This window comes from Clarias gariepinus, chromosome 3, assembly GCF_024256425.1.
Source record: "Clarias gariepinus isolate MV-2021 ecotype Netherlands chromosome 3, CGAR_prim_01v2, whole genome shotgun sequence".
Taxonomy (NCBI): Eukaryota; Metazoa; Chordata; class Actinopteri; order Siluriformes; family Clariidae; genus Clarias; species Clarias gariepinus.
In genome coordinates, this window is record NC_071102.1 from 15,744,195 (window position 1) to 15,888,373 (window position 144,179).

Below are 144,179 nucleotides of genomic sequence, written 5' to 3' on the forward strand. Positions count from 1 at the left end.
CACGCTGTACTTGTCATGTTCATTATGTTACGATTTGGGAACATATGCACCACTCGATTCGATGACCACACTCTGTCTTGCAGGATGTTGTCGTTCTTCACAATCCTGATACAGCTTTAATTTAGCATCGGACATTGCCCTTAATTATGTCTTCAATTGTGCTTTCTTAGCCTTTAATTGTGCTTTCTCTATTTCTAACGCCTGCTGTTCTTCTAGGGTCACTGCTTTAACCAACAAAGCTGCTCTGCTAGCTTCCTCTTTAATTTCGTTGGATTTTGCAGTCAGTTGACTCCAAACTCTCTGGTGTTTATCATTTAATGTAGCTTCTCTTTGAAACCTTTGTAAATGAGCGCCCTCACGCGCTCAGACTCGGTAAAGGCAGCGTTGTCATCGTCTTCTGCCATAGTGAATTTCAAAGCAGGCAAATCCTTACTTTTGGTTTCAATTACTTATCATCACTCCCTGCGTGTTCTTCCGAAATTTCACATGCAGGTAAGGTGCACATTTAAGTCACTTGGTTTCGCTTGAACGACGGGGAAAGCTTTTGACGTTACATGTACGGGCATGTTATTCCACAAGTTCTGACGCGTATCATTCTTATTGGACTGAATTACTCACGACTCGGACGTCCATGGATTTTTTGTCTCTTCGTTTATTTTTTAACGTCAAACGTTCAACACTTCTTACAGTTTTCTTGCATAAATCCACTATAGTTACAACAACTTAATTGCTGTATCTTATTACGGTTTTCAGTACGATCAAAGGCTTGTGTTCACCACAACTTCCGTATCCTCACAACTTCTACCGTGCGTGATAGACATACAACTACGCAATTATGGAATGACGTCACAGAACAACTTACTATTATCATAAATGAATGCTTAACTAATAAACTTAACAACAACAGAATCCTAAAAATAAAATATGGCTCTTACAGGGGAGTTGGGGGTGAGGGGAAAGTCTAGGATGTTAGATGTTTGGCATCCTGAAACATGGCAGGTATAAACCGAAGAACTAACACTTTTGTTACTATTGTAGACCAGTGTTGCGCGAAACACCAGTGATGGCGGAGCATGAACACTGACCTCCTGGGGGTGCCAGGGAAAACACTTCATTCTCTAAAGGAATTCTATGTGCCTTTCCGCGTTGGGGAAAACAGGCCGGAAGGCAAGATGGGGGCATTAAGGCGGAATGCACGATCCTTATCCTTGATGCCTATGAGATTCAGCCACAAGTGCCTCTCCGCGGAAACCATCGCAGCCATAAAACAGCTGATAGCACGAGCTGTCTGCTTTGTTGCATGAAGAGACAAGTCTGTGGCCCAGGGGTAATTCCAGAACGCCCTATCTTAAACAGCACTGCTAGTGCTCAAGTCTCTCAGCAGGTCAGCCTGGTAGGCCTGCAAAACCGCCATGTGCAGTGGAGCACCAACCTGACCTGCTGCCTGAAAAGCTTTTTCCTCCAGGAAAGATGAGTCTACATAGCTTGGAAGGAAATGTTAGCTTTTCAGGGAGGATGATGTCCCAGGAGAGAGATAGCCTGGAAGCGTCTTTTCTATCTGGGGCGTCATTATATAACCCTGCGCTTCCACATCAACTATATTAAAATAAATAAATAAGTCGATGGCAAAATAACACGTGATGAATACAGTTTACTCCATGAAAGGGTTAACTCATCATGGAGGTTGCTAAGAAAAGGTAGGGAGCGTTGTTGAAAAGAGCTTTTGAAAGAAAACATTATATTTACAGTTTTGTGGAAAGATATTTGAAATACTTGGCCTTACATCCACTCTCGGATAGTGAGATACTGGCCAAGCTCCCCTCTGTACTCTCCCACACAGCAGAAAAACACAGTGTCAGGAGCTGGGTGTCATTTAAATCCGCACTGTTGAAGGCATTCTTTAGCGAGGACTATGAAGTCAAGGCTGAGAAGTGTCTAAGGGAGCAACTCCAGCATCCTGATCAAGAGCATAACGGACTTCACCTTTTAATATTGTGCACTCTGCCTGAGGTGAAAACCAGGGATAACAGAGAGAGATTGTGCAAGCAACATTGAGAAACTTTAATCATCTTATTTTTATAGACAACTTTGTTGTTTATTCAAAGGACACCACTTCTTACCTCAATCATCTTTAACAAATTTTGCACTCTTCGAAGCTGCCGATCTCACACTTAACTTGAAAAAATGCAACCTCTGACAAGCATCCCGCTCCTTTCTAGGACACATATCTTCATATCTGCTGAAGGCATAAAAACCGAAGAGGCCAAGGTAGCAGCCATACGAACTTACTCCGTTACCTGTAACCTTAAGGAGCTACAGCAGTTCCTAGGTCTGGCTGGTTGGTACCATCGTTTTATTCCCCACTTCTCAGAGCGTGCTGCTCCTTTACACGCTTTGAAGAAGAAAGGAGACAAGTGGTTGTGGACCTCCGAATGCCAATCAGCCTTTGAGGATCTGAGAACAGCTCTTTAAAACATGCCAGTGTTAACAGCCCCGGATATCAAACGCCCCTTTACGGACGCCAGCAACATCGGCCTAGGTCCAGTGCTCACCCAAGATCACGAGGATGGGGAACATGTGATCGCCTACACCTCCCGGTTGCTGCATGGAGCTAAAAGTAAATTCTTAGCGTCAGAGAAGGAATGTCTAGCTGAGCTGTGGGCAGTGGAGAAATGGCATCAATATCTGGAGGGTAAGGCCTTTACCATAATCGCTCACCATGCTGCTTTAACCTGGGTTTTTAATCAGTCGAACCCCTTCTTACGCATAACACACTGGGTACTCAGGCTACAGGCATTTGAATTTGTAGTACAGTACCGTAAGGGGCAGTGCAACACCATTCCTGATTCCCTGTCACGTGACTGGGAGGGAAGGACCATGAATGCCCATCTGGCAGTGTACCGAGACAATGATCTGCAGTAGGGTCTGGCATGTGACTGGGGGGAGTTGAAGAAGGCCCAGAAGGTGGATAAGGCACTCAGTTCTCTGTGGAAAGAAGCAAGGTTAGATCCTGAATTTAAGAAAATACATTACTGCAGAGTGAACCAGTTCCTCTATTATCAGATCTCCAAACAGGCTGGGTGTAGTCTCCTCCAACTGGTCATCCCAACATCTCTGTGACCTCAATATCTAGACAACCCTACAACCCTCTCAGCGGTCATCTGTGGTGGATGAAGATACTGAGGGGGCTGCTGGAGGTCGCCTACTGGCCAGAGATATGCTGAGATGTCTGGGAATGTTGTAAAAACTGTCATCTGTCACAATCTCAAAATCATTTGTCAGAAATACAAACCTTGTATTAGTAAGCTGGCAGGTTTACTACAAAGCACACCTGTAATGGAACCTGATTTTATGTTGGGGGAAGATCTCATTGGTCCCGGTTCATCCTGTGAACATCTGCTGTTGGTCATCGATTACTGCAGCAAATGGGTTGAGATGTTTCCTTTAAGAACAGTCAAAGCTCACAACATTGCCAACATCTTAACTAGGAATATTTTTACACGGTGGGGCACACTAGCTTACCTGGTTTCCGACAGGAGTCCGCAGTTCACTTCCCAGTTACTCAACACCATATGCCAGCACTGGGGCGTGACCCAAAAGCTCACCACAGCCTACCATCCCCAAACATACATTACAGAATGAACCAATCGAACATTGAAGTTCATGATCGCTGCATTTGTCAAAGAAAATCACAAACACTATGACTAATGGATTCCTGAGTCCAGAATGAATTCACTGGTTACACCCCAGCAGAGATAGCATTGGGATGCAAGCTAAAGGGACCACTAGAGAGAATGCTGCATCGAAACATCTCACCTGATCATCCTGCCTATGCCAGAGTGGACCGTCAGGAAGCATTGTTTCAGGTCATCCAGAGCAACGTAGCCCGTGCCCAGGAACGGCAAGGGAAGTATTATAACGCCAGGCAATGGGCAGTCACGTATGATGTGGGCAACCTCATGTGGGTTTATGCTTACCCTTAGTATTGGGCGGAGGACTTGCACATGGCCAAACTAGATTAATTACCAGGTGGAATGGGTCGATCAAGCTGAACCATTCAAGATACACGTGGTTAACTTAAAGCCCTTTTACGGCAATGTCACGCCTTCTTTTGAGGGTGAGGGGGTGTAACAGGTGATTGCCTGGTTACGGACTCCCGGCTAGCGGAGGAGCTGTGGGAACCTTTTCTATTAATTTTATAAAAAGAAGAAGAGAGGCTGGGCTAGGTAACAGACGCTTGGAGCATGATAGGTCCATGACAGGACCATGACAGGTCCTGTCATGTGACAGGACCATGATTGATCCGTGCACGGAATGTGATCCCCCGTGATGACGTAGTTAACGATGCCCCGCCCCATAAACGCCCCCATGCGCTTTCTAAAAAGATGGTTGCAATGCTGTATAATCCCGCCAGATGGAGCATTGACTCCTTCAGTTAACTGCAGTGTCCAAGCAGCCGGTTACTATATTTAATATATATAACATAACTTACGTCAACATAGTTTCATAAATAGATGATGTGGTAAAAAAGAGGGATAAAAAACGATTCATAAAACAGATTTAAATCATTCAATACACAACCCATAATGCTTATGCTATTTTTAATTAATGATTAAATTAATTAATTTATAGAACTACTTATTGAAATATTTTTTCACGACATCCTTAATAATACTTAAAGACACGGTAACATCTGTAATTTATCTATACCAATTTATCTATACTGCTATGTACAGTATTTTACATTACGGTGTATTGTATCTATTTCAGTTTAATACACTGGTAGATAATATTTTGCTGCAAAGTAAAGCTTAAAATTTAACTTTTGCTTGAGTTTGTTTTCGTTATATTTTTGATGTTTTTGCTGATAGTCAAAAATTGGCATAACAAATCGATTAATAACGCATAATATCTGGAACAAATATCGGTCCATACGGATCAGTATGTCTTTAGGCATTTAACCAGCATAACGTTTCCCCATCAAAGATCTGATGGGACATTAATCACTTATCACTACGGTGAATAGATGCGGCAGCAGAGACAGATTAAATCCCCATAAACATTCACACTTAAAAACAATACTAACAGAACTAAACAGTTTCAGAGGGTCAGCGCCTGTTATCAGGACAGGATTCACCTACAGGATACTACTGGATTTTTCACTGCTTATATATTTTTGCCATAGTTTCATTTGGTTTTACGCGATTTCATGTTTTATTATGTGTGTGTGTGTGAGAAAGAGAGAGAGAGAGAGAGAAAGCGTGCACGAGAGAGGGCTTATATTGTAATTTTTCCAAGGTTACTAAAGACTGGCTTACTACTACTAATCAAAATTATTTCAATGTAACCCATGGGTCTTAATCACAAAATCAGCCAACGCTGTAAACAGATGACAAGACAAATTATATAGGCTACTCTGAAATGTTAATTTGAACATTTATAAAATATATATATATATAAAAAAAAAAATCTAAAAACAATCAACTATTATTGTCAGGGTCAAGTTTACGGGGCTTCTCAGTCTTTCGTTAATTTTCCTTCTAACTCGAAACTAATGTGGCTTATTAAAGATGCACTGTTTTATTGGACATGGCTGTTTTGTAATGTTCTGCAGAATAAACACTGTCTACGGTTCAAATATACTGTGCATTATACGTGCGATGCGAAAAGGAAGTAAATAAACACGTAGCAATGCAAAGAGGACAGAGCTGCGAAATATTTAAGCAATATACATTCAACAAAGTGTGATCATAATGGTTGTTGTTGCTGCTGTTTAGGTAATTGGTTCCATTGTGTTAATGAACGCAACTGTGTTCACAAAACCAAGCGCAGGGAAGGAAAAACACTCGCTAACGCGTTTGAATGAAAAGGGGCGGCGCCTTTTCTTTGAAGATAGCGATTGCGTAATAGGGGGCAATCCGTAGCGGGGGGGGGGGGGGGGGGGGGTGGGGGTGGGGGGGGGGGGCGTTTTAGTGCATAACACACCTCTGAACGTCTTTTGTCTTGTAAATGATTATCTTCGTTCACCTTCCAATCCCCCACAGCGCACACACTGTTGCTATGTCTGTTGGGGCACTTGGTTATACAAAGCACTTTAATGTATGAAACACTTACTTCCTGTTTTTTTTTTTATTTTAAATATTGCTTATTACCTTTTCCCGCAAAATAAACATTAAACACAAACAACATGTTATCATTGTGTAAATTATTAACGTATTAATGTCTTTTAATTAAGGACAAAAACAGACCCTGCGCTTGTGTTTAGAACTGATGCTTCATAGGTTTAATCAACGATTTACAAGACAACAGTTAAAGCGTTTGTGGATGAGAGGTGTGTGCGCGCTCCTGTATTTCTCCGTTGGTTTAACACAAACATTTGCGCACAGACAAGTAAGTCTGAAGTACCTCTCCCCCCGCCAAAAACACACACACAGAGCAATTAGCACCATGTCACAGTCAGTATCCTCCACTGAGGTTACTTACCTTCCACTCCTTCTAAGTTTGTCTTTGTTCTTTTGATGGAGTTCTTAAAACCCCCCAAAAAATTTTATACTGAGGAAAAAATGATTATGGGTCACATAATCACAAACACAAACTAGCACAGATACATATGATCAAGTGTTTAACTGTTGTTTTCATTTGTTTCTATAACCAGTAATTATAATAATAATAATTATCATTATAATTATCATTATTATTAGCCCAACTCTTTGACTATTTAAAACAACGTCGGGTCCCATTTTTTGCACATTGAAGTTGTTGGTTTAAGTAAATGTATTTTTAAATACACAAACAATCCCCCAACAATTAAAACACACACACATGACTTTAAAAATAAAATTTATTCTTCCAAAACTAGTCAAAGGTAAAACAATAATTTGTATAAAACAGGTGAAAACATGTTTAATTTTTGCTTAAAGTTCATTAAAATACCCGGATAACACCAGCTGCTTATCAGTCTCTATCTGGTTCTTTTATATTAAAATATAATTTTTAAAAAATATTAAAGATGGAACTGTTTAATTCTTTGTTTCCCCCCTAAAGTATCAGACATTTTGCAATTCTATGTTCAGAATATACAGTAGACCTGACCAAACATCATTCTAAAGCTGTTGCACTGTGACATCATCCCTTCTACAGCTTCCTCAACAGCTTGTTCAGGCTCCTCCAGTAGCTCCAAAGGGCCAACCGTCATACGTCTGACCCCCCATTCCTCCACTCGTATACATTAGTTCATCTCTGAAGCCAAACTATAACTTCCCGAGTACTGATGCCCCCCACACCTCCCCCTCCCCCCCACACACACCTCCCCCTCCACCACACACACACCTCCCCCTCCCCCCCACTCCTTAACAGATAAACACTTCAAAGTTTTTATCCAGCTCGGTAACTAAGCGCTCGCGCCAAATTGAGAAAAATATAAACTCGGGAATGAGCGTTTAGCTCGCTAGCTTCTGTACATCTATCCTCAGCTTGTGTTCTTCATGAACTGCATCACATTACAATTACAGATATAACCTGCAGATTAACTCTTACCCAAAGAATAAATAAATGCTGAATTTATCCAGACAACACGCGGTCAGATTCTAAAGGCATTTTTATAGAGCACAAACACTCTTCATCCGGTAGTGCAGCTTTTGTAATAGGGACATTAATAGTATTTTCGAAGCTTTAGTGTCTTTTTTAGTTAAAGAGGAGTGACATTGTGAGTTTGTGACACTGACAGTAAGCTGTAATGTTAACTCCAGACTTGGTAAACAGATCATTAAGTTATCTAAAGTTACATCTGACCTCTGCTGGTGCTGCCAGTGATTTTCAAAACGGCCGATAAAAGACTAAACTGGGAAATAAACTGTAAACTAATCCCAAACAAATTTTATAAATTAAAACACCACTTACCGTGAATAGTCCATTAAAATGCCATCTTCATCTCTAGTGCAGTTTGGCAGCGTCAGTTCGGTGGGGGTGGGTTGTTAAAATCACGTGATTGCAACTCAGCGCAGCTAAATTGCTGGCTTGTGTTAACGTGTCCTTGAGAACGAAGCGCCATGTAGTGGTGGAACCAGGTAAATACATAAATAGGGCTTGAATGGGCGTGTTTACTGTGAAATCTTGACACGCCTTTCTCTAAGGAAAAGGAGGGGGGATTACGGCGTGCATAGGGCAGCCGTACGCCATTCACACGGCCGCGGCTATTTGGCGTGGCTCCATCTGTAGACCTTTTTATAAATTAACTGCCAATAAATGCATAAGTAATCAGTAAAAATAATTTAAAACTCAGGCAAGTCTGAGGTTACTTTGCTATAACCCTGTTCCCTGAAAATGCAGGAATGAGATGCTGTGTGAAAACGCTATGGGAAAAGGTCTTCGTTTACCGGTTGTTGAAGCATGTGTGTCAAACACATCAAAAACTTGGCTTATATAACCTCGATCAGGTGACGTCATCTGATCAGGTACACCTGGAGGTTATAAATAGGTCTGAACCGGAAACATCCTCAGGCCAATTTTGTCTAAAAGGACGTCCAGTCATGCCTAGAGTGCGGCATAGGAGCGCAGCATCTCGTTCCCGCTTTTTTAGGGAACAGGGTTACAGCATAGTAACCCGAGACGTTTCCTTTCAAAAGCTACACTCGATGCTATGTGAAAACGCCATGAGAACGAGAAGACCAACGCCGCCAAACTGGAAGTGTCTGGACCCCAGGGTTGTGTAGTGTGTGCGCACAATTATCAATTGTGATTGTGGGATGCTGACTCAAGGACCCGTGAGCCTGGAGTAGCATGGACATCCAAACTATAAAATTTGACAAATGTGTGCGGAGAGGAGCAACCTACCGCATCATACATTCGCTGCAAGGGGACAACTCTTGCCAAAGCCACTGACAATGCATGCCCTCTACACTGTAAAAAGTAGGACTGGGCTTAATTAACAATTGTTAAATTAATATTAGTGACAAGCACATAATAAAATTTACTAACTGCATTCTAGAGTCTAAACATGCTGATTTATACAAACGCTAATTATTTATTAATTCCATTTTAAGTAATTTTTTTTTGTCAGTTTAAATCAACGAGAAAAAAATGGGATTTTTTTTTTCTGGCCATGTTACAACTAAAGAAATTTTATAAATTTTACTCATTTAGAGAGACTAGATTTTACTGCCATACAATTTCCGCCCGAGTTTTTATGTCCAGACAAGGTGCCACATGCTGCAGGATATGCATTTTTTAAGGTGAGATTTGTTCAGTTAGTAATGAGTATGTACAAATAATTTTGTAGCAGTTTTTTTTACAGGCAGTTGTGAAATATACAAATTTTATTGTGTGGTTAAATTCAGTTAAACTATTTCCTCTCAGTCTGTTCTAAAGCAAAGATGTCCTCTCAGTCTGCTCTGTTTTTATTTGCCTAAAAGTCAGGCTTAGCATGGTAGTTAGTTTGGTGTGTGAATTTTATTACAATGTGTGTTTTATATTTAGTGTATAATATTCTTTAAAGAGGCAGCCGGGCTAGTCAATGTATGAGTTTCAGCATGAGCTTCCCCTCCTCCACGTTAACAAGTGCCTAACTGCAGCAGTTACCTGTTGCTCTAGGGATGAGTAATTAACTTAAATATTTACCTTTTGTGTTTTGAATTTAACTCAATATAAAAAAATAAATTAAAGGAGACATGTGTAGTAACAGAATATTGTATGTTTCTTTATGATAAATATGGCTCACCTTTGTAATAGTCTCATAATCCTGTTTGCTATTTTTAATGTTAAAATAAAAATACTTAATGTTTCAGATGAAACATATTTGGCAGTATATTCTTTTTTGATACATGCAGGTTTAAAGTATCTGCATTTAAAGTACAATGGAACCTCGGATTACGAGCATAATTCGTTCCGGAAGCAGGCTCGTATTCCAAAACACTCGTAAACTAAAATTAATTTTCCCATAGGAAATAATGGAAACTTAAATTATTCATTCTACAGCCCAAAAAAATAAATACATAAAAATAATTAATACAAAATATAAAGTAAAAATAAAACAAATTAACCTGTACTTTACCTTTAAAAAATTTAAAAATAAATCCCGACAGATAAGTGTTTCCGCTTGTGCACGCAGGGTGTGTGTGTAAAATGTGCGTGCACACACACAAACATATATTACACACATATAACGAATAGACCGTTTTTAAAACCGTTTAAAAATTAGCAAGGAACATCCCTAGTCACACTCGCGTGAGTGCATACTAACAGGATCACTGCTGTAAAGTAAAACAACAACAACAAAAAACAAATTAAACAGCTCCTCCCCTTTAAAAACAATCGCGACAGAGAAGAGTTTGTGTGTTTGTTTGGCAACCTGAGAGAAGGGGGGCTCGCTCGCACGGTCTCTCTGTTAATGTGTGTAATGTCCGTGCGCACACACGCTGTGTGTGTGTGTGTGTGTGTGTGTATTCACCCAGCAGGAGAGACGATTACCTACAATTCCGCTAAAAGAGAAAAATCGTTGGCTCACTTGTGATGAAGTGACGCTCGGTGTCAGAACAAAAAGCCCATGAAACATGATACTCGGTGCTCGTAAACTAAAACAACGCTTGTTTTTCAAGTCGAAATTTATTAAAAATCGTTGCTCGTCTTGCGAAACACTCGTAGACCACGTTACTCGTAATCCGAGGTTCCACTGTATGCAGTTACTGTCCATTTTACCAGCTTCTGATGCTGCAAAAATGTTGAAGAATGTTTATCCTGTCTGCAAATAAATGTCAATGTTACAAATGTTAAATGCTATTTCTGTTGTTTTTATGTTAACCCTTTTATGTTAAGTAAATTAGAAATATTACAATTGTTTCAATGAAGTCACATCCAATATTATTAAGTAGATTTGATTTTTAATTTAACTGTGTTTAGATCCAGATGAAGATTTTTCTGTAAAAGTAAATCAGGTTCACTTAAATATTTAATTAATGTTAGTCAATTTGTCTCAGATATTCAACAAAAATAAATCAATCTCTTGCAGATTTCTCTTAGATATTCATTAAGTGTAACACATTTTTTTCTAGTAAAGGTAAAACTGTTATCCTTAAAATTATTTAATTTAGCTTAAAATATTTATGCTGAATACATTTTATTTTCAACAGTCAATATTAAATTTAACACAATAAAAGACTTGATTTCATTTATAATTAAATATATATTTTGTCTTATATTTTAAATTATTTATTCTATGTTTCTAACTCATTATTATAGTAGTAAAATTTTCTTTTACTAAACTCAGACAAGACAGAGATATTACTCATCGGCACATAACAGCTTTCACAATTCAGCCTGCGTTTAGAAGGATGTACTATTATTACTAGCTCAACAGTAAAAGACCTGGGCGTAATATTAGACAGTAACGTCCTTTGAAAATCATATTTTCAATATCACAAAAACAGCCTTTTTCCATCTTAGAAATATTGCCAAACTTAGGAGCATCCTATCCGTATCTGATGCACAAAAGCTAGTTCATCCATTCATGACCTCCAGACTGGATTATTGTAATGCATTACTAGGTGGTTGTCCTGCATCCTCAATAAACAAACTTCAGTTAGTCCAAAATGCAGCCGCCAGGGTTCTCACTAGATCCAGAAAATATGATCATACAACCCCAATATTATCAACCCTGCACTGGCTACCTGTTCGGACGACTTCATCACTTTTCAGACGCAAGTGAGATGGGATATGGAATTGTCTCATACTTCAAGTTGGTAAATGCTGATGGACTCACACATTGTGCCTTTATAATGGGGAACTCCCGTGTAGCCCCTCTGAAACCAACCCCGCCGTGCTCAAGAGTCGGGACTGTCGGCCATCCAGTCTCGACCGGGTCTGACTGTTGCAAGGCGTGAAACACACAAGGAGAGTGTTTTTGAGCCGGGCACCCCCTCGTAAGATTGGGGTGCGTCACGCAATCCGCCGCAAAAGAGGTCAGACTGGCATATTGTCTTCTTCACAAAGAAGCCCTGAGGTTCATGTGCCCAGGACCGTGGGGGGTGGCCCCCCAATAGGGAGAGGCACGCAGAATTCCTTTCAAAGAATGCCTGTCTTTCCTACCCATGAAGCTTAGTAGCCTCCCTAAAGCCATGGGGTTTTTGGAAAAAAAGAAAGGTTATTTTCCACATTTCTGGAACACCAAAGATCACCAAAACTATGTAGGTCCTTATCCTGACCCTTAATTTTACGGTGTAGATAGCATGATGCCTAAAGACAGAGAAGAGTTCTTCAAGTGGTACGCAACGGTATCTGACAAAGTCTTTGATTTTAAGAAAGAGATGGCTGAATACTGTGTAAATGATGTTGACATTTTGAGAAAGGGGTGCTTAGCTTTCAGGAATGAAATTCTCCAAAGTACAAAGGTTGACCCCTTTAAATGCATTACAATCGCTTCTGTATGTATAAAAATCTTTAGGACCATGTTTCTTCCTAAAAACACATTAGCTATTCCGCCGCTTGACAATTACATCAATAGGCAGAAATCTTTTTCAACACCGTCAATTCAGTGGCTCAACTACATTTCGGTCACGCAAAATATACCCATTCGGCATGCTTTGAACGAGGGGGAAGTCAGGTTCGGGAACTTTTTTGTAGATGGTTACTGTGAAGTGGGTCAGACGCGAAAGGCTTTTGAGTTTCTTGGTTGTTTTTATCACGGGTGTGAAAAGTGTTTTCCCTTCATAAATCCGCATCCTCTTAGCTCATCTCACACTAGCTTTGGAGATGTCCGTCAAAAAACGATGGAAAAAATTAAAAACTTGCAAGAAGTTCATAATTTACAAGTTACAGTGATGTGGGAACACGAGTGGAATGAAGCGAAGAAAACTGATAACCGGGTCATAACCTTTCTAAAGGACTTGATTTTCCGAAACGTTTAAACCCTCGTGATGCTCGCTGGGGTGTAACGCGGTATCAGGTACTTTAATCTGATTGGTCAAAAAACTTAGAAGGCAGGGATAGTTGTAAACAGCTGTTTAAACATTTAAGACACATCTACCCTTAATTACCCCTTCCATATATTGACTTGAGCTGTCAAAATTAGATTGACGTTTTGTATACCCCCCAGGTGGGAAACCTTTACTTTCATGGGAAAGGCGACAACTATTTTCTTAATTACTAACACATGTGTAAACTTTCACAGGAAAAGACACAACTACTCTTAATGACTTACACATGTATTAACAATTAAGACACAACTACCCCTTAATTACCCCTTCCATATATTGACTTGAGCTGTCAAAATTAGATTGACGTTTTGTATACCCCCCAGGTGGGAAACCTTTACTTTCATGGGAAAGGCGACAACTATTTTCTTAATTACTAACACATCTGTAAACTTTCACAGGAAAAGACACAACTACTCTTAATGACTTAAACATGTATAAACAATTAAGACACAACTACTTTAAATGGACCATTCCATATGACACCTTTGACCTTTAGCTGTCAAAAATGAATTATAGTACTCATGATATAAATAATAATATAAACTTTCACATAACTTCTGACATGACCTATGACCTTTAAGCAATCAATCAAATTTATTATTATACTTTTGACACATTCACCAGGGTATTTCTCTCTCTGTCATTAGATAGGTTCCTGGTAAGAGTTACCCAAAAATAGAAAAAGGCTGGTAAGCCAACAGACAGCAGTGATGATTAATAGTGATAGTGAAAGTCTTGGTTTTATTTACAGTATTTTATTTATTTTATTTATTTAATTTTTACATTAAAAGTGCAGGTTATTTTTTGTTTTTATTTTAAAAGTGCAAGTTACTTTGTTTTTAATTTTTTTCCTATATGTTGTATATATTGGATAATTTTATAATAAATATTTTTTGTTTGTGGAATTAATTATCTGAGTTTGCATTATTTCCTATGGGAAAATCTTGCACCTGGAACGAATTATGATGGTAAACCAAGGTTTGACTGTACTTGAACTTGGATTGCTACTATGGGCGAAGTGGACATGAAGGACACGGTCTGGTGGATTATGAAGCTGGCAATCTAAAACTACTTTGCAAAAGTGGTGAATTGGAGAGGTGTAATTGGGGGAAAACACCTTCCCAAAAGTTTGGAGCTTAAAAACATTGGTGATTGGTAAATATATTTTTATTGTACAAGTCTTTCTGGAAGTCTTTTTATTCTCTCCTTGCTGACTTTTTTTCCCCTTCACATACTGTATCATCAAAGAATATTGAAAATCTTAATTCTTATACCGGTGGTGTCTTGTAATATATATATTTTTATATTACAAGTTGCGTTATTTTATTGTTTTCTTTTTTATTTACATGTATTTTTCAAAACTCTGTATTTGTATACTCTTTTTCTAGAGGCTGTAAAAAGAAATCGCACTTGTGCACAGACAACTGAGCTGGACAACAATTTTGTGTGAAAGGATGTCCAGTCACGCAAGCAGTGCGGCATTGGAGGGCAGCATCTCGTTCCCGCTTTTTCAGGGGACAGGGTTACAGCAAAGTAAGTGAAACCTTTCCTGCTCCGGAGCTGTAAAAGGCTTCAAGGAAGACTGGGGGCATGGTCAAGTATGTAAATAGTTTAGGTAAGGATGCAGATTAGCGCTGACTAGCCCAGGGGCAAAGTCTAGACAGGATGGGGCTGCAGATCTCTAGTTTACTTGAAATAAGTAACTATAAGAAAAACCATCTTAAGAGTTAGAAGTCTGACATGCGCTGACCCTAGTGGTTTGCAAGGGGTGTCAACCAGACCCATCGGTCAAAACATGACAAGCCGAAATAAGGGTACTAGGGCATAAGCCAGAGGACAACTTTTCTTGCAGAACTCCAGCACTGAAACAGTTCGGCAGTGGACTGGCTCTACATGTTTCGCCATGCACCACTTTTGAATACCTTGAGGGAAAAAGTTCCTCTAGTGTGGGTGTGGGGCGCGCCCCACTAGTGAGGAATATAGACATGACAGGTGGGGTGCAATGAACGGGAGGGAATTAGTGGACAATAATAAAAAAGCTCCAGCCAGGAACGTTCAATCAGTGAGGGATAATCTCCCAAAACCACATACAATGGCAGCTTTTTTGTTTGATTGTTTAGTTTGACTGTTACCTCTGTGAGGCCTTTCATGGCCACTGATTTGCCAGTGTATGTTTTGAGGGTCACATCGGGTGGTTCGAGTGGCAGGTGGCGCAGTATTTCTCTATATAATGTGTCTGAGACCAGCGGCACTCTTGTGCCAGTGTCCATCTCCATCTTCACTGGTTGTCCTTTGAGCAGCACAGTGACTTTGTATGACTTAATTTTTCCATGCTACAGTGAGCATGTACAAAGGAAGTTTATCCTTGGATGTGTCTGTCACACTCTTGTTTTCTGGGTCAACTGCGAATACATGTTTGTGACATGTTTGTGATAAAGACTATTGTTAAAAGCGCTATACAAATTAAATTTAATAGAATTGTACTTGTAATGGTACGTCAGGTCACGCCCACGGCTCGAGCCAAGCAATGATTATTGCGACTCATGAGGGAACCTGTTTTTCTAAAGTTGCATAGTAGAAGAGACGAGTTGCTCGGTCTGTCCGCTGTGCTTGGGTAAGCTTCTCTGGCGCCAGGAGAGACTCAAACATACACGTTGTCTGTCAAAAAGGTCTCTGTTTATTAAAAGCATAAAATAAGTGTTTTATATGTTTGACCAAATGCCTGTGCCATAGACATATGTTACTACAAAGAACATGAACCATTGTAAATGTCCTGGTGAGATCCTGAAGAATCAAAGGAGAGGAAGATAGAGAGGTGTCCATCCAGAGACAGATCACAAGATGTTGGCTCAAGTTAGGGGGAGAGGGGGAAGGGGACAGAGGGAGATAGAGAGAAAGGGAGGGAGAGAGACATAAAGAGAGAATGGAAAGGTGAGCGTGGAAGCGTTCACACCTTAAAGAGCAGATGCAAGAGGAAATAGGAAGATAGCAGCAGGAAAGATTTAACACGGTAATATCAGATCTATAAGGAAGAGAGCAAGAGAGTAGAAATAACTCCTTTATATATAAAATAATTCTAACAGAACCCATTCTAATTTGGGTGATAGAAGATAGCAGGAATTGTTTTGCAGTCATACTGTGTGTTAGGCAGCTGAAAGTTTAATATAACAAATGATGAGTTAATATGAAGTCCAGTTCGTTACTGGAGGTAAAATATAAGAAATTCCAGTCCTGACTATGGAGAGAAGTCCTCAGAGAACAGGTGTCTGCATCAGCCGAGGCCATCATCATGGTAAAGTGGAACTGTCCCCAGTCATCCCACGTAGCCCTAGCAGACCACATTGGGCATCCATGCAACGAGTTAAGTATGGTCACAGTCAAAAAAAATTTCAGGTAAATGTGTATTTAGTTTAGAGTGCAAGATATTATACTACCAGGTAAGTTTTTTTTACAAATTCAACACACAAAATCTTTTTACATTTTGTGTAATTTTAATTATGTTATTTTTTAAATAAAATAAATAAGAGAAAATTACTCTCATTACCTCATTTGTAAATTAATATGTCACTTTTTCACAAATTAATGTTGCATTGAATCAATTTATCAATAATCAATGAGCTAATAAACAGATTTTGAGCGTTATAGAGCAAGGAAAACACTGTGGGAAACTGTGCAGGACAGCTCCTTTTACATTGTGTCTATGGAAAGGCTCTTACTTTCATTAATAAACATGGGCCACATTTCTTTGGCTAGGTTGAGGAGCTCGCCACGGTCAGCAGGAACATACATACACAACCCAGTGTAGGCAAGAAGCTAGCACAGATGGGTGCACACAGCTGTGCTACGAATTTTGGCTACATACACACACACACACACACACACACACACAGTTATACCTCATTTATTCATCAGTTATACATCATATCCATTTCTGTTGACACACGCATAACACACAAGCTGGCTTGGTTAAATGAGATGACTGTTTGTGTTCAGCGCGGCATAACCGTGATGTCCTTACCGGAGTCTTCCGGGTTTTGTGACTGCTTGCATCAATGCGCGTCATCACCAGGGCATTAGGGGAAACCGAGTCCGGAGTGCTCGCAGGTTATTATACGCGGTTTTCCCGTCCTAAGCATGCACATTACGGATGAATCGGGAAAAGCCATGCTGTGTACAACCAGAGGGGTGTACATGTACATATGTATATATTTAGGTAATACCTATTATTATTATTATTATTATATGCATATTACTAATAAATTTCAAATACTAAGGAATATGATTTTGCAGACATGCTGTTTGTGTTACTGTCTCTGAAATGTTGATAAAAGGGACAGGTCAAATTTTGGAATGGTATATCCCAGGGGCGGAGCCTCTTACATATAAAGCCATCGTCGGCTAAGGCCGGGGGAGGTTGTTGTTTGGAGTAGATGAAAGTGGAGTTTAATTTTGTGGAAGTAAGAAAGTTGAGTGGGACCCAGTGTAAATTGTTGTATATATTTTGTAAATTATTGTTTGTTTCATTATTTATTTTTTTCCTGTTTCCTCGTTTTTGTACACGGTTTGGATCACTTGAGCACCTTTGCACAATAAACACCTTTCAGCACCAAAGTGCTATTGTGGTCAGGCCATCATTGGACTTGTTGCCAAGATTGTGGGTAAAGAAAGAACCCAAGTAGGGCGGTGATGCAACACTGCCTCGCCTTTGTGACAGGTGGTGTCAGAAGTGGGATGGCCAGCCGCAAGAAAAGGCCAGTGACCAGGCAACGTACAGGCCTGAGGTCTCAAGTAAAGGCTGCCATGCAGGAAGAAGATGCAGCATGAGACACAGTTGAGGAGGAGGAAAACTTGAGTAAAGCCGGAGGAAGGGCACCTGAAGCAGAGATGGTGACTCTGCTAAGGAGTTTTCTGGTGTCACAGCAGTCCAGAGAGGAGGGACTGCTACAGGAACTCCGGGGATTGAGGGAAACCTTCCAGAGTGCCCAAGTGGTTGGCCCAGATGTGTCCCAGTTACGGACCCCCTGCTCAGCAAACACAGATAACCCCATGCTCGCCCTGCCGACGCCTGCTCCACGTCCACGACCAGCCACATCCGCAGAGGCAACACCCAGCGACAGCCGGGCATGGCGCAAAGATCCGAAAATGCCCTAATATCAGCCTGTTGAGGACATTGAGAATTATCTTCTCTGATTTGAACAGATGGCCCGAACGTGGCAGTGGCCAGAAGAAGAATGGGCATGTCGGCTGGTACCCTTGTTGACGGGACGAGCACTGGAGGCATATACGGCAATGAATGAGGAGAGTTCCAACATATACCAGGACCTGAAGGCAGCGCTACTACAAAAGTTTGACATCTCACCCGAAACCTACCGTCAGCGGTTCCGGCAGTGCAGTGTACCACCTGGAGAGTTACCGACTGAAGGGCCCCTACAGGAGGTGGATCTGGCCCGAAAGCTGCAGCAAAGTGGAGATCGGGGAGGTCATCATCCTAGAACAGATGCTACACGTTCTCCCACCGGAGGTAAGGACCTGGGTACGAGAACATGAACCTGCAGATGGGCTTACACCCATCACGCCCGCGAGAAACTGTCAGCACAGCGCCAGGTAAACCCCAGCACAGCAAGCAGAGACAGACTGGACACTGGAGGTAAGCTGGTGGGGCCTGGGGTGAGTAAAGCAGGAAAAGACTTGCCAAAGAAGGACTTTGTATGTTTTTACTGCCAGCAGCCTGGCCATAAAGCCGCTGTATGCCCTGTGCGTAAGCCTAAATTAGCAGGAGTATGCTATGTGCCTAGGGACTTGGACATTTGTAATATAAACAGGGCGAAGGACCGGATGGTGTGTAATGTCTTGGTGAATGGTAAACTGTTGCAGGCTCTGATAGACACGGGAAGTGCTGTTTCCCTTATTAAGAAATGTCATGTTTTGGACTCTAATATTGAATATGCTTCATTAACCTGGATTCAGTGTGTGCATGGTGATGAACGTCCTTACCCAATGGTTGAGGTAACGGTAGCGGTTAATAATGCATGATTTTTCCTAAAAGTTGGGGTGGTAGAGAGATTGCCAGCTGACATGGTTTTGGGGAGGGAAATGCCTACGTTAATAGAGTTGCTTAGACATTTTGATGCTGAGCCTAACTGTAGCCATAAAGCAACTTCAACAGAACAGCTGTCATGTCCGGTGGTAACTAGAGCTCAGGCCAAAGCGGGTTTGGAACCTTTACCGGAAATGTGTGACAGTTTATGTGAAGGGGGAAGTAAGGGACCTAGGAAGACGAGGCAGCGACAACGACTAGCCTGGGGACACCAATAAAAACAGAAGATGTAAGTGGGCTTAAATGTGTGAATTGGAATGTACCTGAAAATATTAATGCAAACATTGTTTGAGTGTGCACGTAAGGGGTAGAATACTAATGTAGGGGAGACCTTTTACCTTGAGGATAACATTCTGTATGTTAAGGATAATGTTTGTCGTAAACGGTTAGTGGTACCCTCCAGCTGCCGCTCTCTCGTGTTTCATCTTGCACACACCATTCCATGGTCAGGACACCTAGCTCATCAGATGACGTACATTAGAGTCAGTTCACGGTTCTTTTGGCCATCAATGTACACTGATGTTAAGCAATATTGCACCACATGCCCAGTCTGCCAGAAAACTAGGGTTGTCCGTTGGTCTGACCGAGCTCCTCTCCATCCCTTACATGTTCTCTCAACTCCATTCCGCTGCATTGCCATGGACATTGTGGGTCCATTAGAGAAGAGCAGTTCCGGCTACCAATACATACTAGTAGTCTGCGACTATGCAACCAGATTCCCTGAAGCATTCCCTCTGAGGTCTATCACCACCCCTAAAGCCATTAGCACACTGGTGCAGCTATTTTCCAGGCTAGGCATCCCAGATGAAATTATAAGCTTATAAGCTGGGGATCAGTGCCATCAAAACCAGCCCCTATCTTTCACAGACAGATGGCTTGGTGGAAAGATTCAATCAGACCCTAAAAGGAATGCTACGGAAGTTTGTTGCAGACACCAGAAAGACTGAGATAAGTGGCTACCCTTTGTCCAGTTTGCCTACCGAGAGTACCCCAGGCATCTACAGGCTTCTCACCATTCGAGTTGCTGTATGGGTGGCCTGTACAAGGGCCATTAGACCTGCTCCAGAAATGCTGGGAGAAACCAACATCCGAAACCCAGGAGAAGGGAATAGTAAGTTACATCCTGGAAATGAGGAACGGGCTGGAGAGGTATCAGGAAGAGGCCCAGGTGAACCTGCTGCAAGCCCAGAAAGCTCAGAAACGGTGGTATGACCAGCATGCTCGACATTGTGAATTTGAACCTGGACAGAAGGTATTATTATTACTACCAACCTTTGCAAACAAACTCCAAGCAAAGTGGCAAGGACCATACACCATCAGAAGGAAGATGGGGCCAGTAACCTTTGAAGTTCATCACCCAGATCGATGGAAAAAGCACCAGACCTACCATGTAAACCTGCTAAAGGTGTGGAAGGAAGAAGGCAGTCCTTGTACTGAAGTGCTCCTGATTCGCCAGGTACAGGAAGTAGAAGACTTGGAGAGTGAAATCTCACCTGTAAGGCTGGAAGTCCTAGTGGATCTTAGCCACCTACAAACAACGTACGTCAAGGAGCTGAACCAGCTGTTTGGGGATCTTCCTGCACTATTCACCCAGAAACCAGGCAGAACCCAAGCACTGAAGCATTCAATTCACCTCAAAGATCCAACACCCATCAGACAGCGACCATACAGAGTGCCTGAGAGGTTGGTGAAGGCCCTAAATGAGGAGATTTTGACCATGCAGAGGTTGGGTGTAATTGAGCCATCAATAAGTGAGTGGAGCAGCCCAATGGTTATTGTGCCCAAAAAAGATGGGAACCTACGTGTCTGCCTGGATTTCAGAAAACTGAATGCAGTCTCAAAGTTTGATGCCTACCCCATGCCAAGAATAGATGACCTGCTGGAGAGAATAGGGAGGGCAAAATACATAACCACCCTAGACCTCTGTAAGGGATATTGGCAGGTTCCCTTGCAGGAAGACTCAAAACAATACATAGCGTTCCAGACTCCCATGGGTCTATACCAATTTACTGTAATGCTTTTCGGGCTACATGAAGCACCAGCTACCTTCCAGGGATTAATGGACCAGGTACTACGGGGAACAGAAGACTACTGTGCCGCATACCTTGATGATGTGGTCATTTACAGTACTACTTGGGCTAAGCATCTTACCCACCTGAGACATGTATTAGGCAAAATTGCAGAAGCTGGACTCACCTTAAACATCAGCAAATGTGAATGGGCAAAACAGGAAACCCGTTATTTGGGCTACCTTTTGGGGTCTGGACAAATACGCCCACAAGTCGACAAGATAGAGGCGATCAAAAACTGCCCAAAACCTATCACCAAGAAACACGTGAGGTAATTTTTGGGGCTAGTGGGGTGGTAAAGAAGGTTTATACCTCACTTTGCGACAGTTGCAGCACCCCTTACCAACCTCACGACAAAAGCATCAAAGAACCCAGTACAGTGGACGGAGGACTGCGAAAAGGGCTTCTCTGCACTGAAGGGCTATCTATGCTCATCACCTGTACTGCGAAGCCCAGACTTTGAGAAACTCTTCATTTTACAGGTAGATGCCTCAGGAGTAGCGATTGGAGCTGTACTGGCTCAAGGTAAAGAAGGGGAAGAGGACCCATATTATACCTGGGCAGGAAGCTGTTACCCAGGGAGGTGAAGTATTCAACCATTGAAAAGGAAGGCCTTGCAATTAAGTGGTCTCTAGAAAGTCTACGTTATTATCTCCTGGGAAGGGAGCTTATATTAGAGACAGACCACCGGGCGCTGACGTGGATCAACACGATGAGGGACACCAATGCCAGAATCACCAGATGGTATTTAACGTTACAACTCTTTATGTTCCAGGTACGCCACCGAGCAGGGTCCAGAAATGTAACAGCCGACTATTTGTCTCAAATGCCAATGATAAGGGATGTTGGCAATCTTGGAGAAGAGGAAGGTGATGTGACGAGGAGCTCGCCAGGGTCAGCAGGAACATACATACACAACCCAGTGTAGGCAAGAAGCTAGCGCAGATGAGTGCACACAGCTGTGCTACGAATTTCGGCTACACACACACACACACACACACACACATGGTTATACCTCATTTATTCATCAGTTAAACATCATATCCATTTCTGTTGATACACGCATAACACACACGCTAGCTTGGTTAAATGAGATTATTATTATTATTATTATTATTATATGCATATTACTAATACATTTCAAATACTAAGGAATATGATTTTGCAGACATGCTGTTTGTGTTACGGTCTCTGAAATGTGGATAAAAGGGATAGTGTCTAATTTGGGAATGGTATATCCCAGGGGCGGAGCCTCTTACATATAAAGCCATCGTCGGCTAAGGCCAGGGGAGGTTGTTGTTTGGAGTAGATGGAAGTGGAGTTTAATTTTGTGGAAGTACACTCAAAAAAATAACTTGTTGAATGAACGTAATTAAATTATGGAAAGAATTTCCACCTGATTTAATGGCTTTCTTTCAACATTAAGCAATTTTGTTGGCCCAACTTAATGTTCTTAGGTTCAGTCAAATTAATTTTATTAGGTAAATTTAACTTATTTACTACAGCTGCGTCCAACATAATTTAATACTGTTAACATAAATGTATAGCGTTGGTACAACACATTTTTCAGTTGTAAATTAAGTTGATCCAACTCAAGTAAATTTAATTTTCAAGCCCTGATCAACAGAATTCTGTGAAGGAAGGAAGCATAAGACAAACGGGATAAAACAGAGATTTTTATTTTACACCAACAGCAACTTACAAATGAAGTCTTAATTTGAAAAGATGTACAAAACATAAAACATCACAAATAAGTATTAATCATAGAAAAAAAAATTAACACCAACAGAAAGTTTTGTACTTTATAACTGCACGTTTTGACTTTTAAATATGACCGTTAGAGACGGTTGGTCAGGAAACTCCTGAAGTCAGATGCAGACAGGACACTTTCACTCACAAACTCCTGTGGAAAAATACAGAGATAGATTCAATTAAAATTCATGATACCTAATTTATCAAATGAGCAATATTTATACTTTGTTCCTCTCGCTTCACAACTCATGAGAACAGACCGAAACCAGAACCGAACCGCAGATTAAGCACGCGCATATAACCGTCGGTATTTTAAGTGTGATTAAAAATACAAGAAATAGCTTAAACCAAAATAATGTGACTAAACATCGCTAAACAGAAGGTGACATTTATGTTCAGTATTTTGTTTCTATTTAGAAAGATGGGAATTAATTCCTGCTTACCTTTTCTACACACCCGCCAAACGTTTGTCTTCTCAACACGCTGTGTTCTCTTCTCGCGATGTCTTCTCGCGATACTTCCGGTTTTGCTATTTCCGGTTTTCATAGTGACAAGATCTCTTTGGTTTATCTCAAAATGATTAAATCTAATACATGTTAAGTTGTTGAATTTCATGTAAATACAACATAATTTATTCATGTTTATCTTGGAAACATGAAATTATTATGTACAAAACACATATTACATTTTAGTACATGTAACATGTAGCCATGTTCATTTTTTTGAGTGTAAGAAAGTTGAGTGGGACCCAGTGTAAATTGTTGTATATATTTTGTAAATTATTGTTTGTTTCAATTATTTTTTTTCCCCGTTTCCTTGTTTTTGTACACGGTTTGGATCACTTGAGCACCTTTGCACAATAAACACCTTTCAGCACCAAAGTGCTATTGTGGTCGGGCCATCATTGGACTTGTTGCCAAGATTGTGGGTAAAGAAAGAACCCAAGTAGGGCCCAAGTAGTAACCCAACACTGCCTCGCCTTTGTGACAGTTCACCACTATTCTTTCAGGGTTAAATAAATATATAGTGACAGTTCTTAATCTACCTTTTTTTTTGTTGTCATTTTTCATTTTCACAAGGACAGAATATGTATTTTTATTGTATGTAATATGTTTGCCAGCAAGAACATACAACTTCAGTAATAATCAAATAAAGGTACTTAAATATGCATTTACTTAAATCCAAATGACTTGTCTTTTTTCGGGCAGTCAGTGTACTATTGTTATTGAATTACACACGCGTGTGTGTATGTGTGTGTGCGTGTGTACATGTGTCTGTGTGTGTGGGTGTGGGTGTGTGGGCATAGAGGGAGCATAGAGGCCCTGTTAAATATAGTCACATGCATGGAAAGTCACGTCTCTTTATAAACTCTCCCTCTTCATTGCTTTGGTGTTCCTTCATTATACTGTGCCTTCTTTTAACGAACTGCAACGTGTTATCCATTTTTTTATTTTTGCTTATCTAGTCAAACAGAAATAATTCAATCAACCAGCAGGATCTTTACTCCCACCCTATTTATATAGAAAGAGCAGAAAAGTAATATTAACATCATATTGAAATAGATCATATATACAGTATACAGCTTCAGCATCCAGGAATTATTTTCTGCTCTGAGGTAAGACTGACTTAACTTTATTAGATTTTACAAGCGACACAAGGGATAGATATGGGTAAATATGCCAAGCTTCATTCTTTATGACTATCTCTGCATGGTTGGAAATATTGTTTAATATTGTATAATAAGTTTAACATTGATGCAACATTTTTGTTTTTATTAACTTTGACCAAAACTGTGGAGTCGCACTTGTGATTGTGAGTGTGTAACAAAAACATGTTAAATAAATGAAGATAAATTACTTTTAAGTAACAATATATCAATAACTGATTCACCATAAAAAAACACAATTTAGGAAAAGTGAGGCTTTCAGTGTAAAATATAGCATGTAAGATTTTGTAATATGGTGTGTGTTGACTATTTTGTCAAAATATTGATTTAATACATTTAGTATATTGGTTAAGCTGACGTTTTTAATATCCCACATAGACCTGCATACTGTATAAGGTGGGGGAGGGAGTACAAGTGTCATGTTTCATGGACCAGTCTTGGAAACCTGTAAGTGATTTGTCTCGACAAAATTCAGGTCATTCTGTCCACTTGAAACTGACATACAGCCCACAAACAAGTCAAGAGCTATTCTGCCTTAATTATTTCACAAATTGTGCAAATTCAAATTGTTTCAGAAAAGAAAAAGTACCTGTGTTCTGGGAATGAAATCACTAATGTAGTTTTTGCTGTAATGAGGCCGTGGTTTGTTCTTGATTAAACAGGGCTGTATAGTCTGGACGTTTCTATCATCTTGTGCTTTGTAATTTGGAAACCCTTGTGTCATGGTGTTTCACATTTTGTTCTATTGGCTAAACGTATTTGAATATGAGTTGAACTGCCTTGATTCCAGTGTTCTCAGCATTAGCTATCCTTAATCAGGATAAGGCAGTTGCTTAACGCAATTTCCCTCTGGGATTAATAAAGAATCTTAAATATTATTGAATATCTGTTCAAAAGTTGTTGTCTATGAACTATGAAAGTCAAGCTGTTTACAAAATACTATTTTTGCAACTATTTGTGACAATGATAGTGTAATTTTTAAGATCAATCTAGATCATCTTTCATTGATTTAAAACATTTTAAGAAACAGTAGGTAATATTGATTGAGCTTTTGTGGTCATGCTTTTTGTCAAATGTGCTGTTTTACTACTTACTTAGCAGTAACTTGTATAATTATAAGCTAACAAACATACAAGCAAACAAACAAATACCCATCAACTATCTCTCACAACTTATTATAAATTTAGCCTTAAGAGTTATAATCCTCATTATGTGATCATGCTTAATAAATAATGTCATTACTATAGTAAATATAAGTCACAGTCTGATCCCCAAAATATCAAGTAGTGTGTTTTTACTTCCAATTCTGGGCCTGGGTTAGCTGCACACAGGATACTTTGAGTGTGAAGCACAATTTTAGATCAGGTATCCTGTTTCATGAAGAAAATCCACTGCAGGCTCTCTGCGAAAAAGGCTCTATTTATAGTTATGAAATAGAGGTTATGGTTTCACTGTGGTGTGTCTAATAACAAATTAAGACAAATAATGAAAAACAGCTTCTTTTGTCTCTGCTTGTCTTTTCTCCATGTCTTGTGTTCTTATGTTTATTACATACACATAAAATAATCTATTAGATTTTTCATGAACAAAATAACCAAATGAACAGAACAGCTCAGTTCATACATGAATACAGTAGGGTTAAAAAAAGGAAGTCTCTCTTAGGTCCATGCCATAGTTGCTTTTCACATCAGAGATCAGAAAAAGGCCTCATAACCAGATATTAGAAGGTAGGTACATCATATAAACAACATATAAAACACCCTATACTGGATTAGGATACCAATAATAATAAGAAGAAGAAGAGGAAAAAGTAATAATATGGACTTTTTTGTTGAAGTGTACTTAAATCAAAATAGCAAAATATTTATCCTAGTTGCAAAAGTTGGTAGGATGGATAACCTATGATTTAGAATCTTAAATTAAGTAGACTTGGTTCGATTGCTGACAGGTATGTCTATTGCATACTGTAGTTCCAGACTTCTGCTAGTCTGTGTCATTAATAGAGAGACCTAGGCCTAGTCTCTGTAAAAAAAACAAAAAAAAAAAACACCCTTTTGCAGGCAATTTCGTTCCTGTAACATCTGGAAGCATAGCAAGATCTTTTTATCGAATAAATCTCCTAGCTTTGTCTTTGTTCTTTTGTGTTCTTACTATTTTGTCAAAAGATTGTAGACAGAAGTCTAAGGACATGTCACAAAATGTTTATTTTTACATATAGCTTCATAAATAGCATAATTAGTTTTTAAGATAAAAACAACAACAAAAAATTGACTGAGTGGCAGAATGTAGTGTTCACCTTTCCGCCATCACTGTGCCCCTAAAAGTCCTTTATTTTTGAAAGATGCCCATGGCATATGTACGTTGCTGCAGCAATGCACAAAAAAACTGTGCTTTAGAAGTCTAGTACTGCTATGCAGCATTGCTGACCAAGACATAGAACCTATAAATTAATTTAAAAAAAAACTTTATCTTTAAGTGTATTATAAACAGTTTGACAGCAAAATATGATATATTTAAAACAATAAGATTTTTTAAAAAATAAAATGTTCATTACATTTTCTTCCTTTTAAAACTAAATTTAAAGAAAATCTTATATCTAGCAAATTACACTTAAATGCTTATTGATATAAGGAATTTTTAAAACATTAAACCTGAAGTGTTGTAACGCTTGGATTTATTTAAACCACTAGTTACTATGCTACGGGGTCAAGAATCCAAATATGGGCTTGTAAAACAGCATTTCCGGTATTGCGCAACCGAGGCGGGACAATATAAGGCGCGACACAAAAACAATTACTAAACCAGACCAAAGTGTGTTTTACAAAACAAACCAATAAATAAACAAACAGGGTGCACCACAAACCAATATTTACAAATATCTATACAAATATAAACACTGTGTGTGTCGTATGCGGGTGTGTTTATGACAGTCCAGAGTCAATGATATTGCAGTGTGTGAAATGATGCACGGGAGAAAGGTGAATTTTGAGTGTCCAATGAGATTAATCCGCCCGGGAAAAGAAATCTTTTGGATCCGCCAAACAAACTCTCTCTCTCTTAAACAACAGCACGGTGAATGTCATCTCTCCGTGTCGGGTCGCTTGCCGGTGTTCCGGGAAATTCAGTTTCCCTATGTTTCCCCGGTCGCGCGCAGTGCGCGCGCAGATTCGAATCATGACGTCATTTGCTACCAAACGCTGAGAAGGCGAACGAGGATTTTAACAGTTTTTCTCTCGTTTTAAAGTGTTTTTACGAACTTTGTGAATTAAACAGATAACCTATACAAAATAATCGAGTGTCTTTTCGCTTTTTTTGTATATTTGAAGATAATTCAGACGTTTTAAGCCGCTGCAAAAGGCTGGTTTGCTGGGCAGGTACTGACATCGTGACTACTTTTATTACACGTACATTAGCTGTGTGATGATAGATGTGATACTGATTTATTCTAAATATATTTAAGGTTATACTTTGTAATTTATTATACTCAAGGGTAGAGTGTCTACTCGTGATAACCACCATACTCTTTTTTTTTACCCACTCAAACATCCAGTTCTATGGTGTACAAGCACACAGGTACAGGAATTATAGGACACCACACTCATAGTTATTCATATTATTCACATCTATCTATCTATCTATCTATCTATCTATCTATCTATCTATCTATCTATCTATCTGTCTGTCTGTCTATCTTAGCACCCGCATATGATGGGGAAACATGATATCCTGAAATCCATGATATACCGTATGGATATCCATGATAAAACAGACATACATAATTGGCACAGCACTTATTATAATAGCATTTTTACATTAAATAATGTATCTGAATTGGTTATTTTTCTTTAATTTCACAAAATATGAAAACTTGAAGTTTATTAAAAATGTTAACTGGGTGAACTGATTTCCATGAGTCTCTTGTTAAAAATAGTGTTTTTTAAAAAAAAACATCTCACTGTATTACCTAAGCACACATGTCTCTGAGGCAATTTCAGACATCCCTGATACTTCCACAGCCAGTAGGAAGAGGGAAACCGATTTTCCTGATGATCAGGAAAATATGTTTCCCATACTTTAAGTGAAAGACAGTGTTTTTTAAACATTTTGTGCATATTGTGTTACCTGTGCCCCATGGACACATGTCTCTGAGACAATTTCAGACATCCATGATACTTCCATAGCCAGTAGGAGGAGGGAAACCGATTTTCCTGATGATCAGGAAAATATGTTTCCCATACCTAAATTGAAAGACAGTGTTTTTAAACATTTTGTGCATATTGTGTTACCTGTGCCCCATGGACACATGTCTCTGAGGCAATATCAGACATCCCTGATACTTCCACAGCCAGTAGGAAGAGGGAAACCGATTTTCCTGATGATCAGGAAAATATGTTTCCCATACTTCAATTGAAAGACAGTGTTTTTTTTTTATATATTTTGTGCATTGTGTTTCCTTTGCCCCATGGACACATGTCTCTGAGGCAATTTCAGACATCCATGATACTTCCACAGCCAGTAGGAAGAGGGAAACCGATTTTCCTGATGATCAGAAAAATATGTTTCCCATACCTCAATTGAAAGACAGTGTTTTTTTTTTTTATATTTTGTGCATTGTGTTTCCTTTGCCCCATGTATACATGTCTCTGAGGCAATTTCAGACATCCCTGATACTTCCACAGCCAGTAGGAAGAGGGAAACCGATTTTCCTGATGATCAGGAAAATATGTTTCCCATACTTTAATTGAAAGACAGTGTTTTTTAAACATTTTGTGCATATTGTGTTACCTGTGCCCCATGGACACATGTCTCTGAGACAATTTCAGACATCCATGATACTTCCATAGCCAGTAGGAGGAGGGAAACCGATTTTCCTGATGATCAGGAAAATATGTTTCCCATACCTAAATTGAAAGACAGTGCTTTTAAACATTTTGTGCATATTGTGTTACCTGTGCCCCATGGACACATGTCTCTGAGGCAATATCAGACATCCCTGATACTTCCACAGCCAGTAGGAAGAGGGAAACCGATTTTCCTGATGATCAGAAAAATATGTTTCCCATACTTTAATTGAAAGACAGTGTTTTTTAAACATTTTGTGCATATTGTGTTACCTGTGCCCCATGGACACATGTCTCTGAGGCAATATCAGACATCCCTGATACTTCCACAGCCAGTAGGAAGAGGGAAACTGATTTTCCTGATGATCAGGAAAATATGTTTCCCATACTTCAATTGAAAGACAGTGTTTTTTTTTAAATATTTTGTGCATTGTGTTTCCTTTGCCCCATGTATACATGTCTCTGAGGCAATTTCAGACATCCCTGATACTTCCACAGCCAGTAGGAATAGGGAAACAGATTTTCCTGATGCCCAGACAAATTTGTTTTCATATACTTTAATTGAAAAGACAGTGCTTTTTTTAAACCATTCTGATCACTATTTTATCTTTGCTACAGGCATACATGTCTTATATTCCAAAATAATATTTGCATGTCAGGTTCTATATGAAAATATATAAGCGAATGTGACAAAGTAACACAGAAGAACTGTGTGCGTGTGTATTTGTGTTTTGTTACACATGCATATATATATATATATATATATATATATATATATATATATATATATACACACACACACACAGTATGTATTTATGTACAGTACCAGTCAAAAGGATGGACACACCTTCTAATTCAGTGTTTTTTTTATTTGTGATTTATTTTATACAATAAAGAACAATACTGGCTATTTGTTAATTGGATTTGATACCATTTGTAAATGGTATTAGGCAATTAAGTAAGAACCACAACACTGCCAACAGTCAGCTGCTATTTTTAAATGCAAAGGTCAGGTCTGTGTGCTAAACATAAATATACCTTTCAGATTGTGAAATTAAACATTATAAAAATGTAAAAAAAAAAATGAATTAAAAAAGAAAAAGGAAAACAAATTAAATACATTTTAAATAAATAAACAAATTTTTAAATGCAAATAATAAATCAATTACAAAGTAATTGGGGGGGGGGGCAGGGGGGGGGGTCTTAGAACTTCACACTGCGCACAAAAAAAGTCCACATCCGTTCGTGGGTTTCCACTGCAAAACATGTGAATCCACCTATCGCAGGCACTGCAGGCAATCTAAAAGATAAACAAAATCACATCAACTGTGCATTGTGTTATCTTTTCCACATGTACACATGTCTCTGAGGCAATTTAAGATATCTCTGATACTTTTACAGCCATTGGGGAGGGGGGAAACAGATTTTCCTGATGATGTATTATCATCTAGATTGTAGCAGTCCAGCCTTGACATTTGCCTTTCAATAGTGTTCTCAGTTCTCTAAACAATAGCATAAGTGTGGGTTTTCTCTGTACATTAATTATTTAGTTTTTCTACAGGTCACCATATTAGATAAAATGGGTTTGTGCCTAGATATTGTCTTTTATCCATGAGTTGTCTGTCTCTACTTCTCCGCAAAATGAACAGAGTTCACTGATGTCATCTGTTAACCATAAGTTATACAGATAAAAAAAAAAAACATATCTTAAAAAATAACAAAATGAATATCTATATTCATTCATCTTATTGATACACATCAAATTATTTACCCGATTCCTGGAGAAGTCTAACTGCCATTTTTCTCCGATGCTTATCAATGAGCTGGGTTTCATTAGAGAACCACACAGGCTGATCCTAGAGTAACCTCTGTGCGAACTACACAATTTAAAAATGTTATAAAATTGAAAAAATTTTATTATTTTATTGAAGAAATATTATTATGTATGTCTGGCATACCTTGCACACAAATACACCACATGACACTCCATCTCTTTGTAGTGAGTGTGGGAGAGTCATACACCTCCACCTTGACACATTGCACCCCTTACTTCTCATAAAGGCTCTATAATAAATTTTAAAAAAGATAAAAAAAAAACAGGATTTGATTCAAAATGTTAAATTAACATTTGGTAGCTGTTCATAGGAACTCTCAACATGCAGTATATAGAGGTTCTGATGCAAGTAAGGGGAGCTATAATTGAAATCCATAAAAAAAATCTCATATCTTGCTATAAAAGACAAAATGCCAAGTCTTCAACAAAGGACATTCATCCACGTATACAAGTATTAAAAACAATCCTAATATTTAGAATGTTAATTTGTCCAACTACTTCATAACGTGAAATGTAATAAAATATATATATATATATATATATATATATATATATATATATATATATATATATATGAGAGAGAGAGAGAGAGAATGTGTAATTGGTACCTTGTGCTGTCAAGGCATTTACGTATTTTTAGCTCAGATTCTCCCAGTGAATCCAGATAGACTGTCTTTTTTTACAATGGATACATGGCCTGAAACAAATGCCACAATGCAATCTATCTATCTATCTATCTATCTATCTATCTATCTATCTATATATATATATATATATATATATATATATGTATATATAAATAAAACAATGCATACTACATAATAGATGCAACAGCAAATTAATCTACAGAGAGGTTGCAGCTTTAAAATAGGAACAAAAACAATGACTCACAACGAAGATAATAATTTGCCAGGGAATTTATGTAAGATCAATAAGTTAGAAATTTAAGCAGGTGATTGGAGAGAAGTAAAGAGAAAGAAGAAAATATGCATTCTTGGAATACCATGCCATCTTACAAGATGAGGTGTAAGGAAATAGTTAGTTTCTATTTCATGAACTATAACTTTATGCATGTATGCCTACTTACAGCACTAGTCCAGTGTCCATGTTCACCAATGACACCAAGAATCATCTTGAACTCAGTTGGGTCCAGCTAAAACAAAAATATTTAAACAGTACTTATATATAATTATTTTAATACTCTTGATTACAGCTTTGCTCATTATAAGGTTTCTGTTCCTGTAATCCTGTACCTTTCTAAGGATGTTGTAGGATCCCTGCCACACCTTGGTCATAGCGAAGGAATCGATGAAAAATGCTTTTTCAGTTTTCTCTTCGTTATGCTGCTTTACCAAGGCAAATATGTAGGCATTTATAACCTTTAGAAAGACAAATGTTATTTTTTATTGATGCTGTTATATTGGAAGTTTATGTAGTGTTACCTTGTGCAAACCATGTAGGATGGTCCTACCTCACTCTCAAGTTCTCTTCCAGGTGCAAGTCGTGCTATGTCCCAGTTGAACAATTTATAAGCACCAATTCTAGACAGTAGAAATGTTTTTTATCTCCAACGCTGCCTGACCAAGCTGCATCAACACCTGCCAAAGTTTAGCAAAAATAAAAAATATATATATTTTGTGAGAACTTTCGAACTAAAGCAATTCACATTGTGGTGTATAAAAAATTAGATGTATACAATAAAAATGTCAGGTACTTTGCTCAAATTTGGAGAGTGATTTAAAAGCTGGGGTGGGAGACAGTGGGCTCTGGGCAGCTGCGGCGGAAGACGGTGGGCTCTGGGCAGCTGCGGCGGGAGACGGTGGGCTCTGGGCAGCTGCGGCGGGAGACGGTGGGCTCTGGGCAGCTGCGGCGGGAGACGGTGGGCTCTGGGCAGCTGCGGCGGGAGACGGTGGGCTCTGGGCAGCTGCGGCGGGAGACAATGGGCCAGAACTGAAATTTTTTTCTGTTAATAATAATAATAATGATATTATTGTCATAAATAATATTAATGACAATTAAAAAAATTATAATAATAATAACAAAAAGAAGAAGAAGAGTAGTAGTATTAGTTATGATTATGATTTTTGTCTCTGTTGATTCATGACCACAGACCAGTTCTGATCAGTTTATAGGGTCCAACAATCCTATTAAACCTAATTTCAGTAGTCCATGGGGGGGTGCTAAAGTGACCTCCTGAATTTGAATTAACACCCTACAGTGTCCAATTACAGTACATCCAGTTGGACTCAAATTTACCGAGTAAAAATATTAAAACATTGGCGATTTTACTATGTACAGTGTGTGAATAATTGCATATGATCACATGATATCACTAAAACGGAACAGACGTGGTTTAGTCTTTCCTAAAAGGGTTAATACTTACTTAAAAACACTGTTAAATATAAAAAGCCAGATAAACAAGCGAGAGATAAACAATGTTGGTTTAAGGTGTCTTTATGTCATAGTGGTGGGAAAAAAACATGTTAATACATCGTCTGGCAGTATCAGTAGTAATATAGACATTAGGGAAAAAAACGCTTAATGTCTTTTTTTTAATAGATGGTAAATAATTAGAAACTTACCCAGTTTTCAATATCGATGGTCATCCCGGGCCAGTAATAACGTCTAGAAACTGCGTCCTGGGTTTTTTCCTTTCCACTATGCCCACCTGTTGAACTGGCATGAAATTCTTTAAAAATATTGTCTGCCTCCTCAGCAGTACGCACGACTTTAACACAAATTTCTAGATTTGTGCCCTTGTGACGCACATAAAAAAGCACTCCACCTGTTAAAAAAATTCAATAAATTAAGTATAACCTCAGTTGCACGTTAATGTGTGTCACAGGCCAGAGATTAATTTTAATATAGAAGCATTTACATTTATAACAAAAAACGAACTGTGCAATAATAACATATACAGGTAGGCCTGTTAGTTATTTGTAACCAACCGGGCCAACTAGCTAACAAAATTTTAGGACAGACTATTACCTTTTACTACATATTGTTTTGCACGTCGTCGAATTACGTATTTCTCCGATTTTGTTCGGGAATCAGGATATTTTCCTGTTGTTAAATAATTCAAAATTTCGTTATATTGTGTCGCATCCATCCTGTCTCCATCCAAATTTATAAACAACTGAAAAACTTCTTTCGTCCACCACAACTTACTGGCGCAGTGACTCAATAACAAAAACAACATAGTCTTCACTACTAAATGGCAAAATATGATATTACAAAATGTATGAAACTAAATAGGTATTTTTGGAAAAGGTTTGGAAAGGGCCTGATTATATAGGAAATTTTTAATCCTAAAAAAAAAAAAAAAATCTTTATGTCCATAGATTCTTAAATGTTTATACCCTTATTATACCATTGTAAAGACATAGGCAAACCTATTTAATTAAAAAAATACTAAATAAGTCGTATAATATATAGAGATAGTTAAGTATTACAATACATCTAAGTAATCAGATGTCTGAAGCATAAGATGAATGAATAGAGGATCAGAAACAAACAAAAAAATCAAGCATACATTAAGCCTGTAAACACTCAAGGTTCTGTAATCAGGTTTAGAAACTCAAAATTTAAAAAATCTGTTTCCCTTTCTCTACTGGATTTATGTTTTAAATTGAAGTATGGGAAACGTATTTTCCCAGGCATCAGGAAAATCGGTTTCCCTCTTCCTACTGGCTGTGGAAGTATCATGGATGTCTGAAATTGCCTCAGAGACATGTGTCCATGGGGCAAAGGAAACACAATGCACAAAAAATAAAAAATAAAAAACACTGTCTTTCAATTGAAGTATGGGAAACATATTTTCCTGATCATCAGGAAAATCGGTTTCCCTCTTCCTACTGGCTGTGGAAGTATCATGGATGTCTGAAATTGCCTCAGAGACATGTGTCCATGGGGCACAGGTAACACAATATGCACAAAATGTTTAAAAAACACTGTCTTTCAATTAAATTATGGGAAACATATTTTCCTGATCATCAGGAAAATCGGTTTCCCTCTTCCTACTGGCTGTGGAAGTATCAGGGATGTCTGAAATTGCCTCAGAGACATGTATACATGGGGCACAGGTAACACAATATGCACAAAATGTTTAAAAAACACTGTCTTTCAATTTAGGTATGGGAAACATATTTTCCTGATCATCAGGAAAATCGGTTTCCCTCTTCCTACTGGCTGTGGAAGTATCAGGGATGTCTGAAATTGCCTCAGAGACATGTATACATGGGGCAAAGGAAACACAATGCACAAAATATAAAAAAAAAAAACACTGTCTTTCAATTGAGGTATGGGAAACATATTTTTCTGATCATCAGGAAAATCGGTTTCCCTCTTCCTACTGGCTGTGGAAGTATCATGGATGTCTGAAATTGCCTCAGAGACATGTGTCCATGGGGCAAAGGAAACACAATGCACAAAATATATTTAAAAAAAACACTGTCTTTCAATTGAAGTATGGGAAACATATTTTCCTGATCATCAGGAAAATCGGTTTCCCTCTTCCTACTGGCTGTGGAAGTATCAGGGATGTCTGATATTGCCTCAGAGACATGTGTCCATGGGGCACAGGTAACACAATATGCACAAAATGTTTAAAAACACTGTCTTTCAATTTAGGTATGGGAAACATATTTTCCTGATCATCAGGAAAATCGGTTTCCCTCCTCCTACTGGCTATGGAAGTATCATGGATGTCTGAAATTGTCTCAGAGACATGTGTCCATGGGGCACAGGTAACACAATATGCACAAAATGTTTAAAAAACACTGTCTTTCACTTAAAGTATGGGAAACATATTTTCCTGATCATCAGGAAAATCGGTTTCCCTCTTCCTACTGGCTGTGGAAGTATCAGGGATGTCTGAAATTGCCTCAGAGACATGTGTGCTTAGGTAATACAGTGAGATGTTTTTTTTAAAAAACACTATTTTTAACAAGAGACTCATGGAAATCAGTTCACCCAGTTAACATTTTTAATAAACTTCAAGTTTTCATATTTTGTGAAATTAAAGAAAAATAACCAATTCAGATACATTATTTAATGTAAAAATGCTATTATAATAAGTGCTGTGCCAATTATGTATGTCTGTTTTATCATGGATATCCATACGGTATATCATGGATTTCAGGATATCATGTTTCCCCATCATATGCGGGTGCTAAGATAGACAGACAGATAGACAGATAGATAGATAGATAGATAGATAGATAGATAGATGTGAATAATATGAATAACTATGAGTGTGGTGTCCTATAATTCCTGTACCTGTGTGCTTGTACACCATAGAACTGGATGTTTGAGTGGGTAAAAAAAAGAGTATGGTGGTTATCACGAGTAGACACTCTACCCTTGAGTATAATAAATTACAAAGTATAACCTTAAATATATTTAGAATAAATCAGTATCACATCTATCATCACACAGCTAATGTACGTGTAATAAAAGTAGTCGCGATGTCAGTACCTGCCCAGCAAACCAGCCTTTTGCAGCGGCTTAAAACGTCTGAATTATCTTCGAATATACAAAAAAAGCGAAAAGACACTCGATTATTTTGTATAGGTTATCTGTTTAATTCACAAAGTTCGTAAAAACACTTTAAAACGAGAGAAAAACTGTTAAAATCCTCGTTCGCCTTCTCAGCGTTTGGTAGCAAATGACGTCATGATTCGAATCTGCGCGCGCACTGCGCGCGACCGGGGAAACATAGGGAAACTGAATTTCCCGGAACACCGGTTCCGGTTTTATACCAGCACACGTGCCCCGACGCCGCTTCCGGGCTCTCTCGCGCTGCGATAGCGCATGCTCGCGAGAACTTAACCCTGTGACCAACACTGGTCTTTTGGGACAATTAAAACCAGATAGGGCATATTTACGTGTGCAGGTGAGCAGCATTAGCTCCTTAACCCTTTCTCAGCTATTTAAAATGCCCCTTTATGTGGCCGCGCTGCAGTGTGTTCTCTACATCTATGCGTGAATAACTAATATATATCTATATGAAAATTTTTAATTGCAAGTTGATGCCAATATGAAGAAATTTGTCCCAAGTCTCATAATAATATATGAGCATAATAATATAAATATGCATGAATGACTGTCTCACTACTATGCCATCTTTAAAATACCAGATCAGATCAGTAAGTTGTACTGATATGTACAATTGTTTGGATCACAAAGTAAAAAATAAATAAATTTGGAATTCATGTCCATACTTACAACTGAAGGAATGAATAAGGCAGCAGAAACAACACATTTATGGTTATGGTATTTTGGCACAATCTAGCAGTTCTCCAGTGCAGTGGTTCTCAAACTTTCAAGCCAGCGACCCCTAATTGAAGATCGACAAGATTTCGTGACCCCCACTATCAAAAACAAGCAATAAGCTGTTCACAGTATTTTGACTACATTTACTATACATCAAAATAATTTTGGCTTACCTTTTAATGGGAAGGGTGTACTTGTTTTTTTTTTTTTTTTTGCTTGTTGAGCATTCATGTGTTTTGCCGGGCTACATACTTTCATGAGCAAGCACTTCAGGGGTCCGTTCTTCATACATTGCTAAGTGGATTTAATTGTTGTGGATTTGTCCTGATCTTGGATTGTTTCGTTTTTCGATGCGCTTCTAACATTTGTTGTCATAGCAACATATCCGTAAGCTTGAACCTGCTCTGGAGCAGGTTTATTTTATGTAAACAGGATTTAGCCTGCGCTCCTGGCGGGTTATGATTGGTTGAAATGGTGAGGTCACATCTAATTGGTTAAAGAGCATGACTGACTCACGTGGAAAAAGAAAAGTATATGCCCCCTGCCATGGACTCCCCCCCCCCCCCCACCCACACTCATAATCGCTATCAAATATTATATATGAACATAAATTCATAGGTTTATTGTTATCAAATATGATATTATTATTATAATAAACCCTAGGCACGAGACAGCCATCAAGACCATTAATACAAATTCTTGTATAATGTTTATTTTGTAACACATTTATTTTTCAGGGGTTTGTCATAAAAATATGCAAATAAATATTATATATATATATATATATATATATATATATATATATATAATGATAAATTGGACGAAACTAATTTTATTATAATAAACAATATAAAAGTATACATAATATTTAATTCTTTTCATATACAACATATTTCTTTTCATATTGCTTATTTTATTTTATTGTCTCATGTAATTTGTAATTTGTAAACCATTAACCTATGAATTTATGTTCTAACATAATATTTGATAGCGATTATGTAGGGGGGGGGCAATCCATGGCAGGGGGCATTTCAGCGCATAACACGTGTTACAAAATAAAAAATTCGTCAACCAATCGGAGTGGTTGTGATCAGTGTTTCTACTGTCGATGCATATCGCCTTTTAAACCAACGCACGAGCGTGCAAAAATCCTAGACAACTCAATCCAGCTACACTAATCATCAACAACAGGTGAGCTCGAAGAACCGAATTAGCCAGATCATAATTAGCACTTGGATGTGCCAAGCGACGTGCGAAGAACGGACCCCTGAACAGATTACACATTGAGAAAAATCTTTATTCCCTATATATATCTATATAAACTATATACTCAGCAAAAAAAAAAAATGTCCTCTGACTTTCAACTGTTTTTACTTTCAGGAAACTTAATGTGTAAATATTTGTATGAACACTAAAAGAGTCAACACCATAAGACATAAACTAAAAATGTTTCACAATGTGCCCCTGAATGAAGGGAGGCTCAAAATTAAAAGTACCAGTCAGTATCTGGTGTGGCCACCAGCTGCTTGAAGTACTGCAGTGCATCTCCTCCTCATGGACTGCCTATTGCAGACAGTCTGAGCACTGATGGAGGGATTGTGTGTTCCTGGTGTGACTCGGGCAGTTGTTGTGGCCATCCTGTACCTGTCACGCAGGTGTGATATTCGGATGTACTGATCCTGTGCAGGTATTGTTACACGTGGTCTTTCACCTCGAGGATGATCAGCTGTCCTTCCTGTCTCCCTGTAGGGCTGTCTTAGGTGTCTCACAGTGCGGACATGGCAATTTATTGCCCTAGCCACATCAGCAGTTCTCATGCCTCCCTGCAGCATGCCTAATGCACATTCACGCAGATGAGCAGGGACCCTGGGCATCTTTATTTGGGTGTTTTTCACAGTCGGTAGAAAAGTCTCTTTAGTGTCTTGCATTTTTAGAACTGTGACCTTAAATGCCTACTTTCTGTAAGCTGTTAAGGTCTTGACAACCATTCCACAGGTGCATGTTAATAAATTGATTATGGTTAATTGAACATGCATGGAAAACATTGTTTAAAACCTTTACAATGGGTTTAAAGTTCTGTAAAGGTATTTGGATTTTTACAACATTATTGTGGAAATACACAGTCCTGAAAAAGGGACGTTTCTTTTTTTTGCTAAGTATATTTTCGACATTTCCTACTTTGGTCTGACGGGGTCTTGCTCTTATGCTTGGTTGATGTACATGGTTCCGATGACTCAGGCAAACTGTCCACAATTTCCTTAACATTTTTAGATTTGCGAATAACAAATTTATCCATCTCGGCAGTTGTGGTTTTCACGTGCAGTTGTGCGCTGTAGCAATAACTAGTGAGCCAGTCGCTCCACAGTGACATCATATCTTTGAGTTGCAAATTTATTTTTTTTAACACTCAGTTTAAACACTCACTCACAATCAGTAATATCTTTACAAACCAAAAAATATTTATTTATAGCATTTACTTATAATACTGAAAAGTGTGTATTATAATCACAAAAAAGACATAATTTTTTTATCTCTCTCGCGACCCCTTGAAATTATTCCCCCAGTTTGAGAACCACTGCTCTAGTGGGCTGATTAACTGATTAATCTGCTTTCCAGATCAGTCATGATATGACTAAGTTAACATGACTTAGTTAACTGGCATGCCGTATAAATCAGCCATAAATAAAAACAGTTGTTTTTCTGAGTGATTTTTATAATATGTCGTGTAAAAAGTTCTTTTTCATTAAGCACTATATTTATGATGATGAATATTCATGATTGAGATAATGGGTAAGGACCTTGTACGAAGGAGTCTTGCGTTGAACCACTCTTGATTATGCCACATTTCATTAGATCAAAGCACAAGTACTCACTTGCTTGTTGAAAGTCATAATTGAGATTATGAAAGATCATTGTTATACAACGGTCAAAGACAGCTACAAGGCACAATCTCGTCCACGGTTTGGTAAATCCGACCACGCCGCCATCTTCCTCATGCCAAAATACAAACAGAGGCTGAAACAGGAAGTTCAGAGGGAGGTTGCGCGCTGGACGGACCAATCGGTGGCCGCGTTACAGGACGCACTCGATGACGCAGACTGGGACATGTTCCGAAACAGCTCCGATGATGACGTCAGCGTGTTTACGGAAGCGGTTGTGGGATTCATTGGGAAACTAGCGGATGATACCATGGAAAAAAAGACTATTAGAACGTTTTCCAACCATAAGCCGTGGGTGGATAAAACCATCCACAACGCTCTGTGATCTTGCACCGCTGCCTACAACACGGGACTAAGGACAATTACGGATTATAAAGCAACAACATCCGGTATGACGAATGCGGACATAACTCTGGCAGACGAGCTGAACACTTTCTATGCTCGCTTCAAGGCTGCAGCTAAAGACGCTAGCGATGCTAATGCTAGCGGCGCAAACGACTGCAGACAGGAAGACACTGCCAGCACCGGAAGCGCGTCCTCATCACCGAGCACGACGTGAGAAGAGCCTTCAAAAGAGTAACCACCAGGAAAGCAGCAGGACCAGACAGCATCTCGGGTCGTATCCTCAGAGCCTGCGCTGACTTGCTAGCACCTGTGTTCACGGAGATATTAAACATCTCTTTATCTCAGTCGGTGATCCCCACATGCTTCAAAGAGTCCATCATTGTTCCTGTCCCGAAAAAAACTCATCCTGCTTCCCTTCAACGATTATTGTCCTGTAGCCCTCACCTCAGTAGTGATGAAGTGCTTTAAACGCCTGGTCAAAGACTTCATCATTTCTTCACTACCAGACACACTGGACCCACTACAGTTCGTTTACCGTCCAAACCGCTCTACGGATGACGCTATCTCTCATCTCCTTCATACATCTCTCACTTACCTGGACACTCGGAGGGGAATTATGTGAAAATGCACTTCATCGACTATAGCTCGGAAATTTAATACCATAATTCCCTCCACACTCACCACCAAGCTGGAGCCATGGGACTCATCTCATCTATGTGTCAGTGGATCTCCAACTTCCTAACTGGCAGACCACAGGCAGTAAGGATGGGCGGTCAAAAACGATGTCGACGGGGAGTCCGTGAGGTCGAAAGACGTGATTGATTAACAGTTCGGCCATTTCCTTCGCAGATGGGAGCTTCTGTAGTGGGATGAAATGTGCTGACTTAGAAAAACGGTCCGCAATGGTTAGGATGCAGGTATTGTTTTGAGATGGTGGTAGGCCAGTGACGAAGTCAATGGAGATATGAGACCAAGGGCTGTGGGAAATGGGAAGAGTTCTAAGGAAACCCTCAGGAGGGCGGTTAGTAATCTCGGTGTCGCAGGAGGCCACAAGGTTTTTGACGTCCTCCTTTAAAGTGGACCGCCAGAAGCACTGTAAGAAGAAAAAAAAAAGAGTACGTGCTGCCCCAGGGTGGCATGCCAATCTGAAACTGTGGGCCCAGTCTAACACCTGTGGTTGTACCGAGACTAGGATGAAAAGCTTGTCGGGTGAGATGACGCTTGGGCCTGGTTTCCGTTCGAGGTACTGCTGGACCAGGTGCTCCACATTAAGCTGGATTATTGCCATTAGGAACTAAGTAGGGAGGATCGTCTCCATCGTGGGTGTGTCTTGAGAGGTGGAGAATTGCAAAGAGAGGGCATCAGGTTTAGCGTTCTTGGAACCAGGGCGATATGATAGCGTGAACCGGAAACGGGAGAAAAACAATGAACATCGCTCTTGGCGTGAGTTGTGCCTCTTTGCCGTCTTTAAATACTCCAGATTCTTGTGGTTGGTCCATACGAGGAAGTGATGGTCGGCCCCTTCCAGACAGTGCCTCCATTCTTCAAGGGCCAATTTTACCGCCAACAGTTCATGGTCCCAAATGTCATAGTTGCGTTTCGGGGGTGTAAGTCTGCGGGAGAAGAAGGAGCAAGGGTAAATTTTATGGTTTTAAAGGACCACTGAGAAAGCACGGCCCCTACTCCGGTCTCGGACGTGCCTAATTCCACAACAAACTGGAGAGAGGGGTTAGGGAAGATAAGGATGGGAGCAGTGGTGAAGCGGTGCTTATGATCCTTGAAAGCTCTGTCTGCCATTGGAATGGAATCTTGGATGACGTGAGGGTTGTGAGTGGGGTCACCACCATGCTGTAGTTATGGTACTGGCCAGTCAGTGACCGCCTTCACCTTGGTGGGGTCCATCTGGATGCCTTCAGGGTAGATGCAATATTCCAAGAAGGATGTGGATGAGCAATAAAATTTACATTTCTCTGCCTTGATGTAAAGTTTATTCTCCAGTAGCCGCTGCAGAACCTGGCGTACGTGGGACTTGTGTTCTTTGACTGAGCTTGAGAATATTAAGATGTCATCCAGGTAAGCAAAGACAAAAACATTGAGAAAATCCCTGGGGACATTGTTAATAAAAGCCTGGAATACTGCCGGCGTGTTGGTTAAGCCGATTGGAACCACTAGGAACTTGTAATGGGGGGTGGGTGTGTTAAAGAGGAATTCAGAAATGGGGAAGCACGGAGAGCCGGCGAGAGAGCCTTGTATGTGAATTGACTCTGCATGAAATGGCACAGGTTGGTGGCCAGTTTCACTGGATTAAATTTGTGGTCGGGTGCGAGCAGGGTTCAGAGTCAGAAAGACAAGAGAGAGTCTGTGATCCAGGTTTGTAGTCATTAAACACATCCAATGGTCAAAAATTCCAAGAAAAGTCAGTGAGTGTGGAAATCCGAAATGTGAGACAAGAGCAAGGTCAGGAAAACAAAGTGTGGTCTGCAATGAGGAAGCTAGAGTACGGTTTAAATAGGTAAGGGAGATGATTGGTAATAGCGCACAGGTGTGTGGAGAGTGGAAAGTGAGGCGGTAAAATGTAAGGAGCGGTTGGGAACGTAGAACAGGAGTGCTCACGTAATCATGGCTTTGACGGGTCATGACAGTTACATGTTATGTGGTGTTTTAAAGAGCTTTTATTTTGTTTTCTATATGCACTTAACAAAAATATAAACGCAACACCTTTGTTTCTGCTCCGATTTTTCATGAGATGGACTTAAAGATCTAAAATTCATTCCAGATACACAATATTACCATTTCTCTCAAACATTGTTCACAAATCAGTCTAAATGTGTGATAGTGAGCACTTCTGCTTTGCTGAGATAATCCATCCCACCTCACAGGTGTGCCACATCAAGATGCTGATCTGACATCATGAGTAGTGCACAGGTGTACCTTCTACTGCCCACAATAAAAGGCCACCCTGGAATGTGCAGTTTTGTCTCACAGCAAAATGCCACTGATGCCACAAGCATTGAGGGAGCATGCAATTGGCATGCTGACAGCAGGAATGTCAACCAGATCTGTTGCTCGTGCATTGAATGTTCATTTCTCCACCATAAGCTGTCTCCAAAGGCGTTTCAGAGAATGGCAGTACATCCAACCGGCCTTACAACCGCAGACCACGTGTAACCACACCAGCCCAGGACCTCCACATCCAGCAGGTTCACCTCCAAGATCGTCTGAGACCAGCCACTCAGACAGCTGCTGAAATTATTGGTTTGCATAACCAAACAATTTCTGCACAAACTGTCAGAAACCGTCTCAGGAAAGCTCAACTGCATGCTCTTCGTCCTAATCGGGGTCTTGACCTGACTCCAGCATGTCGCCGTAACAGACTTGAGTGGGCAAATGCTCACATTCGATGGCGTCTGGCACGTTGCAGAGGTGTTCTCTTCATGGATGAATCTCGGTTTACATTGTTCAGGACAGATGGCAGACAGCGTGTGTGGCATCGTGTGGGTGAGCGCTTTGCTGATGTCAATGTTGTGGATCGAGTGGCCCGTGGTGGTGGTGGGGTTATGGTATGGGCAGGCATCTGTTATGGACGAAGAACACAGGTACATTTTATTAATGGCATTTTGAATGCACAGAGATACCATGATGAGATCCTGAGGCCCATTGTTGTGCCATACATCCATGAACATCACCTCATGTTTCAGCAAGATAATGCACGGCCCCATGTTGCAAGGATCTGTACACAGTTCTTGGAAGCTGAAAATGTCCCAGTTCTTGCATGGCCAGCATACTCACCGGACATGTCACCCGTTGAGCATGTTTGGGATGTGCTTGACCGGCGTATACGACAGCGTGTACCAGTTCCCACTAATATCCAACAACTTCGCACAGCCATTGAAGAGGAGTGGACCAACATTCCACAGGCCACAATTGACAATCTGATAAACTCTATGCGAAGAAGATGTGTTACACTGCATGAGGCAAATGGTGGTCACACCAGATACTGACCGGTTCTGAGTTCCCAGACCCTCAATAAAGCAAAAAACTGCACATTCCAGGGTGGCCTTTTATTGTGGGCAGTAGAAGGTACACCTGTGCACTACTCATGATGTCAGATCAGCATCGTGATGTGGCACACCTGTGAGGTGGGATGGATTATCTCAGCAAAGCAGAAGTGCTCACTATCACACGTTTAGACTGATTTGTGAACAATGTTTGAGAGAAATGGTAATATTGTGTATCTGGAATGAATTTTAGATCTTTAAGTCCATCTCATGAAAAATCGGAGCAGAAACAGTGTTGCGTTTATATTTTTGTTGAGTGTAAGTTTCATTACATTATTCCAGTAGTGTTTTTATTAAGATTTTCTCTGGATATTTTCTCTAGTTTTAAATTAATTTGTTACTGTCGCATCATGTTTTAAATATATCTCGTTAATTCAAGAAAATTAACAAAGTTTTTAGTGAGTGTGATTAATCATGCAAAATAATTCATGCCAACTAGATATTAATTAAAACAGCTCTTTACCTAGCAACAAGCTAAAAATATACAAACAATACGCCTGTTGCCAACTAAATATGCCATCAGCCAGCATCCACTGTTCCCCTTGGTTACTAGAGGCAGACTCTGACCTGCTGTATGGTTGGTGTTTTAGAGAAAATGCCCTAGAGCAGTGGTTAAAAAAAGGTCAAAGGTCTGGAACAATTGGTTATAAGGGGATTACTTTTAATAAACTTTTTTATAAACTTGCAAGCAATATACATTCACATGCATGTCACATGTATAAGGCAGTCTGACATAAAATACATTCAACTGCCTAGTGGAAAAAATGCCACTGTTTGACTGCAATCAGCTGCTTAAACCAAATTAACCCTAACTTAGATGCAATTTACATTTAGTTGTCAGAAAGACTTAAATTATGTTAGTAATTCTTGCAGGTGAACCTTAACAGCTCCAACTTTTAACATCACCAAATTTACAGATTTTTTCGGAACAAAACTAACAAGAAAAAAATCTGATCTATTTACTGATTTTCATACTTAGATATAATAAATAAGCAAAGTGAAATTGCTTTGATGTCTGAATATATTAATTAAACTAACTGACCCTAAATGACAACACAACGCACTAATATCAAGATCATTTTGAAGTAAAAGTTACATTTTAATCTTGACATTGCTTTGCTTCATGAACCTCACTTTTGCCATGCATCAAGGACGTTTTGCTCTCTCTGATTTCTTGTTGCTGACCTTCAGAATTGTTTATCAACCATGAGCTTGGATTACAAACTCTCTGGCTTCGACCCCTGCATGTTCTACAATCACAAATAATTCCAATGGATCAACCACTTTGCTGAATGCATCGGCGTCTTCCATGAGCCTGCTCATGCTTATTAACACATGCCGGTTCTCCGCTTTTGTATTTTCAAAATAATGGTCAAGATGCTGAAGTGAGCAAAGTTACAATCAGATTTTTAGCTGTGTTTTTCATCAAAATGTACAAGATGCACCCTACAGTTTGTTCTGCCTCTACATATAAGTTCTCAGTCTGTATGTCTGGAGTAAGGTGAAATAATTGTTAGAGTCTATTATTTTGTGTGTATATTAATAATTATCTTCAATTATGACATGCTAGTTGTGACAGTAATCACTAGCTGATGGCTGACATGCTGATACTTAAGTGATATGATATATTGCGTTTATATCATATTATGTGTGGGTCAGGGCTTCTGCAATGTCAGTTGTGAGGTTCTTCCATGTTTTAACAATTCCGTATCTGGAAAAGTGATGTCTAATATCTCTGCTGCAATATTTCCAGTTAATCAACTCTGACCTCTTGTGGTTTTGTTCTTGCTCAGATATAGTGTTGGCAGGGAACCATTATATATATTTATTATGTTTATAATTTGTTTATGTAACTCATAGACTGCTATTCTATACCCTTGGACTCTAGTTATATGCTGATACCTGTAGACCCATGAGTCGTGCCTCATATGGTTTAGTCTTTATGTTCTGGTAGTTTCTCTAAAGAGTTTCTTTGCTCTTTTCTGGACTTCTTCCAGTGATTTTCCTTGACAACAGCATGACAAGAGTGTCTCTTTCTCAAGGTGCTCAAAGGATTGTTTAATTAAAACAGGGATTCTATTGGATTAATTTATTTGTTTCTCAATATAAATGTCAAACGTTTTTTTTTTTTTTGTTAAAAAAAAAAACGTTTGACAAATGAAAATCCTAAAAAACAACCACCTCCAAACTTCTTTTTTTTTATTCAGTGACTTTAAGTTGAATGTAATTAAAATTAATGATTATTTGTTTTTTTTTAGCTTCAGTCTCAGTTTTCCTGTATCTTTATTGTACTGTACATAACTAAATGTCTGTGTACTTTTATTGTTTTGTTGCTATGCAATGTCCATTCTGCAGGAATATCTGTGGTGTTGGCTCTTGATGTAAACTCCATCCTCACTCCACTCATTATGAAGATTTCCCAAGGTCTTAAATAAATGTTGCTTGTCATTTGCTCTTCTTATGGTGGCGCTTGTGTATCTTTTCCTACCACACTGTCCCTTTCAGTCAACTTTCATAATAATGTTTTCGATATAGCACACCTTTTGTGGTGGATGTCGATGACTGTCTTCTAAACAACTGTAAAGGCAGCAGTTTTCCCCATGTGTGTACTGAACTAGACCCAGTGATACAGTACATAGGATTTGTACTGTATAAATAGTTTTTTATTCGAACTTGAAATTAAATATTCTATTTCTTTGAGATGCTGGATATAACTTATACACTTATAAGCTGTCATTAAAAATATTATATAAAAACATTTAAAATATTTAATCTTCCACAATGAATCTATAATCAGGGTTTCATCCTTTCCTTTTCTTACTCAATCAGCAAGACTGGCAGGCCTCTGGGTCCATTAGGGAGCATATTCTGGTGGATTGCTGGATTGCACGCAATGCATTCTGCCTTGTTACTAACTAATTTCCACACTTAACCCATTATGCCCACTCCCTCAGCATCTTCTACTTTTAGTGGAGTAATATTTTACCTAGGGTATTTTTCTTTTTACTCAATTTTATGATTTGTGTACTTCATCCACCACTGATAATAATACTAATAAGCAGTGTTGGGGGATGTAACTTTTTAAAGTAACAAATTACATTACTTTTTAAAAACAGTAATTTTGTAATCAGTAACATTACAGTGTTACTTTCTAAAAAAATTAACTAGTTAGAGTACTTTTCCATTGCAGAAAATGAAAACTCCTTTGTGATTCCTCATCCATGTTGTTTTAGTCAAGACCTTTATCATCATCCATGCATCCATCCATCTTCAACCGCTTATCCAAAGTCGAGTCGAGTCGAGTCTACCATCATCACTCAGTGAAATTTGGCCCATAATCTGTTAACTACTAATACCCATTACTAGCTACGATTATTACCTATTAATTCCCATTACTCAGCTATGTGGTTTCATGTGGTGGCTGTAAGTACGGCGCTGTAATTAGGTTTCCATCTTTCAGTCTGCGCATCTCACCTATGTGGTTTCGCGTGGTGGCCGTAAGTATGACACTGTGATTAGGTTTCCATATTTCTGCGCGTTGGTCTGCGCATAGTCAAACCACATAGGAAAGATGAGATGGACAGCAGGAATAACGGGGCGGGGGGGAGGGGGGAGTGTTATCAGGGGCGGGACTTGTAGAAAGACTTTTAAACATACACACTAACGGATTGGGAATTACTGCTGTCTGGCTCATAGATTACATAAATTGCCTGAATAACGGATTACATTTTTGAAAAAAATAACTAAATACATGAGTACTTAAATGGTAGACCTAGCGCATTAGATTACTTGATACATCAAAAAAGTAATCCAAGTTCTCTAACCGTTACACCCAACACTGCTAATAAGTGGTGTCACCTTTCCCCACATTGCCAAAATGTGGCCAAAACCATACCTGTGTGAGCCATTTTAAACATGCCTAACCAGTACTTGATGTCACACATCTGAAATTTAATAGTGTTGTCTTTTGGGTCTGAATTATGTGACCTTTAAATTGAGAAGGGAATCCCGGTGCCACAGCGGGGTCATCTGACCTCGTCTGTTAAAGATTTTCCAAAATTAGGATTATTTACCATTGGGACAGCTTTACAGGATAGCCATTTTCTATTATTGTGCTATTGGACTGATTCATAGTGACTCATTTCTTCCCCACACCCACAAACACAATATACCAGACTTTGGACATTTTATATATTCATTGTAAAATTCCCTGAAAATATTGTATATCATTGTAAATATTGGTATCTGGTGCACTGCAGTGTCTATTTTTTGTACAATACATGTAAACTACTTTCATGATTTGTTCACATCTACGAATGTTAGTAGAAATGTGGTCTGTTCTTATCTGCGGAAATTTGTAATTTAAATGTTCATGACTCGGAGACTTACTGTACTATAAAATAGTATATCTTTCACGCGCATATGCTCCAACCTGACAAAGGCACACACTTCCTTTAATCTTCTTTCTTTTCTCCAGACAGACTAGAAGCCATGCATTCCCGTAGCAACAGTATAGAAAACATTTCAGAGGTCCAGTCATCTAAGTTACAGGCTCAAGTACAGCAAGGAGAATCCAAGTGTGATGAGTCCTTAACTAGCTTTCAAGATCTTAGCAGATCATGTTACGAGGAACTTCCAGTCAACATGAGTACAGTACAGCCAAAGCACAGGAACAATCGCTGCAGCCAGGCATGCAACAAAAACTGCGAGCTGTCAGGAAACAGCAGGGACCTCTCCCATGATGATCTCCTTCTCCTGCTGAGCATCCTGGAGGGAGAGTTGCAGGTACCAATGACTGGATTGTAATTAAAGTAAAAACAAAATTAATTCATTTTATTTCAGACAGGAACAGAGTCTGGCTACCAAGAATAGAAACTGAGTTAAGTTAATGAAGCTCAGTGTGTAAAGCTGCAGAAGAGAACTTGGGAGTCAGGTCAAATCAGGTCAAATTTTTAGCTGATCTCCAGGCTTATGTGTATTCAGTGTATATATGTACTGTATATTCATGAGCACTTCATGAGCACTTGGAAAAACTTGGAAGAACAGTGGTGACTCTGTCAACTTAAATTAAGAATCATCACATTACCTGTCACTTTAATTGAACTTTCTATCTGTTCATAACAAGTTTAGTCTGAATGGTATATGAGACTTAGCTACTGTGTTTTGGGCACTGTACCATGTCAACCTCTGCTCTTCTGGGCATTGTGAAGTGAATATTAAAATATATACTTTACAATGCCCCGAAGAGCAAAGGTTGATAAATAATAACATGAGATGCAGGAGACTAAGAATAGCATGACTAGTCAAATCACTAATAAACTCAGAATTTATTGAGATATAATTTAAAACCCCACGTAACATGTGCATAACCTTTATTGTTAAAGGCAAGAGACGAGGTGATCACAGTGTTGAGGGCAGAAAAGACAGAGCTGGCATCCCTTGAGGCCCATTATGGCTTTATGACTCCTGCCAAAGTGCTTCAGGCCCTGCAAAGAGACAAGGGCATAGATTATGTTTGGAAAGAAGACATCTATGAGAAACCAATTGCAGAGGTAAGAGAAAAGCAAAATATTTTATTAGCATTTTTGATCATAGAAATGTGTTAATTAACCCGTTAAATGAGGAAAACTAGTTCGTAAAAAAGGAATACATTATATTTTTCTTATAAGCTAATGTATCAATTAACCCATATTATTCCCTTATGTTTTTTAGTTGGACAAGCTTGTGGAGAAGCAGAAAGAGACATACAGACGTATGCTGGAAAACCTGCTACTGGTAGAGCAGGCACACAAACAGACACTTTACAGACTGGAGGATGAGAAGCATAATCACAGCGAGTACATGAAAAAATGTGATGAGTTTACCAACCTTCTGGAGCACGAAAGAGAAAGGTCAGCGTCATTTCTTTGAACATTAGGACAGTACTTACTGGAAAAAATCTTTGGGCCATTTTGTTAACTGATTACAAGTAGCCTAATCTAAAGTGTACAGATGCAGCCACTCTGAATCAACCCTTCCTTTTGTAGTATCTTTTGGATTCAGTAGTAAACTTGGCCACTGAAGACTAGTTCATTACTTTGCACAATGATGGCGCTTTGTTCTCAAAAAGCCCTACTCTTACTTGTAAAGATAAAAAGTGAAAGGTTTCACATAGAAACCCACGTGTTACATTTTTTAAAGTAAAACGATGCGTTAAGTGTAGCTCTGTTATATAATTGCACTCAGTCCTTTTTCATGTAAAATTTAAATAAATAAAAGTATATAAGGAATTTTGGGCATGACTAACAAAATCATTTAAATATCTGCATGAACTGATTAAAACAAATCCAAATAAAACAGAGGCAGTGTGAATGAGCAGCAGTATTGCTTTGCCATGATGAATATAATATAATTATATATAGAAATAACAGAACTCATAAGTGCTCATAGGCACTTGAGTCTGGGAAGACCGGAGAGAAACGCAAGTTTCCTTATTTAAAGGCGCGATTAAATATAAGCATCCAGCCCAGGTGGTAAAATCAGTGAAATAAATTTTAAAATTAGAAATAATTGAAGCAAACTTCTGCCCTACTCTTACTTGTAAAGATAAAAAGTGAATTGAGGCAATTTGTAAAAGCATCAAGGCCACCTTTCAGTTTGCCACACATACTCCTGAGAACTGTGAAATATGTGATTAAGTGTTGCTTACAAGGGGGAATCTAAAAAGAAATGATTTACAGACAACAGATTATAGTGGTGAGCAGAATCGAGGTAATTTATTTACAACCTTGTGCAAAAGTCCAAACAGACACACAGTGAATAATGCAGGGGAGAGACGTCCTTCAGCGTTGGGTTGCTCGAGCTGCATCGTCTCCCGAGGAAGCACGAGCAGCAGATGACTAATACTATATGGTTTGTTAACCATAACAACAGTAACAGTGATGTTGCAGCTTTGAAACAGTGACATAGCCGACAGTGTTATACCTACAGCACCGCAATTATGTGCAGATTCATGCATCATGCAACATGAAATCAATAATGCATTCATTATGTTGTGGGCAATCACTACGTGTACTGCACAGCTCTGCGCCAGAATGCGGCAAGAAAGCGGGGCTGGTCGAGGTGGAGGACGCGACTGCAAAAATTCCTTCGGTGCGTGGTCCTCCAGTAATTGGGTTCTCCGGAAATGGCAGAGTCTGCAGAGATCAAACATAAACTTGACATTAGTTTAATTCATCTCAACTCTCTCAAGGACTAATTGGCCTCCTTTTATATTTCCTTGCGCTCTCCCTGCTGATGAGCGGGAATATAAAACCGGCTGTTTTTGATTAGGGCGCCCCGCCCCCTTTTCCTATACCTTGCCGGTAGCCGTGAACTTGAACTTTTGAGGGGGGCGTAGAGCTGTGCAGTACATTTAGTGATTGCCCACAACTTGATGAATGCATCTTGTTTTTTATTGATTTTATGCTAGGCACTGCACAATGAGTGTAATCTTTGCTAAGAGATATGAGAGCAGCATTCCTGAATGGGATGAATACCGCCTTGCCCTAAAAAGTACCACCAAAAATTATAGACTTACCCTTAAAAGTAGCCCAATTATATATGAAACCTGTTGCTTTCATTGTTGGAGCACCACTTACCATTCAGCAGTTTGGTGGCTGTACATCACATGTGATGATGTACATAAGTTTGCTCCCATACATAAACATATATTGCTTACATATTGCCAAATAATTATTGGTTCCAAAGTACATATACGTGGGTAATACTGTTTACCATGTTAAAAAATTGCCAATTTCATATCAATATATCACCATTTCCATTTGACCAGTTCAAATCTGGAACACTAGTTGGAAGGCTGTTCCATAACTCTGGGACTATATACAAAAAAACTCTCCCTACTAACCTTGGTATAGTTTTTGTTTTTCTTGGATTTAGCTTAATTTAATGATTAATTAGTCTAAATAAACATATAGTTGTTTGGTTATACATTAGTTGGTTTTTTAGTTTTAGATGCCATTTTCCATGCTATATAAAATGTACATGCTGGCTTTTCCCCTTCAAAAATTTTCATCTGATGTATGAATATAATGTCTGAATATGATCAAAAAAGCCTGCCAAAAGATCAAGATGATCAAGTGTGCAAACACTTTTGGCCATGCAGTACACAATAAGCATTTTAATGACAGAGATTTAATGTTTAGCATTTCTAACCAGATCAAAATTGCTGCTTCTGCATTTGGTATAATTTAATTTTGTGTTCATTTAAGTAATAAAATTAGTTATCTAAGAATTTAAATTTTTTAAAGGACAACTCCAGGCACCTAAAAGATGGTTTAGCTAGTTTGGTGGCTACCTGTGTACCTGTGTACCTAGCTAGGCCTGCAGAATGAGTGTAATCTTTGCTAAGAGATATGAGAGCAGCATTCCTGAATGGGATGGATACCGCCTTGCCCTAAAAGTTACCCCCCAAAATTATAGACTTACCCTCAAAAGTAGCCCAATTATATATGAAACCTGTTGCTCTTATTGTTGGAGCACCACTTACCATTCAGCAGTTTGTAGCAACTTGTAAAATTTACATGCTGACTTTTCCCCTTCAAACATTTTTCTCAACTGGCATTTCATTGAAAAGTGAAAACTAACACACTCAGACTAACACACTCAAACTTTTACCAACTGAAACTATGTTACTCTCACAAGTCTTGCTTGCACTCCTATCTGTTAGAGTGTTAGTTAATATACATGTGTTGCAAATAAAGCTATTAACAATAATGGACGAATGACTAAACAATACATTTGTAATAGATCACAAAAATGTTCCAGATTGTCAGGAATGATGTGGAGGAGGACGCAAGTGCAGGTAAAAAAGGCTAGATTTAATAACTTACAATACAAACCAAAACACGGGTAAGCAGTAATCGTAGTCAAGAAACAGGAAAGGGTCGGTTGATCGGCAAAACTTGTAAACTAGGGCAGATGGGAATCGGAAATTAGTACATGGATCAAAGTCATACACAATAAGGCTATCACGAATAATCAAGGCTTGGTAATGTCCGGAAAACTCACAGAAGCGGATACTTCGCGAAGTCTTTCCATTGCTGAGTCCTGTTAAGCACCTGATTATTTGGGTGCAGGTGTTTTAGAATTCAGGTAACTTGGAACGTGACGGTGTTTCCACTATGTTTGTATGCGAATATAGTTTTGTTCGTTCTGCTGCTTTGGCTGGACTGAACAGGTAGCCAGTGCAGGGACAATAATATTGGGGTTATATGATCATATTTTCTGGATCTAGTGAGAACCCTGGCGGCTGCATTTTGGACTAACTGAAGCTTGTTTATTGAGGATGCAGGACAACCACTTAGTAATGCATTACAATAGTCCAGTCTGGAGATCATGGATGCATGAACTAGCTTTTCTGCATCAGATACGGATAAGATGCTCCTAAGTTTGGCGATATTTCTAAGATGGAAAAAGGCTGTTTTTGTGATATTGGAAATATGATTTTCAAAAGACAAGTTACTGTCTAATATTACGCCCAGGTTTTTTATTGTTGAGCTAGTAGTAACAGTACATCCTTCTAAACGCATGCTGAATTGTGAAACCTGTTGTGTGCTGGTTTTTGGGCCGATGAGTAATATCTCTGTCTTGTCTGAGTTTAGTAAAAGAAAGTTATTGGTCATCCAATCTTTTATGTCCTGGACACACTCGGTTAATCTAGACAACTTAGGTATTTCGGCTGGTTTTGTTGAGATATATAATTGGGTATCATCAGCATAACAATGGAAACTAATCTCATGTCTTCTAATGATGTTACCCAAGGGAAGCATGTATATTGAGAACAGCAGAGGTCCTAAAACTGACCCTTGTGGGACCCCATATTTCACTGGCATTATACCAGACAGTTCTCCAATTAGATCTACAAAATGGTATCGATCAGACAGGTATGATCTAATCCATTTTAATGCCTGTCCCTGAATACCTATGTGATTTTGTAAGCAATCTATGAGAATATTATGATCTATAGTGTCGAATGCAGCACTAAGATCAAGCAAGACTAGTATTGAGATGCAGCTTTGGTCTGAAGCTAAAAACAAGTCGTTTGCAATCTTAACTAGTGCAGTTTCTGTACTATGATGGGGCCTGAAACCTGACTGAAATTCTTCAAGGATGTTGTTTTCCTTCAACAATGTGCATATTTGAGCTGATACTACTTTTTCTAATATTTTTGATATGAAGGGGAGGTTTGAAATCGGTCTATAATTTGTTATTTCATTTCCGTCCAAATTAGATTTTTTAAGAAGCGGCTTAATAACTGCCAACTTGAAAGGTTTAGGGACGTGACCTAAATATAATGAGGAATTAATAATGTTTAAAAGTGGCTCTTCAACCATATGCATCACTTCTTTCAAAAATCTGGTTGGGATTGGGTCTAACAGGCACGTTGTTGAATTAGCTGAGGTGATAAGTTTATAAAGCTCTCCCTGTCCTACACCTGTAAAGCACTTAAAAACTAAATGTGAAACTTTAGGCTGAACTAGATCATGAGATGCTATTAGAGGTTGAACCTCTATTACCTATTTTCTTCCTTATGCTATCAATTTTTTCATTAAAGACGTCCATAAAGTCTTCACTACTAAAATGTTGTGGAGTTAAACTAATTATCCTGGCATGGAAAATATGTCTTCAGCGGGTAATAAACCCCTGGCGGTCATGGCGGGACTGGATCCTATCCTAGGAGGCTTAGCCCACAAGGCGTGGTACACCCATGACAGCCAGGGCACACACACATACACTCACACTACAGGCAATTTGGGAATGCCAATTAGTCCATTACTATGGATCTATGAGATTGAATGATGACCATCACTTTTCTTGTCACTCGGGACAAGCTGAGACAAGTTGCAGGCAGGAGGAAGTATTTGGTCCAACATGTATTTATATAACAGCTGGTCCCTAAGGTCAGTCACCTGACATTGTTGTTATTAGGTCTCAAGGATAGGTGGAAGAATGGCGTCATTCAGAATGAGACCATGGTGACGGTCATCTTTCGGTCTTATAGATCCATGGTTATGGACATAACGTACGATATATCCGCATGTATGTATACTAGCATAAGTAATGAGTTTGGAGGAAAAGTTAATAGGTCAATTAAGAGTAACTTCTACTTGAAAGATATCTCAATGTCTCCTGGTCTCTGATGCGACAAGGTAAGAAAAAGTTTCCAACAAACCCATGTACATGTCTACTTGTCTTTCTGTATGGCAGAACTCATGGCCTAATGTATTAATACAAGAAATAAAATTGTATACCCGAGTATCTTATTAGATAAAGTATTGAGTATCTTATCAGATAAAGTGTGGTCCTACAACTCCAGCGTGTTAAAATTCACTTATGCCACTTACGATTCGACTGATTCACCACAGAGGTCATAACTAGTGAATTTTTATTTGAGAGTTATTTAGCTTACTGCCTAATGCATTTATGCCATGCATAATTAATGCACATTACAATATGCTGAACTCCTGAAACTTGGTTGTGCATTTTGCTGCACAAAATCAAAACAAATTCCTTGGAACAAAAGAAAGGTATAACCAATCTTAAGTGGTTCAAAGGCTGATAAGAAATTAATAGATTCTGATGTTACAAGACATCTTGGTGATCTAAATTCCAAAACTCTTGGAACCTACATCATGGTGTGGAGCAGATACTGTACCTTCTCTCATCTCATCTGTTGAGCATTCAAGCTTCTAGAAGAGGCTACTATATTCACCCAGATTGATCTTTGGAATGCATATCACTTGGTCTGTCTATGTTTACTTCTTGATGCTTCTTTTTTATGTAGGAATATTTTTTGTCTGTAAAATAAATATTTCTTATGAAAAATGATTGAAAAATTAAACAACAAAAATAAAACATTAAAGTTAAGGTTATTATTTACTAGCAAATTAATACTGTAAAAGCATTAATTATCCAACCAGAAAATTCTAAGTAGATTAAAAATTATAAATGTTAGACTAATTTAACAAATAATCAATAGTTTAGTTAATTAAAAACTGTTAGGTGCAGCTCTAGTGTTAACATGCTTGCTGGACATTATGGGTATATAACCATGCTATTTGGCCTGACATTGTGCCAGCAGTTTTTCAAGCACTTTTTAAGGAGTTGCTTAAGGGCCCAACAGTGGCAACTTGACGATGCTGGGGTTTGAACCTGGAACCTTCCAATCCAACGGTTTAAACACTGCTTAAAAACAAGCTGTTCACTTTCAAAAGCTACACTTGATGCTGCGTGAAAACGCTATGGGAAAAAGGTCACCGTTGACCAGTTGTTAAAGCATGTGTGTTAAACACGCCAAAAACTTGGCTTATATAACCTTGGTCAAGTGACGTCATCTGATCAGGTACACCTGGAGGTTATAAATAGGTCTGAACCGAAAACATCATCAGGTCTTTTGTCTTCCAAGGACTGCATTGTGTTTGTTTGTGTGTGTGTGTGTGTGTGTGTGTCTTAAACAATAGTTAAAAAGAAACAGAAAGCGAAAAATAAAAAGCCTGATTTAAAAAAAGATGTTTACCTCCATGTGAGAGACTTCTTTTTGATGATAATAGCCATGCTTTTTGTTTTGAGTGTTTGGGTGAAGAGCGCGCTATCCTCAGGTTAGAGGGACAATGTAAGCACTGCGATCTGCTTCCGATCAAAGCACTTCACGCCTGGCTCGCATTCTTTAAAGAGAAAACGCGAGCCGTGCTTTACTCTTGGGGATCGCGTGTTGATCTGGCGTGTTGATCTGCTGATCCTCTCATGACGAGCGAGAGTATAAGGAATTACTTGAGGTGGTAACTAGGGCAGTTGAACGCTTAAACCTCGACTGGCCCAAGGAACACTTAAAATTGGACAACAGGGTGGCTGGGGTGAGGCACCTCAATAAAGGTCTCTCCCCTTCTTTGGTGACCTCCATGACGAGGTAACTCGTTTATGGAATAAACCTTATTCGTCCCGTATCTTTGTGCCATCGACGTCGATTGATATATGATCATTGATGCAAAGACGCAGGGCTACATGATGATGCCCCAGATTGAAGAGATGCTTATGGGCTATCTCTCTTCTGGGTGCTTATCTTCATTAAAAAAGCCCAAACTCCCCACTAAGCCATGTAGACTAACTTCTTCGCTAGTGGGGAAGGCTTTTCAGTCAGCAGGTCAGGCCAGTGCTGCCCTGCACACCATAGGGGTGTTGCAGGCATAGCATGCTGACCTGCTGAAGGACTTGAGCAACAATGGGTCCATCGGCAAAAAAGACTTTTCAGAGCTTCACCGAGCCACAGATTTGTCTCTCTGTGCCACAAAGCACGCGGCCCGTGCCATTGGCCGTTCCATGGCTGCCATGGTTGCCACAAAGAGACATCTGTGGCTTAACCTCACTGGCATCAAGGATAAGGATTGTACGTTTCTCCTTGATGCCAGGACCGTCAGCCACCCAGGCCTGACCAGGTTTGGCTCTTATGAGGCGTGAAGCACAAAAACATCCGAAGATTGGTTTGTGACAATCAACCAGAAGGACGCATTTTTCATATAGAAATATTTCCACAACACAGGAGGTTCCTGGGGTTTGCATGGCACACCAATTGCCTCGAAATGATGGCTTCATTTCTGGCCCTGAAATACTTTCTCCAGCTGAGAGGCTACCATGTCCTAGTGCCGGTGGATAACACTATTATAGTCTTTTATATAAATTGCCACAGCGAATTGTGTTTGCGCCGCTTAAATGAGCTAGCGCAGCAGATTCTTTTGGGCATTGTCCCTCAAGGCGATTACATTTTGGGGCATATGCATGTGGGAGCAGACTTGCTGTCCAGACAAGCTGTGACACATGAAAGTGGAAACCCCATCCCGAAGTGGTCATTCAATTTAGGAGAGAATTTAGTTAGCAGAGGTCTGGACACTATGGCCCACACGTGGCCTAGACTGTGTCTCTATGCAATTGCTCCGATAGCTCTGCTCCCCGGTGTCCTAGCGAAAGTCTGTCAACAGGGATTTCGCCTCTTATTAATAACTCCCCGTTTGCCAACCAGAGTATTTAAGATAGCCCTCCTCGACGGCTCAATTCCGCTCAGGCGCAGGGAATAATATTTCATCTCAGGCCCAAGCTTTAGGACCTTCACGCTTGGCCCCTGAAGGGGGACAATTAAGAGATCCTGGTCTTCCAGCCTAGGTAATAAAAACTTTTTCAAGTGCTAGGGCTCCCTCTAAAAGAAAAACTTATGCCCTCAGATGGAATGGTTTTAAAAATTAGTGTATGGCAAACCATCTAGACTCAGTCCACTGCCAGATTTGATGTTTTAGTGCTGGAGTTTCTGCAGGAAGAACTGTCCTCAGGCATATGTCCTAGCACTCTTAAAACATATGTGGCTGCCATTTCGGCTTACCATGTTCTGATTGAGGGGGTTCTGTCGGGAACCACCCGTTAGTTGCCCGCTTTATTCGTGAAGCTAAACAGTTGAGGCCACCCACTAGAACGTCTCAGGTTACTTTGCTGTAACCCTGTTCCCTGAAAAAGCGGGAACGAGATGCTGCGTGAAAACGCTATGGGAATATCTTTTCATGTTGCCGGTTGTGAAGCATGTGTGTACCAAACACGGTGAATTTTGGCTTATATAACCTTGGTCAGGTGACGTCATCTGATTAGGCGCACCTGCAGGAAAAATAGGAGTGAGCCGGCAACATTCCTCAGATTGATTTGTCTGAACAGACGTCCGGTCACGTGGGCAGTGTGGCATTGGGACGCAGCATCTCGTTCCCTCCTTTTCAGGGAACAGGGTTACAGCAAAGTAACCCGAGACGTTCCCTTTCAAAGGCTACACTTGATGCTGCGTGAAAATGCTATGGGAACGAGAGTACCAACGTCGCCGCACTGCAAGTGTCTGGTCCCCTGAATTGTGTAGTGTGTGCGCACAAGGCCGAGAGGTCTCGAGGACTCGTGAGCCCGGAGTGGCATAAACATCCAGACTATTAAATCTAACAAATGTGGGCGGAGAGGAAAACCCTCTGCGTCACACACTTGCTGCAGGGGAATACCTCTTGCTAGTGCAATAGATGAGGCGATCCCCTGGTTGAATGAGCCTTGATTCCTAGAGGCAAAATGAGCCTCATAGGAGAGGGCAATAGCATCTCTCACCCAGTGTAGTGGCGGCTGCCCCCGGTTGCGGCCCCAAAACATGTAAAAGCTGCTCTGACTTACGCCACGACTTGCTCTGACTTACGCTGATGCGGTGGATGTAAATCTGAAAAGCATGTACTGGACAGTAAGTGAAGTCTCTCCTGCTCCGAAGCTGTAAAGGTGGAGGACAGAAGGCTTCAAAAATAATAGGGTGCATGTTGTTAATGGAACTTTCGGAAGATAGTTGAGTGAGGATGCAAAATGGCCCTGACTAGCCCAGGGGCAAGTCTAGGCAGGATGGGGAGACTGACAGATCTCCAATCCTCTTAGAGAGGTAAAGGCCATTAGAAAAAACATTTTAAAAGGCCTGAGGCACTGACTTTAGTGGTTCAACAAAAAAGGGGGGTGTTTCCCACGATAACCCCATCAATCAGGATGTGACAGGCTGAAATAGTGGTTACGTACGTCCTGGGAGTACTAGGGCACAAGCCCGAGGACAACTTTTCCTGCAGAAACTCCAGCACTGAAACAATTCGGCAGTGGACTGGGTCTACCTGCTTCGTCATGCACCAACTTTCAAATACATACCATTTGAGGGCCTAAGCTCTTTTAGGGGAGGGAGCCCTAGCACTTAGAATAGTCTCAATTACGCTGGCTGGGGGACCAGCTTGACTTGGTTTGTCCCGTTCAGGGACTGAACGTGAAGGTTCTAAAACTCGGGCCGGGGGTGAAATATCGTCCCCTGCGCCTGAGAGAAGATCCCACCTCATTGGAATCACCCATGGTAAGCCGTTGAAGAGGGATACTGAATCCGAGAACCACACTCTGGTCGCGCCAACAGGGCGCTATCAATAAGAGGTGCAAACGCTGTTGATAGACCCTTGCCAAGACTCCAGGGGGCAGAGCTATCAGGCAAAACGCATAAGGCATAACCTGGGCCACGTACGGGCCAAGGTGTCCAGACCCAGGGGAGCTGGAAGAGTCAAAGAGTAGTAAAGGGGACATTTGCTGATCTTGCAAGGCAAAGAGGTCCACCTCTGCTACACATGAAATTCCTCCCAGATTGACTGACTACTTTGTGGTGGGGTTTCCATTCCCCGTGTGTCAGAGATTGACTGGAAAGTACAACTGCTGTGGAAAAAAATTATTGATCTATAATTGAAGTTGAGTGAAAGGTACCAAATACCCAGAAGGCCTTAGTTCAAGAGGCCTTAATCCTCACAGCACTTGTTCAAAGAGACGCCTGCACGACAAATTGAGGAAGTGAGAAAAACATGCAGGCAGAAGGCAAGAGTTAGGTAATAGAGCTAAGATAAGAAAACTAACATCAGGAAAAATAATAACCTGTAATAATAATACTAATAATATTCACTACGATTACGCTTAAGATGGTTAATGATGGTTAGGTAATGTAAATTAAGAAAATATGCAAAGTGTGACCCAAGAACAACCCGTACACACAGGGTGCAAGAAATTAAGGAACTTTATTGGAATGGAAAAATACAGAAAGTGCAGGCAGAGATCCAAAATATAAAAATAAACTTTCAGTTCTGCTTTAATTGGGACAAAGTGCAAAAAGCCAGACTTCTGCTTTGAAAAACAGATAAACAACATAAATCAGACTTATCAGATTGGGAAGAAAAATATAAGAAGTATATCAGGTAAATTGTTAAAGTAAATCACTGATCTTCAGCTGTATCATCATCATCATCCTCGCCCATCAGAGCTCGAATCAGACGCAAATTGTGACGATTTGGGTAAGGGAAGGTGTAGCCACCTGCTCCCAAAAGGAATTTTAAACGAGAAGGTGTACGAGAAGAGCGCTGCCTGCGAACTAGAATAATAAAAAAATCAGAACAAATGCACTTTTCACATATTAAAAGAAATATAACAAAACAAAGCATACTGCAACATGCACAACTAAAAAAATAATCGTTACTTTACCAACCAGTAACCAAATTGAACTAATATTGTAATATACACAATAATAATCTACTATATATGTATACATGTAATCACATAATCTTGATTTTAGTAGTGTAGGTTCAAAACTAGCAATACAAATAATCATGCAATGATCAGATTAATGTGATTTTCTTAAACTAACCTTATATTCCCACATAATATGGGAATAGTAAAAATCATTAAAATAATCTGTTAAATTAATTAGTTATGAGCATAATCTAAATGAATAACCAGAACATATGTTAAAGTACTAATAGACAAATAATCTCTATAAATGGGAAAAATATATGTAACGGACAGTTAAAGACAAATAAGACAAAATATAAAAATGATTAAATATAATTATTTAAATAGAACACTTACATATCTTGATGAGGAAAATTTAGAAAAATTGATTGCGGCTTCAACAAAACCCCAAGTCACCAGCAGTGGTCAATGGTCTGGTCAAGAAAAAGGAACAAACCAAATTTTCTCTAAAAAAGGAAAGCATAAGACTTCTTAGGCCCAGACTTAAATAAATATGAGATAAAAAGAAGAGATTATGCAATTGGGAGGTGCTACATTAATCTAACCTAGGCAAAATTGGCTTACATCTCATAAATATTAAGTAATTTCTTGACTTAAGGAGGAGCAAACAATGATGTAAGTGTTAAATGAAGGTATATAAACCATGTAAAATTAGGGAAGTTAGAGGAGGTGAGAGATAGACAGCTTTGCAGTTTGTCGGTTTGTCTTTTGTCTGGCTGGCCCAGTGCTGTCCATTTACTTTTGGCTGCAATAAACTCTTTTGCTATTTCAGTGCTTGAGTTATTGATTTTGTTTTGGAAAATTGGCATAGTTCACAGCAAATTTGCCACAACACTGCTCCCACATTCATATGCGCTGGAATGTAAATTGCCCTGAGGGACAGGAACCTGGTGCGCTAGCTATTAGCGGCGCGAGCACAGTCCGCCCTGGTGATTAATATATAAGACTTCCATAGTGTTGTCCACCCGCACTAGGACATAGCAGCCTCTTAACTGCTGGAGGAAGTGCTTTAGGGCCAGAAATAGAGCCATCATTTCGAGGCAATTGATGTGTCGCGCAAGAAGATGGCCTCTCCAGCTTCCTTGGGCTGGACGGTCATCTAAGACCGCACCCCAGCCTGTGAGAGAAGCATCTGTCGTTAGCAACTACGACGACAAGATGAAGTTAGAGTGGGACCCAGAGTAAAAACCGGGGTCTGACCACATAGGAAGGGTACGAAGCACCTGGCGCATAACCTTTATTGGGGATTGGCCCTAGAGTGAAATGCCCTGGTTCTTAGCCACAACTGAGATGCTCTCATGTGCAGAAGGCCCAAAGGTGTTACCGTGGATACAGCTGCCATAAGAGCTAAGATCTCTAAAGTGATGGTCACTTTATGGTCTAGCTTATTTTCAAGGGTGTTGAAAATGGATTCGACACGGGCGGGAGACCGCTGTGCCCGCTTACGCTCGAATCCCATGTGGCACCCAATATGTTGTCCTTTGAATAGGAAAGAGCACGCTTTTCGTGGCGTTGGGTCTCAATCCCAAGAAACAAAGGTAAGCCAGGACGACATGCTGATGTTGAAGTGCTAGCTACTAAGACTGGGCCAGCCAGTCGTATATGTAATTCAATATGGATGCCCCATAGTCATAAGAGCCAGAACTACATCCATGCATTTTGTATATGTGCAGGTGAGAGCTAGACCTAATAGAAGGACCCGATACTGGTAAGCTTTGCCCCAAACGCGAACCTCAGGAACCTTCTGTGTTGTGGCAATTTCTATATGAAAGTAAGCGTCCTTCAATTGATTGTCACAAATCAATCTCTTGGTAGGATTTGAGAGCAATCACTTTGACAGTCAACATTTTGCAGCTGTATTATTCGTTTTAGATAGCGGGACAGCCCGCAAAATCTAAAAATTGGGCGCAGCCCCCCGTTCCTCTTGGAACCAAGAAATACTGACTGTAGTAGCCTCCCTCAATGTCTGTTAGGGAAACATGTTCCATGGCCCCATTCCCCAGCAACTTCTGTCAGCAGATGCGCACTTTCCGGTGTCACGGAAATGTGGACTACGCCGTTGAAATGCGGAGGTCGATGTGCAAACTGAATCCCGTAGCCCTTGTCCACAGTCTTTAGTACCCGGGGAGATAAGCCTGGCAGTAGCTCGCACGCTGCCAGCTTCCTCGAAAGGGGTAAAAGTTTTAGTACTTGGACTGCACAGGGGCGAAGACGGGGGGGGGGGGGGGGGGGCATGGGGGTTGATGTTAGTGGTTCGGCATCCTACATTTACATTTAGGCATTTGGCAGACGCTCTTATCCAGAGCGACTTACAAAAATTGCTTTAATGTTTACATCATTGGATACATACTTAACTAGGTTAATAACTAAGTGCCATTAGTCCAACACAACTGGGAAGAGGGTTTTTTTTTTTTTTCTTTTGGGGAGGGGGGAGATGTAGCAGGATGTAGCAGGATGGGATGTAGCAGGATGCAGGATGTGCATCCTGGGATGTAACAGGATAAAACCGAGGCACTAACATATCTTTGGAGATCGGTGTCGTCCGAAACACCAGAGGAGGCGGAAACCGACCCCATGGGGGCATGCTCTTAAGCGAAACAGTGCTGAGTGCCGCTCCCCGGGTCCTGAGCGCGTAGGCTATCAGGACTTATTTTTAGTGAAGAAGACAGTGCATTGATCCGATCTTTTGGAGGCTGTCTGTGAGGGGCGATGAGCCGTACCCCAGTCCTTACGGGGGGGGTGCTCGACTGCTGACGCTCTCCTTCTGCGCCTCTCGCCTGGCGAGAATCAGATCTGGTCGAGGCTGGGTGGCCAACGGCCTCGACTCCTGACCACGGCGTGGGAGAAATTTCCCAAAGACCTGTTCATACAATCTAGCCTCTCAGAACCTAGTGGCGACGGTATTAACAGCGTCGCCGAATAGGCCGGAAGATAAAACAGGAGCATCAAGGAGGAAAGTTCTGTCCTTATCCTTGATGCCTGTTAGATTTAGCCATAGGTGTCTTTCAGCAGTCACCAAAGAGGCCATAGAACGGCCGATAGCACGGGCTGTCTGTTTAGTCACACGCAGGGATAAATCAGTAGCCCGGCGTAATTCAGTGAATGCTTCTTGATTCACTGTGCTGCTCGTGCTCAGATCTTTCAGCAGATCAGCCTGGTACGCCTGCAAAACCGCCATGGTGTGCAAGGAATCGCCGGCCTGACCTGCTGCTTGAACGCTTTCCCTACAAGGGTAGAAGAAGTTCTACATGGCTTGGAGGGAAATGTTGGTTTCTTTAATGAAGATGATGCCGCAGAAGAGAGAAATTATCGCACGGACGGGGACATCTAGCTTTAAACTTCGCCATTATTGTCTGGTGAGTTTTATAAGCTTTAAATTCTGCTGTTAGATTTTTAGTATGCTTGTTGACACACACGCACAATGCGGTGAAGAAAAAGATCTGAGAAATGTTGCCGGCTCACTCCTATTTATAACCTGCAGGTGCGTCTAATCAGATGACGTCACCTGACCGAGGTTATATAAGCCAAAATTTGGCGTGTTTGGTACACACATGCTTCGGCAACATAAAAAGATATTCCCATAGCGTTTTCATGCAGCATCGAGTGTAGCCTTTGAAAGGGAACAGTCCCTTTATGGGACCTAGCTATTGTGTTCAAAGGTTTGGCTGAGACCCCTTTCGAACCTTTAGAATCTGTGCCTGTTAGGCTTTTAACGTTTAAGATGGTTTTTCTAATAGCCTTTACTTCTCTATAGAGAATTGGGGATTTGCAGGCTTCGTCAATCCTACACTGCATCCTTATCGAATTATCTTCCAAAAGTTCCATTCTTGAAGATGCAACCAGTTGTTCTCGAAGCCTTCTGTCCTCCGCTATTTAATGCTTCAGAGCAGGAAAGACGGCGGCTGCCACTAGACAAACTAATTACACTAGTCACAAGAAAAGGGTGAGGGATGCTATTGCCCTAGCCTATAAGGTGTGTGGTCACACTTCACCTCTAGGAGTTAGGGGCCATTCAACTAAGGGGTTTGCAAGGCTTTTCCTTGCAGCAAGTGTGTGATGCGGTAGGTTGGTCCTCTGCACACATTTGTCAGATTTTGTGGTTTGGATGTCCATGCTACTCCAGGCTTACGGGTCCTAGAGTCAGCATCCCACAATCAGGTCTTGACCACTTTGATGATTGTGCGCACACACTATACAACCCTAAGGTCCAGACACTTCCAGTGCGGCGGCGTTGGTATTCCCGTTCCCATAGGGTTTTCATGCAGCATCGAGTGTAACTTTTGAAAGGGAATGTCTTGGGTTACTTTGCTGTAACCCTGTTCCCAAAATTGACCTGAGGATGTTTCCGGTTTAGACCTATTTATAACCTCCAGGTGTACCTGATCAGATGACATCACCTGACCGAGGTTATATAAGCCAAGTTTTTGGCGTGTTTGATACACATGCTTCAACAACCAGTCAATGGAGACCCTTTTCCCATTTTTCAGGGAACAGGGTTACAGCAAAGTAACCCGAGAGGTTCATGAAAGCAGAGAAGTATGAATTCCATGCACACATAATATTTTCTGGGGTTTATTCATTTTCCAGAAGGAATTAGAATGAAAGGTTGCGGAATGGCAAATTCCAGATAACCAAAAGCAGCTCTTAGACTTTACCCATTTTGTCAAAAAATTCTAAGGGGATATTGTTCTGTAGAAGGTCCATTACATAGACTCACTCTGGTTGAGAAAATTTGTCGGTAGAGAATCTAATATACAGGTTGATGATTTGACTCACGTAATGTATAAGGTGAATGTACAGATGGAGCCACGCCAAATAGCTGCGGCCGTGTGAATTGCGTACGAATGGCGTACGGCTGCCCTATGCACGCCGTAGTCCCCCCTCCTTTTTCTTCGAAAAAGGCGTGTCAAGATTTCACAGTAAACACGCCCATTCAAGCCCTATTTATGCATTTACCTGGTTCCACCACTAGATGACCTTCGTTCTCAAGGATACGTTAACACAAGGCAGCAATTTAGCTGCGCTGAGTTGCAATCACGTGATTTTAACAACCCACCCCAACCCCGCCGAACTGACGCTGCCAAACTGCACTAGAGATGAAGATGGCGGCTTAATGGACTATTCGCGGTAAGTGGTGTTTTCATTTATAAAATTTGTTTGGGATTAGTTTACAGTTTATTTCCCAGTTTAGTTTTTTATTGGCCGTTTTGAAAATTACTGGCAGCACCAGCAGTGGTCAGATGTAACTTTAGATAAGTTAATGATCTGTTTACTAAGTCTGGAGTTAACATTACAGCTTACTGTCAGTGTCACAAATTCACAATGTCACTCCTCTTTAACTTAAAAAGACACTAAAGCTTCGAAAATACTATTAATGTCCCTATTACAAAAGCTGCACTACCGGATGAAGAGTGTTTGTACTTTATAAAAATGCCTTTAGAGTCGGACTGCATGTTGTCCGGATAAATTCAGCATTTATTTATTCTTTGGGGAGTTAATCTGCAGGTTATTTCTGTGAATATAATGTGATGCAGTTCATGAAGGACACAAGTTGAGGATAGATGTACAGAAGCTCGCGAGCTAAATGCTCATAACCGGGTTTATATTTTTCTCAATTTGGCCGTGACTTAGCGCGAATTTGGCGGTAGCGCGAGCGCTTAGTTACCGAGCTGGATAAAAACTCTGAAGTGTTTATCAGTTAAGGAGTGGGGGGGAGGTGTGTGTGTGTGTGTGGGGAGGTGTGTGTGTGGGAGGTGAGGGGGGCTTCAGTACTCGGGAAGTTATAGTTTGGCTTCAGAGATGAACTAATATATACGAGTGTTATATCGCCTAACTTATTTGTATGAAAAGCGCGTTAAGTAAATTCTCGGTTAATTTAATGCAGACGATAATACAGACAGACCGGGGTTAACACTAACAAAGTTCAATGGTTAAAGTTAGCCCAGTTTATTTACATTCCAGAATTCCCCAAAACAGTATTTTACACACTTTGTGGTGTAGGTTTACTAATATCTTTTATATTTATTACAACTAGATATTTTTATTTAAGTATATGTTTCTTTGTCTTAACTAAATTCTCCTGTTTTCTTTAATCAGAGCTCCGCTGTGGAGGATTGGGGGGTCAGACGGATGACGGTTGGCCTTTTGGAGCTACTGGAGGAGCCTGAACAAGCTGTTGAGGGAGTTGTAGGAGGGATGACGTCACAGTGCAACAGCTTTAGAATGATGTTTGGTCAGGTCTACTGTATATTCTGAACATAGAATTGCAAAACGTCTGATACTTTAGGGGGGAAACAAAGAATTAAACAGTTCCATCTTTAATATTTTTTAAAAATGATATTTTAATATAAAAGAACCAGATAGAGACTGATAAGCAGCTGGTGTTATCCGGGTATTTTAATGACCTTTAAGCAAAAATTAAACATGTTTTCACCTGTTTTATACAAATTATTGTTTTACCTTTGACTAGTTTTGGAAGAATAAATTTTATTTTTAAAGTCATGTGTGCGTGTTTTAATTGTTGGGGGATTGTTTGTGTATTTAAAAATACATTTACTTAAACCAACAACTTCAATGTGCAAAAAATGGGACCCGACATGGTTTTAAATAGTCAAAGAGTTGGGCTAATAATAAAAATAATAATAATAATTATTATTATTATTATTATTATTACTGGTTATAGAAACAAATGAAAACAACAGTTAAACACTTGATCATATGTATCTATGCTAGTTTGTGTTTGTGATTATGGGACCCATAATCATTTTTTTCTCAGTATAATTTTTGGGGGGTTTTAAGAACTTCATTGAAAGAGCAAAGACAAACTTAGAAGGAGTGGAAGGTAAGAAACCTCAGTGGAGAATACTGACTATGACATGGTGCTAATTGCTCTGTGTGTGTGTGTGTGTGTGGTTTTGGTGGGGGGAGGGGTACTTCAGACTTACTTGTCTGTGCGCAAATGTTTGTGTTAAACCAACGGAGAAATGCAGGAGCGCGCGCGCGCACACACACACACACACACACCTCATCCACAAACGCTTTAACTGTTGTTTTGTAAATCATTGATTAAACCACTGAACACAGCTGTTCAGCATCAGTCCTAACCACAAGCACAGGGTCTGTTTTTGTCCTTAATTAAAAGACACCAATATGTTAAACATGTTATCATTGTGTAAATTATTATGTTTAATGTTTATTTTGCGGGAAAAGGTAATAAGCAATATTAAAAATAAAACAAACCAGGAGGTATTAAAAATAAAAATAAAACATACATTAAGGTGCTGTGTATAACCAAGTGCCCCAACAGACATGGCAACAGTATACAGAGTGTGTGCGCTGTGGGGGAAGGTGAACGAAGATAATCATTTACAAGACAAAAGACGTTCAGAGGTGTGTTATGCCCTAAAACGCCCCCCCTGCCACGGATTGCCCGCCATTACGCAATCACTATCTTCAAAGAAAAGCCGCCGTCCCTTTTCATTTAAATACTATAGCGAGTGTTTTTTTTTTTCCCTTCGCTCGGTTTTGTGAACACAGTTGCGTTCAGTAACACGGTGGAACCAATTACATAAACAGCAGCAACAACAACCATTATGATCACACTTTGTTGAATTTATATTGCTTAAATAGTTCGCAGCTCTGTCCTCTTTGCATTGCTACGTGTTTATTTACTTCCTTTTTGCAGCGCACATAATGCACTCTAAAATCGACACTATCAAACTTGGAAATTATATAATATTCAATCAAACATCAAGTTATTAAAAGTAACGGATTTGTCACTACTCTTCTCTCATACAGCACGGCTAAAAAGATAATAAAATCTAATAAAATCTAATAAAAGTGCTGCAGGTTTGGTGTCTGTGTGCTTTTCCTAATCAGAGTTACACGGGGGGCATTTTGTGGCTGCTCCAGTTACACTCTACTTAGATATTGCACAGAGGGGAGTTAACTTCTGTTCTCTTCATCCTAGCTTAATTTCATCTCAAGAAATAATAGTAAGTTTTGTAAAGTCTGAGTTCATCTCCCCAGCCAGTGTTGTGTATGGGCAGGGTAGCATCATAGCAGGATTGGTGTAATTTTTATTATCTTTTTAGCCATGCTGCGTAAGAGAAGAGTAGTGACAAATTCGATACTTTCGTTACTAGACTATTTTGTCTGCAAGTGAAATACATTGATACGTTCATAATTTACACCACGATAACATTACTGCAGAAGGATCTAGAGACGTGACTTTGAGACGTTCACAGTATATTCGAACCGTAGACAGGGTTTATTCTGCAGAACATTACAAAACAGCCATGTCCAATAAAACAGTGCATCTTTAATAAGCCACATTGGTTTCGAGTCAGAAGTAAAATTAACAAAAGACTGAGAAGCCCCGTATTTATATATATATATATATATATATATATATATATATACAGTGGTGTGAAAAACTATTTGCCCCCTTCCTGATTTCTTATTCTTTTGCATGTTTGTCACACTTAAATGTTTCTGCTCATCAAAAACCGTTAACTATTAGTCAAAGATAACATAATTGAACACAAAATGCAGTTTTTAAATGAAGATTATGTTATTAAGGGAGAAAAAAAACTCCAAATCTACATGGCCCTGTGTGAAAAAGTAATTGCCCCCCCCTTGTTAAAAAATAACTTAACTGTGGTTTATCACAGTTAAAAGTTCAATTTCTGTAGTCACCCCCAGGCCTGATTACTGCCACACCTGTTTCAATCAAAAAATCACTTAAATAGGAGCTACCTGACACAGAGAAGTAGACCAAAAGCACCTCAAAAGCTAGACATTATGCCAAGATCCAAAGAAATTCAGAAAAAAATGAGAACAAAAGTAATTGAGATCTATCAGTCTGGTACAGGTTATAAAGCCATTTCCAAAGCCATGGGACTCCAGCGAACCACAGTAAGAGCCATCATCCACAAATGGCAAAAACATGGAACAGTGGTGAACCTTCCCAGGAGTGGCCAGCCGACCAAAATTACCCCAAGAGCGCAGAGACAACTCATCCGAGAGGCCACAAAAGACCCCAGGACAACAACTAAAGAACTGCAGGCCTTACTTGCCTCAATTAAGGTCAGTGTTCACGACTCCACCATAAGAAAGAGACTGGGCAAAAATGGCCTGCATGGCAGATTTCCAAGGCGCAAACCACTTAAGCAAAAAGAACATCAAGGCTCGTCTCAATTTTGCTAAAAAACATCTCAATGATTGCCAAGACTTTTGGGAAAATACCTTGTGGACCGACGAGACAAAAGTTTAACTTTTTGGAAGGTGTGTGTCCCGTTACATCTGGCGTAAAAGTAACACAGCATTTCAGAAAAAGAACACCATACCAACAGTAAAATATGGGGGTGGTAGTGTGATGGTCTGGGGTTGTTTTGCTGCTTCAGGACCTGGATGGCTTGCTGTGATAGATGGAACCATGAATTCTACTGTCTACCAAAAAATCCTGAAGGAGAATGTCCGGCCATCTGTTCGTCAACTCAAGCTGAAGCGATCTTGGGTGCTGCAGCAGGACAATGACCCAAAACACACCAGCAAATCCACCTCTGAATGGCTGAAGAAAAACAAAATGAAGACTTTGGAGTGGCCCAGTCAAAGTCCTGACCTGAATCCTATTGAGATGTTGTGGCATGACCTTAAAAAGGCGGTTCATGCTAGAAAACTCTCAAATAAAGCTGAATTACAACAATTCTGCAAAGATGAGTGGGCCAAAATTCCTCCAGAGCTCTGTAAAAGACTCGTTGCAAGTTATCGCAAACACTTGATTGCAGTTATTGCTGCTAAGGTGGCCCAACCAGTTATTAGGTTCAGGGGGCAATTACTTTTTCACACAGGGCCATGTAGGTTTGGATTTTTTTTCTCCCTAAATAATAAAAACCATCATTTAAAAACTGCATTTTGTGTTTACTTGTGTTATCTTTGACTAATAGTTAAATGTGTTTGATGATCAGAAACATTTAAGTGTGACAAACATGCAAAAGAATAAGAAATCAGGAAGGGGGCAAATAGTTTTTCACACCACTGTATATTTTAAAATGTTAAAATTAATGTTTCAGAGTAGCCTATATAATTTGTCTTGTCATCTGTTTACAGCGTTGGCTGATTTTGTGATTGAAACCCATGGGTTACATTGAAATATTTTTATTAGTAGTAGTAAGCCAGTCTTTAGTAACTTTGGATAAATCACAATATAAACCCTCTCCCGCATGCACGCTATCTCTCTCTCTCTCTCTCTTTCTCTCTCACACACACACACACACACATGTACACACACAAACAAATAAAACATGAAATTGCGTAAAACCAAATGAAACTATGGCAAAAATATATAAGCAGTAAAAATTACAGTAGTATCCTGTAGGTGATCCCTGTCCGGATAACAGGCGCTAACCCTCTGGAACTGTTTAGTTCTGTTAGTATTGTTTTTAAGTGTGAATGTTTATGGGGATTTAATCTGTCTCTGCTGCCGCATCTATTCACCGTAGTGATAAGTGATTAATGCCCCATCAGATCTTTGATGGGGGAACGTTATGCTGGTTAAATGACTAAAGACATATTGATCCGTATGAACAGATATTTGTTTCAGATATTATGCGTTATTAATCGATTTGTTATGCCAATTTTTGACTATCAGCGAAAAGAAACATCAGCGAAAACATCAAAAATATAACGAACAAACCCAAGCAGGAGTTAAATTTTAAGCTTTACTTTGCAGCAAAATATTATCTACCAGTGTATTAAACGGAAATAGATAAAATACACCGTAATGTAAAATACTGTACATAGCCCGTATTTGTATTCCATACCTACAACGACTGGTATGCATAAATTACAGATGTTACCGTGTCTTTAAGTATAATTAAGGATGTCGTGAAAAATATTGCAATAAGTAGTTTTATTAATTAATTAATTTAATCATTAATTAAAAATAGCATAAGCATCATGGATTGTGTATTAAGGGATTTAAATCTGTTTTATGAATCATTTTTTATCCCTCTTTTTTACCACATCATCTATTTATGAAACTATGTTGACGTAAGTTATGTTATATATTAAATATAGTAACCGGCTGCTTGGACACTGCAGTTAACTGAAGCAGTCAATGCTCCTTTTTGCAACCATCTTTTTAGAAAGCGCATGGGGGCGTTTATGGGGCGGGGCATCATTAACTACGTCATCGCGGGGGATCACATTCCGTGCACGGATCGATCATGGTCCTGTCACGGTCCTGTCATGGACCTATCATGCTCCAAGCGGCTGTTTGACGTGGCTCCCACTGTATATGTAGTGCAAAGTACAAGCACGGACAGGACTAAGAGCCCAGATCTGCTTCTTCACCTAAAGCAAATCTATTTACAAAAATGCTTGGCTAAATAAATAGGTTAGACCTAAACATTGAGTCCTGAACATTTATTGAAAGGCTATTCCATAACTTTGGGGCTTTGTAAGAAAAAGCCCTGCCCCTGCTGTAGTTTTCATAATACACGGTATTGACAAGCAGCCTGCATCCTTTGATCGAATTAGGCGTGGGGGACCATAAGACAAGATGATTGCAAGATCATTTAATGCTTTATACTTCAAAAGTAGTATTTTAAAATTGATGCAAAATTTCACAGGGAGCCACTGCAGTGTGGATAAGATCGGGATGATGTGGGTGTATTTTTTAGTTCTGGTAAGGACTCTCGCTGCTGCATCCTTGACTAACTGAAGCTTGTTTATGCACCTAGTTGAACAACCAGACAGTAAGGCACTACAATAGTCTAACCTAGAGGTGAGAAAAAAAGCATAAACTAGTTTTTCTACATTGTTTAGTGACAATATATTCCTTATCTAAGGTCAAAGTATGCTATTATGGTAATATTTTCTACATGTGCATGAAATAAAAAACTGGAAACTATAATCACACCAAGGTCTTTTGCTGTCTTACTTAATAGAACAGAAAGGCCATCTAAAGTTACGGTGTAATTAAAAAGCTTGCTTCTAACTGCATGTGCTCCTATGACTATGTGTCCTATGCTGCTTAAAAACACTGTTCATGAAAGCAGAGAAGTATGAATTCCTTGCACACAATCTTTTCTGGGATTCATTCATTTAGCAGAAGAAATTAGAATGGAAAGTTGCAGAATGGCAAACTCCAGATAACCGAAAGCAGCTCTTGGGCTTTACCTATTTTGTCAGAAAATCCTAAGGGGATATTGTACTGTAGCAGCTCTATTATGTAAACTTACTTTCTTAGAAGATGAACAAATTTACCAATGGTTAGGGCATGTTTTTTCTCTTTTCCAATTATGATGCAATCCTATCCCTTCAAACAGTTTATATTTATGGCATTTGGCAGATGCCCTTATCCAGGGGGTCTAAATGCACCAATAATAGGTCTTTTCTTCCAGTCTCTCTCCATTCACATGTGCTTCAGTGGGCTCACAACTGTCATTCCTGAGGTATTATAGCAGTTTTGGTGGCATTGATGTCAGTGAATTCGTGGCCACATGCAACACATGCGTTTCTCTGCCTGCTGCCCATTCCTGAAAGCCCTTAGTCTCACATATCAATTGATTTATTTACAAGAACAAACTGTTCATGAATGACCCATCACTACAATAGGTGTCACTGTTTGTTCATACATACAGTAGGTGGACAACCAAAATGGTTATTACCGTCGCGCTCACCGCCGTAGAAAACAGCAGCAGCCAAAATAAATCAGTTGCATTTTAAAGTCATTCGTGAAATGACCACCAGGTGGCGCAAAGTGACATTTTTCACTCTACGCAGTTTTAAATAGAATTAAGTCATAAAAAAGTCTTAATATGTTGTATCGGAAAAATACTACAGTGATTGTCATTTTTACATCTAAGAACTTTATACAACAAAAATGAAACATCTGAACCAGAGATATTGATATTTATTGTATAATAATGAGTCAAAGAGAAACAAACATTAGTTTACATTTACATTTGGCAGACGCTCTTATCCAGTGCGACTTACATTTTTATCTTATTACACATCTGAGCAGTTGAGGGTTAAGGGCCATGCTCAAGGGCCCAACAGTGGCAACTTGGAGGGATCTTCCGAACCGTAGTCCAATACCTTAACCACTGAGCTACCCCTGGCCCTAACATTAGTTAAATGTTGTTTGGACAGAATATCAAGTTCACTAGCTGATAATTTTATTTGTACAAAGAATGAACTGTTATAAAGCCTATCTCTGTTTGTATCTGTTTATTGTGAAGGCGCCGCGGGAGCGTGAGGATCAAAGGGCGGAATTACAGTGTCAGTGTTTAAAGTCCCTGGGGCATGTCACATCGCCCCACTCGCATGCCACTCTGCCCTGCTTTACCACATCACGTACTTCCCAAACTCAACTACGTGAATTGCTTTTATAACGCGGAGCTCAAGATCCTAACGTTATTTATCGCCAGCCGGCCTAAATAGGCGGCTCCATCCCTTTACATACCTGACGCTTATCTAAGGAGCCTACGGAGTGAGCGAGAGTAGATTCAATAGTAGATTCGGGCGCACGCCCATCACTGGCGCATGCCATGACATATCGTGATCCTCGTCTTTAACCTCTGACGTAGTTTTATCAGCGCTCAGCTGCACGCATATAGTGAAAAAATGCATTGGGGGAAAAACAGCAAGGAGACTGACTCTGACCATTTTAATAATTCATGTATACTTTGAGTTTCGGTTAATTTTCTGACACGCTCAAGATCACCGAAAATAATACAGAATAGCGTTCACTTTAATTATTTTACAAAATCATAAAGTTTTTTCGTCATTGTGATGTCTAAAAATAGATGCAGGATTATTTTATATAGTCTACATAAAACTGCTTTTCTAAACGTGGGCTATAAGGTCTAATCAGCGCACACCCGCACGCATAAAGTTTTCCTGCGTGCGGAGGAATTTTGTTGTAATATTTAATAATATTTATGCCGTATAATCAGGAGCTCTTATTCCTATTTGTCCTGGGATGTTGTTCTCTTAGTGTTACTGTGTGTGCTTTACAATGGCAGGCAACATTCGAATGCAAATTATTCACCCTGCCCAGGTGTGAATCATTCAGAGAAACTGAAATGCACCCCTCCCCACTTTAAGACCAGGATTTTGAAGACCTACAGTGATACAGGCCTCTTGTTAAATTTCTCTTGTTGATTTTCTGGTACTTTTAAAAAAGTAAAAATAAAATGAGTCCTGGAATGGCTGAGTCAAAGCCTAGATCTTAATCCCATTGCGATGCTGTGGGGTGACTTGAAATGGGCTGTACATGCAAGAAACCCAGCAAATATCTCACAGCTGAAAGAATTCTACATTGAGGAGTGGGGAAAACTTTCCTCAGACCGATGTCAGAGACTGGTAAATGGCTCTAAGAAGTGTCTTACTGCAGTTATTTCAGCCAAAAGGGGTAACACTAGCTATTAGGAGGTAAGAACTTTTTCCCCCCGTTAGAATATGCATTTTGTAGAATTACATTTTTAGAAGATCTTGAAAAGCCTTTTTTCAATTTGAATTGTTAAATTACATTACTTAAATTTCTCAGTATTGTTTACATGAAAATTAAATATCCATATATTAAAAAATATTACAAAATACCCAGATTTTCATAGTTTTTTTTAGATGTCCTAATTTTTTCACATGACTGTATATGTATCAATCCTCTTGACAGGTGTTCTAATAATCTCTAGGGCACTACTAGATATGTGGGACAAGGGCTTCTACATCCTTTATAGGACACTACCTGTCATATTTTAAGCTACAGTGTAACCTTGGATTACGAGCATAATTTGTTCCGGAAGCAGGATCATATTCCAAAAAAGTTGTAAATCAAATTAAATTTTCCCTTAAGAAGCAATAGAAACTCAATTTATTCATTCCACAGCCCAAAAAATAAATACATAAAAATAATTAATAAAAAATATAAAGTAAAAATAACCTGCACTTTACCTTTAAAAAAAAGTAAAAATAAATCCCGACAGGTAAGGGTTTCCATTTTTGCGCACAGGTTCTGTGTGTTTGTGTAGGTGTCAGGAGACTCTTACTTTCAGCCCCTACCGTCTCCACCTTCTCATCTTACACAGCAAACCTCTTATTTAAATTTCCCACAAACACACACACACATACAGACATTGACAGAAAGAATGTTTTGTTGGAGAAATTAGCAAGGAATGACACTCGTGTAAGCACAATCACTATTGTAAAGTAAAACAAACAAACAAATAAACCTGCACTATACCTTTGAAAAGAATTGCGACAAAAAACTGTCGCCACCTTTTAAGTACTGGTTAAAATTTTAAACTATGTTTACCCCTGTTAATTACACTACCTGTCAGTTAACCCTAGTTCACCTGGTCCCAAATGAATGTGTTGGTGGAGCCAAATGACTGATTACATAAGCCAACAAACCACAATCTGTTAATAATAAATATTGTTTATAGAACTGTTACATTAAGTTGTTTGACTTTTCATGAATTTTGAAAATGGCACACGCATATTTGAGTACCTCTGATGTAGAGGGTACCGATGACAGCAATAACAAAAAATTGATAGGGAGATTGGAACTTGCATAGTGGTGCTAACAAGTCATGATAAGAAGGTGATTAGTAAAGCATGTGACATGATTCTGTGCTTCAGCTAATGTTGTTCCACATTATTTGGTGCTACCATGACAGAGATTTTTATGCAACTTTTACTTTTTGTTACTCAATAAACCAAATAATCAATTTTAATTAAATGTAATGATTGGGTTCTGTTACACTGTTACTGCCAGACCTTTTAAATTCTAAAATCACTTAAATAGAATCTTTACAGCAATGCCAAGAGGGTTAAAATGTCTCAACCAGCAGTACACTATACCATAATAAAAAGAAATTCATAATGGATGAGAAAGATAATTTTGCAATATATCAGTCTGCAACAGACTACAAAGCTTTTTCTTCTGCTCTTGGTTTTTTTAACATCGAGATCCATTAATATCCCCATTAACAAAGTTACAAAATAATCTAAATGAACATCTAAGGAACTGCAGTCCTTACTCATCTTTAAAGGTGGACTCATTAGTATTGACATTACTTAATGAAGAGTGGCCTGTAGATTCTTTATTGTCACACAGGGGTAATTTATGGTCCATGATCAAGTTATATCTCATTTATGTTTTTATTAGCCAGTAAATGCTAGTATTTGACTTGCATGTGTTGGACTACTCACACTTCACCAACTGAGATAATCCTCCCAAAAGAGCCAGCCAACCCCAAAAAACACTGCAACAATTTTTAATTTTGGGTCTCAGGTTGGCAACTTTTACTGCAGTGAGTTTGGGGACACACCTGTCTATGGCCCAACTGGAAGCTTAGCTACCATAATGCCACCTGCTCAGTGCTACAGTTTTGGGGCTTTAATGAGCTGTGTCCATCTCAGTGAACTCAGAATGGCCCTCATAAGAGCCAAAGTAATTAACATGAATCAGTCTGAAAGCAATTTCCACAGTGACAGACATTATCTACAAATGGAGAAAACTTGGAATAATGGTGATCCTTCACAGGAGTGGCTGGCCTACTAAAATGACTTAATTTGGGAGATCATGAGAGAACCCAGAACAGCATTTAAATAACTGCAGGCCTTACTTAATGTCAGTGTTCATGAGTCAACAGTAATATAGAGCCTGCATAAAATGACCTTGGGAGAGTTCCAAGGCAAAAGCCACTACTAACCAAAAAGAACAAAAAGGTTTATCTCACATCACCAAAAATACATCTTGATTAACACCAAGACTTTTGGCAAAATATTTTGTCAACTTCTCGTGTTTAACATTTTGTGTGTCCTATTCAAGCTGGAATAAAAATACGTAACGGCATTTCATAAAAAAGAACATTATACTAACAGTCAAACATGGTGGTCTTAATGTGATAGTCTGAGGCTGCTTCTTCAGGACCTTGATGACTTGCCATAATTGATGGAACCATGAAAATCCTAAAGAAAAATGTATGGTTCATTGCCAGAAAAACAAAAATGGCCTATTTTCATGGTTTTATAAGATTAAAGTGGTAACACTGAAGTGCATTGTCTCTTCCATTCACCTAACCTCATAGTCAGCTCCTTGCAAGTGGGAGGCAAAACAAGCAGTTTATCTCCTTGTGGAATCTTCTGTAGCCGAGTGCTCGTTATACAGCCAGGTTTCCCATTTTTGTAATAGTAGGAAATTTTCCTGTGTTAGGTGACCCAGTGTGTGTGTGTTTTTTGCTCAGATTCAACCCACTGCTTTTCTCTAATGATGTCTAGGATGCCACACCCCAGTGAAAACAAAATACACTTAGTGTATTTTAGTGGATAGTGGATTACAAATATATTTAAATCGTCGACAGTACCTTGCAAATATACTAACAAAAAGTTGTACCATCAGTTAATATATAAAAAAAGTATACTAACATCATGCTTTTGCCAAATTTTGGAATTAAACTTCAAACATACTTCAAAATAATTGTATTATAGTACACTTTCCAAAAATATATTATAGGATAATATACTTTAAGTGAAAGGTTGGTCTAATTTTCAAAGTATACTTATTTAAACTTAGTTTCTTAATTTATTTTTGGTATATTTAAAAAAAATATCTTCGAAATAATCATACTTATGCATAAGTATGTTTAAATGTTTAGCATTAATAAGTACATATGCATATGTACTTATTAATGCTTATATTTCACTACTACTACTATAAGTAGTGCACTTAAATTTAAGTTATATTTACTTATTTCTACTATCTTGAGCGCATGCGTTTTATGGCTCGTTCTTGCATACTGAATCCGTCTCTCTCGCGCGTGCTCTCAAACTCGTTTTTGCGCGCTAAAAATCACTTGATAATTTAAAGTTCAAGATAATTTATGTGTTTGAACTCTCAGTCTTCTGTGAGCTCACCATCATAAAGCAAAACTTGCCTGAACTGCAGCAGCGTTAGAACTCAGCAACTATTCTAGCCAACAAGAGACTAGAATCGGCACAACACCAGCCAACTCGAAAATGGAGGTGGGCAGATTCAGACTGTCTGTTTTCTGATTGGCTCCCCAGTTCTCAGCTTCTAGTTTGAATTTACGGCTGGAAGCTGCATCATTGCGTGTGTTAGTTCGTACCGTTATTATTTTATTTTCATAGGCACAAGGTAAATTTCATGTTTTTTAAGGTAGTTTGTAATTCAATACATAGTTTAAACCATAGAATGTATTGTTTAATTTGTTATTGCTAAATCTTATGTACTTTGCTTCTGGTATAATGCTCCGTAGCTCTCGGCCTGTTTTTAGTCTCTGTGTAACAGCTGCAGTAGAATCAACACATCACGTTTGAAATTACATTGTATATTCTAATACTAATCTCTAATGCAACCACAGGGGGGGCGCAATCCAGTGTCTTCTTGTGCCAGTTGTATCAGGAAGGGCATCCAACGTAAAACATTTGCCAAATCAATGATGCGAATCACAAACATAATTCCCATGTCAAATTGGTCGCGGCCCGGGTTAACAACGACCGCCACCGGTGCTGTTGACCTACAGGGTGCTGGTTGAAGTGTCCCCCCAGCGTTCACGAGCACCGCTGCAGGACTTTCGGGTGGGGGCACCTGGAACCATGAAAATCCTAAAGAAAAATGGAGCGTATGGGACATTCTTGGGCCGTTTCCCATTTCTGATCGCGGGAACAGTTATGTGCTGGTGGCCATGGATTATTGGACAAAATGACCAGAGGCTTTTGCTGTTCCTGAACAGAACGCTTCCACCACGGCTCGAGTGCTGGTGGATGAGGTGTTCAGCCGATTTGGCGCCCTCCGGAGCAGTTACACAGCGATCAGGGGCGCAACTTCGAGGCGGAGGTGTCTGTGGGGGTGTGTAAGCGCCTTGGGGTGAAAAAGACCCGCACCATGCCCCTTCAGCCGCAAAGTGACGGCCTCGTGGAATGGTTCAATCAGGCGCTCACCACACAACTCGCCATGCTTACCAGCGATCAGCAGAAGGATTGGGACGAACATTTGCCTCTCGTGCTCTGGGCATATCGCACAGCAGTGCAGGAGTCCCACAGCTGACGCTAGCTTCTTTAATGTCCGGCCGCAAGCTGCGCACTTCCGTGGACCTGGTGTTCGGACCACCTCCCCAATTGGATTTACCCACAAAGCCTGGGTTGGATTATTTTTGTTCGTTAAAAGAAACTGTTTTGTGTTCACGAGTTGGCGCGTAAACACTTGGCGGATGCCAGTGTTAAGCAGCGCCGTGTTTATGACACTCACAGCCGGGGGCGAGATTTTGCTATTGGAGAGCAGGTTTGGGTGTATTCCCAGGAAAAGGGGGCTCTCGCCTAAGCTTATGTCTGACTGGGTGGGCCCCTGTACGGTGATTGCCCAGCTCTCCAATGTTGTCTACTGGTTGCGGTTGGCGGGGCGGGCACGAGTGGTCGTGCTTCACAGAGACCGTCTTGCTCCTTATCAGCCGCACGCCAGCGAAACATTGAACTCTGTGGAGGCCGGTCCGCCTCAGGGAAATGGTTGCGCTCCTCCCTCCCCCGCAAAAGGACTCCGGCATTCACAACGCCAGCGCCGACCACCGTCACGCCTCAGAGATTGAGTTCGTCATGGTGACCGGGGACGGTCACAGCTCGGGTGGGGGCAGTGTGGCATAGGCGGGGTTTCGGCTGGCGACCATCATGCCTTGCTGGAGGGGTTGCTGTGTGTTCGCCCTGTTGGGGATATGTGTTTGGGTTAGTGGCTTCGGCCATATTGCGTGTGTGTGTGGTCGGTGTGTGTGTCCTGTGTATTCTGGTTCATGCTTAGGCTGAATTGGTGGTTCTTGAGGTGAATCTGTTGCTCATGCTGTTTTGTGACTGTGTGCTGAATAAAGTACTCCCAGCCATTTGCATTGGGCAGCAAACAAGCTCACTCGTATCTCCAACGTTCTTTTAGCAGTAAAGGGCTACAATATTCTTAATGTGCATGCAAAACCATGCCATTATATTTAAAATCTCACTTGAAGCATTTTAGAAAAGTGTGCAGCTATGCCACATATATTTTAGGAATGAAAATTATATGGTAAATTTGTTCATCATCAACCAGACTAAATTATAAAATTAACAGGAATAATCAAACCACTGACATTTTTGTTGTGCATTGGACTTTACCATGTAATATATCTTTCAATCGCGTTTAATCTGGATGTTTTCCTTAAAATATCACTTTGTTAATTTTACCCTTACCTCCATCTACATTTTACGTGAGGATTTTTTAGCTGCCAAACAGGTAAGGAGGTAATAAAAACAGATAAGGACTCTATACATAGGCATTAAATCAATAATGACTTATAAGTCGATACCAGGGCGTTAATGAGGCATTAATGTGGGGAAGGGCAGATAAAATTTTTGAACATGCTTCAATTTTCCTCCCAACAATAACGATGCTGACGACTAGGGATGGGAATCGAGAAACCGGTTCTTGTTAAGAACCGGTTCCCAGTGTTTCAATTCCTCGGAATCGTTTACAAAATTTGCAAACGATTCCCTTAACGATTCCAGTGGGCACGAATGACGTCATCACGCGCATTGCGTAACTTACGCACGTTGCGTAGCTTACACTCAGTCATTAGCAGTGTTGCCAACTTAGCGACTTTGTCGCTATATTTAGCGACTTTTCAAATCCCTCTAGCGACAATATTTTTTAAAAGCGACTAGCGACAAATCTGGCGACTTTTTCTTGTGTTACTGGAGACTTTTGGAGACTCTGATGTGTCTGTACTGACTCTTCTCAACTTGCCACAGCAGCTGCCGCCGCCGGCCCCTCCCCCGTCCCAAAGCACTCACAGACAGGCCCGTCCTCTCGCAGAAGTCCCCCCCCCCCAGCTGCAGTCACAGCAGGAGATGCTCACTCCTACGAGTCTCGACTGCAAATGAATTGCCCATGCGCGAATCCGCCGTTAAGTGATCCCGCCCTGGCTTGTAAGCGGGATGTAAATTAAAAATATCCTGTTCCGATGCATATTAAAAAATGTTCTTTGTCTAAAATAAATTGCTGCACAAGAATAAATCGCTGCATTTGACTCAGACAGCCTCATTACTTACCTCATCCACTGTGTGTGTGCTTCTCTGTTACTTTAGCATAAATATATAGCTTGCTAGTTCATCATGTCTCAGTCAAAACTATACTCTCAGAAATTCAGAAAGGAGGTGGAATCAAATTCTGAATTAAACGGATGGTTGAAGCCTTTTATTGGAGATAATACACGGGCATACTGCCTGTATTGCAAGACTGATTTTTATGCCAAACTTTGCGATATAAAAAAAACACATGTCAACTCAGAAACATACACAAAAGGCAAAGTCTTACAATAGTTTCACACAAAACAAACTGCCATTTATGGTAAAAAAAATGACTCTTCAAAAAAAGCTGAATCCACCATGGCATTAGTTATCGCTGAACACTGTTCTATGCTGGCATGTGATCACATTGGAGAAGCAGGTAAAGCTGCTTTTTCACACTGTGCAGTGTGCATTATGCAAATTATGTGATGACGTCATCTAGCGACTTCTAGCGACTTCTACGACAGCCAATAGCTACTTTCCTTACTGACGAGTTGGCAACACTGGTCATTAGTAAGGATGGCGCCTAAGCGGAACAAACGCTCAAAAGTCTGGTTGTATTTCACCAAAAAACATGAAAATAGGGCAACTTGCAATACTTGCAGCGTAGATATTTCCTCAAAGGGAGGAAATACCACTAACATGCTAAAACATTTGCACACACAGCATGCAATAACTATTAAAGAATGTTGCGTTTTCGGTCCGCTCCGGACTAACAGTTCTCAACCCAGCAGCAACAACGTTAGCATGTCCTCGGCTAATAAAACTGCAGGTAACTAATTAACTAACAAACACTGCCATCATATTAGCTTTGTAAAACTTGCTGTTAGTAACTGTTAACGTTAAATGAATGCCTTCTCATTTCTATAAGAAAATGTTGGACATTCTTGTAGAATTGCCACAAAATAATTTGTTGTATTTTGTTAATTTTACATAAGAATATTTATTTTATTATTTAATAACTTTTTTCATTGGTGATGCTAATCAACAATTTGTTGTCCCTTTTCTTCCAAATGAGAATCGATAAGGGAATCGATAAAGAACCGAATCGTTAAGCAGAATCGAAAATGGAATTGGAATCGTAAAAATCTTATCAATTCCCATCCCTACTGACGACCATTTCAGAATTCATACAGAGCCGAAAAAAGGCTGTAAGCAGCCGTTACCATCCTCTACCGAGGTCTTCAGTGGTCATAAAGAATTTGCATTTTTCTAAATTTGGGAGCATATTTGGCTGAGTGGAATGGGGGCCTAAGCTATATAGAAAATGAGTGAGTGAGTATAATGTAAATATAATAATCTCTAGAATATTAGTTTTCCTAATGTCTTAACTTTAAGTGAGCTTGTCTTCAGATCCCATTTCAGTGGGAAAGTTTATTAAAAGACATTTTAAATGAATTTTTCATATTTGGAGGTCGGTGGTGGCTCAGTATTAAGGCTCTGAGTTTCTGATTGGAAGACTGCTGGTTTGAGCCCCAACTCAGCCAGGTTGTTGCTGTTGGGCCTTTGAACAAGGCCCTCAACCCAGCCTACTAACAAGAAACTGTGATATGTGGAAAACAAACAATTTCAGTGTGCAGTAATGTATATGTGACAAATATAAGTGGGACTAACTAATATATAATGTATTATATACTAAGTATACCAAAATATCATGAGCATACACTATATATATTATATACTATATAATAGTAATAGTAATAATTAAGCTCAATTTAAAATTAAGCTCAATTTAAAAGCTAATAGCTAAATAAGGGCTATTAAGTTATTGTGCCATTTGTTATTGGATTAATTGATTTATCATTTCAATAATCAATAGATTATTTTGATAATAAATTAGTTATTAGATGCAGCACTTATGTAAGTATGTGCATATATACAGAGAAGCCTAAAAATGTATACACACTTCAACAGTTATCTACGCCTAAAAACATGAATCGAATAACGGTAGCAATGTGTAGTATGTTTCCCTTCTCTCATATATAAAAATCAGTATATGTGTCACTTGCATTGTTCTAATTGTCCTTTCCATTTTTGTATACTTATATCAGATTGAAATTACTCAATGACCAAGAAAAGGCTTCCCAGGAACAAAGAGAGGAAGAGAACAACAGGAAGGTGACCAATCTTACAGAAGAACTGACTAAACTCAAGTCTTTTGCTCTCCTGCTTATTGATGAACAGCAGTGTGTCACAGAACAGCTGACTCAACAAACTGCAAAAGTTCAGGATCTACAAGCTGCTGCCAAAGAAGCCCAAGAGGAGCTAAACTCTGCGCGGACCAGGGCACAAAAAATGGAAAGCAAAGTGCTGCACTTGGAGTCTGAATTACATGCTCAGGTGGTTCAATTCCAACAAGAACAAGAAGTTATGAGCAAAAATCTGTCTGAGAAGAACAATCTAAACCAACATTTGCATCAAAAGCTGTCTACACTTCGCCAAGAGCTGACTGAGCTTGAACAGTCAAACAAGGCCTTTCGCAGGGCAGAGGAGGAACTGCAGGAGCTAAAAGACAAAAATAGCAACAGAGAGAACGGAACCTCTAGTCTTGTTTTAGAAGTGGAAGAGCTAAGAAAAAAAGTGGTAGAAATGGAAGAAAAAGATGATGAATTAATAAAGATGGAAGATTTGTGCAGAAACCTCAAAAAGAATCTGGAGAGGGAGTCCACTCAGAATTGTAGCCTGAAAACAGAGGTGGACAAGCTAAATCTTAAAATTATAGAGCTTGAAAAATTACAAGATGCATTTGAAAAGAGTGAACAGGAATTTAGCTCAATCAAGTGCAATTTAGAAACAGAAAGGACAGTAACTAAACATATGTGTAATGAAATAGATAATCTGAGGTTAAGGATAAAAGAACTTGAAGCTGCTGAAAGTCTATTAGAAAAAACAGAGTGGAAACTAAAGGAAGATCTTACAAAATTAAAAACACTTACAGTCAAGCTGGTTGATGAGAGGACAACCATGGCAGAGAAATTGAAGCAACTGGAAATCAAGGTTCAAAGTAGCACTGATAAACTTCAGGTTGAACAAGAGAAAGTGACAGTAGTAACAGAGAAGCTGATTGAAGAAAGCAAGAAGGCTTTAAAATTCAAAGTGGAGCTGGAGGAAAAAATATGTATTGTGACCAGGGAAAGAGATGATTTTGAGACCAAGCTAAAAACTGAGAAGGAGAAAAACAATGCCCTTCAGTCAAAAGTTAGCATGATGGAGAAGAGGCTCCAGGCCTTGGAAGCTGTTGAAAGGGAGTTTTTGAGAAACAAAGCAAAACAAGAGAACATAAAGGGACCTATTCAAAATGGGTTTCAACAAGAACACAACAAAGTTAAAGATTTAACACAAAATGTAAAATGGCTTAGGTGGAAGCTCAGTGAGAAAAATGTGGTTAAGGGTGATCTCCCAATGACACATGATGCTGGGGAATCCTTGAAAATTAGATACTCCAGTGAAAAAGCACTTATGGAAGAATTAGAGATCACCAGAATGGAGCTTTCTAGATACCAACTGGTTGAGAAGAAAAATTTCAACCAAGAACACAGTCTGTATAAACATTTGAAAGAGGAAGAGGTCAAGTCCAATCACCTGACCAAGGAAGTGGAAGCATTAAAGGAAAAGATATACAATTACATGGGCACAGAAGAATCCATCTGTAACATGAAAACAGAATATGCTTCTATCCAAAAAAAGCTTACCCAGCAGGAACTCAGAAACAAGGAACTTGCCAGGGAGAAGGAGAGCTTAACAAGGGAGCTAGAGAGATACCGTCGCTTTAGTAAGAGTCTACGGCCTGGCATGATTGGGAAACGGTTTTCAGACCTACAAGTCACTACAAAGGAGGTTCAGACTGAACCTATAGATAGCCCTATACATACTTATGAAAACTTCAGTCTTCTTGAATGTGCTGTAATGAATGGGAAAATAAATGAGGAGAAGAATGAACAGCATTATAAGGAGATTAATCCAGCAAAATGTAGTCCTCCACTCAAAAATAGTAATAACAACACAGTAAATTTGAGAAATGATTTTTTAAAGAGTATGGAGAAACAGCAGCTTACTGACTGCAAATTGCAAACAACAGAAAATAGATCACATATTCAGCAAGCAGATATGTTGGTGACACATATTCCAAGCCAACATCTTCATAGCAAAGTCACACCAGACTATAGCCATACCACAGCTGCTCTCAAGATAAAAAATCCTATTACAGAAAATACTCAGTCATATACAAGTACAGCAGTTATCCCAACCAGTGGTTGCACCAGGAAACAAAAAATTACCATCATTCAAAATGCACCAGGCTCTAAACAAAATAATAGTCCTTCCATTAAAAGTCCTTCCACACCTGAATTATCAATGTCACCTGTCAGTATGACAACATATTGCCAAACTGTGAATTCTGAATTTAATGGTTTATTGACACCAAACTTTGCAGTGCCATCGACTGAGACAACAACAATCACAACAGGAAATTGTGATAAAGCACTACAGACTGAGGTCAAAGCAGGCCACAATGTGTTCTGTGTAACACCACCAAGACAAAATAAACAGTATGTACATGGGTATAACAGCTCAAGCCCAAGTGTCATCACCAATGAAGACAACAAAATTCACATTCACTTAGGCATACCATACCTCAAGCCTATTAATAGCAATATAGAACCCTGCAGCCCTGGCTATTCTGCTGGTCAAAAGCAAAGCACGTCTGTATTAACAAGTGATACTCTAGGAAAAGTTACCAGCAAAGTTGTGGGTAGCATCAGGATAAACCCCACTACCCCTCCCATCCCACAACCATCACAAATTACAGTAAGTAGTGTCTAGAATGCACCTAGACTATTAGTACTCCCACATGCTATTGGGGGTAATTACAATATAATCTGTACATTGTTCTGTTCTTATTTTATTCTTATACTGTATACAATGCCGTTAAAAAATATTTGCTCCTTCCTACTTGTTTTTTTCCCATTGTTTTTCTTAATGGTGGAGCATCGCAGATTCTTACACACACTGCCCTGATAAATTAAGCTCAACATCAATGTGATTTGTTTCAGAATCTTATTTCAGAATTCTTGGGATGTTCATTTGTTATAATAGGTTCATTCTGGGTTTTTTTTTTTTTTTTTTTGTATTAACATATTTAGCAGGACTATATTGATTATGTTAGTCAAAGTCCATACATTTATCTGCAACATGAAAACAGAATATGCTACTTTCCAGAAAAAGCTTTCATCCATTTTAAAATTGTCAAGATGACTGAACTGAACATAATAAGCAACCATGATTCCAGCCTCTGTTTACTTCAAAACTGTCAGTTAAAATTCTACATGTTGGTTTATGTTCTAATATGTTCTTGAGAAATTGGCACCGTGCAAAGAAATAAATGGGGGTTTAATGGGCGTGTTTAATGTGAAATGTATATGCAATAGGAAAAGGATGGTCTGAAAAAGAAAAGCAATATACCATACTCATCATTAACAAGTAACAATAAATAATTCACACTATGCTTAAAGAAAAAGGAAAGAAAAAAAAAACATTATAAACTTAACTTGATCAGGCTAAACAAAGACAACAAACACAATAATCAAATAAATCATACAACCAAAGCAACCAAAACCCATATACACAAAGACAGAGTAACCACAAAGTAGCAGGACAGAGTAGCCACAAAGAAGCAGGTGTCGTGGATATTAATTGAATACTCAGGCTTTGGTTTCAGAAGATAACGACCTTTATTTATCATGCAATAACGGCCGGGGGAGTCTGCAGAAATCACCCCCGATCTCTGAATGCTCTCCCTTTAAATACTTCATACAATGAAGCTTATTCAGTATACAGTGATGTTCCACAACAGCTGGGTTTCTTTAAATTCCCCCGATCTATGTATATCTCACCTTCCTGGGCAAGCATGTTCCAGGAGGCCTTATATGGTCAGCTTTTGCACGTAAGATTCCCCATCCTATGTATAGCTTAAATTCCTAGGCAAGCACTTTTCAAATCTACTACAGATAATGACTATTATATTCCGATGGGTATCTTTTGTTCTCATTATAAGTAAATAAAGGCACATAAAACCAGATAGAATTTACTCTCATACAGGACAGAGTAGCCACAAAGTAGCAGGACAGAGTAGCCACAAAGTAGCAGGACAGAGTAGCAACAAGGTAGCAGGACAGAGTAGCAACAAGGTAGCAGGACAGAGTAGCAACAAAACAGCGCCACTGTTATCCCATTCTGTACAAAAAGGTGCTCCCAATGAACCAATTTGTTCTGCAAGTGTTGGTCACCAGGCCAGTCAAGTCAAACGGTTGCTCACAGTCAAAATCTCTGCAGTATAGTCAAAGGTGACTGACTCAAACCACCAGGAAATAAACAGCCTGCACACCACCGCGAAGCTGGGAAACAAGGTGCTGCTGCTGCTAGACAAGAACCCACACACCCCAATGGTGGTGCTGGCAATATCACATCTCAGGTAGCCTGAAGTTGTGAACAAGATACTATTCCAGCTGCTAATTAGAGACCCACACACCCCAAAAGCGGAGCTGGCAATAACATGTCCCTAGTATCCTGCACACTGCTGTGAAGCTGCAAAGGTGCTATTCAAGCTGCTTACCAGAGACCCACACACTCCAAGGGGGCGGAGCTAGCAATGACACATCCCAGGTAGCCTAGTTGCAGCCTTTATATAACCTGTACCAAGCTCTGATAGGCCGATGTGGTAAATCATAGGCGGGAACTTACCCACTTGACTACACTAGCATATTGGATCAACATGACCTCTGTTTTTTTAAAACTAACAAGGTTTTTAATGGCTTTATTTGCAGAACACAAGTGAGAAAAAAAAAATATTCAATAGACAATCTACTGTGTTCATTTTCATCTATATTGCCATGATAATAACAACTTTATCTAAGGTATCACCTAAGGAATTTTACTAAGCCAAATGTATAAATTACCACCATGTAATATTATCAACATGATAAAACTATTTACAAAGTCGGACTTACATTCGATTGAGTGGTCAGTGATGGTTGACTAATGGACTGTAAATAAATTTGCCACCATTGGAACAGTGTTAAAAGGCATTCGCTACAAAAAAAGCAATCTAAGCAAGTAAAATGTCTTATCTAATTCATTTCAATCTACTTTTTCTTAATACAAGATTAAAATAAACAAAAGATTAATATTATTTAAGATATTTTTTAGAGATAGGGAAAAAAATTACCTCAGATATAAACAATCCTGTACAGAGCGCAGAAGTTTCATTACATAATCAAAAATTGTGTGTTATATATATGTATGTTATATAAACCTTTGACCCGCCTTTTTCTCTAAACTCTGTGACCAAATTGATGTCAATCCCACTCATTAAAAAGGCTTACACCAGTTTCACCATAAGTGCTAATTAGTAGCCCACATACTTGCAGCGACTCAACCCGTGCGCTCACTGTCAAGTTAATTCTTGAGACTTTGAAGAAATTTTTACAGGCAGTAAAATGTCACAGTTTCTTTCTCATCCCACATGGCGCACTCTGTACTATTTACACATTTTCATGTGATATGGTAAATTAATTGCTAATTAGAAATAATAGAAAAAAATAGAAAGAATAATTGAGGCTGATGACAGAGTTATGTGCTGCTCAAAAAGTTAGTTTTTTAGTTAAGTTAAATGTTAACCCCTTGCATTTGAAATTAGTTTGCATTTTTTAAATGCTTGGTTTTTAAGTGAAAAAACTAATGTAATAAGGAATAGGCTACATTTCATTAAAAAAAATTAAAGAGGTAAAATTGTAACAAAAAGTTAGTGGAAAAATGTCAAATTAACCTAGGATATTTATAAAATATTTGCTGGTCACCCTGCTGAAAAAACAGCATAGACCAGCATAGCTGGTGATCATCTTGACCAGCAATTATACCAGCATACCAGCAATGTTGTGTTTTGGTGCTGGTATGCCGGTGAAAAGCATACATTTTGCTGGTATGCTGGTGACCAGCATACATTGTCTACTGACAGGTAAATGTTCTCATTTTAAACATAACATCTGATAAGTCTAAAATATTTTGTGCCTATTTTCTTTGCGTCACAAGCATGTAAAAACAGCACAAATGCTAAAATATTGTGTTTTTAATTTTTTAGTTGAGAAATATTTAGGTTGAGTTTTACTCACTTACTCATTGTCTATACTGCTTTATTCTGTATATTCTGTGCAAGAATTCTTTGCTTCTATGAAGTTTGCATGTTCTCCCTGTGCTTGGTGGGTTTCCTCCAGGTACTGAGTCTCCTCCAACAGTCCAATGTCATGCAGTTTTTTTTTATTTTTGTTTCCAAATTGCCAGTAGTGTGTGAATGAGTGTGTTAGTGTGTGTTGTATGTGTGTGTGCCCAGCAATGGATTGGTACTCCACCCTAAGGCTCCTGGAATAGGCTCCAGGACCCCAGACAGGTTGATTTTTAATAAAATAAAATAGGAAAGTCTCAATGTACAATTGCACTGTCATTTAGTTATCTAATCAGATAATCTTGTGCAGCAGAACAATGCAAAAAAATTTACAGAGACACATGATTTTTGTGATTTTGGGGCATAGAGGTTGGTAACTGCTCATCACCTAGGAATTTTACACACAACATTCTATACTTTTTTTTCCTAGAATGATCACAGGGAAGTTGCTAGTTTTCACTGCCAATGCCTCAGATTCTTATTAACACATTCTCATAGTACTGTACAGGCAAAAAAAAAATGCAATAAAAATGTAATAAGCAAATACGTAAGAGTCTGTTTTGGATTGTTATTGCAGTGATTTTCAGTTTTAACTAAATTTTTTTTTAACCATAATTTTTTTAGTAGCTTCCGATTTTAAACATCCATATCGTAAGATAGATTCTGTCTCTATGCAAAATAGGTTGCAGCAGTAGGTTTCAGAAGGGTCAAATTATTGAAATGCGTTAAGCAAAGAAAATAGCAAATAAACGTGCTGAATTATGTTAAACACAGTCCAACACATCAAAACTTAAAACTTGCATAAACATAAAAAGTGCTCAAATTACAAGGATCACTTAATTTGCCTGTGAAGTTGCGTTACAGAAAATAGATTAAAGCATTTACAGTTATGTGATTGAGCAATTCTGATTATGCACAATCCATCCATTTCCAGTGAGATTGATTTATCTCCCCCCACAGACTTCTTTAGTTGTATATATTTTGTAAATATTGTTTCTTTTGGTTGTTTTGATGCCCTTTTTTGTATAATACACTTTTGGTTCAATTTCAAAAGCTACACTTGATGCTGCGCGAAAGCGCTATGGGAAACGTCTCGTCGGGACCGGTTGTGAAGCATGTGTGTGTCAAACATCCCAAAATTTTTGCCATATACTGTATAACCTCGGTCAGATGACCTCATTCGATTAGGTGCACCTGGAAGATAGGCATGAACCGGAAACATCCTCAGATCTTTTGAAAATAGGAAGTGTCTTATTACTCACCAGAAAGATGGCAGAGTTAGACACGAGTCCGTCCCTCTGTGTAGAAGAATATCTCGCTGAGGGCGATCTCCTCGCTTTCTGTTTTCAGTGTTTGGGGGAAGAGCACGATATCTTTGGCTTAAGGGAGCGGGTAAGTATTGCGATTTCTCCCTATTAAAGACCCTTTGTAATCGGGTTTGCCGTTTCTTAAAACGAAACCGTGAGCCACGACGCATTTTTCGCGTGCTTATCTGGCAGAAGCGCACAAGACAGAATTTTCTATTTCTCTCGCGCTCTCTCTAGGTCATGCGTGTTTTACCTTCCACTTTTCAAGCATGCTTCGGCGCTTCTTGTGAAGAGGGGAAGAACTTTCTCTCTCACTTCCATGAAGTTGGAAACTATCACTTTAGAGTTGTTGTTAGAGGTTGTAACGCGCGGTCTAACGCGTACTGTACACCTAGATTCGCTGTAAAAAATAAATAAAATAAATCCTCCAAACGCTCAAGTTTAGATGACAAGTGCCTGTCGGGTGGCTGTAAGAGGGGCCTCAATGATGGCCCCTCCCCCCTCCTGGCAACTTTCATGAGTTAACTCTATGGAATAAGCTGTATTTATCCCGTGTTTTTGTGCTATTGACACTGATTTGTTCCAATGTCAAAGCACAGTCCTTTATGATGATATCCCAGATCAGAGAGACGCTTGTGGGCTATCTCTCTCCTGGGAGCTCATCCTCCCGGGAAAAATCCCCACTCCCCACCAAGCGTGTAGACTAACATCTTCGTTGGTGGGAGAAGATTTTTTAGGCAGCAGGTCAGCCTGGTGCTGTCCTGCACACAAGGGCTTTGCAGGCATAGCAGACTGACCTACTGAGAGCTGAGCACTGGCAGGAGGCCGTGGTTCAATCTCCGCCACCACTGGTGTTTGGAGGAGCAGTGGTCTCCAGCAAAATGTTAGGTGTTCGGTCCCTTCCTCCCATGTTCAGGATGCCGAACATCTAACACACCCACCTAGCCAAAGTGTAAAAATTTGCGCACCTTTTAGAAAGGCCGGCAGCGGGGAACCTACTGCCAGGTATGTCTGTTTAGGTACGAAGCACTGTGAAAGACCAGTACCCTCAGGAGGTTCCGACAAAGTGTTTTAGGACACTGAACACCTAACAGCCACCACCCTCACCACCACTTCCTCTCCTAGCTAAATGACAAAGCTATCGCCCCTTCGGAGAAGCTGGCAGCATCTAAGCTACCCTGGCTACAGGATTCAATCATTGTGTTTCAACGGCGTGGGTTTTCCACTTCTGTGAAACCACAGTGAGCACCTCTGTTAATTTAAATGACAGGCTTGCTGGAAAAAGGGGCCATAGCACATGTTCACCTCTCAGACAGAACCATTCGGCGTCAACACGTTGCCCTAGCTAGCCTTATTTTCTTAGGGTGGAGTCTTAACGCCACAGAAAGCGTCCTTCTTCCTACATGAGGTATGACGTTGAGTGTCATGCAGAATCCGACTGCAATGTGGGCTGTCTCCTGCGCGTGCCGGATCCATTATAGCACCCTAAAGGAGTCCAAGCTAGGCCAGGAGGTAACTTTACCACTTCTAGAGTGGTTTCAGTGGTGGCTAAGTGCCGGCGGATTTCATCCAAGTGCCAATCCCAAGAGGGAATAAGGGTTACGCAACAAGAGCTTCGTACCCTTTCTATGTGGTTCAGACCCCGGTCTTTGACTCTGGGTCCCACTCTAGGTCCGTGTTGTCGTCGCAGATTGCTAACGACAGAAGTTTTCCCTCACAGGCTGGGGTGCGGCCTTAGATGGCCGTCCAGCCCAAGGGATCTGGAGAGGTCATCTTCTCGCCTGGCACATCAATTGCCTTGAAATGATGACTCTATTTCTGGCCCTGAAATACTCCCTTCAGCAGCTGAGAGGCAACAAGGGTTTCGTACCCTTTCTATAGAGCTAGCACCTTGTCATCGACATGTCATCCTAGCTCACCTTGTTTTCTTTAGGATGGAGTCTCAACGCCATGGAAAGCGTTCTCTTTCCTACACAAAGTATACATTGAGTGTCATGTGGGATCTGTGTAACTTTTACCGCTTTAGTGGTGCCTAAGTGCCTGGGGATTTCATCCAAGGGCCAATCCTCAGAGGCAATAAGGGTTACGCCCCGAGAGCTTCGTACCCCCTCTATGTGGTTCAGACCCTCGTCCTTGACTCTGGGTCCCACTCTAGGTCTGTGCTGTCGTCGCAAGTTACTAACGGCAGACAGTTTTCCCTCATGAGCCGGAGCGCGGTTTTAGATAGTCGTCCAGCCCAAGGGATCTGGAAAGGTCATCTTCTCGTGTTGAATATCAACCGACTTGAATTGATGACTTTATATCTGGCCCTGAAATACTCCCTCCAACAATCAGGAGGCTAGCACAGATGGACAACATCATGGTAGTCTTGTCAATATCACCCGGGCAGACTAGATTTGCGGCGTTAGGGAAACTAGTGCACTAGGTTCTGCTTTATGGACAGAACAATTCTGTCCCTCAGGGTCATTTACATTCCAGGACATAAAACATGTAGACCCAGTCCACTGCCAAACTGTTTCAGTGCTGGAAGTTTCTGCAGGGAGAACTAACCTCGAGCTGGTGCCCTAGTACATTCGGAACGTATGCAGCCGGTATTTCGGCCTACGTCCTGACTGAGGGGGTTTGTGGGAAGCACCCCTTAGTTGCCGGCTTATTCGCGGGCCTCATTAGCCTTTCTCTGGTGCTTAGGCTGTGCCAATTGGCTAGCTAGAGCTATTCTGCATCCTTGCCCAACTATTTTCCGCAGTTGTTCTTGAAGCCTCTGTCCTCCGTCGTTACAGCTCCGGAGCAGTAAGACTTCATTCGCTGTGTCTAGTTCATGCTCTTCAAAATTTACAGCACACCACCGCACTAGCCAGTGTCGTGAATCAGAGCAGGTTTCATATGTCATGGGGCCGCGGCCGAAGGGCAGCCACCACTGGACGAGTCGGTGAGAGATTCTAGTGCCCTAGCCTATGAGGCGCATGGCACACTTCGCCTCTAGTGTTTGGGGCCATTTGACCAGGAAGCTTGCCTCATTAATTGCTCTGGCAAGAGGGGTTTCCAAGTATGTCTAAGACTCCTTGGGGGGACTGTGCGCACACTACACAACCCTGGGGGTCCAGACACTTGCAGCGCGGCGGACTGGGTATTCTTGAGTGTAGCTTTTGAAAGGGAACGTTTCGGGTTACTTTGCTGTAACCCTGTTTCCTAAAAAAGCGGAAACGAGATGCTGCGCTCCAATGTCGCACTGCATGGGTGACTGGACATCCTTCAGACGAAATTGACCTGAGGATGTTTCCGGTTCATGCCTATTTATAACCTCCAGGTGCACCTAATCGAATGAGGTCATCTGACCGAGGTTATATATGCCAAAAATTTTGGCGTTTGACACACACATGCTTCACAACCGGTCACAACGAGACGTTTCCCATAGCGCTTTCGCGCAGCATCTCATTTCCGCTTTTTCAGGGAACAGGGTTACAGCACAGTAACCTGAGACGTTTGGTTTAAATCAGGGGTGTCAAACATACGGCCTGCGGGGCGAATACAGCCCTCTAAGGCGTCCAGTACGGCCCGCGGTATGATTTAAACAATAATATTTAATATAAAATCTTTTTCATTATCAATATTATTATTAGTAGTAGTATTAAATAAAGTCCATGTCCAGGTATTCGCTGTAATATTGTGTTTGGTTTTATAATTTTTTTTATTTTATCATTGATCATTTAACTGCTCTTCTATTGCACTTCCCCCAAAATCTTTTACACGCATGCACATTCTAAATTGCCGCCTAAATCAAATTTCTTCGGCTATTTGAAGATCTGTGGCAAGCACTCGCGATTTAAAAAAAAATGATCAATAAAAGAATTGATCTGGAAGGGTGGATGTTTCAGGAGAAATGGAAAGAGAAGTCAGGTGTCAGGAAGCAGGAGTTAATAGCATTATGCGTACGTATGTATACTTGCGTATGTCAAACCTCATCTAGATTTTTATTTGTTAAAGAAAATTTCTCATTTGTAGTGTATAGTTAATGTTTATATCCAAAGTAAATTATTTTTTTTTATTTGCATTAACCATAAAAAAATTATTTTTGTATATGATTTTTTCTAAACTATTGAGTTGTTAAAGGCAGTTTTTTTAAATTGTGAAGTGTTTTTCTAGTTTGTAATAATATATATTGTAGCCTATAGCTTCATATTTAATGTAACTGTCTGTACACAGAGTCTGCAGCATTTTTTTATTTCTTATTTTATCATTACTAAAAAGTATCTGACAAGTAATATTCATGTTCAAAGGAAAGGATTTTGCTCGCCATTACTTGGCATTGTTTTTTCCCAAAAAAGGAATGAGTGTTAATGAACAGTTTCTGAGGACTTACAGAATATAGTGTATTTGTTGTAATTTGATGCACTATGATTAAAAGAAACAAAAAACTAATTCGGCCCACACATGGTCACATTTCTTCTCGTCCGGCCCTCATCCTAATATAAGTTTGACACCCCTGGTTTAAATAGTCATTGTGGTAGCTTTCTTGCTTGTGGAGTTTTAAAGCATTGCCAACACCAAAGACAAGGCCTTTTTATTAGTGTAATTCAGTTTATAATATTATTCTGATCATTACACTGTAGTGAAGTGATTCTTTCAAGTCTAGTACTTGTATATTGTAGTTTATTGTTATTCATCTAACACTTAGATATATTATAAATTGTATTAATAGTTCTTTTGATTTTGTATTTAAAGTTGCATCTTAAAGTGCTTCCTGCCTTTATTATATTATTGATCTGTTATTTAAAGTAGATTCTGTTACTTCAATGTTCTTTATTTAGTCCTGTCTAATATTTTTACCTCTAATCTTGCCACATTTCTTGTACCTGCTCTCACTCTAGCACTTGATCACCCTTGTTGATCTGTTGCTCATAAAACTCGTACTGATGGGTCATTTCTTTGTTCATCAGAATACAGTATGTTTCTAACTTTGTTTCTCTGCCTCTACTGCATATTCGGATGTCTGAAACCTGTTTTGTCTTGGCCTGTAGTCTTGTATGGTAGGGGTTCCTTCTGCCATTATTTAGGTGGTACCATGTCACTTTGCTGTGGGTCATCTTTCCAGCTAAGGTTATAGCTAACACTACCATATAGTGATCCCACTTTTCTAGGCTCATTCAACATTCTATTGAAGACTTTGACATTCTTTAAATTCACATGGTCTTTCACCTTTTGGAGTAGAGCTTGATGTGTTTCACATAGTTGCCAAACTCACTTCTAGTGAGTTAAGACATAGCTTCCTGTTTGTATATTGTTACTGCAAAAGTTCCTCGTTTGTATCAGCAAATTATACAGCCTTTTCCATTATACAAAACAATAACTAGTTTTTACGTTTTAACACTATTGGACTTTTGCCTTTTCTGTTTTTTTGCACTTTTTGGAGAATGCGCATATCCCTTGAAACAGGTTCGACCTTAAGTGCACGGGCGACACCATAAAACACGGACACTAGGCGAGGTCTTACAGGAAAAAGGGTCATTTATTTGGAAAAATGGGAAAGGAAAGGGTTAAAAAGGGTTGGCAGTGCCCCGCTGGCATGCATCCTAGACCTCCTGCCTGGCAGTTCAAACCTGGCATCCTTCTACCGATATATTTACCATTTCTCCTCTAAACATGTCCAAACCACCTTAATCTGGCCTCTCTGACTTTATCTCCAAAACATCCAACATGGGTTGTCCCTCTGATGAACTCATTCTTGATCCTATCCATCCTTGTCACTCCCAAAGAGAACCTCAACATCTTCAGCTCTGCTACCTCCATCTCTGCCTTCTGTCTTTTCTTCAGTGCCACTGTCTCTAAGCCGTAGAGCATAGCTGGTCTCACCACTGACCTGTACGCCTTTCCTTTCATTCTCGCTGATACTCTTTTATTGCACAACACACCTGAAACTTTTATCCACCCATTACAATCTGCCTGTACCTGCCTCTTCATCTCCTTTCCACACTCTCCATTGTACTGAACTGTTAACCCTAAGTACTTAAAGTCCTGCACCTTCTTTACCTTTGCTCCCTGTATCCTCACCGTTCCTCTTGGGTTCCTCTCATTTACACACATGTATTCCGTCTAACGGCTAACCTTCATTCCTCTGCTTTCCATAGCATACCTCCACCTCTCCAAATTTTCTTCCACCTGTTCCTTGCTCTCGCTACAAAGCACAATGTCATCTGCAAACATCATAGTCCATGGAGACTCCTGTCTAACCTCATCTGTCATCCTGTCCATAACAGAGCAAACAAAAAGGGGCTAAAAGTCGATCCTTGATGCAGACCTACCTCCACCTTGTTCTTCTGGAATCCTATCACTCTCCGAGATCTTATTAAACAAACATCCTCTTCTAAGAACAACAAGCAGAATCCATCTCTGAACAACAAAACTCTGACTTAGGTATGTTATCATGTATAATATTCAGCTTATTCAGTGTGTAGTGTGCAGGATGTTTAGACATACTTCCTCAGTGATTAGTGATACCTTTATTTATTATAGGTGTGTATTAGTTAGCACTCTGACTGAGAAAATATTAGCGTTAGGGGAGGGCCATCCAGACTTTAAAAAGGGTTAGAAAGCGCAAAAATTTAATTCAATTTAATTCAATTCAATTTTATTTGTATAGCGCTTTTAGCAATTTTCATTGCCACAAAGCAGCTTTACACAGTCAAAAGAATTATTTAAGTTTGTATGAAATGTGAATTTGTATGAATCAAAATGGTCAGTTTGTCCCTGGTGAGCAAGCCGAGGGCGATAGTGGCAAGGAAAAACTCCCTGAGATGGTAATAGGAAGAAACCTTGAGAGGAACCAGACTCAACAGGAAACCCATCCTCATTTGGGTGAAACAGAAAGCAGTAAATGATCTGCATTTATACAGTGTGTAGGGTTTGAGGCAGTTCAGCTATAATAGCTGATGTTAATTGATGTTAATATGGAGTCCAGGTAGTTATTAAAGACCCAGGTAGACTTGTAGGAAGTTCCAGTCCTGAACTATCGAACTGTCAAGTCCCCAGAGAAACAGTTGCCAACACCAGTCAAGGCCAGAACCATTTTCTAGGTAGAGAGAATCATACCCAGACGCCAGACGCATCCCAGAGAGACACACGGGGCATCCATGTGACGAGATCTTCAGCCAGAAGCGGGGCACCAGGATGGGTCAGACAGGTCCGGAGGGCAGAGGGAGTCTGGATCACTGGCAGCTCAGGAACGACATGTGTAGCTCGACAGAGAGAGAGAAAGAGTGAAAGGGGAAGACAGGAGGAGTGAGGAAAGAGAAAGAGGGGGGGAAAGAGAAGAAGAGGAGAGATGGCAGTTAGGTATGGTCACAGTCACACAATGTATAATGTGAATGTATATTAACTGTAGCGTGCAAGCAGAGACTCCGGCAGGACTAACTATGACAGCATAACTAAAAGGGAGAGCCAGAAGGAAACACAAACATAAGGGCTTCCTGAGATGTAAAGCAAACAATCACCTCACCGTCAGCAAACCTGAGTGATCAATGAGAGTGAGGAAAACAGCATCCAAACATACCAGTTCACCATAATACTCTACGTCCATGAGTCCCCCAGATCTGCTCCTTTACCTATGGCAAATCTATTTATAAAAATGCTTGGCTAAATAAATAGGTTTTTAGCCTGGACTTAAACACTGAGACTGTGTCTGAGTCTCGAATACTATTTGGAAGACTATTCCATAATTTTGGGGCTTTGTAAGAAAAAGCTCTGCACCCAGCTGTATTTTTCATAATACGCGGTACTGATGCATCCTTTGATCGAAGTAGGCGTGGCGGATCGTAAGACACAAGCAGTTCGCTCAGGTACTGCGTCGCGAGACCATTTAATGCTTTATATGTCAAGAGTAGTATTTTAAAATCAATGCGAAATTTCACAGGGTGCCAATGCAGTGAAGATAAGATAGGGGTGATGTGCTCATATCTTCTGGTTCTAGTGAGGACTCTCGCTGCTGCATTCTGGACTAGCTGAAGCTTATTTATGCATCTAGCTGAACAACCAGACAGTAAGGCATTACAATAGTCCAACCTAGAGGTGATAAAAGCATGAACTAGTTTTTCTGCATCGAAGTGTATTGTCAGCATAACAATGAAAACTAATACCATGCTTACGGATTATGTTGCCCAGAGGAAACATGTAAAGGGAAAAAAGCAGTGGACCTAAAACTGAACCCTGCGGAACGCCAAACTCCACTAGAGAACATGCAGAATATTCACCATTTAAGTCTACATACTGATAATGATGGGTCAGATAGGATCTGAGCCAGGAGAGGGCTGTACCCTTAATTTCTACTAAATTTTCTAATCTGTGAAGAAGAATAGCGTGATCAACGGTGTCAAAAGCTGCACTGAGGTCGAGTAATACAAGCATAGTTACACAACCCTGATCAGAGGCCAATAGGATGTCATTTACTACTTTAACGAGTGCTGTCTCTGTACTGTGATGAGGCTTAAATCCTGACTGATACAGTTCATGTATGCCATTTCTATGTAGATATGAGCATAGCTGCTCCGCTACTATCTTTTCCAGAATCTTAGAGATAAAGGGGAGGTTTAATATTGGCCTGTAACTGGACAGCTGACAGGGGTCGAGGTCAGGTTTCTTAATTATTGGTTTGATAACTGCTAATTTAAAAGATTTTGGAACATAACCAATGCTGAGTGAAGAATTAATTATTCTCAACAGGGGTTCTGTTATTGCTGGTACTATCTGTATAAGAAAATGTGTCGGTACAGGATCGATACAGGTTGATGAATTTGCAGAAGAGATAAGTGAAATTAGTTCATTCTCTTCAAGGGGAGTAAAGTATTCTAGGTTCTGATCTGACATGGCTAGATTAACATCTGCATCAATTACATTGTTCAGTTTCAAAACCTCAATTTTATGCCTAATATTTACAATTTTATTATTAAAAAAGTTCATGAAGTCCTCACTATTGCATGATGTTATTGTGGAGATTTCTGCAGTGGTCTTATTTCTGGTTAATTTGGCTACAGCATTAAATAAGAATCTAGGATTATTTTAGTTATTTTCTATAAGAGTGGAGAGATATGTTGATCTAGCTACACTAAGAGCTTTTCTATAGTTCAGGATGCTCTCCTTCCATGCTATTTGAAATACTAGCAATTTAGTTTGACGCCTTTTACGTTCTAATTTCCGAGTGGTCTGTTTTAAAGTGCGCATGTGATCGTTATACCAAGAAGCAAGTTTCTTATCTCTAATAATTTTTCTTTTAACTGGAGCTACATTATCTAAGGTATAGCGAAATGTCGACTCTAAATATTCAGTGGCCTGAACGAGTTCTGTGGGGTCAGATGGTGATCTAATCGAAGTTGGGAACTCTGGGAGATTACTGATAAAACTCTGTTTGGTAGTTGATGTGAATGTACGTTTCATACGGTAGCGCGGCGCTGTGCGTACATTATTACTGTGACACACTTAAATTGAGACAAGATAGTGATCTGAGATAACTTCAGATAGTGGAATTGTGAATAAATTTCTTATACTTAATCTGAATAATATTATTAAATCTAAAGTGTGACCTGCTTTATGAGTGGGTCCTACTACACACTGATTTACTCCTACCGAGTCCAGTATGGACATAAATGCTGTTCTGGATTTATTACTACTCTTGGATTTAACGGCTTTAAACTTTTGCTTTCGTTTCCCGACTACGGCCCAGCTTCACGACTCGGCACTGACACCACACTGACGGATTTCACAGCTCAGACCCACGCTCACTCGACTACAGCTTATCCTCACGTCTCAGCATTGACGCTACGCAGATGGATTTCACGGTTCAGACCCACGCTCACTTGACTAAGGCTTATCCTCAAGTCTCTGCATCGACGCTACGCATACGAATTTCATGGCTGAGTTCCCCCTGCTGACACAGCCACGCCCGTATGAAGCTCGACCAAAGCCACTTGCGTGGTGCTTCTGCACCTGCTCCTGGATCCCTCCACCAAGCCCAAGAGGCTCTTCGCCCCTGACAGAATAATCCAGCCAGCATGGATCCAGCAGGATTGGACAGAATGAGACAAGCACTGGAGAACCAAGGCGCGCTCCTTGGAAAACACCAGAGGAGCTCGCCACCGCCAGGCAGACGCTAGCTGATGTCACGGCCCGCGTGCAGCACCTCCAGATGCCTACAGCTTGGGGCATAAACCCATAGGCCCCGCGAGAGCCACGCCTACCAGCCACCCTGCACCTACGGAGGGGAACCGGGAACCTGTAGATCGTTCTTATCCCAATGTTCGCTGATCTTTGAACTGCAAGCCTCCACCTTCTCTTCAGAAAGGTCCCGGGTGGTCTACGTGATCACACTCCTCACTGGGAGAGCCCGGGAGTGGAGTACGGCCCTCTGGGACGCTCACAACCCATGCTGCGAGAGCTTCAAGAACTTTTCGGGGGAGATGAATAGGGTCTTCGACCGCTCTCACGTCGGCAGAGAGGCTGGGACCAGACCACTACACCTTTGCCAAGGGTCACGCTCCGCCTATGACTATGCCATTGAGTTTCGGACACTAGCCGCCTCTCGTGGATGAAACGACAGAGCCCTAGCAAACATTTTTCTAGAAAGGTTGTCTGAGGCACTCAAGGACGAGCTAGTCGCCCGCGAACTTCCCTCTGACCTCTACGAACTTTTGGATCTCGCAGGGAGGATTGACTCACGTCTTCGTTCTAGACGCCCTACCCGGAGGTCACTCCCCGCTAGGAGATCACCTCCTCCCAGAGCACCTCGCCCATCCTCTCCCCATCTCAGAGCAATCAGGAGGAGCCCATTCAGCTGGGTAGAACCCGCATCTCCGAACAGGAGAGACGCCGCCGCCTGGAAGGAGCCTGTTTCTACTGCGGTAGTTCCACTCACATCCTCCGGAGCTGCCCGGTGAAAGGAAACGCCCTCTAGTCAGACTGGGAGCCCTAGAGGGCGCCCCTCCCAACAGACTCCCAGAACATCGCCCCCTGCTGTCTGTAATGCTAATTGTGAATGGCCAAGCCCACTCCATTCAGGCTCTAGTGGACTCTTCTCGCAATGCTACTGTCAGGCTTCTCAGGATTCCCTGCACACCCCTGAGCACTCCACTGGCAGTCCAGGCCTTGGATGGGAGCTCCCTTCCTTCCATCACACACAGAATGCTTCCGCTCACTCTAAAGGCCGTCCAGAAATCATTCTAAGGAGATCTTTCTGTTTGTGATAAGGAAATCTCATGCCACCCTGGTCCTGGGCCTCCAGATAGACTGGACCAAGCTGGTCATCATGGGTTGGAGCCCCTCCTGTGCCACATCATGCCTTCGCTCAGCGCATCACACACTCCTCACCCCAGCCAAACCTGAGGAGATTCTGAATATTTCCAATGTCCCCACTGAGTATCATGATCTCAAGCAGGTCTTCAGCAAGACCCGGGCCATGTCGCTTCCACCACATCGACCGTGTGACTGCCCTATCGACCTTCTCCCAGGTTCATAACCCCCGAAGGGTCACTTATACTCCCTAAACCACCAAGAGAGAGGTGTCATGGACACCTACATCACAGAACCCCTAATCGCTGGAATCATCCGCCCGTCCTCCTCTCCAGCGGGGGCAGGATTTTCCCTTATGAAAAAAAAAGATGGGTCCCTACGCCTCTGTATCGATTATAGGGGTCTCAACGAGATCACCATAAAGAACCGGTACCCACTTCCACTCATGATCACCACCTTTGAATTTCTCCAGGGGGCTGGCATCTTCACCAAGTTAGATCTATGGAACGCCTATCACCTGGTCCGCATCAGGGAGGGGGACGAATAGAAGACAGCCTTCAACACCTCCATGGGACTTTACGAGTATTTGGTCGTTCCCTTCGGCCTGACCAACGCCCTCGCCGTCCTCCAATCTCTTGTTAACGACGTCCTGCGTGCCTTCCTGAACTTCTTCGTGTTTGTATACTTAGACGCCATCTTAATTTTTTCCCAAGGCCTGGAGGAACACCGGCGTCATGTTTGTCAGGTTTTACAAAGACTCTTGGAGAACCACCTCTATGTCTATGTTCCACGCACACTCCACCACCTTTTTGGGCTTTGTTATTTTCCCTTCCAGGATCGAGATGGAACCAGCCAAGGTCCAGGCAGTCTCCAAGTGGCCCACTCCGACCTCACGACGAGACCTACAACAATTCCTGGGCTTCGCCAATTTTTACCGCCACTTCATCCGGGGTTACAGCTCTGTCGCCGCCCCACACACCTCCCTGACCTCCACGAAGACCCGTTTCTATTGGAGCACAGGGGCGGAGAAGGCTTTCGCTGAGCTTAAGAGGAGGTTTGCCTCTGCTCCCATCCTCATTACCCCCGATCCTTCTCGTCAGTTCGTGGTGGAGGTTGACGCCTCCAACACCGGTGTCGGGGGCATTATCTTCCAAAGATCCGCCCAGGATAATAAAATGCACCCTTTTGCATACTATTCCCATCGCCTATACCCAGCCGAGAGGAATTATGACGTGGGAGACAGAGAACTCTTGGCCATCAATCTGGCACTGGAGGAATGGAGACATTGGCTAGAGGGAACTATGCTCCCATTTTTGGTGTGGACTGACCATAGGAATCTCGAGTACCTTCGTTCCGCCAAGAGACTTAACGCACGTCAAGCTCGATGGTCGTTGTTTTTTTCACGTTTTAACTTCGTTCTATCCTATCGGCCAGGCTCAAAGAACGTTAAGCCAGATGCCCTATCACGTCAGTTTCCCTCTTCTATGGATCCCACTCCATGCGACACCATTTTACCTTCCCCCTGTCTCATCGCAGCCTTGATATTTGAGATTTGACATCGAGACCAAGGTCCAGCAGGCCCTGACCCAAGAGCCCGGCCCAAGCAATGTTCCCCCAAATTGCCTCTTCGTCCCCGTCCGTCTACATCCTCAGGTGTTGGAATGGGCCCATGGTTCCCGTCTGTCTTGCCCCCCAGGGGCTGCCCGGACCCGCTTCGCTACCCAACAGCGATTCTGGTGGCCCAAGCTAGGAAGGGACGTCTCCAGGTCCGTGGCAGCCTGCGACATCTGCGCTCAAGCTAAAGTTCACAACCGACCATCTGCCGGCCTTCTCAGACTCCTACCGATTCTCCGCCCCTGTCCGATGGCAACACCTGCATCATAACTATAGTCGACCGCTTTTCGAAGTCAGTGCACCTCGTTCCACTTCCTAAGCTGCCCTCCGCCAAGGAGACTGCGGAGCAGTTAGTCCTCCACGTATTTCGCGTCCATGGCCTTCCAACAGACGTCAGCTCGGATTCACCTCAGTTTACCTCGGCTTTTTGGGCTGACTTCTACTCCCCTCTTCCATGCGACGGATCCACCCCATGTTTCACGTCTCATGTCTCATGTTTTTACATGTTATATCTACATAGAAATAGGAGTCACTCCTAGGAAAAGAAATAGCATGCACGAACTGTATCAATCAGGATTTAGGCCTCATCACAGCACAGAGATAGCACTTAATGGTAGTAAAGTAGTAAATTAACTCTTATTGGCCTCTGATCAGGGTTGCGTTACCAGCTTAATAAAGTTGAGCAATGTGTGAAGGACGTAAAAAATTCTGCTTAATCCTTATAAGACAGAAGTTTTAGTCATAGGACCACATGCAGCTAGAAGCAAGCTTTTTGATTACACTGTTACTTTAGATGGCCTTTCTGTTCCATCAGATGCAACAGTAAAAGACCTTGATGTGTTTATAGAAGCACATGTAAATAATATTACTAGGATAGCATTCTTTCACCTCAGAAATATTGCCAAGATAAGGAATATATTGTCACTAAATGATGAAGAAAAACTAGTTGTTTGCTTTTATCACCTTTAGGTATTACTGTCTGGTTGTCCGACTAGGTGCAAAAGAAGCTTCAGTTAGACCAGAATGCAGGAGCAAGAGTCCTCACTATAACCAAAAGATATGAGCACATCACCCCTATCTTATCCTCACTGCATTAGCTCCCTGTGAAATTTTGCATTTATTTTAAAATACTTCTTTTGATGTATAAAGCATTAAATGATCTCGCACCGCAGTATCTGAGTGAACTGCTAGTGTCTTATGATCCTCCACGCCTACTTCGATCAAAGGATGCAGGCTGCTCATCAGTACCACCTATTATGAAAACTACGGCAGAGGTTAGAGCTTTTTCTTACAAAGCCCCGAAGTTATGGAATAGCCTTTCAATTGATATTCAGGACTCAGACACAGTCTCAGTGTTTAAGTTTAGGCTAAAAACCTATTTATTTAGCCAAGCATTTTTGTAAATTGATTTGCCTTAGGTAAAGGAGCAGATCTGAGGGACTCATGGACGTAGACTATTATGGTGAACTGGTATGTTTAGATGCTGTCTTCCCCACTCTCATTGATCACTCAGGTTTGTTGATGGTGATGTAAGTGGTCACTTTACGTCTCAGGGAGCCCTCATGTCTATGTTTCCTTCTGACTCTCCCTTTTAGTTATTTTGTCATAGTTAGTCCTGCCCAAATCCATGCTTGCACTCTGCACTAAACATACATTTACAAATACACCTTATACATTGTGTGACAGTGACCATACCTAACTGTTATCACTCCTTTTCTCTCTCTCTCTCTCCCTCCCTCTCTCTTTCTTACTTTCCCCGTCTCTCTGTCGAGCTATACATGTCGCTTCTAAGCTCTAAGTGCTCCAGACCCTCTCTGCCCTCTGGACCTGTCTGACTCGTCTTGGTGTACCACTTCTGGTTGGAGATCTTGTTGCTTGGATGCCCCGTGTAGTCTTCCTGGGATGCATGTAGTGACTGGAAACAGTTTGACTTTTCCACAAAGACGGTCCTGGCCTGGCTGATGCAGACAGCTGCTCTCGAAGGACCCGCAACTGCAGTCGGTGGATAGTTCGGGACAGGACTTTCCTACAGTCTACCTGAGCCATCAATAACAAACAGGACTCCAAATTGACTTGCACACATCTCCTGTTATACTGAACCTGCAGCCTCCTAACACACAGTATAAATGCAGATCAATCCCTGTTATTTGTTATCACCCAAATGAGGATAGGTATAAATTGACTGAATGTTTCAAAACTGCTGAATCATCCTCTCATCAGCCAAAAAATGCTGATCCACAGCAGGAGGACTGCCAGCTAACACTGGTATGGCTGAAACAACTGAAATGGGACCATAAGCTTTAGTTGCAGCTAGCTGTAGCTTTAATCAAGCTATTAGCCAAGCTGACACCGTTCATGACTCCCATGACAACCATCTCACTCAGGTAAGGAGTCAATTCTCCAAACATCACTATGTTGTACCAGTTCTGCCATAAGAGCTTCGGTCTTAACAGGCCTCAATTGCTGCCTTAAAACAAAGCATTTTTTGTATTTTGTCCAGACACTTTTTAATTTTTCTTCCAAACCCACATACCATTGGCAGACAACCACAGCAGGTTTAGATCCTAATGACAACCACATGATAGAGATATTGAAAAGCCTTTTCGACGCTAGGTCTATAAAAGTTGCTACATCAAAAATCATGCAAGAATTCAGTTGCTGCAAAAGTTAGTCAATGACCAGTTCTAAAATAGTATTGCCCATGATGAAGCCAGGGCATCATCTTGTCATGCTAAAAAAAAAAAAAAAAGCCAAGTTCGACCCTGCAGACACCACCACACTACCACCATGTAGGTTAGAGTCACACATAAGGAGGTGCACAACAGTGAACAGACAGAGTGGTACGGGTTCAACTGGAATAAATAGGGAGACACACGAGGTAGACACAGGTGAACTTGATTTAGTGCTAGAGGAAATTAATGGAGAACAATTACACACGTAGACACACTAGGGGGAGACATAGCAACGGCTCAGTAATCCGGTGAGCCAGATCTTATTCCCCAGGGCTGAGGTGGTTTAGGTGTGACAATTTGCCTGTAATAATGCTAAAAACTGTCAGAGATCAACAATTTAAATCTTTAGAGAGAACCTGCTCAAAGACTTCACCAAGAGGAAAAAAAAGAATAAAACATGCACACTGAATCTCTCTCTCGCGCACACGCTCTTAAACTCATTTTTGTGCACTGAAAATCACTTTTGCCCATTTAAGATAATTTATGTTTGCACTCTTTCACTCTTCTGTGCGCTTACTGTCATAAGGCTACACTTGCACAAACTGCAGCAGAATTATAAGTCTGCAACTATTCCAGCCAACCAGAGACTAGAATCAGTGCAACACCAGCCAATTATCTGTTTCCTGTGTCTAATGTTTTATTGCTATATCTTATGTACTTTGCTTGTGGTATAATGCTCCATAGCTCTCTGCCTGTTTTCAGTCTCTGTGTAACAGCTAGAATCAACACACCAGGTTTAAACTAATTCTGTATCTGTATACTCGGATAATACTAATGTCTATCTGTGTTCAGACAACAGTTTAAATTTTAATTTGTGTTTTTGTGAACACGTTTTGTTAAACACAAATAAACTAAAGTAGTGCTTTTTTGTAACCTTGTGCAAATTAAATCTGTTGAACTCATGAATAAAATCTGCCTCATAATTACTGATGTAATGCTTTTTAAACCCATGTTATAGTATAGAAAATGCACTTAGCATTTGTAAATTATCCTAAACACCTTTAGTGTACTGGTAACACATTTGCAATACTGTAGTATAAAAGGTTGTGTGTTCTGTATGATATAATAAAGTATATTTGTATTAACCACAAAGTGTACTTTTTTAGTATTTGTAATTGACCAGAAGTATAACAGCATGCTACTGCTGCAATAAGAATTTACTCTTAGTATATTAATCATGTATTTTGTAACACAGTAAAAATAGCTGTAATGTACTTATAATACATTGAATATAAACTTAAATTGTATTAATTAATGTCAGGTTTGTAAGTTAGTACACACACAGCCATGTACTAAGTATACTTAAAGTCATCTCAATTTAGCACATAAAAGTTCACTAAATACACTTAAAGTTATGCTCTACTACAACCTAATTAGCACAAAGTTAGTATGTTGAAAATAGCACACTTCAAATTAACTAATACTGACAATTAATATGGCTGCAATTATACTTGGCACATTTTTTTTCACAAGGTGGGGGGGGTCAGACTGCTGTGTGAAGTCTTCTTCAGCACATCCCACAGATTCTGGTGGCTAAGCCGTGTGTAAAAATGATGTTTCATGCTTTCTGGACCACTCTTTCACAATTTGACCCAAGTAAATCCTGCCAATGTCATCTTGGAATATTCCCATGCAACCAGGAAAGAAAAAAAAATAATTGATGGAAAAACCTGGTCATTCAGTAAATTCCGGCAGTCAGCTGACCAATTTTTTTGCGCTTAGAGCTGATCAACATAAGCAATCTCAAATCACAACGTGATAGGTGTATTACTGTATTTAAGTTCTGCTATTGGTTTTTAATGATTGGATTCCACAAAACATTTAAGTGATCCCCATAAAAATTGTTCAAATCTTTTTTCTGACCACATTTTCTTCTCCAAGATGATGGTTCACATGCAGAGGACCAACTGTACCCAGCAACCACCATTGAGGGAGTTAATGTTGAAGTGGTGAGGATGTAAAAATACCTGGCCTGCAGCTGGGAGACAATCTTGACTTGACAGTGAACACAGACTATACAAAAAGGGTCAGAGTTGGCTAATTCTTCATAAGGAGATTTTTTTTTACACAAAAAAAAGCTCCTGGAGCAGTCAGTTGGCACTGGAGTGTTTTTGCATGATGTAGTGTGCTATGAAGGTCTAACTATATATTGATTCTATAAGGCTCTTTCTTCTTTTAAAATTGTGGCTCCTGAGTTTGTGGCCACAAAAGCAGCATAACAACAAAATAATAATTCTGCCTTTGTTGGAGGGAGGCGCGTGATGTGAATTTATTTACTAGACACAGAGACAGACACAATAACAAAACCTTAAACACAAGGCACACTATGACAATGGGATCCTTTATCTCAAGACTAGAGTCTCATTGCAACATAAAGAAACAAACTCAGGCACAAAATCCAAAACTCCCTTGTCACCTCAAGACAGGGTTATCCTTTCTTTGTCTTTTCACATTTTTTATTTTTCTCTTATCTTTTTCTTTTCAGATTTATCTTTTTTTGTTTTTTCACATTTCTTTTCAGCTTTCTCTTTTCACTTCCACTATTACCTGGTGCAACCTAATGCCCCCTTTCTATACAGATGTGTGTCCAGGCGTCGCACATTCCCCCTGATTTAGCATTATGGTGTTGTCATCTAGCAACCACGTGTGAGGGCAGCTGCAGGTCCACCTGACCAAAAACCTACACGGTAGTTGTCTAAAGGTTTGCTTGTCGCAAGACCTGTGGCATTACATAATAGCCATTCATGTTTTTTCCATGAAGTACCTGTGGCAGTAGGTTGTTATTATTATCACAAGTAGCTGGTTTCATGTACAGTTTTGTTTTTTTCTAGTTATGCAAGCTGAAGATATTCAGGCTTTATACGCATTCTACGTACAATACAAAAGTTTGACACTGTTATATACTCTCTATACATGCTTACCTAATTGTCAAGAATATACCTAAAAAAGAATTTGTCAAATTTCATTTGTTCTTTGTCAGTATAAACATAAGTGCCTGCTTTGCATTGTGCAATACAATACTATGAGCCTTGGAGTTCCGTCTTTGCTTTCAGGACAATGTGCAAATTATATGTCATATGCAAATCTACTCCATAAAAATGTAAAGTATACCCAATGGTTGCTGTAAGGTAAAGAATTTGGTATAAACATATATTGAGATTTATTTGTTTAAATGTCATTTCTGGGAATATATATTTTTTGTTTGGTTAATTTATCTTTTACAGTTTAAAAAACAATGATAAAAATCAATAAATGGGAAAAATTAAGATTATGTTTTCATTTAAAATCTACCTTAAACCCATAATATAGTCCCAAGCATGCTTTGTACACAGTAATGTGTCAAACATATTTATGTATACTGTATATTTACTACCAATATAATAAAACAATGCACTATATTAAATATAACATTATGTGGAAATTTAATCTCTTTTTTGCCGATATTTTACAGAGAAAATTGAGACATGTGGTTGGAAAAGATTTGGGAAAGGCAGGAAAATGCAGCAAAACAGTTAAATAACTGGAGAAATCAATCACATTATCAAATTGTTGATAATAATACTAAAAAAATCTTCTTCTTTCTTGATAGATACCTGTTGAAGAATTCCATCAGTCTCTTCCCACCAAACCTAATGCCCACAGTACAACAGCAGGAACAAATTCCAGGGCTGTGCTGACTCAAAGCAAATGAACTGTACAGGCTCTGTCCAAGTTGGGAAAAAAACATATACAGTGGCGTGAATGCCGAGACCCTGTCAACAATGCCAGAATGAATAGTATTTTAGCAGCTTTTCAGAAACAGAAAATTATTTTTAAGTAATTTATTATTTGTTTACTTTTTGTATTACTTTGGCAGAAAATTTCTTAAAATATTATAATACTTCCTAAGATCAATCACAAAAAGGATTTGCAATACAGAAATGTTCACTTTCTCAAAAGAATGTTAATTTATGCACTCAATAATTTTAGTATTGTAAACTCTTTTTTTTTGATTGATCTTGGGTAATATTCTAATATTTTAAGAAAGATAAAAGGCTTGAAACATTTTAAATGTAATGTTGTGGAGAGAGAGATTTACAGAAAGCAGACAAACACCTTATGGCTATAATTTTTTTTTTTTTTACAGCATTTTATGACTTTGCGTCAAAATGCGGATTTGAGAATACCACAAATAAGATGATTTGTGACCAGCTAATTGAACATGGTCTGGGTTCCCTATAATGCACATTCTTAGTGTGATAAAAGGACTCTTAAGATATATCTTAACAAAAGTTGATTACTTTTCTAAGTGTGTTTCTGTCCCTTAGGAGTCTTCTTAAGTCGCTGCCTCTTACGTCCGATGTTACAAGGCGCTCTGTCTACAATAAAGGTACTGAATTAGCTGACATCGGTTGCTCAGGAATCGATTTTTCACTCCTTTTGCATGACAGCGTTAAGACAGCATTTTTTATGCAAATTAAACACACAATTCTTAAAATAACGTTTATTTTGGCATCGGCTAACCTATCAGTAGCATGCCATAATAGACAAACATATAAATTAAATCTCCAAACTGTCGCTAATATTTTCATGTAACCTGTAGTAGCGGTAAAAAAAAAAAAAGCCCCGGGTATACAATCAGGGGCATTTCTAGGATTTTCAATTAAGGGGGGCTCAGCCCCCATAGATGTTTAACACATATTTGACTTGTTCAGAATCAGTACTCAGATGAGTCTTCTTGATCACACATGCTGTTTACCTATGTACAGGTACAATAAGAAAAATTACAGCATTAATTAACAATATAAACAACACACCTATGAGGCGTTTTGGATAAGAACGTCTGCCAAATGCTTAAATGTACATGTTCCTGAGAGGCTGCCCTTTCTGAGAACTGAACAGAGAACTGTAGATAGAAGGTTTTTCAAGTCACATGGAAGTAGGTCTCCAAATGAGCAGCAGGTAGAAATAGAATTGTTTTTTCATGTGACTTGAAAGACCTTCCATGTACAGTTAAATATAAACATTAAAACTTCGATCGTCATGTTATTGTCATAATGGGGTGGTATTGGCTGATGTTGCCATGGGCAGAAAGGGAAGTCATAAGCGCAGAGTGTTGGTTCGCACAAAAAAAAGTCATTAATAACAAAATATAAGACAAAACCTGGAATATCAAACAGAAACAAATAGACTTTCTTTGCTGTACTATAGGAAATACAGGCTCTCTGGCGAAACATAGGCTCTTTAGCTGTACAACAGGAAACACAGACTATGGTGAAACAATAGGTCAAGACCTCCAACAAACCACGCATGGAGCTGAAACAAGGCTAGCGACAGGACGAGGCTAGGGACACACAGAGGGATTAGGGCTAGCTACATGGCAGTCAGCTAAGCACAATTAGATAAACATGATAAATAGCTAACCATAGTAATTAGCTAAACATACAATTAGCTAAACATGCAATTAGCCACTACCTAAACACACAGGGATATTTTAACTGGGAAACACATTCAACAATACTTAACTAAACTCTGACACTTAACACAACATTTCATGACATTGAATCAGCTCCACACACGCTGAAACACAACGAACTTGAAACATATACAACACTAGAGCCTTTTTAAGAAAACAGAACTTAATTTTAAATACAAATTAAACTAAACTAAACAAAATGCCCACATAAATGACAGTAATACAAACAAACAATGCTCGACCCAGTTTCCCAGACTAACCAGCTATTTATAGAAGATTTAATGATCTACCTCAGTTCAGGTAAGCACTCGCATCACCTGACCAAGTTGCCTTCTGGGAAACTGAGTCTGCAAACAAAAAGTAAAAAAAAAAAACAGTGCCGTCTAGTGGCGAACCCTTACAGTTATCTAGTTTTATTTAGTGTTTTAGCTTAATAAATAAGACAGTAGGTTCTCTATTTAACCCCTTAAAGGTCCCACACATCCCATTTTTCATTAAATGTTAATATGATCTTTAGGGTCCTAATGAAACTTTTGTATTATAAGTTAATTAAAAATTCAAAAGGATTGTGTAAAAAAAACACTACTTTTACCTGGTAAAAACTAGCTCTGTTCTCAGCAACCTGTTTCAGTACATGCTAATTTAAATGCTCATGACCTTTGCTGAGCCCGCCCCCCCCCCCCCAGTTCTGAAGGGCGTGTCTTCACAGCACACGTGGGGTATAGCCACGGGAGTGTAGTCCAGTGCGGGCAATGCTTTGGACTGCATTACCCACAAAGCATTGCCCACAACGCAGTGCTTTGTGGGTAATGCAGTCCAAACTGGAAAACGCTGGAATATAGAGCCTGAGCTTGTTTTCTTCAGTCGTTTTTGGTATGATTTAAGTACGGAACCTACGCGGAAGTTTGTAATATCGCCTGACAATGCAGAAATTAAAAGAATGGACATGCATCGACTTGATTTGTCTTTCTCATCACTGCATGGGCATGAATTAATGGGCTGTTACGCTGCCGCGAGCAACAACAACATAAAGCGGAGAAGCTTACTGAGAGAGATACGGAAGCGATGTGTTTACTGATGTGTTTACATGACTTCTTAATTGTCGACAGACATCGTTATAAACCATCTAACGTAACAAAGGTAAGCATAATATAGTTTTCCGACTACGTACACAGTTTGCAACTAGACAATCACCTTAATGCATTGTTTATTATAAACGGGCGATTAGGGATTATATAGAGACGGATGTACATAGAGAAGAAGCCATAACCATGTTCTATGAGAGTATAAGTTAACTTACACTCCGCATTCATCGTGATTATTAGAAAAGGCGATCTGCAAAGAGTCATAGAAAAATAAATTACTCACTGAGCCTGGTGAAGATGAAGCAGGAACACGAAGCGTTAGTACAGATCCATTTTTTAGGAGCAGCTTCCTAGTAAAACCTGATTTTTATTGTCCCGCGTTTATAAAGCAGTCTGGTGAAAAATGATTATCGCAAACATGAACGCATTTAGGTAAATCGGCGGGGACGTTAGCTTCAAAAACTAAATTCAGCCACTGCGTCCTTAGTGGCTCAGATGTCGGTAGTGAATGACGACTGCTGTATTCGCTATTACACCCAACAACTGTACACAACACTCGCTTAGGCGCCATTTTGCTCCAGCGGCGAAAAACAATGGCCGACAGCTTCTTCTCACTCGGGGCGGGTCTTTGCTAAAACACCAGTGTCAATCAACTAGTGTAGGAGCGGCCTCTTGTGGTGTGGCGTCACATCGACAGGCATTTGCGATTGGCCTGATTTCAGAAGGGGCATGTTATTGTAATAAATGAAAAGAAAACCACTGGGCGGCTCTTTATCATCGTAGAGTGGTTGTGTACGCACTCTCCTAACACACAGTTCAGTCCAAACAGCTTAAAAAAGTCCATGTAGGCCTGTATGACCCCTTTAAAATTTCATAGCTACTAGGCTATTTATTCAAATTCATTACTATAGACAAACCTTGTTTTAATGTAATTAAACAAAGCATATTTTTTAATATAATTTTTTTTTTGTTTCCATTCATCAAAAAAGGAATGTTTTCTAAATCAAAGTGACAAAAACCTTACTCTAAGGCTAATAAATGTATTTTACGATTTGAGACATTATTTAATACAATACAATATTTATTACAAAAAAGGATTTTTCTATCTCAGTAAATCACACTGCTATGCAGTTAAAACGAGTGCACTGAATGCTGTCTGTCACTATTTTTAATCATTTATGTGCATAACTCTATGGTAGTTAATGCCATAATTACTGTACAATGTTTTATATAGACAGTTAGGTTTTCCAAGTAAAACAGCAATGGCATGATTGTTTTATAAAGTAGACTATAGGTTCATAGAGTATGTATTAAGGGCTTCATTTTCACTAGAGGAAACAGCTGGTGTGATGGGTGAAAATAGTGAAAATTGAACTGATTAATCCCTTATGACATTTTGTAAACTGTATTTATGAGAAAGGGCTGCACTGATGCAGATATAACAATTTATCGAAAAACACACACCTGCCTTAATTGTCCCTCTGTGATGGTGAATTAAAGACTGACCACCGCTTTCATATGATATTTAAAGGGGACAATGTGCAATCATTAATTTGTATAAGGTTTATGGAGTTCCAACATCAGCATCCTTCTACCGATATATTCACCATCTCTTCTCTGTACATGTCCAAACCACCTCAATCTGGCCTCTTTGAATTTTAATGCATTAGTCACATTATGAAATAGGCCATTTAAAAAAGTCACTCTATTAGTTCTGATATCAATTAAAAAAAATCTAAAACAGGCCTATAGTATATTCCAACATTAATACTCCTTTGATAATGTGCCATAATGTGCTTACATACACCGCTGATTTATAAAGACTGCTGCTCAGTAGTGGCTACTAGCGTCTTGAGCTAAAACAATGCTAAGAGTGAATTACGAACGTGTGACTTACCTAAGATATCCTTAGTACTAAGTACTAAGTATAGTACGAACGTTATCTTGGTACTTACCTAAGATAACCTTCGTACAATACTTAAAGTGCAAATGTTTCGGGAATTGCGCCATAACGTTAAGAGAGAGGTTAAGGTACAACTTAAGAACTACTTAGCGGTAGGAAGCTTTCGGGAAACCGGGCCCATATCGTTAATCGTAGAATCAGAGAAATACTTTTGCTTGAGCCAGACCTTACTCTAGACAAAGCAGTTGCTATTGCAACACCAGTCAAATTGGCACAATCGTGATTCAGCAGTGTAAACAGCAGGGGCCTCATGTACAAAGACTCATGTACAAAGTTGAATTCATACTAAAACATTGCGTACGGACAAAGCTTTAAATGTGCGTATGCAAAAAAAAAATTTTATGTATGAAACACTGCATACGCAGAATCCCACGCATATTCTCCTTGTACATCCTAATTAACGTGAAATTGAGCGCATGTGCACAAGCGCAAAACCCCTCCCTGCCTCCTCCATATAAATATGTTAATGACTCCACTTTGGCAAAACCAAACGAAAAAGCAATGGCAAAAACAAGCAAGAAGAGAAACTTCACAAAATGTGATTTGGAGGTGCTCCTATCGGAGGTAGACCGGAGAAAAACTGTGTTATTTGCAAGTTTGTCCTCCGGAATTAATAACAAAACAAAAAAAAAAAATAGCTGGAATAATATCTTTAAATACATCACTCACCAAGAAGCCACCCATCGCGCACCCTGCCACCTTGGAGCCTCATCCCAACCATGCTGTTTGTGAGGATGAATGAATCATGGGTTGACCCAGGCCACCTTGCCACAATATTTGTTTGGCGCATTTAAGCATCACATATCATTTGCACATTTATTTAATGGAAATGTTTCCGATTCACTTATGTAAATTCGTCTTCAGATGGCGCCTTTATAGCAGTGTGCGTGCAGTCGATCGCTCCGATTACATTAGAAAAACCGGCGATCGCGGCAAATTGCGCTTTAATGTTTGGCTGGTCAACTGCATGGTATGGAAACCTTATATACCTGCTAGACATGCGGATGATCCCGTCCCATACAGCTGGCATTGCACGGCTCAAAGACGACTGGCTTCACCGCGAGCGGTCTGCCAGTTCCCTTTGGAAAGAACCAGTTGCCAGGAAACCAAACGTTTTCAGCACCTGTAAGGGAACTGGTAATGCGTGGCTCCTCGCTGTCTCTCTTTCCAAATTTGGACCCAACTCAGCACAAAGCTCCAAGAGGATAGCTCTTGGAAATCTGGAACGGCTAATAAGCCAGTCATCATCGTGGGCCAGAAAATCACTGTGATCCCTAAAAATGCGTTCCCTTCGGATTCGGCCATTGACAATGTCCTCTAATAAGGCCAACACTGCCATTGCCATAGACTAAGGGTTGTATACATTTGCAAATGCTTCTATATGTTCTAAATCACATAATTGGTAGAAAAATATTGTGTTAATTAACCCATTTTATCAATTTTAAATTAATAGCAATGTTTTTCACATGTGTTGCTGCGATATTTTGTAGTGTGCAATTTAACATAATTGCCTCTAGGAGTCGCCAACGGAAATAAAACAAACACACACAATAAATACACGTACGCCAGACGTGAAGTTTGCGTGGAAGAATGCACAATCTCACGTTAATCTCACTGTTAGTAAATCCGACCGTGAGCGTGAAAACTGGTGTAAGCAAAGTTTTTGTGCGTACGCAGCGTTGATACATGAGGCCCCAGGTGACTTAAAGTACACAGCCAATAAATGTTTTAGAAACCATGCTTTATGTTTTTATTTCTATTAAAAACAGATTTTATGTTTTGCTAGAGAAATACATTTTAGGCATAGATGTCTGCTGCGTCTTATTAATTTATCTTAAAAATATTTGCCACCAGCGAAACTAGTTGGATAACTTCAAACCTATTGTGAATGAAAGGTGAGAAAAAACTCCTTTTGAGAATGTGTGGCTGTGAAGGACTATATTCGACATATATAGTTCGACATTCGACTATAATGTGATTTAAAGAAAGTAAGTAAATAAAACTATAATAAAACTGTTTCAAGACATCCTTAATTTACAAAGTCAGATTTAATTGCTGCCATTAATAAATTCTGGTTCGAGATACTTATAGAAGAGACATGTAATAAATACATAAATAGGTTGTTTAAAGTTCTTCCAATTGTGGGTAAAAATCAGGATGGACACACTGGAATGTAACTAAAAACTGCATTTATGACCCAAAAAAAATAAAAATTTTGGAATTATATATTTGTCACATGTTGTGTTTATTTGAATAAACCCAAACGATTATTTTAAAGTTCTTTAATAATCAGCGTGGACACCAGTGGCAGACTGGCCATCTGGAGCACCGGGAGTTTTCCCGGTGGGCCGCTGGCCAATGTGGGCCGACCCAGTCAGTATGCAAATATAAAAAAAATGACGGAAGATAATATTGCATCTCCTTTCTACCCATATGGATGAGTGGGTCGATAGCATGAGCGCCGCCGACAAAAATCCCAGTGGAACAATCTGACTACATGTGCAGTGCCATGAAAAAGTATTTTCCCCTTCCAGATTTTCTTTTCTTTGCATATTTGTCACACTTGTATGGGTGGATTTTTACCTAAACTCAAATTGGCCTTTTTGTGAGATATCATGAACATTTTGCATGGGGTAACATTGTGATGCAGTGTAAGATATACCACTTATCAGTGTAAGCAGGGTCAATGATGATAAGCCAGTGCCTGCTGCTGATGAACCAATGCCTGCTGATGATGACCAACACCTCTCCCCTGATCTACCAGAGCTAAGTGAAAAGAATGGCAATCAAACTGAACAGGTAAACTAGAATAAAATCAGTAGCAGCATTAACTCGTGCTAGTAATTATTATGGTAATCAACATTCATTCAAAATATAGTTTTTCAGCATTACCTTCAATTAATATTGACTACCATAAAAATTTAAATAAGTAACTAGTTAACTTATTTTAATTTTAAAATTAAAATAAGCATGAGCTAATGCTGCTACTAATTTTATTTCAGCTTACCTGTTGAGTTTTATTGCCATTCTTTTTAAAATATTGCCATTATAGATTTTAATTTTGTTTGTCTTTATGTTCTTTCCTTTGTTTCTTTGTTTTACTAATATAACCCAATATGTGTTCAGTAATACTTCAAATAATATGTTTAAATAGCGTTGATTTCTGTATTGTTATAGTTTTATACTAGTAAATGGTGTTAAAAATGTATCTCTACATTAATGAGCCAATGTATTATGATGTGGGCTGCTGTGGGCCAGGAAGTCCAGAGCCATTTTTTGGTCCTACAGTAGTCTGCCCCTGGTGGACACACTGAAACAGCTAAAAACTACAGTCTAATGCCACAAAAGTAAAAAAAAAAAAAAATTGATCAATAAAGAAAAATCTTTGAAAATACCATTTTGTTGTATTTTTGTGTTCATTTAATTAAACTAAAACATTTATATTTTTATTTATTTGATGTTTTGTTGACCAGAAAGTAGGGAGCACCCGAGTAAACTTGGAAAATGGAACGAAGCCTGAGGCTATCAAACGCCGCATGGGGAGAAACTCCGATGTGTCCCACTGATATTGTTCCACCCCAAACTAAAGTCCTGTAGAAAGGTTTTGCTACCTTAACATTATATTCTTTTTAACTTGCGAACAATAATGGAAAAACAAGATAACCCAATCTTAAACAAATTGAAAGAAAATGAAAACATTGCCCAAATAGCACTACTTTGTTGCCCCAATGTCGGCAAAATTTTGGTAACCTTTTGTCAGCGCTCCACGTCAGCCCAATTTTGGGCCAATGGCAGTACATTCGTTGGGGCCTTGTTGGCCTCATGGTTGGCCTAACGTCATTTTGTCTATTGGCGCAATGTTGGCCTATTTGTGGGCCGAAGATAGGTTGGCCCAATGTTGGTTTAGTAAATAATGGCAAGGTTTAAAATTGGAAATTGCATTATATTGCTTTAGCTTTGTGCAGTAGGCTCTCTCAATGAAGCCATCACATCAGGAGTTCATATAAGAATTGGTTACCAATCTAGTACATAAATAACATTGAAAGAACTACACACTAAAAAATGCTGAGTTGTTTTTTTCTACCCAAAAGCCGGGTTGCCTCTGTTGGGTAATTTTTCTGGGTTATTTACAGAGAGTTGATTAGTTTTTGTGTAACCCAGCTGCTGGGATGAAGTTTGGTTGGCCCCTCCCCTAAGGTTCACCGGTGTATTCAGCGGCTGTGTCAGCTTCGTGTCTACTCTTCTGAGCTTCCACACCGCTAATGACGGTTCATCCTCCTCGTGCATTTAAGGGAAAATACCATTAAATACAAGGTCTGTATACACATGTTCACTCAACTAAGTCACATATGACTGAAAAATTTGCACTATATGTAACATTTATTACTGTTACCGTGTTAAGGTTCCACTCAAACTTTCAGGTTGGTCTGAGGTATAATAATTTAGCTGACAATAGCTGCTAGTTAGCCAAAGAACCCCAACTGTATGTGAAAGAAACGGCTAAGATGTATGAGCTTTTTAGCTTCCTTTGTAGAATGTTTGCAGTAGTTTGCTGTAGTGCTAGCATGACGCAGGCATTTAGTTAGGTTGCTAGCGTTAGCAGCCACATTAACTAGTCTGACTTAAAAAATATATTAAGGAGCTTTATCTTAAAAGCCATGATTATTTTGCTGTTTTATTTTTGGTAGTAGCTGTCTCCATGTTTTTGTTTCAGGTTACCTACACCCTAGCTTTGTAATTTTTTATTTAGTATCAATTTTATTACACACTAAATTGATAGTCTTATTCAGTTAAATCTTTGCTATTCAAGGTTGGAACCAACATGGTGGAATGCCTCCAGCAGGCTGAAGTGTCAAGGCCATACCCCCAACATCCTGACGTTGGGAGATAATGACCAGCGCTGCTCTCAGGCATTCGTCATTCTGGTGGGACAGGCTCTGGAGCAATGCACACTACTTGGGGCAGTTGATGTGTGCTTCAAGGGATTTTATATTTTTTACATTAACTATCCAAAGCAGTGTGCTCCTGTATAGGACTTTCTGTAATGTTGCTATGAAATAGCGAGGCCTACTTAAAAAGTCATAGACAGTGTTTGTATGTTAAAATGAGACCAGGGCTGGATAGTTTTATTCTGCAGCAAAGATATCTAAAGTCACAGAGAGATCCTGCTCTGTAGAAGCTGCCCCAGCCTATTTGTGCAATTACTCCATTCTGCCCTTGTGAGTAATAGTATAGTAATGATGTCGCTCTTGATTATCTGTTCTTGTGCTTTTGGAAAATAAATGTTTTTTCTATGAACATTTAATAGGATGTTGTTAATTGCATGTATGTATGGTTTGCAAAACTTGGAAGTTTTTTAGACCAGTATATCAAGGTAATTTAACTGTTTAATAGACATGGGTATGTTTTTTTTATTTTATTTTTTTTTACAGATTTACTGTAATAATACAATAATGTAAAAATAATAATGACCTATTTGTGAGGTAGAATTAACCCAATATTCCACTTAAAATTAACCAACATCTGGGTAGAACATTTGACCAATTTATGTGGTAGAATTAACCCAGCATTATAGTTAAATATGACCTAGCATTTGGGTTGCTCGCGCCTAACAAGCACGGAAGCGCAGTGAGGGCAGCATCCAAAAGGTCCTCAACATCTACAGCATCCTTAGCTCGGCTAAAACAGGCAAAAGCTGACAGAGCATCCCTGTTGGCTGAAGCAGCAACCTTAGACCAATGGCAGGCTTAGAAATGGAGGAAGCACAATTCGAAGCTCAACTAAAGGCTAAACAAGCACAATTAAAGGCTAAAAAAGAAAAGCTGGAATTCGAAACGAAGCTTGCAAAGGTTAACGCCAAAATAAAAGTGTATCAGGGTTGTGAAGAACGACAAAGTCCCGCAAGACAGAGTGTGACCATCGAACCAAGTGGTGCACATGAATATGATGAACTTTACAAGCACAGTGCGTCAACGGAATATTTCGAACTGCCATCACATCTCCAGGCAACCCACTTAAGCGTGCCCGTAAGTGCCAAACCCATAATGACAAGCAGCTCAAGGGAATGGCCTACCCAAGGTAACAAACATTCACTTTACAATACTGATACAGTAGAGTTTCAGAGCATGGCGCAACGTCAGGCAGATATCACAGAAATGCTTGCGAAGAGTCAAAGGCAATTTTCCTTACCTCAGCGTGATGTTTCTTCGTTCGATGGAGACCCTCTTGAGTTCACGGCCTTCGTGAGATCCTTTAAAACCGTCATTGAGACCAGAACTGATAGCGATATGGATAGGCTTTACGTTTTTGAGAAGTATACTAAAGGAGAACCTGGAAATCTCATAAGAAGCTGCCAGCACGTGTCAGATCATCGTGGCTATGCAGAAGCAATGAGACTGTTACATTTGGAAAAAAACAAATAGTCGCAACAACGCTGATGCAAAAGGCACTCAAGCGGCCGGAAATAAAGTCAGAGGACGGAAAGTCGTTAACCACTTTTTCCCTGTTTCTGGTAAACTGTTACAACACTATGTCAAACATTGAATACATGGATGAGTTAGATAATGCTACCAACATGAGGATTATTGTCTCAAAACTGCCCTACAAATTGCATGAAAGATATCCATGCATACAAATACTAAAAGCGCAGCCAGAAAAGAGCTAAGTTTGTGCAGCTAATGGAATTTTTAGATCAAGAAGCAAAGGTAATGTCCAACCCACTTTTTGGAGACCTGGACATTTCGACTTGTGATAAAAAATACTGTAACAACTTCCCTCAAGGACTTAAGCAAACAAGGGAAGGAAAAAGAGGCAGCAGCTTTGCAACTTGCGTAAAACAGTTTGACGAAAATCATAAAGACTTGATTACAGTAAAGAGTAGTGGTGCATCAGTTATCAGTGCTTTCACTAAACCTTGTGCATTCTGTGTGAAAGGTAATACCTTAGATGAATGCTACCAGTTTAACACTAAGACATATGAAGACAAATTGGACTTTTTAAGAAAGAATGGATTTTGCTTTGGAGGTTTAGTAAAAGGACGCTTAAGCAAAGACTTCACAAAGAAAATCACATGTCATGTCAGTGCTCAAAGAAACATCCTCGCATGTTACACATTGCAGCACAAGACACAGCTCAAGTAATCGTAAAAGCCAACGAAACTGAACCAGTTAAAACACTGCCTGTTACAGTGAGTCATGAAACAAGCGCCTGCACTGGGGCTGGAGATGATTGTATTCTTTCCATTGTACCTGTTAAAATAAAGTCCAAGTAAAGTACAGCAAAGTAAAATTGCCTCGGAGTAATGCTGGAGTTGAACTTCTCATAGGTAATAAAGTGTATAAGCTCCTAGAACCATGGCAAGTAATTAACAGCAGGCACAATGGGCCATATGCAGTAAATTAGTAAAACAGTATACCTCACCATGGTGTATATCATCCCCAAAATAAAAAGCTAAGGATAGTTTCCGACTGTGCTGTGCATGATGGCGCTGACCACCACAGACTCATAGAACATCCGCAGCATCGTCCGGCAGATGTTGAAGGACCTTAGTCGCCTCAGAAAATAGAGACGAAAAAAAAAGTGTTCTTTCTCAAAGAACCAGAGTGTAAATGGCCTGAGAACATCCATACTGTAATCTGTAAATAAAAGAGGATGACATTGAGATTAAACATTCAGCTTCAGTGAATCTCGTAAAGACTACAAAGAGCACAGATGCCGTGAGCAAACTGATTAACTCTGACTTATTGTTGAAAAGTTGAAAAGATCCATTGCCTGGATTCTTTATGTTAAGGACATGTTTAAACAGAGAACAAAAAAGATTAAAGGACATTTAAATGACTCAATAACAGAAAACCACAAGTCTTCGACGATTCGAGACTTAACAAGTGCAGAAAACTAAATTATTAAGTTAACTCAAAACCAAAATTTCAAAGATGAAATTTCCATGTTGTAAAAGGGTAATGCATCCTTAAAAAGAAACAGTTGTCTTTCCAAACTAGACCCAGTACTGCAGGATGGAGTGCTAAGAGTTGGAGGATGTCTCGGTAAGTCTGCAATGCCCGGGCACGTATAACATCCTAAACAACTAAAGACTATAAAAACTAAAGACTCACACATCACAACCTTAATCTTAAGAGACATTCACGAAAAGGTCGGACATAGTGGAAGGAATTATATGCTTTCAAAACTGCAGCAGAAATACGGGATTCCGACTGCTAATTCCCTTGTGAGAAAGTTCCTTTCCAGTTGTGTGACATGTAGAAAGATCAGAGCAAAGACTGGTGAACACAAAATGTCAGAACTGCCACGTGATAGATTAACACCAAATCACCCACCGTTCACTAACGTAGGAGTAGAATATTTTGGACCGTTCGAGGTCAAACGAGGTAGAAGTAATGTTAAAAGATATGGCGTATTGTTTACTTGTCTGACAACAAGAGCTGTGCACATTGAAGTTGTGCAGGCACTAGATACAGACTCCTGCTTAAATGCTATTCGACGATTTGTGTGCAGAAGAGGCCAGGTGTCAGTCATGAGAAGTGACAATGGAACAACTTTATGTGCTGAAATTGAATTGCGTAAAGCTATCCAACAGTGGAATCAGTCAAAAATTTAAGGTGTTCTCATGCAAAAGGGGATACAATGGATATTCAACCCACCTTCTGGGTCTCATTTCGGTGGAATATGGGAAAGACTAATAGATAGAGGGATAGAGGTCTCTACTAAAAGAACAAACACTAAACGATGAGAGCTTGCATACATTTCTGTGTGAAGTGGAAGCAATAATGAATGACTGACCTTTTACCACTGTTCGGACGATCACACAGATCTGGATCCCCTGACACCGAACCACCTGCTGCTGATGAAAAAACAGCCAAACTTGCCTCCTGGACTTTTTAAAAAAGAGGAAATTTATGCATGTTGAAAATGGAAGCAAATTCAATACCTTGCTGACTTGTTCTTGAAGCGATGGGTGCGTGAATATTTGCCCTTGCTTCAGGAGCATCAAAAATGGTTTTAAGTCAGGAAAATCCTCTCACAAGTTGTGCCTCATATGTGAAATGGACTGTTAATTATATTATAAGCAGTTATCTTCCTTTCGTTTGGTACGCAAAGATAAGAATACCTTAAGCTAAATAGTAAACAAAAAGGTTTAAAGGGTTAAGAAGGTTTAATTTTTGTGGCTCTATTGTTAAAAAAAGTGTGTAATTGTCAGTCTCCCTGCCTGTCAATTAGGGGCAGGAAATGTAAGAGCCATATTTCATTCTTGTGATTTGTTGTTGTGTTTATTTTTATTTTATTAGTTATGCATTAAGCATTAAGTTTATTAGTTAGGCATTTAGTGTGATAATCATAAGTGTACTATGACATAATTTCGTACATTGTTCTGTGACATCATTTCATAGTTGCATGTCTATCACGCACGTTAGTTGTTGTTTAAGATACGGAAGTGTGGAGAACACAAGCTTTTGACCGTAATCTGCTATAGTATCGTAAGCTAAGAGATATAGCAAATAAGTTGTTGTAACGATAATTCAAGACCGTAAGCTACAGAACACAGCAAACGACTTGTCGTGACCACAGTGAATTTATGCAAGAAACTGTAAGAACTGTTGAACTTTCAAGTTGAAAATAAAACAATAGACAAAGAAATCAACAGACATCTGAGTCGTAAGTAACAATGTGTAACAAGAAAGATACGCGTCAGTGAATAACATGCCCGTACACTTGCGTAGCCAGAAAACTCTGGCTGTGTGTATCAGAAAACGTGGGTGAGTTACAGGTGTTGTCAAATTAATGGGCAAAAACTATAAATTTAAGCTATATAAGCTACATAGCTTTTATAAGACTTTACTTTCATTTAAGTGCACGCACAATGACAAGGAAAACGTTATGATGCTGTAAAATACAGCGCTATTCTTTATCGGTATCGGTGAACTTGAGCACGTCAGAAAATGAACCGAAACTCCATGTATACTCGCCTCACAGACGTGAAAAATATATACTTACAGAAAGCAAAATGTCTGCTTTTATATAAACTAATGGAGAAAAAAATTAGCGTATGTAATTCGTATAAAACGTGGATTACTACAGCGCATCCACTCACAGCCGAAACGAAAAGACATCGACTTATCAATGAATTATTAAAAGGGCCAGTCAGTTTTCTTACTGTTTTCCCCAACCCATTCATAAACATTAGTCTACTTCTGCCGTTGCAGTGTTTTTTATCCCCACCCCTGTTAAAATGGCGTATTCAGAGAAAGGTTCGCCCGCAAGAAGTTGTGCACGCGCGTTCCACTACACAGCAAAAAACATATTTGTATATTATGACTGAGATAAGGCGGCTCATATAGGCGTGCGTTTTTTGCACAGCGCTGCAAAGACAGCGCTTATTTAACACGTATAAATTTGTGTTTGTTAGATTTCTGGGAAAGAGAAATCTCTTATAAATCTCTCATATCGGCGCGCGTGTTCATTTGACTTTAGATTAAAACTCGGCAAAGTGAAAGAGCACACGTACGCGCCGCGGGTTCACGCAAACATTATACATTAACTAAAAGATTTATTCACAACCACATTTCGGCCATTCACACACATGCATTGTGCTTTGTTGATTGTACACACTTTTACTTTTCCCCTTCTAATCTCCCCTTTGATCAGATGCTTTTTAGACAAAAGCGTTAATTGCTAGATATTTTAATATTCATTTTGAGAATCCAGAAGACTCTCTGAGAACAGCATTTATGTCCATACTGGACTCAGTAGGAGTAAATCAGTGTAGTAGGACCCACTCATAAAGCAGGTCACACTTTGGACTTAATATTATCCTTCGCATTAAGTATAAGAAACATAATTACAATTCCACACTCTGAAGTTATCTCAGATCACTGTCTTGTTTCGATTAAAGTGTCTCATAGTAATAATGTACGCACAGCGCCGCGCTACCGTATAAAACGTACATTCACATTACACATTCACATTCACAACTACCAAACAGAGATTTATCAGTAATCTCCCAGAGTTCCCAACTTCGATTAGATTACCGTCTGACCCCAAGGAACTCGATCAGGCGACTGAATATTTAGAGTCGACATTTTGCTATGCCTTAGATATTGTAGCTCCAGTTAAAAGAAAAATTATTAGAGATAAGAAACTAGCTCCCTGGTATAACGATCACACGCGCACTTTAAAACAGACCACTCGGAAATTAGAACGTAAATGGCATCAAACTAAATTGTTAGTATTTCAAATAGCATGGAAGGAGAGCATCCTGAACTATAGAAAAGCTATTAGTGTAGCTAGATCAACATATCTCTCCACTCTTATAGAAAATAACAAAAATAATCCTAGATTTTTATTTAATGCTGTAGCCAAATTAACCAGAAATAAGACCACTGCAGAAATCTCCACAATAACATCATGCAATAGTGAGGACTTCATGAACTTTTTTAATAACACAGTTATATGTCTCAACCACAATAAACAGCTTACTAAAGTTGAGCAATGTGTGCATAAGAAATTGGATGCTAATTAACTTCCTTCTGCTTAATCAGAATGCTTAAGACAGAAGTTCTAGTCATAGGACCGCATACAGCTAGGAGTAAAATTTTAGATCACACCGTAACTTCAGATGGCCTTTCTGTGCAACAGTGAAAGATCTTGGTGTGATTATTGATTTCTGCCTTTCATTTGAAGCTCATGTAGATAATATTACCAGGATAGCATTCTTTCACCTCAGAAATATTGCCAAGATAAGAAATATATTGTCGCTAAACGATGCAGAAAAACTAGTTCATGCTTTTATCACCTTTAGGTTGGACTATTGTAATGCCTTACTGTCTGGTTGTTCAGTTAATGCATAAATAAGCTTCAGCTAGTCCAGAATGCAGCAGCGAGAATCCTCACCGAAACCAGAAGATATGAGCACATCACCCCTATCTTATCTTCACTGCATTGGCTCCCTGTGAATAGTCTTCCAAATAGTGTTCGGGTCCTTAAAAACAGTCTCAGTGTTTAAGTCCAGGCTAAAAACCTATTTATTTAGCCAAGCATTTTTATAAATAGATTTGCCTTAGGTAAAGGAGCAGATCTGGGGGACTCATGGACGTAGAGTATTATGGTGAACTGGTATGTTTGGATGCTGTCTTCCTCACTCTCATTGATCACTCAGGTTTGCTGACGGTGAGGTGATTGTTTGCTTTACATCTCAGGAAGCCCTCATGTTTGTGTTTCCTTCTGGCTCCCCCTTTTAGTTATGCTGTCATAGTTAGTCCTGCCGGAGTCTCTGCTTGCAATTTACAGTCAATATACATTCACATTATACATTGTGTGACTGTGACCATACCTAACTGCCATCTCTCTTCTTCTTCTTTTTCTCCCGCTCTTTCTCTTTTCTCTCTCCTCCTGTTTCCCCCTTTTAATCTTTCTCTCTCTCTGTCGAGCTACACATGTCATTTCCGAGCTGCCAGTGATCCAGACTCCCTCTGCCCTCCAGACCTGTCTGACCCATCCTGGTGCCCCGCTTCTGGCTGAAGATCTCGTCACATGGATGCCCCGTGTGTCTCTCTGGGATGCGTCTGGTGTTTGGGGATGATTCTCTCTACCTAGAAGATGGTTCTGGCCTTGACTGGGGTTGGCAACTGTTTCTCTGGCGACTTGACAGTTCGATAGTTCAGGACTGGAACTTCCTACAAGTCTACCTGGGTCTTCAATAACTACCTGGACTCCATATTAACATCAATTAACATTAGCTATTGTCATGCACACTCGGAACGCGACCGGCACTAGGACCCGGAAGTTAAGCGGTCGCAAACCAGGAAGTATAAAAGAGGTAAACAAACCATAGCACCTCGCTCAGTCATTGAGTTTTGCCGATGCCACGTCGGATTCCTCCATCTAACTGTGAGTACTCACCTTTTTGGTTTCAATTCCTGATCGAGTGTGTATTTATAGGACGCGGGTTAGATTGTGTCTTTCCCTTGCTCCCCATTTGTGAGAGTCCTTAGATTAAAAGCGTGATTATCCTGCCTACTCGTGCTCTTCCGCGTTTGGGTTTACCATTCACGCTACAAAGGGCTAACCGCTAAAGCTACGTCTTCTGGTCATCTCAGGTTAGTTCTTGACAGAATGACTGAGCCAACCGCGGTGAACCCAGCGGATTACGCGCACCTCTGCGATGTGGTTGATCAGCATGCCAAGCTTATCAACACGCTAACCGGGGAGATCGCTAATCTGCGCCGGGACCTCCAAGACGTTGCGGCCTTGCGCCGCGAGGTTGCGGAGCTCCGGCAGGAGAACGCGGATCTCCGGGCGGCTGTAGATAGCGCGGCTAGCCGGTCTCCCGTCGCGGCGGCCGCGGCGCCGCACCAACCCCCCCCCCCCCTCCTTCTGATGTATTCTTGGCACTCCTGGATAAATGGGACGGCACAGACGGGAGGTGTAATGTGTTTTTAACAGCGCTTGATCTGGTGTTTGAGTTTAATGCCACCAGGTACTCCACCGATCGGCTACGCATCGCGCTTCTGGTCTCATTGCTATCCGGGCAGGCAGCTGAGTGGGCCACGGCAGTTCTCCGGGCGGATTCAGATACCGCGCACTCATACAATGAGTTCACCCGCCAACTCAGACTCACGTTCGAACACCCAGCGGGCGAGGTGGAGACCGACACCAAACTCTATCATCTGCGGCAGGGAGGATCGTCCGTGAGCCGGTACGCTGCTGAGTTCCGGACCCTCGCTGTACAGAACGACTGGGGAGATGCCGCGCTCCGGACATCCTTCTACGAGGGACTGGCTCCACGCATCAAAGACGAGCTCGCCGGGCGAGAGCTTCCTGCTACCCTGGAGGGGTTGATCCAGCTCGCCCTCCGTATTGATCAACGCATCCTCTCTCGCCCGAAGCCAGCCCCTAGGACCCTGCCGCCTGCACCCACCTTCTCCTACACCTCACCACGACCACCTACTGCTTTCACCACCTCCACTACTGGACCGGTCGGATCTCCACCTCCTGCCGTGGTTGACACCGGAGCCGGGGAACCCATGCAATTAGGACGCGCCTCCCTGACTGTGGCGGAACGCGAACGACGGTATCGAGAGGGGCTGTGTGCCTACTGTGGGTCGGCGGCGCACCACCGAGCTATCTGTCCGATTCGCCCGAGAAACGCGCAACCCCGGTGAGTGAAAGAGGAGACTCACCGGGCCCCCTCCACCTCTCCTCCACAATCGACGCCACCATCTCACGCTTCACGGTTCAGGTAAACCTCCAAATTGGCCACAAACGAGTTCGAAGCACCGCGTTCATCGACTCCGGTGCCGCGGGTAACTTCATTGACTCTAATTATGCCAAAGATTTGGGGGTGAGGACTGAGACGTTATCCCAGCCGGTAAAAATCACTTCGGTCGACGGTCGGCCCTTATCATCCAGCCCTATCACCCATCAGACCCAACCTGTCACGCTCGCCATAGACCAGCACCAGGAGCAGATCCAATTCCACCTAACATCCATCTCATCACCACCCATCATCCTCGGCTATCCCTGGCTGCTACAACACGACCCAATCATCTCGTGGACCCAGAACCGGATTCTCCAGTGGGGGCCGACCTGCGCCAAACTCTGCCTACAGGCACGGACTGGGACGTGTTCCAGGGAGTCCGAGGCCCCCGACGTCGACACCAACGCCATTCCAGTCGCCTATCGGGACTTGGCTGAAGTTTTTTGCAAGAGATGAGCTACCCACCTCCCACCTCATCGCCCATACGACCTGGCGATAGAACTTCAGCCGGGTTCCGTCCCTCCCCGCGGCCATCTCTACTCTTTATCCACCTCAGAGACGCAGGCGATGGAGGAATACGTCACCAACGCCCTCCGTCAGGGAACCATCCGGCCCTCCACCTCGCCTGCCGCCGCGGGGTTCTTCTTCGTCAAGAAAAAAGGGGGCGAACTTCGCCCATGTGTCGACTATCGGGGGCTAAACAACATCACCATCAAGAACAGACATCCACTGCCACTCACCAACTCCACCCTGGACGCCCTCTCTGGTGCCACCGTGTTCTCCAAGTTGGACCTCCGGAGCGCCTACAACGTGGTGCGCATCAGAGAGGGTGATGACTGGAAGACTGCATTCATCACACCCACCGGACATTATGAGAGCCTGGTCATACCATTTGGACTCTGCAACGCACCCTCGGCCTTCCAACAATTCATAAATGACGTCCTCCGAGACATGCTGGGCCAATGGGTGTTCGTCTACCTGGACGACATTCTCATTTACTCCCGCCACCTGGAAGAACACATCCAACACGTACGTGCTGTTTTAAAGAGATTGCTCGCTCACCAACTGTACTGCAAGCTGGAAAAATGTGCTTTTCACCAGCACTCCACCACGTTCCTGGGCTTTGTCATCTCGCCCCAGGGTGTGGCCATGGACCCGCAGAAGCTAGAAGCTGTACGTCACTGGCCCCTACCCAGGACACTCAAACAGCTTCAGCGGTTTCTCGGGTTTGCGAATTTCTATCGTCGCTTTATCCGGGGCTACAGTACAGTTGCAGCACCATTAACCACATTGACCAGGCCCTCATCTCACCCATTTCAGCTCAATCCAACTGCCATCTCAGCCTTCAAGGAACTCTGCCATCGCTTCACCACTGCACCGATTCTTCTTCATCCCGATGCCAACAAACCCTTCGTTGTGGAGGTGGACGCGTCGGATGTGGGCGCCGGCGCAGTTCTCTCCCAGCGAGGTCCAGACCAGAAACTGCATCCCTGCAGTTTCTTCTCCAAAAAATTTGACCCCACTCAGCAGCGATACGGGGTAGGGGACCGCGAGCTGTTGGGCATAAAGTGGGCTTTGGAGGAGTGGCGTCACTGGCTCCAGGGCGCCAGTGAGCCATTCATCGTCTGGACCGATCACCAGAACCTGATCACCATCAAGAACCTCAAACAGCTCAATCCACGGCAGGCACGGTGGGCGCTATTTTTTGAACAATATAATTTTCATCTTTCTTACCGCCCGGGGTCGAAGAACACCAAAGCCGACGCCCTATCACGCCAGTATGAGGACGATCTCCCCCGGGCGGAACCCGTGCCTGTCATCCATCCATCTCGAATCCTCGCACCCCTCCACTGGGACTTGGAGACCAGGGTCCGCCAGGCACAGGCGGCGGAGACCGAACCGGCAGGTGTGCCGCCTGGACGACTCCACGTGCCCCAACATCTACGAGCGGAGGTTCTTCAATGGGGACATTCGTCCATCATCGCCGGACATTCTGGGGCCCGACGAACCCTATTGTTTATTCAACGGGCATTCTGGTGGCCCTCCTTGAGAAGAGACGTCCGCGAGTTCGTTCAGGCGTGCCCGGTGTGCGCCAGGGCAAAGGACACAAATCAACCAGCTCCAGGAGAACTCCAACCACTCCCTGTTCCTCGACGGCCCTGGACGCACATCGCCCTGGATTTCATCACGGGCCTGCCGGTTTCCGAGGGTAAGGACACCATATTAACCATCGTTGATCGGTTCTCCAAGGCCGTGCACCTGGTGGCCCTAGCCGGACTCCCCTCAGCAAAGGACACAGCGGAATTGATTTTGGCCGAACTGTCCCACAACCTCCACGTCTCCTCAGCCACCAACCTAAGCCCATTTGAGGTGTGCCATGGTTTCCATCCTCCCATGTTCAACCATCAAGAACCGGAGGTTGACGTACCATCGGCCCAACAGTTGGTCCGTAGGTGTCGGCGGATATGGAACCAAGCTAATCACGCCATCCAGCGAGCCAACACCAGCTACGTCGACAAGCATCGCCGCCGACACCCGCCGGGACGTTTGTACCACGTAGGTGACAAGGTATGGTTATCAACTAAAAACCTCCATCTGCACACTGAGTCAAGAAAATTATCACCAAGGTTCATCGGACCATACCGCATCACTTTACGGATTAACCCTGTCACCTACCGGCTCCAGCTGCCTGCGGCGCTCCGGATACATCCAGCCTTCCATACTTCACAACTAAAACCCTTCATCACGTCACCTCTGGTTCCACCCACCCCCCCTGCTCCTCCTCCCCGAATCATTGACGGCGGTCCCGCCTACACCGTGCGACGAATCCTTGATTCGCGCCCTCGGGGCAGGGGCACCCAGTACCTGGTCGATTGGGAAGGCTACGGCCCCGAGGAGCGATCTTGGGTTCCAGCACGGTTCATCCTCGACCCTGAGCTCATCCGGGACTACCGTCACAGGGTATCCTCCACCTCAGGACCGTCTGGAGCCGGTCCTGGACAGGGGGGTACTGTCATGCACACTCGGAACGCGACCGGCACTAGGACCCGGAAGTTAAGCGGTCGCAAACCAGGAAGTATAAAAGAGGTAAACAAACCATAGCACCTCGCTCAGTCATTGAGTTTTGCCGATGCCACGTCGGATTCCTCCATCTAACTGTGAGTACTCACCTTTTTGGTTTCAATTCCTGATCGAGTGTGTATTTATAGGACGCGGGTTAGATTGTGTCTTTCCCTTGCTCCCCATTTGTGAGAGTCCTTAGATTAAAAGCGTGATTATCCTGCCTACTCGTGCTCTTCCGCGTTTGGGTTTACCATTCACGCTACAAAGGGCTAACCGCTAAAGCTACGTCTTCTGGTCATCTCAGGTTAGTTCTTGACAGCTATTATAGCTGAACTGCCTGCCACCTAACACACTGTATAAATGCAGATCATTTACTGCTTTCTGTTTCACCCAAATGAGGATGGGTTCCCTGTTGAGTCTGATTCCTCTCAAGGTTTCTTCCTATTACCATCTCAGGGAGTTTTTCCTTGCCACTGTCGCCCTCGGCTTGCTCACCAGGGACAAACTGACCATTTTGATTTATACAAATTCACATTTCATACAAACTTAAATAATTATTTTGATTGTGTAAAGCTGCTTTGCGGCAATGAAAATTGCTAAAAGCGCTATACAAATAAAATTGAATTGAATATTAAAGCCTATGCAATATTGGACAAACAAAGCAATAGGTCGCTAGTAAGGTCTGCATTCTTTGAGCTCTTCAAAATAGAAAGCAAGCCCTACTCTTACTACCTGAAAACGTGTTTAGGCTCAGTGGAATTATCTGGACAGACAGCCAAAGGATTCGTGGTTGAATCTCATGAAGGAGAAGTTGCTGTTCCACTTTCACCACTCATAGAGTGCGACAACATACTTGATAATTGGTCGGAAATCCCGACGCCGATGTGGCTCGTCACCATCCCCATCTCCTTAAGATAGCTAAGCATATTACATATCCTACTGCTGAGATACTCATGTTGCTTGGTAGAGATATAATACGAGTGCATAAAGTGAGGGAGCAAGTTAACGGACCTCACAATGCCCCCTTTGCACAACGACTAGACCTGGGATGTGTTCTAGTTGGAGAAGTCTGCTTAGGGAGCACACACAAGCCAATGGTTAACACATTTAAAACAACAGTGTTCGAAAATGGTCGACCTTCAATTTTCCAACCTTGTACAAACCTTTTGCGCATCAAAGAAAGGATAGATCCTGACACATGGGCAAGGAAGAGAAACTTAAAAACCGACCAAGCTGCAGAGAAATTGTTAGGACGAACAGTCTTCAATCAAACGGAGCGTGACAACAAGCTGGCTCCTTCAATCGAAGATGACATCTTTTTGAAAATGATGGACAAAGAGGTCTACAGAAATGAATCTAACAGTTGGGTGGCTCCACTCCCGTTCAGACAACTGAGACAATGCCTACCTAATAATCGTGAGCAAGCAGTCAAACTTTCACATCACTCGAGCGCATTCTTAAAAAGAGACCATAGATGCTACAAAAGTATGTAGCCTTCATGGGGAAGATTCTGGAGAACGATTATGCAGAGGTAGCATCACCATTGGGGCAGAATGAAGAATGTTGGTTCCCTGCAACATTTGGGGTGTTCCATTCTCGAAAGCCAAGTCAAATCAGGGTGGTATTCGACTCGAGCGCTAAGTGTTCTGGAGTTTCTCTTAATGATGTGCTTCTCACAGGGCCTGATCCTAACAACATGCTGCTTGGAGTACTGATGCGGTTCCGGAAGGAAAAGGTAGCTTTACTAGCAGACGTACAGCAGATGTTTCACTGTTTCATAGTGCACCCAGATCACAGGAATTACCTGAGGTTTCTGTGGTATAAGAGCAATGACGTGACCAAAGAAGTCATAGACTACTGAATTGAAAGTCCATGTTTTCGAGAACAGCACGTCTTCAGCCGTAGCTATTTATGGACTCAGAAGAGCTATCCGAGAGGGTGAGAGAGAACATGGGAGCGACACAGTTAACTTTGTGAAGCGCCACTTTTATGTGGATGATGGACTTCATTCCCTTTCATCTGATGCTGAAGCCATTGATCTGCTCAGTAGAACGCAGTCGTCATTTGCCAAATCAAATATTAAGCTCCACAAGTTTGCTTCTTATAGAAAGGTCTTGGAAGCTTTCCCTCAGGAAGACCACGCAGCAGTTGAAAGAAATGTGGATCTCAGAGGAGAAGATGTGCCCACTCAGCGCAGTTTAGGTCTTCTGTGGGAAGCGACAAGTGACACGTGCACCTTTTCTGTGACGAAAGACCTTAAGCCATTCACCCGTCGTGGTGTCCTCTCCACGATAAATAGTATCTTTGACCCTATGGGGTTCTTGGCACCAGTTACGATTCAGGGAAGAGCTCTTCTAAGAGAACTCACAGCTGAGCTGTCGGACTGGGACATGCCACTCCGTGAAGATAAGATTGGCAGGTGGAAAGTCTGGCACGACTCACTAGAGAGCCTAAGACACCTTCATGTACGACATACATATACGCCGACTTCTTTAGCCAAAGCAGTACACGTACAACTCTGTACCTTTTCTGATGCATCATAATCCTGCGGACCTCGCACCAAGGTCTGTTCCTGCCTCGCTCCTGGCGAAGACAGGAACAGTGGTTTACAGGACCTCACTTTCTCATGAACACTTCTAATGAATCAGAGCAGGCTCAACCTTTTGATCTAGTTGAACCAGAGCTTGATGTGAATGTCCGTACTCCAGTGAGAAGCTATGTAACAGAATTTCAAAAGAAAGACCTCAAAGCAGAATGCTTCCAAAGATTCTCTAGTATGAGCTCTCTCATCTCTTCTTCTCTCTTCTTCACCTCAGTCCAATCCTACAGAACAATCTCATCTGTCTCGGGGGTCGACTAAAAAATGCAAATCTGGATATTGGAGAAACTAACCCAATAATTCTCCCAAAGGACAATCATGTTTCCTTGTTGTTTGTCTAGCATTATCATTCTCAGGTCCAGCATCAAGGTCGTCACCTCACGGAGGGAGCTCTCAGGGCAGCAGGGTTCTGGCTCTTAGGTGGTAAAAGGCTCTCTGTCTTACATAAATGTGTAACTTGCCGTAAGCTCAGAGGCAAACTGCTAAAACAACGCATGGCGAACTTGCCTGCGGTGCGTCTCTAAACCTGCCCTTCTTTTACTTACGTAGGGTTAGATGTTTTTAGAACCTGGTCTCGTCCCAAGGCGCACTAAGGGCGGGCAAGCAGAAAGCAAGCGCTGGGCTATTATGTTTTGCTGCATGAGTTCTAGAGCAGTACATATCGAGGTTATCGAATCGATGGATTCTTCAAGCTGTATCAACGCCATGAGACGTTTCTTCGCAGTGAGAGGACAAGCTAAACAACTTATGTCTGACTGTGGCACAAACTTTGTAGGAGCATGTAAGGAGCTTGGAATGAGCGAGAACAAACCTGAGACCACAGTGCAGAGGTACCTAAGCCAACAAGGGTGTTCATGGGTATTCAACCCCCCTCATGCTTCACACATGGAAGGTTCTTGGGAATGACTAATTGGAGTAGCTAAAAAGATTCTGGATGCAATGCTTCATGAACAGTGCACTCGTTTAACACACAATGTTCTATGCACATTAATGGCAGAAGTGGCAGCCATCAACGCAAGACCACTAATCCCAGTTTCAAATGATCCTGAGGACCCATTCATCCTATCACTTTCAATGCTGTTAAACCAGAAGGTTGGAGTCCCACCTATACTGGTAGACTTCACAGACAACGATCTTTTCTCTCTTGCTCTTGACGAAGGCGGTCGCATCTGCTCTCCCTCCCTTATCTCTCCCCGTTTGCTTCTTTTGTCTGTCTTGTGAATACTATTCAGAGACTCTCCTCGTCTTGCTCTTGAAACTAAAAAAAAAAGGAATATGGATTTGATCAAGTGGTCTCTGAATGCAATTGACACGATCTTCTCGACGAGAAATGTGGGTTCTGGGGAACCTACTTGTCCTGCTGAGACGTTTGCTGCTGGATACACGATGGACGGTTGGGAGAAGTGGCGCATTGTGTGCCTGGCCGCACTGTCTCTGGAGGATGTTGAAGATATCTACCTATTCGGAACTCTGATAACTGGGATTCTGCTGATTGGATTGGGTGGGATACTTGGATATCAAAAAATCTTAAAAGCAGTCAGTCTCAACCCCAAGAGACTGGCTGGCTGGGAAATAGTGGTGACGAGAGCTGTCAGTAATCAGACTGTGGTTCTAGACCGCAAATTGGATAACATCTTGGTGAGACTAGCAGCTATGCAACGTGATTTGGACAGACCTGGAGACCAGTGATGGACATTAAATATCTGTGAAATTGGCAGATATTAATCGAAACCTGGAAAATATGTTTTTTTCTTTTTCGGCTGCCCTTTTTCTTTCCAGCTACTGCATTTCAAGGCCGTGGCTGGAGACATAACTAACTCCCCGAAGACCAAGATAACGAGATGCTCTGGAATCCTATCCCCCCCCCCCCCCCCCCCCTTCAAGGACACCTGGCGCAGACTATTACGGGATGTTACAGGCTTACAAACTGACACGCACGCACTCACGCACTCACAAAACAGCTACAGATAGACACTCTACCTTCCCCATATCCAACGCCTTCGTGTGCTTATTCCCTTCAGTGTTGGCAGGCGGAATCGGGACCAGCGCTCTTTAGCTGCAGGGACTGGAGCTGTTTGCCTACATTGGACATTTCCTATCCCCTGTACCCTCATCGTTGCAATGTTTATGTCTTGTGATTACATGATTTTCTGTGCTTGTTGCTGAGGTATTTTTTGTACCCCTGATCGCACACTGCCCTTTTCGAAGGACAGTCTGGGAGGGAATTTTTTACCCTCGTTATCCTAATGTATCTTATTCCTTATTTTCTATGATGGCGCCGGTTAGGTGGCTGCCGTCGCGACTCTGTGGTCGCAAAAATCATTTCGCTGCATATTGTACTCTGTATGATTGTGCATGTGACAAATAAACTTAAACTTAAACTTCTCAGCAAACAGTGGAGACAAGTGCAGGTTCTTGCCAATAGATTCTGAACTCAGTTCAACAAAAGTACCTGCCAATTTGGAAGTTTCGTAGGAAATGGAACAAGTCGCACCGGAAGAAGGAGACATTGTGCTTCTTAAGGACAGACATGCTGCCCGCAATGACTGGCCTATGGCTGTGATTACAAAAGTGTTCTCTGGAGGGGACGGGAAGGTACGAAAGGTGGAGTTAAGGACAACCAATCAGGGACACTCAAAGGCCCTTCTCAAACCAGCTTCGGAGGTTGTTTTGCTTTTGGGTAAAGACTTATATGTATAAGCCCTAGTTAGTGACCTCACAGAGATCAGGCGGGGAGTGTGCTGTCTTCTAAGGCATCCTTTGAGTGCAATTTTATTTTGAAAGGTTCAGAGTAAAAGACTTTTAGCGAGTACTTTTATTTTGTACAGGAAGTTATGGTTTACATCCTGTTTACGTCCTTATAACTTGTCAAGACCACACTTGAATTCATTTGTGTGTAATCTGTGTCGATCGCATGCAATCCATACTGTAATCACCACAGATGCAATGTCGTGAGTACATGATTTTATAAGTTAAATTGTTAGGTTAATGTTAAAGGCATTATTTGTTTAAGAAAAGAAACATTAATGTATGTTACAAAGATTACTTATTTATTCAATTCAATTTTATTTGTATAGCGCTTTTAGCAATTTTCAATGCCGCAAAGCAGCTTTACATAGTCAAAAGAATTATTTAAGTTTGTATGAAATGTGAATTTGTATGAATCAAAATGGTCAGTTTGTCCCTGGTGAGCAAGCCGAGGGCGACAGTGGCAAGGAAAAACTCCCTGAGATGGTAATAGGAAGAAACCTTGAGAGGAACCAGACTCAACAGGGAACCCATCCTCATTTGGGTGAAACAGAAAGCAGTAAATGATCTGCATTTATACAGTGTGTAGGGTGGGAGGCAGTTCAGCTATAATAGCTGATGTTAATTGATGTTAATATGGAGTCCAGTTAGTTATTGAAGACCCAGGTAGACTTGTAAGAAGTTCCAGTCATGAACTATCGAACTGTCAAGTTCCCAGAGAAACAGTTGCCAACACCAGTCAAGGCCAGAACCATTTTCTAGGTAGAGAGAATCATTCCCAGACACCAGACGCATCCCAGAGAGACACACGGGGCATCCATGTGACGAGATCTTCAGCCAGAAGCGGGGCACCAGGATGGGTCAGACAGGTCCGGAGGGCAGAGGGAGTCTGGATCACTGGCAGCTCAGGAACGACATGTGTAGCTCGACAGAGAGAGAGAGAAAGAGTGAAAGGGGGGGACAGGAGGAGAGAGGAAAAAGAAAGAGGGGGGGAAAGAGAAGAAGAGGAGAGATGGCAGTTAGGTATGGTCACAGTCACACAATGTATAATGTGAATGTATATTAACTGTAGAGTGCAAGCAGAGACTCCGGCAGGACTAACTATGACAGCATAACTAAAAGGGAGAGCCAGAAGGAAACACAAACATGAGGGCTTCCTGACATGTAAAGCAAACAATCACCTCACCGTCAGCAAACCTGAGTGATCAATGAGAGTGAGGAAGACAGCATCCAAACATACCAGTTCACCATAATACTCTACGCCCATGAGTCCCCCAGATCTGCTCCTTTACCTATGGCAAATCTATTTATAAAAATGCTTGGCTAAATAAATAGGTTTTTAGCCTGGACTTAAACACTGAGACTGTGTCTGAGTCCCGAACACTATTTGGAAGACTATTCCATAACTTTGGGGCTTTGTAAGAAAAAGCTCTGCCCCCAGCTGTATTTTTCATAATAAGCGGTACTGACAAGCAGCCTGCATCCTTGGATCGAAGTAGGCGTGGCGGATCGTAAGACACTAGCAGTTCGCTCAGGTACTGCGGCGCGAGACCATTTAATGCTTTATATGTCAAGAGTAGTATTTTAAAATCAATGCGAAATTCAGCCTCAAGTTTACTGGCGGCCTGTCAGGTGGAAAGAAAGAAGAGACATGATGTGGGTGGAAAAAACACAGCCAAATCGCAAGACATGCCACCCTTGCATGTATGACAAGGTAGATAAAATGTAAGCTAAGTCAATAAAACTTAGCTTATAATACATTTATTATGTATATAATGTTAGGTAAATGTTATCGTGTTTTAGTGACTGCTTCGCCTTCGAAACCAGCGATAATCACCTCAGAGCAGGTCTATCACTCTGTGTATCTGGGTGTCGTAAGTTAATGTTAGTTACAGGTTATATTAGCCACTCCAGACCTCTCGGTAGTAATTTGCATAGGCGCTATTCTTGTGTTGTTTGTTGGATGCCACAAGTGGGAAGTTATCTGACTGACATTTGCCAACATGACAAGTTTTCTAAAATGTCTACATGACATACAGTAACAGTCAAAAGTTTGGACACATTTACCTGAATGTGAACTTTTGACTGGTACTGTATCTGAATCTGACATGTTTTAAATATCTTTTATCATAAAGTTTTTAACATTTGACTGAGTTACTTCTGATAAGTTCCCTGTTTTAGATTTTTTTTTTCACTGTCAGTGACTGTAATTTGAAAGTATGAACAGAAATTTACATATATTTCTTTTACAGGTGCATGCAGTCTCTGACTGTCTCTTATCAACAGGTATTTATATACACCATACATACAATGTGATAAGGACAGAAATTCTGTGCCTTTTCACAAAAATGTATAATGATGTAATACTGGAAAAGGTTCATGAAGAATGTTGTATAGATTTCAAAGTACAGCTAGGGGTATTGATGTTAATGCAAATCATAACTTGGATGGCAGATTTGCCAAAACCCAATAAACAGCTGTTTTTTTGTGCTTTTTCCTTGAAGTTCCAAGTGGGTTACACACCTAGAAGCCATGAACATAAAGAATTACAGACAGTCATGTTTTTTTCCTGCATAGAAGTCATTTTGCTTGAAAAATAAACCATGGTTTGCGGGCAGTCCTACTCAAAGGATTATTTAACAAGGGTTTTGTTTGCCTATATTCAGTGTCAGAGATTTTTTAATCAAATTGGACTGTATGGTGATATTTACAGTTAGGATCAAAAGTATTTGGACAGATAATATCGGCTCTGGACACCACCACAATGGATTTGTAATGAAAGGTTCTGCTTATAGTTTAATAGCTTTAAGCACAATTAATATGTTACCCTATTTACGATAGAGTAATAGAGTAACAGGTAAATAGTTATCTTTAACAGTACTTGGACCAGTAACAGAAGATTCTAAGTCTTTAAGAGCCAGTGGTTTGACATCAATAAAGACAGAAAACAGTAATTTGCGTTGTTGTGATCACTCTTTGTTTAACAACAGGAACAAAAACAAACAGTGTAACAATTTAATTCAGAAAATGTATATAAAGAAATAAGAAAATAATAAAGCCGGCATAAGTTTCCCTTAAAACAAAAGAAATAAACCCAGTTCCAAAAATAGTCCTATTGCTCGTTGGGGCCCTTTTTTTCTTTTGGTTAAATCAGTGTCATGACAGTACCAGTATCTGTTCCAGTATCAGTATGCCAGTACTTGTGGATCCTACCACACAATCCGTGAAGAAGAGAAAGTGAGACTGCGCAAAGACTTTTGCTCGTGGGTCCGTGGCTCACCCCAACGTACACTGGGAATCTTTCGGGGTTTCAGGGTGTAAACACCCAATTCAAATCCAACCGGAGGGGCTTCAACTCCAGGTCGGGCATGACTTCCGATCCATGTGCATCACTGGAATGAATCTGGCAAAAAACCTGACCTATGGGTTGGCCAGAAGAAATCCAAAAGCTCATTACATTCATATTATGTCTATCTCATGCATTATCACCAATCAATAACATTCCACTTTATATCAACTGGTTCAAATCATGTTCTCAAGAAGGTTCAGTCGTACGACCATAATATATCAAGTATCAGATCCAAATGTTTATAGTAGTGAACTATAAATATACCCTAAAGTGCTTTTACATCCATGTTCATTCATTTTAAACAAAACCAATTCCAAGTATTTATGGTTATTGCTATTCAAAGTAGTAACAAACCCACAATACAAATACAATACAAATGAGAACTACAACTAAACTGCAAAACAAATAATGCAAGAACATTCATAGAGATCTAGGAGGTACTAGTAAGGCTAGCGTGCTTTATCATCCCTCCCTGCACCGGTAACAGTAAAGGAATGCACTAAATATCGAACTCTTAAATCACTGACAAGAAATTCACATACATATGCTTTAACACTTTTTTTCCTTTTACACACAAAGTGAACATATTGATATAGAAAACAGCATCTTTTGCTTGTAAAGTTCCTTTACAGGTAACCTAACAGGTCTCAGAGTTTTTATTTTTATTTTTTCACTCACCGTTGAGTCAATGAGTGGGTTATGGAGTTAATTATGTGCCAAAATTTAACAAACAAACACAATCTGCTTTGCAAAGAAAAAAAAACGACTTTCTCACAAATGCAGCGTTTTTGCAAACAAACACAATCTGATTTGCAAAGAAAAAAATTCGACTTTCTCACAAATGCGCCAAACGTATTTGCTCACAAATGCACCCACCGTATTTTCTCACAAATACACCCACCGTATTTTCTCACAAATGCACCCAACCTATTTTCTCACAAATGCAATGGAGCAACTTCCAACAGTAGATGGCGCTATCGGTCAATTTACTCTATTCTCCCGAGACCTCAAACAACGTGTTTATATGGTTTACCCTTATGTCCCAGAGAAATATGAGTGGGGAACAGTTTTAAGTTGTGTCTATTATATATCCAGACTGCCAGACATATTAACAATCCACTATCTTTAGGATAGAGTAATATCAAATACGTTCGGCGCATTTGTGAGAAAGTCAAATTTTTTTTCTTTGCCAAGCAGATTGTGTTTGTTTGTTAAGTTTTGGCACATAATTAACTCCATAGGTGGGTCTCTTTAAGTTGGTTGTCCGATCAGCGGCAGCCATCTGCTGATCGCACTCTCCTAAAGATGGTAATTGACTCGGAATTCAGCTAGGTAATGAAACAGCCATGAAGTCTTTCAGTCAGGAAGTAGCTAACAGTAAGGGAAGGCGGAGCTCGATTGCCTGAAGCTTTGGAGCTCAGTG

At 40.6% G+C, this 144,179-nt stretch overlaps 1 protein-coding gene across 1 annotated transcript; it reads left to right on the forward strand.

The window, feature by feature from the left end:
- The first annotated feature begins 24,282 nt into the window (after positions 1-24,282).
- Positions 24,283-112,003, forward strand: filip1l (filamin A interacting protein 1-like). Its single transcript, XM_053491316.1, has 6 exons — positions 24,283-24,498; positions 49,317-49,624; positions 50,224-50,391; positions 50,552-50,730; positions 85,138-87,892; positions 111,815-112,003. Exons 2-6 carry the CDS (start codon positions 49,331-49,333, stop codon positions 111,914-111,916), a joined length of 3,498 nt encoding a protein of 1,165 aa, XP_053347291.1. The 5' UTR covers positions 24,283-24,498; positions 49,317-49,330; the 3' UTR covers positions 111,917-112,003.
- Positions 112,004-144,179: the final 32,176 nt, after the last annotated feature.

What these genes read in the sequence shown, in the direction of transcription:
- filip1l (XM_053491316.1), top strand. Translation starts at nt 49,331, where the DNA reads ATGCATTCCCGTAGCAACAGTATAGAAAACATTTCAGAGGTCCAGTCA. An exon ending in ATGAGAAACCAATTGCAGAG is followed by an intron (nt 50,392 to 50,551) that starts GTAAGAGAAAAG and finishes TATGTTTTTTAG; the next exon opens with TTGGACAAGCTTGTGGAGAA. An exon ending in CTGGAGCACGAAAGAGAAAG is followed by an intron (nt 50,731 to 85,137) that starts GTCAGCGTCATT and finishes TACTTATATCAG; the next exon opens with ATTGAAATTACTCAATGACC.